The sequence below is a fragment of the Melozone crissalis genome, unplaced genomic scaffold, assembly GCF_028551555.1.
Source record: "Melozone crissalis strain CALT ecotype California unplaced genomic scaffold, PUWL_Pcris_2 ptg000005l_1, whole genome shotgun sequence".
Lineage (NCBI taxonomy): Eukaryota > Metazoa > Chordata > Aves > Passeriformes > Passerellidae > Melozone > Melozone crissalis.
The window spans coordinates 48180738-48324916 of NW_026535783.1; the positions used below are offsets into that span (position 1 = coordinate 48180738).

A 144179-nucleotide genomic window follows, 5' to 3' on the forward strand; every position below is an offset into this window, starting at 1 on the left:
CAAGAAAGAGAAAAAAAATTCAGGAGACTTTTCCAGGAAACTCCACTGCTAGGCAAGCCAAAAAATCATCCACTTACCTGGCTGGAGACAGCACTCTCTTGTTGCTCTATGGGATAAACTACAGGAGATGCTGACAAGATGGGGTCAGGGACCTTAGTATCAGGTTTCCTAGACATAAAAGAGCAATCAGGCTCTGAGTGTGTTTGCTGGGAATTCTAAAAAAGGTGTCTGGTGTATTTAATGTACACTTTCCTAGACTTAAAACAAGTTCACAGGTCTGCAGCATGTTCTTACTGGATTTACAGTGGGTTTGTGGTGTGAGTTTTATCACTGCAAAACTACACAGACGCACAATAAAACTTGAAATGCTTATTTAGACCCTGTGGTAAAGCACAGTGAGACAACAGTGCTGCTGCCTTAACAAACTGGAATTACAGCATGGCTGTTGCTCAGGTCTCCCTGTTTTAAAGGATCTTGTCCCAATGTGCACTCCAAAAAGTTGCTGGCTGCAGCTGACAAGATTCAGTGGGAACGCATGAAGGGATGGATGCTGATGCATCACAACCACAATCAATGCACTATGATTCTTTCCTGCCTTGCCATTTCCTTGTGCTCTTGTGAATAGCTACATTGTTTTACTGATCTGAAGAATGGGGCATGGGACCGTGAAAGGAATTAGGTCAAAAACCCCATGAAACAGTGCCCAGAATATAAAAGGAAAGTACACTGCAGTATGAGGCTCCTTGGTGTGTGCTGAGGTGATTGCACATTTCTCTAGTGACTAGAAATAGAGCAAAGCAGCACCAGTAAATGCAGAAGTTTCCAACATCCTTAGAGTAAAGACACAACTGAATGCATGTTCAAGTGCTTACTCACTAGGCTGAAAATCCTTGTGGTTTTAAAAATAGCCTAAAGTTAGGCTTCCTACCTTCCTACTCCATACATAGAAGCTTGAATTTTCCAAATGGGTTGGGAAAAAGAAAAAAAACCCAATCAATATATGTTAATCCTCTTAGTGTCTGCAGTTCAGGGTAGCAAAGGCATTCTTTCCTGTGAGAAACCCCTTCAGAAACAACTTGTGTTTGAAATTCTTCCCTTTTCTTCTTTCCACCCTTCTAGACCTTTCATTACAGGCAAGCTACTCCTTATGCCTTTCTGTTGTCTCTATCCCATGTCTTGCCTAGCTGATGGTAAAAAGAAAACACATCATATACAGGATGAAGATTTCTAAACCACATGTGCTTTACTTCAGGAAAGAGAGAAAATGGGATGCTCAATTTGCATACAGCAGTCACACCTGCAGCATGATTGAAGTGAAATAATAATAATGGTGAGCACTTCAGTTCACTGACAGAGGAGTGCACACCACTGCATTCCTAGTTCCAGTACTAAGCAGATGCTTTAGCTAGCTTCCTAGCTTCCATTTCCTGCTTAGCCTGTTCTCTCATCTCTCTTTCTCTCTCAATGAGAAGTACTTGTAGTTCTTCCCACTTCTTGAGGTTCTGCTCATATTTTGCAATGTCTTCCACTTCACATTCTGGCAGTTTCTGCTTGACAAGTTGGGTGGTCAGGGTTAACGGGCTTTCGGATTCAACCTTGCCAAGTGAATGCAGTTTGGAGTACAGCTCCTGTCAGAAAAAAGAGATTTGGTAGGAGTGTCAAGGAGAAAGCCAGTCAATCACAAAACAATCAGACACAAAATACTTCTCTACAACCAACATATCACTGAATTATTATTATTAGTAGTAATAGTAGTAATAGTAGTAGTAGTAGTATTGCTGCTGCTGCTGTTATACAGGCCAGGTTACTATCACACAGAAGTGTTTCAGCTGTGGTAGTTGCTACCATTTCTTCAAATGCTAACCTCTAGAGCATTCGTCTTTATAGCAACAAAACTGAACCAATGAAATTTCATTTTCCTTAACTATTCAAATTCTCTTTCTTTTCCAAGTTCAGTTATCTGGTACTAACAAAGATCAGCTGTTCAGTCAACGACAATAAATATTACTTAGACACCTTGCGTTTGTGTCTTGCCTCAAAACCAACTGCAAGACTTCAGCCACACTGCCTGCATCAGCATCCTTCCCAACAGGTGCACATCACTTCAAATGTTCTCCTTCCAACTGCATACTAAGTAACTCCCATAATTTTTCTTCCCAGCTTACTGTGTCTGAGGTGTGACTACACTTACACATTATACAACACTGCTAAAGCAAGTGATATTTTTTTCAGTGATGTTCTACACTGAAACAGAGCAAAGCCTCAGAAAGGAACTCGTTTTCTTTCTTAAGCTTTTACTTATATAGATTTCCTGCGGCATAAAATGTTAATACACGTAAGACGATGAATCATCCAGTGATACTATTTCTGGCTTTCTGTGATCTTTAGTCTGATGGCTCCTTAACATTCTGATTAATTGCCTTGAAAGTGCAGATACACAACCAAGGAGAAGATGATACAGCACTGGAAAATTCTTTATGCCTTGTTCAGTCATTAGGTGAAAACACATTTACCCAATCCTTCATTCAAATAAAACACTTTACCCAGTCCAGCACTTGCAAAAATGTTTAAAGTAAGTATGTGTTCTAATGAAAGGTACATCTGTATTTTCTTCATTTGAGTGAAACTTGTTTTGCATTGCAGTACAATGGAACGAAAATGTGAGGATCATTCTCCTCCAAACAAAATGGCAGTTCTAGAGCCATGCAGATATCCATACTTCCAGTTATCACTGAAAGTTTATGCACTATGCAGCTGATCCACAGTGTTCCTCGTATCCAAGCTCACAACTGGCAATAATCTGAAAATGCACATCCCCTCAGCTCCTACCTGGAAGCTCTGCCTTGCTCTTAGGCAGGAAACTACTATGTCCCCTCTCAGGCTCCTCCACTTCTCTCTCCCTCAGCCAACACAACTGCAGGCTTTGTTGTGTTTTACCTTGAATGTCTGCACTGGCCAGACAGCAGATTAAAGACTTTTTAAAATGCTAGACAGGCAGGTCTGAGTGGCTTGCATATTTGGTTCTCTTTCTTGATTTTATGATAAAGAATGAAGACAAAGCCAATGTCTTCAAAGCCAATGGACTAAAACCAAACTCAATAAAGTATTTAGGTGTATTAGTCTCAGTAGATACACAAGGCATCAGTGAGAAAACTGAACAGACTGTACAGCTTGGGTTTGGGGAAGAAACTTGACAACTATGTTCATAGATTAGATAAGTAACTGGTTTAGATCATTCACACTCTTCCTATTAAACTCTACCAAGGATGTGCTGAAAAAGGGCTGAACAGGAAATTGAAGTACAGAAAGGCAATAACCTGTAAACTAGCAGGTCTTGTTTCCTAAGCCATTACTGGTATCCTCGAATACTTCCTGCACTTCTCTTGTACATTAGTAATACTGATTTAGGAAAGCAGGCTGTATGTCCCACAGGTACCAAAAGAGCACATTCTTAAATGATTAAGTCATGATTTTTATAAGCAGTCTCCACAGTTCTGCATGCAGACAAGTTAGGGAAGAAGGTGCATTGCTTTTGGAGAAGGTATTCCCAGCATTTATGTGATAAAATGTTTGCTGCCTACTGATCATTGACACAGATGGAAAGAATTGCCTGAAGAACATTACAGTGAGCCTCAGCATACATCTGAAAACAGGTAATTACAACCCAAATGAATGTCAGAGTCTAGATTACAGCTCTAACAGCTTTTTCTGAAAAGAGCCAAATGTCCTCAGGTCCTCTTTTTTTTTAGTGGAAGCAAAGACAAGTATCCATATCTTTTAGACTTCCATGCCTTTTTCAGGAACTTTACAAAGTTCCTTTGTTCTGAAGGTTGGTACGAAACACAGAGGCCATTCCATGGAGTACCATGGAGGAGCATGTGTATGTCTGAAGCAAACCCATATGCTTTTGCCTGCATTCTGAGGTGTATGATTTGTGAAGCAGAATTGGGAGTGCAGGAGGCAGAAGCAATTGGATTTGAGGTCAAGGAGAAAGACTGGGGCATCCTGGCTAATTAATGCAGGGCTGGACAAAGTGCAAATGAATTTTTCTCAGCACCAGAAGTGCAAACCCTCTGCTGGGGCTACACAGAAGGGGCAGATGATCTGTGCTGGGATCACAGCTGCCAGGAATGCACACATCACTAGGTTGACTCAGAGCTGCCACCTTCCCTCACACTTGTAGGATTTGTAGTGCACCATGAACTACACCTGTAAGTGTCCCAGGGCACAACTGGGAAAAGCTGCTGTGGCTGGTCTAATGGATTTGACAGAAGAATCTAGGAACTCCTTCAGGCTTGGCTGAAATGGCATTCTAACCCATGAGCTCATTTTCTCATTCACACAGCCAGAGATTTTGGCTTATTACTGTTGGATGTCTAGTCGTCACATGGTGGCTATGTCTTTCTAATATTCAAACTTTCCTGGTCTGATTTTAAACACTGGGACTCATTTTTTGGCCAAAGGTCACTGCCACACCAGGGAATGCCTGAATTGGAATTAATTATGAAATTTGTGGAAAGGTTGAGCTGAGAAGAAAACTAGGTTCTTGGCACTAGTCCCCAGTTTGATATTCAGACCTCATTTTGAGCACTCTGCATTATTTTCTTCAAGGCTAGACAATGGATAGATGATAAGAGACACATAAAAAACTTCTCACTCCCTCCTTCAAAGGACACTTGTGTTCACCTAATTCACTGAATTTCATCCAGGCATAAATTACCATATGCTGATAACCCACTGATTCCCAAACACTTAAATTAAAAAGTTTTAACTGCCTACAATACAAGTTTAATATCTAAAGATTAGTGGCAAAGTTACTCAAGTAAAAATTAAAGCAAGGAAAAGTGTATATGTGTGTGAGCTGAAACCATAGGATACTAGTCTTTTAACTTTTGAAATTTCTTTAGAACAGGCTGTATCCAGCACAGCTGTCCAAGGTCACAGCCATCCAGCAGAAACAATGGAAACTGATGAGTTAAGGAAAGAGCACTGCTCCTGGAACTGTAAGCCACGTAAGTTTCAACCTGAAGTACTAGATTTTTACCACAGCACAAATCAGAGTTGATAAAGTAAAATTAGCTGATTTAGCTCATTTTGAGATGATCAAATAAAATCAGATGATCAAATTAAATGCACTTATTATATAGATGTGTCCTAATGAACAGCCTTCTGTGTTTCTTAATGTTATCATCAACATGACAACAATCTAAAGATAAAAGGAAGGTGATATGAACCTGATTTAATTCTCCAGTCTGAAAGTACAAGATACAACATTCCATCCATACAACATAATTATAATGTATACAAATGGACAATAAATTCAGGGCAGTCTCACACCCACTGCAATTTATTTTAATGAGCAAGAGCCCACACAAGGTCAGATAATGGGTCTATAAAGACATACTTTTGCAAACAGGACTGGAGTTATCATTTTCCTGCATGAAAAGTGAAGATAAAATTCCAGCAGACAGACAAAAGACAAGTAGCCTTGAGCATTATGCCTTTGTAGGCTGCTGCTTCATGTTTGGAGAAGTGAATATGTAAGGTGACATGAGTTTCAAAAACGCCAAACAGAACTCCTGATGCACTGAAAGGGTGTCAGTCTACGAGCCATAGTAAGTCAGCATCTGTATTTTCTAGTATGCATCACAGAGATGTACCACAGCTTAGAATATTTAGAGAAATTGAACTGTCTTACCTTGAATCGGCTGTAGTACTCAGGTACTTTAGATTGCTCTGTTTCTTCTGACCCTGCACATTCTGACTTCTGCTCTAATTTTTTGGCTTCTTCAGCAGATTCTGCATCAGGTTTAGCTTCAAGGACAGACTGCAAAATGGTCTCCAAGGCATCAGTCTGAACAATAACATTTGTAATGGTTAGAATCAAGTGTTTGGGATTCACTAAGTAACACAACTGTCTAAGTAACACAACTGCCATGCATTCAAACAACTTAAAGAATTACCTTGTATTATGAGACGATTTCTGTATAAGCTAAACAGAAAACCAAATTCTAAAAGGAAATGAGACAATCTTGAAAGAATTTTGTACGTGCTTGGGATCTTGGAGTGTGTGGCTCTCACTCAGTCAATGCATTGCTTTTTGGGCTCTACGACTGGGTGTGTACAGAGATGCAGCATTAGTAAAGAATCAGCAAGAACCCTCTTTTACAAGTTCTTAGCTCTTCACTGAAAATAGTAAAAAGTATCTCTATATAGATGACATTTCTAAGTATTAATAGCATTTACTATTTTTAGAGTATCAGTATGCAGACAGATAGAATCTTCTACGGACCCACAGTACCAGAGACATACAGCCCTGTTTCAACACCAGGATGTTCATCTACAACCCAGAGCAAGATGAGGAATTCCTGAATTCCTCAGAATTCAGGAAAAAAAATCACAAGTGTATTAAGCTGAGTTCTTCAGACTTGAAGTAAGACAGATACCTCCAAAACTACACACCTGAAGAGGTAACTCAAAACTGGTGGAAGTCGCAGATGTGACCTGTCTTGGACTGTCCAGTATTATACTGAGAAGCTTCAGAAAATAGAGCAATAGGTAGGAGTACCTGCTGAGCAGTGCCCCAGACTTCTGCTTGTCAGGGGAGACTGCAAGTTTAGCAGTGACATGAACAAAAGGGAGGCTCCCATCATCAGGGATACCTTCAGGAAAAAGTAACGAGAAGGAGAGACCTCAGTGATGTTACTATGCTCCAGCCCATGTGGTAGTGGCAAACTAAGTTACTCCTAAGCTGTCTGATTCCAGGATCAGCCTGATTCCCCCAGCAGTCCTAAGCCCCAAGTCCCTTAGGTAGTGCCAACCTAATAAATGGACTGAATCTAGCCATCCTCCCTGACTGAGGGCAGTACAAACCTTCTACAAATAATTTTGTTGGCTTTTTGGACCAGTGCTACTCAGGACATCATCTGAGGGCACAGAACACATACAATTAGCCTTAAGAGCAAGAAGATGTGACAGTTCATTCTCAGTGCTAAGAAATATGTCTCTGAGTAGTTTCAAAAACTTGAGAAACAAAGGTGTCTTTCCATCCCTGCAGACACGTGTTTCCTGTGACACAGACACAGGTGTCTCTAAAAGGAGGGCAAAGCTTAGAAAACTTAAATGGTCTGTGGCAGTAGCACACACTCATTGCCAAGGACATGCCAGTAGACATTATCACTGGCTCATCAACTTAAGCACTGATTCTGTTCTAAACATTACTTCTCCTGTCTTGCAAAGGCCTCTGAAGTTTGCAGGGCATATTTTCATTAACAAGGCACAGAATTCACAGGTTTTACTGAAGTTTGTTTTATATGAAATTCCCCTTGTTCACTTTATACTTACAGCCTCTTTACAGATTTTGATGTCCCCTGACAATGAAGCCACATTCTCCATCACTTGCAAGGCTCTATTCAAATACCCAGGTGTCCACATCAGGGGCATTAGATTGTATACAGCTCTTAATCCTTTCGTCAACTCCACCTTCCCTGTGATAAAAACACACTTTATTGTTAGTGTTTTAATATCTGAATCTTAATGGAACTTGTATAGGCTGGCTCTAGTTTCTAGCAGTAACAGCAAGTGTCTTGGCTTCAGGGGTAAAAACAACACACTTATATGAAGTTGCTCTGATAGAATTTCCATGGCTCTAATTTTATTAATGTGCTTTTTTTTTGCTCAACTTCATCTAATTATGTGCATGTTTCTGATACCTCCTCATTCCCCCTCACCCAAAAATTTTGCCCAGATGGAAATCAGAGTAAGTGGTTTTATGGTTGTCAGGCTTTGTAACAGCAGCTTGTAGAAGGATGCCTGAAAATCTCAGACAAATGTCTCCTTAGCTTTCAGCTGACTGTGGAGCATGTGTGCACTAAATCTGATTCCCTAGATTTACCTCTGTGGTCTCTAGGGTTTACTCACCCATAACAGCACATGTTATGGTTAAGCGCTCAGCTTACTACCCCTGTTTCTGCTGAGGCTTCCCAAGAGGAAATACAGGAAACCTGGCAAAAAGGAAATTCTGATTCTCCATATAAGACAATCTGTGCCACAAGGTGTTCATTGATCTTAGCAGGACCTGTGATGTACTGCACCACTTGCAATGTGGTTTTTCTTCTGAGTAATTACTTGAGATCATGAAACTCCTGCATAACAGAGGAAATACATATCACGTCGTAGTAGATGCAATTTACAATGATTGTCACTCTTGGGCTTTGATTTTGTTATTGTCAGCAAAACAGGTAATACTTCTTCAAGTGTAGCTTACAGGAGTTGTGTGCAAGCTCTCAATCCAATTTGCACTCTGGCTATAATAACACAAAACTATGAGAGATACACTCTTTACATGGAAGAGAACAGTTTAGGAAAAGCAAGGTAATAAGTGCACAGACAGAGCCTATGGACCATGGCTACATTAAAATAGCTGAGGTGCTTGAGGCCACTCTGTGCCTGTAGACATCTTTTACTCTCTCAGAGGTCAGTTCCATTAGTGTTGGCAAGACTTTGGAATACATGACATAACAGTAAATAGCTTTTGATCCACTGAATGTCAATGTCATGGACCAAGCACTATTGCTCTCAGACAAGAGTGAAGCGCATTTCTGAAATACAGCCACTATTCCACCAATCTATATGACATTTAAAATTCTCCAAACTGAATTGCAACTGAACAGCAAAGTCCCTGTTCATAACAGTATCTCCACTGGATTACAAACTACAGTGCTATGAAAAATCCTGCTTTCAAATTAGTTTTCACATTTATCCCTCTTTTTGACTGAAAATAAATTTTTTGTTTTACAGCCATGATAAATACAAATCAGCATCCTAAGTCGGCCAAAACACACCATATTTTGAGGTGCAATTTGAAGAACAAATTCACTTTTTATTACCCTCAATAATGCAGTAATGAAACAAAAATTTACAACAAATTTTTGACTATTTACTTCCTAGTAAATAGTCATTCTATAGAGAAGAACAAAACCTATCTATACCATATTCCACTAAAAAGTCAGAGGAAATTCAAGAATTGTTTGCCCATTTCCCTTCCCTTCAATTATGAATATACTCTGATCTAACTTCTCTTTAATACTATATAGCAAGTTTATATTAACAGCAAAGACTTCTTAACAGATACAGGACAAAGGCACTGCTATCTGCTCTTCACAACCCCAACATTCACTTTACAGTGACTAGTAGAAGTTCTAAACACAGTGTTTTCCAGGGTGTACTCTCTCATCTCAGAAGGCTTAAAGATATTTTATGAACCAGATAAAGAGTCTGTTGTCCATAACCTTATATTGTGTGTCACAGAAATCTGTACTTTAGGATATTTTTTTTAATTTGTTGGTCAACCAACAAACCAATCCGACTGCTATTTAAGAGTATCTTCTCTCTTTCAGCATCTAATCCAAACATGCAGGGAGCCCTAAAATTGGTTCTGAAGCTGTCTGATGAATCAAATTCAAATCAGTTCTACCCTCCAGGCCTAAAAAACAGGTTCAATCATAACTCTGAAATTGTCCTTCCACTATTTCTTTTTTTCCTTTGCCTTCTCCTTGATTACATTTTAATAAAACAAAGATGCCAATTTAATTCAGCCACTGAAGACAAGAGGGGAAAACTGACAATGAGGGAGGTAAAACTTACCAAGGAATGCATAGCCATAGAGCTGGGAACTAAAACCCACAGTGTTACTTTGCTTTAGACCTGTAAGCAATAGCGAAGCTCCAATATTTCTCTCTTCTTCCCACTGCAAATAATTCACCAGCTAAGTAAGTGCTCCTTTAACAAACATAAATAGAAAACAGCAGCAAAGACAGCATGCATGGCTTTCATCACATCTTAGCAATAAAGGAAAGAATGATTAAATATGCCCAGTGTTCAGTTACAGCATATCTGTCCTGAGGAACAGTACAAATCGTACTGAGGAACAACTCTCTTTGCACAAGACTAAAATGTGAGTGGTTGAAATTTTGCAAGAAAGTTCTTCTTACTATATCTACCCCTAGGTCTTAAACCAAACACAGAAAACTGGTTCTGAGCATTATGAGGCATTGAATGTTACTTTGAACGCTGTATACAAATAAAAATATAATTTCACTGCTGTCTTTGGATGGGATTACTTCAAAATATTAAATAGGTCACAGCTATATAAATAAGCTTGTCTTGAACACCACCTTTGCTTGCACATTCAGTTTTCATGAAACATTATACATACAGACAAATGCTTATCTCCCCAGTATGGATATACAAACATAGACAAACACAATGGAAAAATGAGATTTTCACCCCTTTGCTCTTCACATACAAGTCACTATACATACTTTATTTCCAGGCAATTAAGAAAATATCCAAAATGGTAAATGTGCTTTTCTCTTCTTTGGTGAAAACTCAAATTACAATCCAATTGGGTAAAACTTGAAGGCAACTGTAAAATGCATTTTGGAAGATGCTTCATGTAACACAGATGGAGGCTTCAAGCATTTGCTATATAGATGACAACATGCTATTGAAGGCTTGAGCCAAACTTCATTAAAAATAGCTTCCTACAGAGATCATAGCAGATCTAAGCCCTCTTTACTGACTGAGCCCCATCTGCAAAGGTAGAACAGTGCCACTTCCAAGACCCTGAACTGTCATTCTGGCCTTAAGCAAGCAAGCTGTAAATAATAAACCCATAATCCTTGGAGACAGGAAAAATGTAACAAATTTAATTTAAAACATATATGTAATAAGAAGGGATACTAAAAAACCTAGTGAAAATGCTTTATAAGTCTGCAACATCGTCCTTATCAAGCTGTAATGGTGAGAAATACCCAGCTTAATGGGGCGTCCTATACAATAGGTGAAATATTTTTTGGTGGTCATTGATATAGTCTGCTTTGAACTGAAGTATCAGTTCACATTCTTCAAATGGGCACACATTACAACTGAAAATCCCTACACACCCTCCCTTTCAGAGAAAGGAGCAAATGGGGTGACAAATGATTTGATGGTTTTCATACTTGGTTGTGTCTTCTTTCCTTTCTTTGTTTTTTTCTTTCTTCTGCAGTTGCAAAAATAATGAGAAAATGGAGCATTTTTTTCCCCAGGTAAACTCAGGGGATATAAAATATGTTCATGATTGAATGTCTAATTGACTGCACCACAACACTTGGAAGCAGAGGCTCTGTGTGTCATTCTGAGTGTGGTCAGCTTACCGTATGTTCAGACTTGGCTGCCAGGTACTGGTACAAAACATAGAGAGAAAGAAGCTGTGTTGATGATTCATCAAAACTTTCTTGGAGCATGATCTCTGTTACTACTGACATAGCATCTATGGAGGAAAACAATACTTAATTATTATAGCTTCCAATACGTATCTTCCTTTTGCACCCACTCATGTTCACTGATGCTTTATTGCTGTGGTATGCTTTGAAATAGTTGAAGAGGAAGTGAAACATTTATTTCAACTAGAACACACCTATAGAATTAGTCTTATTCCTTTGGGTTGCTCAAACACACTGCAAGAAGGAAGAATGGGTTGAACAGCATGAAACTACAGCCAAGGAGCTCTTAAAATCATCTTAGCTCTACACATTTCAGTTGACTCTTCTTTCCTTAGCTCTTCAATCATTAAAAAAAAATTAAAATTATTTCTTTGTTCTTGTGTTTTGATTACAAACAAGAGACGGCTGGCTTAACTTCATTACCTTTAGAGTGACAGGAGAGTACAAAGGATAAGAAACGTTATCACAGATCACCCACAGTGGTCTATTCAGCAAACAGTGATCTAGAGGAGCTCTATATGACATTCCAGTGACACTTCCAATCAAGAACGACAGTTTGGAAAAAGATCTTCAGTTTCACATGGAACAGAAATATGGATAAAATGAGGGGGTATGTCTCAAAAAAAACCAACGATGTATTAATTTGTTGTTTAGCAAAATCTTTCAGCTCCTTTCTGTTATCTGTTTTATAAGAGCTTCATGTAAAGGAAAGCTTACTGCAAGTTTACAGTACTAGAAAACCTGAAGTGAAATTAAAATGAGTCATCAAAATTAGTATCTGTCAAACATGAGAGGACTAATCCAAACACTTAAACAGTCAATAATGAAAGGTAGGCCCAGTATGGCAATTCAGCATAGCTGGCTGCCCCCAGTGACAGACAGAAAGCCTACACAAATAATTTTTATACATAGCTTTTTGAACAGCTAAACGTATGGAAGACGAATACCAACACACATTTTGATTCTAGTAACACTCTAATTAATCGTCACTAATAAGTCCTATAATGTCATTACCACATATGTCAGACTTGTAACTGAAGAAGATGGTTTACAGTTGCAATAGGATTAATAACAGTAGAAATTGTGAATCTCACAAGTCTCAAAACTATAAAATTAATAAAGTCCCAAAGAAAGGAGAGAAAAAACACACAGAAAATACTTAAAGGGAAGGTGAAGTTGTGTTTTATGATGAATTCAGAAAAAATATTGCTACAAATTTTTAGTTTAAAGAAAAGCTCTGTAAATGTAAGAGCATACAACTAAGGATGCCATACTGGTATGTGTTTTCTTACCTTCATATTTCTTCTGCTTTATAAAGCAATCCAACAAAATATTGAATGTAAAATTATCTGGAAAAATTCCATACTGAACCTGAAGAAAAGAAGGGAAAAAAGTTGTGTGCAATTGTGCTGCAGATACCAGAAAGAACAGAACCACAACACTCCAACTGATGCAATGTATGTAAGCAACACAAGAGATTAGCATGGCTCCTGTGATGTAGGCCCTCCAACTTCTGATGCACTGCATTTGTTTTAGTATTTTATCTGAGCCTTTCAGACAAGAAATAGCACTGCCTATCACGTTATTATGCCTCCCCTGCAATTAACATGATTTGGACACCAACACTATTTAAAATCAAAGAGCTTTCTGAGAAAAGAGAGGATTTAAAAGCTATTTAAAAGAGAGGATGTAAAAAGGCTATTGCTAAAATTCAAGTGCAATCGCAATCTGTTATTTGACAAAGAAACCTGAACTTAAACCCACAGTCTACAGGCCCTGGCTGCAACAGGAATTCCTGTCAAGCCACACTTGAAACAAAAGCCAATCAAATATATTCGTGTCTCTTTCTTGTTAAAACTTACCTTGTTTTGTATTGTGTATAAGGCTTTATCTTGAGCGCCATATTTTAAGCACTGTCTGATCCAGCTGTGAATGGTCCAGTCTCTCAAGTACCAGGAATTTGGGCTATGCCGAAACCTAAAGATGACAAAAAGTTCTGGTGACAACATGACTCTGCTATCACAGAAACAAATTCTGTAATCAACACAACTATGAGTTTCAAAACCTCACCATTCATGAACTCAGATATAAACTTCTCCATGCTTGACTTGGCAGTGAATCACCACTCTCTAAAGAGCTCCAGATAGCCCTTTCAAGTAAGAGAAACAAAACTTTGACACATTAATAGTATGTACAAAGGGGAATCTGACTTTTTCACAAATGCATAATATTTAAATTTCTCACTTTCCAGAAAGCCCACTGCTTTTTTCTTGAAAAAAAAAGAATACAAAAAAATAACATTTTGGTGTATTTATGAAGGCCAACTGAGACTGGTATTTATACCAGTAGTAGTTTTTGACCTTGTCCTTGTGATTCTGTAAGACTGTATTATATAACATTTTGATATATAATGTTGCCAGGCTTGTCACAGCTACAACTGATGACATCAGCAGTATCAGAATTACATCAAAATATAACTGCATCTGAATCTTTGGAATTCTGTAATCTGATGTCTCTCACCCTCTCTAAATCATGCCCCACTTCACCAGTTAAGAGTTCATTATGCCTCAGCACAGGTCATCTCTGGGCTGCCGCATGCTCCATTTGCCTTAGAAATGCTTCATCAGTGAGGCATACCTCATGCACAGGGAAACTCTGCTGGGAAAGCCTTTCCCTGCCCCCCTGCACCAGTTTAATCTATTCTGAGACACCTCATGCCATGACTTCAGCAGTCTTCCAAGGCAACCTACTCCAGTGCTTGACTAATTTGTACAATTAAATACTTTTAATTTCATTTCATCCTAATTCAGACACATGCACTTTGCTCCATATTTGAACAAACGGTGACAAAAAGCACATGGAACTTCAGATTTGGTAAACATTCAAGCATCAGTTAAAAGTTCAGTGGTAGAAGCTGCTGCCTTGGTCCTGAGCTCAATTTCACACCCGCATGTGAAGAGATGCATGCAGTCTTTCTCAATTCAAATGAAAACTGATCTCAGTCCCCAGCACAGAAGTGACTGCCACTTTCTGTAAAGAACATCAATGACTGAGCTGAGCTCATGTGCAGATGCTCGCAGCCCCAAGCCAAGATGCAGCACCATTTAGAGGCAGGGTAGACGCTTCCATCTGAGTGAGCATGCTTTCCAGAACGTTTATCAGATTAATGTGGCCACCAACCCTCTTTCCCCCTCAGTAAATCTCTTGTCTATCACTGAGGGCTACACAGATGACCAAGGCTGGAAAAGTACTGCAGCCTAGGGAGCCTTCAAAACAAAGACAGCCATGCCAAAAGTGAAGCTAAACAACTACATAATCTAAATGTAAGTACTTGTAAGTGGCATAGAAATCTCCCCATTAAATTAAAATTTAATAGCAAAGAAAAGCATGCTTTGAATATTAAATTACAAGCATCCATTCTGGTACTATAATTACTTTCCATTTTCTTCTCTCTGGAGTTCAAATACTGAGAGTAGCAAGAATGTACATTTGCTTTCACTAAAGTCCTGTGTCATGGACAAATGCTTTCAGGAAGTATCAGTTACAGGAATTTGGATTTAATCATATTTTGATGAAAAATTATCCAATTGCTACAGACTCTTTCACCAGCTATTTAAGAATGGTCAAGCTGGAACACCAGCACCCAGTAATAATGCTGCCAACATATTTCAAAGTTTCATTAAATGGTTAATATTGTTTCGCAAGTGGAAAACAACAGACCTGTCTTTCAAAAAGCATGACACTGATTCTCTCAAAAAATTAGGCTTTCTATTGATACCATCTTTGCAAATGAAAAACAAGTTTTCAAAAAACAACAACAAAAACCCAACCAGCTGTTTTTAATGCATTTGAATATCCAACTTTTTTCACAGCTCTGTTTATTCCCTTGAGTACACCACAGTGAGAGAGAGCACTCCAATACTCCCTGTATCTTGGGACTGCTAAAGCTTACTGTAATAGAAGCTTCTAGGTTTCAAAGTAGAATTGGATTTGGACAGCAAAAGGGGGATACTGGACAGCAAAAACAGGGATACAATGCGGCCTAGAAACAGAATTAAGCTGATCCAGTCAACACTCGTTGCTGGAATCAATATGCACAAAATCCAGAGGCATGCCATAAAACCTTGTAAAAAATCTGCACACCAGCTTTTATAGAGCTGGGACTGATTTTTGTATGCATGCGCGCGTGCGTGTGTGTGTGTGATAACCACAGGATCTTTCAGATATAATTACTGCAAGTATGTTACTATTAAGATCTTTATACTGATCTTTATGCTCAGGTCGGTCTTGCCTGCCCTAGGTGCTATGCAAATGAAAAGCAAAGAGCTTCTTAACAAAGTAATTTTCTAGTTAATTCTAACAACGAATTACAAGTCAGTTGCATGGGAATAAGGAGAGGAGACTGATGCATGAATGCAATATATACGCATGTACAAGATGCCTCAACACAAGACATGTCCATTAATCCACGATGTGGTAGGAGAATTGGAAGTGAAAAGGAAACAACTGCACTGCAAACTTTGTTTCTGATCCATACAATACTGAGATAAGCTCTGTCTCTATTGTACTAGCTGAGAAGAAAAACCAACAGAGTATCTGTTTTTTACAGTTATCCTAGACAAATCAACCAAATGTTGTGGCAGGCGCTTGTACTTGAAATGGGATCAGGAAAAAGAGGAGGTTGCTCATCATTTTGACAAGCATTAACATCCTCCTCCTTCTCTTTGTCCACCAAACAGGATATAATTAAGCAAGGCAATATGTTCAGGGACAGATGAAAAGACAGAAGGAAGTTAAAACTACAGAAAAAAAAGAGGATTCAGAATGAATTAAATAAAGGAAGTCTCTAGCAACTGCTGTGTGTTTAATGGAGAGACCAGAAGGTTATCTTGCAGATGTCTGGTGCTGAAATTCATTTTTCTGAGAACTAATAAAAACCAGAGAAGCCCAAGATTCTTACAATGTGTTTAGAAAAGACAAGAAGGAACTCTTAGAGAAGCTCTCTGTTGGTACACTTTAATGTTAATGGCTACAAAATCAATATGGTCATCCTTCCAGTCATTGAACTGAGAACATCTGCCTCCATGGGGAATAAAACCAGAAATATTTATAATACAGGGAGAGCCTGAAATATCAAGGTCATTGTGAATCTAACAGCACACTACGCAATACTCTAGAGAATTATTTTTATTTTTGAAAGCTTTTCAAATTATGCAGTCCAGAAACTTGATTTTCACTAACAGTTGCTTTGTAGTTGCAAAATGATTATAACTTGGAAGACACAGAAGGAGTGTACAGCCTCAGTACAAGGCAACCAGAACATTTTTAGCCAAGCAAGTACATTCTCTTGCTCACAAATAGGCCAGCACATTGGGCTACATTGTCAGTTTACTAAGTTACTGCATAAAGCCCTGCTGCTCGTTATTTTCAACAGTGCTGGGGTACTCATGCTGTGTGAAAGAAACTAAACAATAAAAAAGTTTAACAGACGCTGAGAGTGCTTCATGGGGTGCTGTACTACTACAGCAAGCATGACTTATTTATATTGGTGCACTCACACACTGCAGAAAAGCTGAATTCCAGCCCAACTAATTTATTTCAGTCTTGCAACTTTGTTCGTGCCATCAAGTGGTGATGCACTCTAGCTGCTTTCACACATCCCGTCTTCTCAAGGGAAGTAATGCAGCAAACCTGAGAGCAAACAGAAACACCCCTTGCTGGTCTGCATTCTTTTTCCTAGGTTGATAGAGGGCACTTCATTGCTTTGGGGACAGTCACAAATGAGGAAGATGGTGAAGGGAAATTTGCTGCATTACAGAGGAGAAAGTGCTGTAGAAGTGACCATGAGGAAGAGCTCTGCTCTGCTCTTCCTGGTAGTATATAGAGAAAACAAGCTCAGCATATCGGTTCCCATTGTTTGTTGATCACAAGTTCCATTTTGGACTCTGTGGCGTTCTTAAGGGCCAGTCCAATTCCTGATACTCCCAGAAGCTATCCTTGTGCAAGACACACTTTTTCCTCTTCCTCATTCTCCCCCATTCTCAGAAGGAAGAAATTCTTCCTTTCTCCACCTTTACCTGGCCTAATGAGAAAGCATCTTGTAATGATCCACACATCCCTGCACTTCCTATCTCTCTTCCTTTAAAACTAGAGAGAAACACGGGTCTGCGTGTTCACATATTTTCAACAGAAGGGAGAGTCCCAGATTACTTGTCATCCACTTAAAATTCTACAAAGTCCCAACACAAAATGTAAAGAGACTTAAAATGAATAAATATGATAGGAAATATCTCTGCAAACCAAGAAGAAACTACCTCAGTGGAACAAATCCAAAGCAACTCCAGATTTTACACAAGTAATACAGGGCTGGGAAGCATATTAACAATGCCATGTTTTTTTCTTCCCAGGCACATTTTTTCAGCTACAGTGCATAATGATCAAATGGATTCCAGGCAGGCTTAGCTTGGAAACTGGAAGGCTGTCACCCAAAACTCTCCCTTTTGTTTGTCATTTCAAGCCACAAGCCTTGGGGAAAATCATCTACATTTTAAATGGACCAAGAGGCATTGCTCATAAATCAGTGTCAAAGAAAACAATCCTGGAAAAGCAATCATTATTGACAGAAATTTCCTTTAAAAAATGAACAGAACTCTATTTTTCCATCTCTTCTTTGACTGCCATTTTAGCCTTCACCTTTTTTGTATAAATCTTGTAAAAATTTCATGTGTAAACCTCCCAGTCCTATAGAAAATGCCGCACACATTAACTGCCTACACTCAAAAACAGAGGGAATCCATTGCTTTCGTTTTGAAAAAAACCCCAAGTAGTATATGTACTATAAGATATCAATTATCAAAAGCAGTAATAGGACAGGTTAAAAAATTAGACATGACAACTATAACAGAGCATAGTCTAAGGCTGAGGCAGAATTTTACACAAGCAGAAAACTGGTTTGCAGACTCCCTGAAAAAATCCTACGTTCAGCCCCTATTCTATTTTAATTTTTACTGACTTTCCTGTCTTTTATTTTGAACTAATTTAACTTGATTGCTTTGATGCTAAAATAATTCTTCTAAATTAAGCTCTTTCCACCTCCACATGAATTCATATTTCATGCACAACATTTTTTGTTCAAGATTTGCACAGAGCTCTTACACCACTAATGCATGTCTGATGATGGCCCCAATCAGACTTAAATGATCAGATATGGAGAAACTACAGTACAGAACCACAGTCAAACATCAAGACTGAGCAGGAGACTTTAAGGATATTTTAAGTATCACATCTTGTTTCATGTTATACCACATTAAGTTTTTACTTCTGTTCACTTCAATGTTACAAGTTTACCTTTTTCTTAATCCTTAAGCTTAGTAATAAGACTAGATTTGGAAAAGGAAATATTTTGTCTAGAAGTACCTACTACACAGTTATTTAGGAAGCCTCATGATATCATCTGGGTAACTTTCCTCTACCAACAACTGAAGGGAGAAAATTCACTATTCAGTAGTTTCAGGGTAGCTATTGCAGTGCTCAAAACTACATTCAAGCACAGAAAGCTCAGCTTCACAAAGTCTCTTTCTAACAGTAACTATCAGCTAGGGTGTAGTTTATTCTTTATTGACCTACCTATTTTGACAGTTTTTCTTTTTTTTCCTGCCCACTGCTGTCAGCCTTGTATCACTAGATGCTCTTCCTCCTTTTGATGAATTTAAGGCACCCTCAGGAGTAAAGCATAAGGAACAAGCCTTATTACATTGAAAGTTTAAAAAACAGTATGATCAAAGAATTGCAAAATCCTAGATAAATTTTATAAATTTCAAAATAATGTATGAATGGACAAGCAGTTTACCACAGCATGAAAGAAATGCTTTGCTTATACATAAATAGACCTAAGAGCTATCACAAAAGAAATAGCAATACAACAGATAAGGAGCCTATGGCAAGTTTGAAGCAATTTATTGGCATTCCTGGTATCGCAATATTTTAAACAGATAGTGGTATTTCTGAAAAATATCTGAATTATTTATCAATCCTTCCACCCAGAGGCAGTCAACCTAACAGGACTGCAGTGAAGCTGCACTTCCAACCTTCTGCCCACACGTTACACCAAGCAGCGCTGAACCTCCCTAGAATTATTTGCAAAGCACAAAGCAGCAATCCTTCAGACAACTTCATGAATATCCCACATGTTTACCTTAAATGCCTCAAATCTTTATTCTAATTAGTTCAGACTGAAAAAGCAAAGCCAAGGCTCAAACAACATACACATTCAGTACACTCTTTGTCCCTGGGAAAACTCTTCAAGGCTGTTAAATGTGTTTCCTAAAAAACTTAGAGGAGCCTTTTCATGTAGATTCATAGTGCTTCAGAATTATGCATTCCCTGACAGAACTCCAATGGAAGTTCACTACTAAGAAGTGAACTAGCGAAGAATGTGAACTAATCTGTGTCAGTTTGGCTGAACATGCTCTGTATGCCTAACCTGAAATAGGATGACATTAGTCACAGGCCTTATCTAGCTAGAAGCTAAAGACCTTAATATTTAAATATCCAGTATCAACACAATTCCTTGTACTAGGTTAAAAGGAAGGTCACCAGCTAGCTCACTAAAAATGGACCTTTGGGGAGCCTCACTGGGTAGGTAAAAGAACATTGCTACCAAGAAAAGGTGGTGATGCCTGCTTTAGTCTCATGAAAGAACATTATAACATCTCATTATCACGTTCAGTTTTATTTCAAATGCAAACTATGAATAAAGCAACCCCCCTTTTTGACTTAATGAAATGATGAGGTGAACTGCAATGAAGGAAACCAAATAAACAGGTTTTTGAATGCAGTACTTGTATTTTTCTCCTTTTCCCAGGAAAACAGTTACCCACCACCCTTCACCTCTCCTACTCCTTTTAAACAAAGACAATCAGGAAAAATCCAGTTTTCTTGTCACACACATGAAGAATCTATACTACTTTCACCACAAAGGTGAAATTCACTCAAAGAGTGACAATTAAGAAGAAAAGCTTGTGTCATAATAACAACAATAAGAAAAACCCCAAATCTCCCCAAACTACTGACTGTAAGGGGGACAGCTCTCTGTGACAAACGCTTCTGGACTTATAACTGAAATGACTGGTTTTGAATGTAAATGTCACCAATACTGTAGAGAAAGTATAACAGGCTGAGAAAGCACACAGGGAATGATGAAGTGAGCTGTTGCTATAGTGATTCTGATAAGATTCTCTCAAGTGTCTTTCCTTTTCCCATGTAACCACAATCAAGTCTAATTTAAAACCGACTCTTCCATTAATTGTATCTTTTTCCGGTATTCTGGCATGCAAAACCAGACAAATTAAGAACCATACAAGATACTACATTTCTTGCTTCAGGGAATTTTATTTAATCTCAGCAGTTTCAAAGTGCATAAGGATAAAACTTGCTGTTTCAAAGCTCAACAAAGGGTCAGTTCTGCTGATTCTTTTACCTGGATCTCTGAAAACTGATTAACACAAGGCTGTAAAAAAGGTATATATAATTAAAGCACTGATTTGATTGTTACCATTTTACTAACTCAGCTATGCTTGTCATTACTTCAACAAATTAAACCTGAGTGAAAGCTAGTGTACAAGTTACAAACTTACTTCTCAAAACGAAAAACAAATGTTTGCAAAAGCCTGCTTGCAATTTCTAGTTACTGTTAACCATCTTTGCATGTGGTTCACTTCGCCAAGTGACAGACCACTAAAGGCTCCCAGAAAGTCTGTTTCCAGCAGAAAGGTAGCTCCCACTAGCTGCACTTCAAAAGTAAGTTTGAAATCTTTTGTGTACCAAATAGTACTTGTGTCATGGACCTTCTTCAACCACAGTTAACTTTATGTCACTTGAGGGCTAAACTGCTTTAAAGCTCATTAGACTCAATTTTTAAAAAATAAATTATTACAGATGTTTTAGAAAACCTCCATCTCTTAGCTACCAACTACTGCAGGGATGTCACAGTGAAGCTTGCTTTCCAGCAACCATTAACCAAGCTGGACAGAGATGTAGCACCAAGGGCTTTCCATGCAAACAAAATAGTGACTTCAAGTTCTGTGACAGCTCAGTGTCAGAGAGAAATGCACCACACATCAAGGTGTTTCTGCCTTTTAGCACTAAGCCCATACTATGAGAGAATACCCCTTTCACGCCATATTAAATAGGCATACTTGAAGCATATGCATAAGAACTGCTGTCAAGAAAACAAATAATGACCTCTTGATTTTATGGCAGGAAAAAGATCTCAGCCTTTAACAGACATTGCTATTATTGTATTTGCAAATAGTAACTTTTTAACAATGCCTAATATTCAGTGTAGATTTAACCTGGGGCAAAATTAACATAATTTTGTTAGAGACCTAATCACTGAGACCTGCAGTCTACATTGTAACTATGTTGCATTTTCCATTTATTTTACTCAAATTCCTTATGGTTCACAAAATAGCTCCCAGAAATAGATCACACATTAGCTTCAAACGACTGCAGCATTCCACTGACTGACATAACCCTTGACACTTTCCAGTTTGATCACAGTTGAACTCACACAGATCATAAGTGATGTATTTCTGTCTTGAGTATGTCAAAGTATGCAATACAGAGGTGTACAAGCCAAACTGTTTATTCTGCAGTTTGTTTCACACCACAATCAGAGCAAAAAAGAGGTGCTGGGAATACAGCACCTCTGAGTGCTTCAGGAATACAAATACTGAATGGATCTCAGTAACGAACTTAAGCAGGGGAAGAGCCAAACCTTGCACTTGTTCCCAAGCACTTCACAAACTAGATTTGCACAGTACAGGTTTTACCTTTTCAGATTTGCTGTCACAGGCACATAATTCAAGCCTAATTTTGCACTAATATATTTACATTTTTCACTGCTACAGTCTGATGTCCTTGTGTATTTGCTCTCCTTCTGCACCCCATGAGTGAAGGGGAGGCAGAAAAGAAGGCTTTAATACTAAATGTAAACACCTAAAAAGAGAACAAAACCCCTGATACCTGCAGTTTCAGTCACAGCCACTGTCAATAAGGCAACCATTTCCAAAAGGTCAATCATTGGTGAATAGGCCAGGGCTACCACACAGTTCATCATTATTCTGTTTACTTTTCATGTCATGTCTCAATGAGCAATACTTACTGGTATTTCTTTTTTCTTCCAACCTTGCATTTTCCTAATAAAAATACTTTTAGCAATGAGTAACAAGAAATGCTCAACTCCTTTACACATTTTAAACTGTTCTCTAACCACAGTACCCAATCACAGCACTTCTGAGCCATCTAGTTAGCATACCTAACTAGTATATCTAACTTCTGAGACTCACGAGACCAAAATGTCCTTTGCCTCATTGCATATGTCAATCCCAAGGAACAGCAAGTACAACAAGGATAAACATGGCAAACTGGACCAAAGCATTTTGTAAGGCAGTTTGAAATTTGTGGGCTCTTACCCGCTACATGATTGTTTTATTATTTTCAGGAAAAGACTATGCTATCAGATCTGTTATTTAAAGAGAGACAGCAGGTACCTCTCTTTAAGTACTGGATGTACTGTAGGACAAATGCTCCCTTGCGTAGGTAGCTGCAAGCTGCAGAGTAAAATGAGGTCACGCTACCCAAAACAGGCAGAGAGGATTTCATAATGCAAAAAGGTATTTTGTAGTTTCTCCCCTTTTGAGACAGGAACACATCCAAGACTGCTAGTTATAAATACAATGGTGACAGCACCAAGCCTGCCAGAGTCCAGTAAGCACTTGCTGTCAAGCACACAGTGTGATTCTTGAGGTGTCCTGTGCAGAGCCAGGAGCTGGGCTCAATGAGCCTGACTGGTCCCTTCCAACTCAGCATATTCTATGACAAATCACTAATGCTTTTGGTTCTGCTAATGACTGGCCCAGAATGCAAAGCCAGGATGACTTGCTACTTTGCCCTTTTACAGTGGCCTACTCAGACCTTGTATACAGGGTCCAAACTGACATTTACACAGCAGTTAAGGAAAACTGCAAAAAGAAGTAATCACTGCAGGACAGTAACTTAAATGAAGACAAAAACATCTTTTTGCTGGTAAAGTGGACTGTAACAGACTCCTGCTGCACATGTTCTGCTGTCACGCTCTCACAGTAGCTGCTTCACCTCATTCACTGCCAGTCAGACACACAAGCAGCCAGGCTTATTTGTGGACTTTGGCACAAAATGTGCAGACAAGGGGGAGGGAGATGGTGTCCATTTTACACCCAGCTGTCAGCTGCCAGAGGCCGTCTATTTAGCTTGTAGCTTGATTTAGTCCAGCTCTGCACACTCCCTAGTGGAACTTGGAAGAAAGGAGTATTTTCCCCCTTTTTTAAATGAAAGCAGTAGTTACAGAGGAGAGAGCATAATAAATGTCAATGTAAAGAGGATCATCATAAAGTTGACTCTGGAGATTAAAGGCAGCTTTATATCCATACCAATTCTTAAACAACAGATATTACTCTTAAAGGTGAAAATCAGTTTGCAAATCCAGATGCCAAAATTTGTGTGTTTTTAGCCTGACAAGTACTAGACTGAAGGGGTGGGGTGGGGGAGGGGGGGGGGGAATAACCAAAATCCCTGCTCACTTTTCAGCATGAGAAAGGAATTATTATTGGGTCTACATTCACAGCTGAGCAAACAGGCATTTCTATCAGCTGCTGTCTTGTATATCCCTTTCAAATTTTAACAATAAATCCAAGAAAGCATTCTTTGTCGCTGCTTAAATGCTCCCTAAACTAGATCCTGGGTCTAATCCCCACCTGGTCCAAAGAGAAAACACACAGCTCCTCCAAGCTACCAGGGACCTGCCCCAGTCAGCTGAGGATCTGGCACACCACACATGCATACAACCATTAATTAAATGAAAGCTGGGAGACATGGACAACCCCAGCACCTTCCAAACATGTGCAGTCCAGCACCCCATAGAGATGCACCAGTGGTGAAGATAGAAAACAACTGATGAAAACAGCCACAGCGCTATTTCTGAAACAACCAACTCCACATTTAATTGAGTCCCTCCGGCTTTCAAACTGATGTAGCAATGGGGAGACAGAGAGGCAGCTGAAAAGCTTGGGGACATTCTCCTTCAGGGACAGGGACACATAAGGATTTAAAAAAACAGGCAAGAGGATAAAATCAGCTGACAAGAAAGGCTCAGACTTCTATCTAAGCTTTTTCCAAACCCATACTGTTCTTCCATCCCACAATGCCCTCCACAAAAAACCGCAAAAGAAAGGTAAGGAAGGGATTACTCAGGGATTAGTAAACCCAGTTAGGAACCAAGGATTTATCAAGTAAATCTCAGAAAGAGGTAACAGGAACTATGGCAGAAGAAACAGTTGCAGGTAGCTCAGCAGAGTGCTTGGTACAGAGAAGCACAGAAAATGCAACTGGACTCATTCCAGCAGACAACATAGATACGTTATTTGGAGCATGCAGCTCCAAAATGCTCACTATTAAAGCAGTATTTAAACAACAAAAAGAAAATCCCAATCAACCAAGCAAACAGCCAACCAAGCGACCAACATAGCAACCAACCAACAAAAAAGTAAGTATCCTGAATGACTGTTTGAGTAATTTTTTTTTCATTTTGCCACTGAGCATCTTATAGTCAGAAAGTTGCACCTTAACTTAACTTTTCTGTAAACAATAAGAGTAATAATGATGACCTTTGCTTATCTACTGATTCAATACTCCTCTATTCAATTACAGCGAAGCACTGTTTTGTGGATCTGTCTGCAATCAAGCTTCTGCCCTTAGGGAGAACATTTTTTCACAGGCACAAATGTATATGCAGAAATAAGCAGATATACAAGCTGAATAAATGTACCCTCTTATTTTAATTTTTGTTCTGCACTCTAATCTGTCTGGACATTTCTGAAGATGGAAATATTTAGAAAAAACGGAGCCATTGGAATAGAGTAACATTATTGACTTTTCAAATTTTTTTAAGTGGGGCAAGAAAAATCTACAGTCTGTTGGATATAATCACATAATTTTCTACATGTCTTGATAACTAAATGCTGACACAACACTTTCAGTCCTACAAAAGCATAAACATATTTTTTTTTAATAAAAAGGCAGCTACTTGAAAATTAACATGCCAAATCATTTACAAGCTAAAGAAAGATGCATGCTAATGTAAATCTACCTCCTCCCCATCATAATAATTTTCATTATTGGTTATAAAACCATTTTATCTAAAATGGAGTGTAAGAGAACAAAGCAGGTCTATAACTGTGGTGATTACTCTGCCTCTTAACATGGTCATCTTATATGTTCATTCCATTTCCACAGAGTTTCACCTCGTGGAACTCTTATCACACCAGCTATCTGTTACTATATACAATGCAGCAATGTGCATCAAAACCACAGATAGTCTGAGCACAAGAGATTATACTGGATCCACTCTGCTGTATCACATTACTAAACTGAACATCTTCACTGTTACCAACAAAGCACACAACACTTTTCTTGACTATCATGTCCAGTTAGACGGTATAGCTCCTTTTTTATGTGCTTGACCAGATCACAGTCATCGTAAAAGCCTGTAAAATAAACCAAGATTTTATGAAACAATGATTTTAAACGAAGATCATATGGACTGTTCATTACATATAGTAAAATGAAGGGATGTCCTCACTGAAATACTGCATAGCTTTGTATTTCATACGTTGGCTGAGGTGTGACAGGAAAAAAATATCTTAATGCCTTTGTCCGTCTCTCCATCAGTCTAGCCTATAAATTAGCACATGACGTGCCATCATTCAAACATACTGACAGTTTTCTTAACAAGTGTGGTGCAAAATAGGAATTCTCAGGCAGTGGAATGTTAGAGATGCTTTGGTCCCAGGCCTGCTCCCACACAACCTGCAAAAGCATGGTACAAAACTGCCACCATGGTACAAAACCAAAAATATTGTGAAACTGTATAGGACTTACTAGCACTCACATTAGTCTCCTGAAAAAATGTTTCCTCAAACATTGTAAAGAAAAAAAATGTATAGAAAACTGTCAGACAGACGGACATCCTTTTCCATGTTAAACTACCATGTGATATGCCCTGGAGTGTTTAAAAACATTTCGCATTCTTAGTGGATGTCCAGTCCCACTTTCTTCTAAGACTTCCTTTAGTTACAAGTCAGAGAAAACAATCATAGGGAAAAATACAAAGTAAATCCTGGTAAGTGAGTAAACTTTACACATATATGTTTAACCCAAGATGTATTTTCAACCCAACAACTGCGACAAGCTATGCAACTCCTATTTTCCAGACTGAGGACATTTGAAAGCCGACACTATTAACTGCATATCTTCACTCTCCAGCTCCTAACTTTTTTTTTTTTTCATAATAAAATTAGTACAATATAGGCTTCAAATACTCATCCCGTTCTTAAAAATCAATTTTCAATAAAACTATTTTTCTCATCAGAAGCTCATCCACAGCTGCTTGCTGAGTCCATTTAAGCCAGGAACACCCTGATTCACCCCTTGGAAAACCGCCTTTAACGGCAATAAAATAACATCTCAACTTAGCTCAAAAACTACCTTTATTCTTTCTTTTACTACTGATTACAGTAGAAGAATCCTGATCACTGACATTCATAAGACATTTTCTGCCTGGAAGACTTTTGACTTTGCACTTGGCCCTCTATTTATGACATTTAAACTGTTCAGCATCTTGAGTATGCTGGTTGCAGTAGCACAAAATCCTGAATTTCCCGAAGTATACAATAAACACTCTCCCATTTTTAGCCTATTTTATTATTTCATATGTGCTATGTAAGAATAGATGAAGGTAAAATGGCCTAATATTTTAATTTGAACAGCTACCCCATAACCCAGTGCTATTCAGTACTACAATTCTGTAAATTAAAGCTAACCAAAAAATCAACAGAATTGCTATTAAAAAAAAAAAACAAAACAGTTTGCACACCCCAAAAATAAAAATCTGTATTAAAGGCACTTGTTTCCCCAAGAAACCTATATTGTACAGCTAGGCTTTACAAGCAGCATAACATAAACTTGAGAAGGTTACTAGTTAAGCAACTGAAAACAGAACTTTTAATAACTATTGCCCCTTCTACAGCTGCAGACATAATATACTCTCCACTCTTCTATGTTATGCTTAGTTTAGCTCAAAAATTACTATGTGACTCAAAATAGCAGGAATGCACGCTTATCACATCTAAGTTGAAACAGGAATAAAAACTAGCACCTACAAATACAAAAATCCTGACATACTGAGGATCTTATTTCATCAAATAAAAATAAGATTTCCTAAATTGGTATGTTTTAAATAGAAAACATTTTCTAAATGCTTTCCATGTTGCATTTAATATAATTAATGTTTACATACTCATTAAAATTTGAACATTTGTAGAAAAGCAATACTTTCATTTAAGGTTCTTTCTCAAAGGCAGCTGTCCATATCAGGAAAAACAGCATTCTGGTAAACATTTACCTCTTCTTTAAAAAAAGAATATCAAATGTATAAAACAGAGCTGTAAATAAATACCTCTAAACCACGGAAGTATCTACAGAAGACTGTCTCTTTACTCAGTAAGAAAATGGTTCTAAATTGAGTACTATCCTTCCAAAGAAATTAAACTCGTTTGAAGAACTCATTTTCTGCTGCCAGAAAATAGCAATAAGCCTTTCTTTAAAAGGTAGTTTAAATTATAAACATGAAGCATTATTAAATATTTTATTTGAATTGAGGTTTCTTGCTTGCTGATTTAAACTAAGACCAAGTCAACAATCAAAATAATTCTAATTGTAATCAACCTATCTGCAATAAGACAGCTCCACAGGTCTACAGCATGTCAAGATTACTCCATATTAAGCTGACAGTAACAAGTAGTTCATAGTTATTTTTTCCACCACATTAATTTTGATCCAAAAAGGAAATACTTGCACCACACAGAAGAGTGATTTAGGTTGATGGATAGAATAATCATAAAGTTAACAGTTCCTATGGAAGGGACCATGACAACTCTGCTAATGGTAGTAGACCTAAAAAAAATTTATGGGTTTATACTGGTAGCTGCCACTTTCAACAAAACTGAAAGAGAAAATATTGCTGTACTGTTTCATACTGTTTAGGAAAGCTAAAGGACAAGGACCTCTGTAAAACCATTAACTTTTTTATTTTTTTCTGTTTACATGGGACTGGAGACTGGCTTTGACTGCTGTAGCTGTTCAGGGGCTGTATAGAACCGGAAATTCCTTGCAGGCAAAGCCAGATAGAGTTAATTCTCTAGCATATCTTTATAATTATTAGTCATATTAGTCATTAACTAAAGCTAGCAAAGGAACAAATCTTCGCTTGTACTTGTTTTAAATTCTGAATCTTATAAAAGGTTTTAGTCCATCCTGTCCATTTGTGTTCATCTGAATGGCTCACTCTCTACATTCCCGGCTGCATTTAATCTCTGTCTGGACTTTCAGTATTTCTAAAACATAATGCAAGATCTGCCTCGAGACAGACTTTTTGCTGATACAGCGGTTTACTAAACAACTTCTGGAATGCCATTGGACATAGCAAAACTGACCTTTAAGGAGGAGCATGGGTCAAACTCTGAGACAAAATTGCCCTTTCTCCTTCAATATATGAGTGCAACAGTTGAGATCTGGTCACATTGTACTTTAGATTATCTCCCGTAGAAGCTACTAGGCAAAAAGCTCTGAGGTGCTGGCAAGAAAGATGCTAGGTAAAAGATACAGAAATCTGCTACACCCTTTTCTTCCTAGAATTATAATGAAAGCCTGTCTTCCAATATTAAATGAAAAACTTATCCACATGGAGGTGTGGACAAAATAATTTCTGTCAATTTCTGAATTTGGCTTCATCTATCTATTGAATCTAGAAATATTGCGGATGATGAGGAGGAGAGATTACCCCCAACACTGATACTGCCATCTGTTTGTAGAAGAATCCTTCTTTTCCTCTTGTTTTAAAAATAAAGCTTTTAAAATCCAAATGCTTATCCTTCTAGCATTGGCAACATACAACTAAAAAATTAGTGCTGATGAAAAGCCTTCCAACTTTTTGTGCTTTTATATGCAGTGCCCTGAAAATTCTTTAACAGTTTCTGCAACGTTTAAAGAAAACTATATACAAAAGGACAAATGAACTATGAAAAGCAGACGACTGAGAGGGCATGTATTACAGGAAAAGAGCCTTCTGAATGCTCTTCAATATGCTCGTCAATGTTTCATCTTTAATGATGGTTCTCCTGCACTTCAAAGCATGCTACACTGAGCACACTGAAATTTGATGTTGTTACATGATAAGGCTTGCTGAAATTTGGCTCTGGGTTCTGAAACGTAGTTACTAATGTTTTTTTCCAAAGATTCCAACAGTTCAGACTGTGACAAACCATGGGCAGATGAAGACAACAGAGAAAGTGAAAGATGAGAGGGAGAGTAAGAACGTGTGCCCCTCTGTACAGAAATGAGTGAATGCTGGAGCTTCAGCACAGTGGAGTCCCTACAGCCAGAACAGCTACATCTGACAGCACTGGCTTGGATAGTGACCAATATTTCTTCACATAAAGCAGCATCACACACAGGCAACCATAGCAGAACAGCAGCAAACACTGGTATTTCTGTCATTCACATGAAAAGAATGAAATATTCTAGTGAGGTATATATCTCTGGTGTTTCCCTTCCTTGTGCCTCCCTACCTTCTGAAAAGCTGCCCAAATCTTTTGCAAATTAACTTATTTTAAAGCACTCAGCCTAGGCAGGTGTCCAAACTGGTAAAACATACCACGCCAACAAAATGTGCCAGCAAATTGTATTTTTCTCTTCAGATGCTTCCACCACTTCTCAATATCATTAAAAAATATAACTACTGCATAACTTGAATAGCAGGCAGCTATTTCTGACTCATTTATTTTTATACCTTTTTTTAACCCATATACTTTTCTGGAGGCATTGAAAACCAAGAATTGATCAGTTATTTCACCTACAGCCTTAAGAGACTGAAAACATCTCAAAGGAAGAATTAAGTAAGTTGCAGGACTCTGTTTATATCTCCTATTTGTGCTGGAACAGGTAATGGTATTCATTACGTTCTGTAGATTTCTACACAGAAATGAAGTACCATGCTAGTAAGAATGAATGTCACACAAATATCATTCGGGAATACATTTTTCTTGGTACACTGTGAAAATTTATTATAAACAATACTTTAGAGTAACAACATTTTCAGACACTAAGCTGCTTGACTAGTATGAAAGTAAAAGTGCAACTTCTGCACCCATAGAACAGACATTCAGATAACAGAGAGTGCAGGTGAAACTTTGCATGTAATGTTGCCTTGAGCAGTAACACACAGGTATTATTAGGAAAAAGCACAATTTCATATGGACAGAGATCAGAGCCCCAAAATTATTTTAAGGCTGAAATCAGGCCTCAAAACTGTAACTTACTACCATCCAAACGAAACAATTCTATGATTCTATTAAAGATAGTACATCTACGGATGTGGGAGAATAACTTCTAATCATTTGCTATTGTCTCGTTTTGTGATTATAATCAGGTATGGACCCCAAGTAATAAATCCTGAAGTCTGCAGAAACAGCTGTGTTTTCAAAAAAAAAAAATTACCAATAACAGAAAGATAATAAAAAAATCTAGGCAGGTCATGGGTTTAATGCAATTAAAAATTCTCTTGAGGGGTCTCAACATAAGAAAAACTTCACCCATTCTTTTCACACACATTGAAAAATCTTTGTTGGCATAAAACCTACATACAAAATCAGCAGTTACCTCATCACAAAACCCCTCTTCATTATGCTAATGTTTCAATCATAAGAAAAACACCCTGATGTGTGAAATAGTGACATCTCAGTGAGACAGGACAAAGTACAGCGAACTGCAGATCTTTGATCTGGCTGAAAGTGCTCTGCATTCTGATGAGAATTTTTGCTGGGATCCTAGGAGATGAAAGGATTTTTTTAAAGCCTGACAGTTAACAGAAGGGGGGAGGTATTCAGAAGAGAACAAAAAGAGGAGCACTGAAAGCAGATGACATCATGCCTCAAACTGGCCTTTACCATCTTACTGACATGTTCCACAATAGCAGTTTCCACACAGCTATTCCTGAGCTCAAGATCCTCTGTGGAGACAGTATGGCTGGAGATCCTATGCTTTAAAAGGACAGAAAATAGAAATAGGTCTAAATATAACACATATATTTTATTTTGGGATCCTAAATGCCTTATGGTAATGGTCCAGAATACTACTTTTTGAAACTACGTTCTGCCTAATATTATAGATGGAAAGTCTCCAGCCTACAAAGCTAACAATTACAAGATCTGTCACTCCCATCTCCAGGAAAATACCATGCTGCAAGCATGGTAATGCCATTATTTCCCTCTGATTCTTCCCACAGGCACTTTGCCTTTTGTACCGGCAACATCTTCCAACCTTGCAGGGGCCTTGGAACTGATTATCTTTCCCCTCAGGTTCCCAGAGGCTCCAAACACTAGGGAGAGGTACCAAATTTCCCTCTTTATACTCTACAAGCAGCTAAGAGTAAAACCACAGGACTTTGGGAGCATTCTGATTATGTTCAGTCAAATGCACACACAGTCAACTTACCATGTACAGGCCATGTACACAACAGTTGTTTGCAATAGACTTCTATACCTCAGAAGACATAAAATGTAAAAAACAGACACAAAACCAGTTTTTCTCTGATACTGTTTTCTCCTGTTCAGAAGTTTTCTCTACTTAAATAAAAGAAAAATTGTACTTGGAATTTTCTCATTAAGTCAGAAAAAGAGAGATTTCCTGTCAAAGCTTCTCTGCTTCTTAACTTTCCCTCCCTACACCCCTCATTTATGTTTCATGGTGTGGCCATTTACAAGGGACATTTTTGTGTGTCAAACACCCTCACAGGTGCAAAGACCTATCTTTATAAAAATGCCATTCATTTTACTTCCAGCCTAAGTGCAAACTGTAAAGACCAACTAAAGTGCAATGCAAATACCTATATCTCCTATACCCTAAAGCTAGAATGCATATTTTCACTTGACAGAGAAAATGCTGTTATAATTAGGATTTTTACACGCTGTTTCACTACCTGAATACACATCCATTTTGAGAATAGTTTGGAATGAAGTCTCCTTGAAAACAGATACTAATACCGCCAAAAGACAGCATTTTGCAACACCAAAACAAAGCACCATCACAGGGACACAAAGAAGAAAAATTTCAGCCAGAGCATGTCCGACAAGCCATGTGACACATCAATACTCTTCTAGTCTCCCCATAAGGATGACTAAAATCTGTATCAATGGCACATTATTATATTTGATATGCACACAGCTGTACTCTCACCAGCCATAGTGGAATTTTATCTTAGGAAAACTGTAAATAACCATTATTGCTTTTGCACTGTAACTCTCTCTACTAGAAGGTGTTCTTAAGGATAGAAATCCTGTGTTATAACCCAAGGTACTAACCAAGCACACATTAAGACTAAGAAGGTTATTTACTTGTTAGAGATTCCCATAATATTTTCTCCCTATTACTATGGATAATTTTTTATGCTCCTAAGTTTTTGTGACTCTTTCTGAACTCCTTTTCTCAAGAAGAAAGAATCTGTAAGATACATTAAAAACACTTTACTGTCTGGATTTTATCTGTGCGATTTTGAGACTTAGCAATTAAAACTACCCCACTTTCCTTTGTACGTTAGGGAAGTCAAAGGTCTTTTGAAATCCCTGACCCTAAAGGGCCTGACTCCATCAGAGAGAAAGTAAGGACATGTGGCATAATAGAACACATTCAAGAATGCTACTAAAAGGTACTAGAGGGCTCTCATTAAACTGGCTTTACATTCTTCTGTTTTTATCTCTGCTGTTGCAAGATGGAAAACTGACTTCTGTCTACAGATTCTGATAAGACCAGTGAAATCTTGATCAAAAGGAATGATAATGCCGCTAACCTGCCCTCTGTGAGTGAGTCTTCTTCCAACTTTTATTTTTTACCTACAGGATATTGCTAGTATTCGCCCCATTTCTATTGTTTCCATATTGAAGTTCCGAGGTTCAGATACCATCCCAGTAGTAACACAGAATCAGTCTAATGTAGTCACATACTTAAAACAGTGCATACTTACACCAGCTATCCAGAAAACACCTTAACTAAAAAAACCCAATCACTATTTATAAATAACAACCTGGCATTATTTGTAAGGATGTTCTCTCATGCGCTTTGACAGGATGTGTTACTTTTTCCATCAAAAAACTTAGTTCTCAAAATGTGTGTGCCACTGTCTTAAAATTTATTCTAGTGATCAGCAATAATTGCTACTCTCTCAAAGTCAATATTGAGAGGTATTGACTTGAAGTAAACAAGCATTCAACCTGACACTACCAGAAAATGTGTACAGTTCAATCAACACAAAAATAGTAGGCAAAAGATGTAACAACCCATGCATAGAGTGAACTACACAGCTCTACTGGGAAACATACAAGTACTAAGGGGACAATATACTTCGCCCACCCTTGACTTGACTTGACAGTATGCCCATTTTCATTCTTCTGTGTTCTAAGGAAAAAAGCTTCCTTGAGTCCTACACTTAAACATCCAAATATCATGTAGCCAATTCAGATAAATAATGATTCAGAGAACAAAAAAAAAAGTATTGAAAGGAAAAGCTGTGAACAAACATGACTATTTATATTTTCAGCATCTCTAACATAAACCAAAGCTGCAGGTTACATTAGCTGCTAGCTCAGTATCTCAGATTAACATGCTTGACAGGAGACAATGCCAGAGGTCCACAGAAGGGCAGCCATAACCACGCAGAAGTTGGCAAGAAAGCCCTTGGCTGTGAATTGTAAGACAAGTAGATGCGCATACTTTGCAAGAGAGAAATCAAAAGCCAAGGAGCTGGAAAGGGTCAGTCTTCAAAGGACAAGACCTCATGGTATTTACTCTTATGGCTCAAAGTTTGTGTTGAGGGGAAATGATGCTTACTTGTAAAGGTAGTATTCGGCCTGATCCACTTCTTCTCGTGAAGAAATGTTGTCCACAAACTGATTAAAAAATAAGAAATACAAGCTTAAAAAAGGAGCATTCACATGAAACATATTAGAAGAAAATAACAAATAACAAAATACACTTGTTTGGCACATTTACCTACCTGACAGTACTGGAATTCCTCATATCTCTGCTCGCTCCTAATTCAGGTTTCTTCTAGACTGCTAAAACTCAAATCTTTTTAAACTGAGAACTTCCTTCTTTAATTCTAAGAAACTTTATGCTTGAAAAAGAAGCTTTTAAAGTATAAAGTATGCTTTATACTTTAATCTTGAAAGCCATCTGAGGATTAAACACCTATAGCTCAGTACCCTGTATTTTTGCTGTTCCTTTAAATCTTTGCTCTTTAAACATACTCTTTATTTAAGCATATATTCAGTTCCTCACATTTTTGCCACAATTTTGATAGAGTTTTGACGTGACACATTGCTTTCTCAAAAAAATAATATTTTACCTATAGTTTGCCTGTTGTGCCTACTCATAGTATATATTGTGAAGCACAGGGACAGCAAAATTTTGTATTTCACTATACTTACAAACAATGGTAAGAAAAAAAATCACCATGCTGTACTGCACAATCGTCCTCTCATTTACAATCCTGTCTTCTTAGAGAACTCCCAGTGCTATCAATTACTTCAATACAAGCCAAGTTTTCAGCCAGATTTATCTTATGGTAACAGTGAATCCTGTTTTCCTGTACATTTTACTAACATAAATATAAAGGTGCTGGAACACTACAGCACCTTAATAATATAATACCTTTAGTTCAGAATAAACAAATATGCTCTCAAGGCCAGTACTCCTCTTTACCCTAAGCCTAATCTAAAAATAATTCAGCTGACTGGTATTTGGTCACCCATTCCTTCATTCTCTTAGCATGCTGTATACACAGAAATCTCATCTTGTGAGCATGGCAATAGCATGCCTGTGTACTTTACCTACATTCCAGAAAATATGAATCTGATGTTAGCTTCAGGTATTGGAAAGTGGGGCTGTTTGACAATCTGAAAATGCCATTTCTCCAGGGAGGTCAGCCCAAAGCAGGAAAGGATTAAATCTGATTCATAAAAAGGAGAGGAATACCTACTTCCCTCGTGGACACTATCTCAGAAGCAATGGTCAAGAATGCTTGATCTGTGTAAATGCCTGCTCTTGTAACTGAACAAATCGTTCTGTGACTCCTCAGTTAGTGGTGCAAATTATCCTAATTAGTGGTATTACTGAGATAACTCAGCTTCTCTGGGTAATTTTGAAGACTGAAATCAGTTTGTTGTTTTGGCTTTTAAACAAACAACTTATTTATTCTCCTTCTTCATTACAAACAATCATTTATTTACACAGGGAATTTAAAAAAATGTATCTCTGCTTTTCCTCCCCTTTTCCAGATTAACCTATCCAGAGGATGAAACTGGTTACTCTTCCCAGTAAAAATAACGGCTTTGCTTAACCCATGTCAGCATCTGCTCTGCCTCAGTCTCCTGCAGTGAAAGAAAGCTATAAAATCAAAATATGTTCACCTCCACCTCACTCTAAAGGAAGCCTGGAACTGGAAGAAGACAGACAGTGCAGTGTACTAATTCAATTAATTCCCTTAGCAGCCTGGGCTCTTATGCACTGCCTGAGGAGGTTTTAAAGCTCTCACAAAGAAATCACAGGAAGGCAGGAAACACATATTACAGAAATACACAACCCAATAACAGCGAGGCCCAATTTTGCTGAGGAAAAAAATCTGTTTTGAAGACCCTATGATCTGCATACTAACTAATGAGTACCAAGTATCAATAAAACAGCTTTATAAAGCAATTTAAAAGTATAACAAGACATTTATGATCCTGGAACTCCTAACAGAAGGGGTATCATTTATCACCTCTCAGCTCACTTCACTACACAAGCATTCCACAGTACTTCTACCAGTTTAAGATTGGGATTTATTTCCTTACCCGGGCTACTGTCAAAGAGCTGACAGGCAGTTTTCTTTCATAGGTTCTGTCCATTAAGTGGGCTAAGTCAGCTGGAGAAAGCAGAAAAAGTATGTGTTTAATCAACTGGCATAACAGGAAAATCTGCAAAGTCATCATATAACCTAGAATACAATCTATGTCCATGAAATCAAATTCCACGTTCTTAACATTTCCATTTTAAAACTGTATGGAAATAGTACTTTCAAATATTGTTGAACACTTTAACAGAAAATAATGCCCGAGAAAATTCTCAACATGACGATCCTAACTTTCTAGAAAAAAAAGGGTAAAAGAACCTACTCTAAATTGGTATAACTAATATAAGTCACCTAAAACAAAAAATTAGCAGGTGTCCTTAAAATTCCCACATGCTTTCAAGCCTAGCATATGCTGGACAGTGCTTTAGGCATGGATTTTTATTTTACTGTAAAACAATGAGACACAGAAACATGTAGTACCATACTGATAAACCTTACAGTCACAAAGAGCAATCCAAAGAAATCCTGTCAATCAAATGGGGCACTGCGCCAGTAACTAGGTAGCTTTATAGCATTCTGCTTCGGCAGTCATATAACAGTATTCATCTGACCATGCAGGAACTTAACTTCTGACTGTCAAACAGCCAGCCAGCCATTGCATTTAATGAATTAATTGGAAGCTAAATTAATTTAATTTGGAGTTTTATCTTTGTACTGTTCCTGGAAAATAAAGGTTATTCAGAAAGAGTAAGCTGCTCAACATATGCCTAATGTCATCAGTTTGACAATGAACTGACAATATCAAATCTATAAGCTTTAGAGACTTCAACCATGCTCTTTCTTGCTATTCTCCTCCATCTTGAGGACCAGAAATCTAACACATTCTCTCTGCAACATTTGGAACCTGCTTCCTCCTTTGCAACTGTTACTCAGTGAGTCACTCCTTTGCGCTTCTCAGTAAAGCCCACTGGCCATCCTTGGCCACTGATCGGCTGGTTCGTTTTACAATTATTTTCTGAAAAGGTCAATCTGCTTCCACACCTCTCATGTGTGAGAGAAGCAGAAATCGCAGCACTACATCAGAACACACTAACCCTTCTACTCTTGCAAAACTGTCAGGGGCATAGCACTGCATCAGTAACATACTCTGTCTCTGAGAGATGCTGTCCACAAAACAAGTGATATCCCTATTTATTACTTTTAAGACACCTGTACCACAGTGAACACTGGAGGGTACAGTTTTAACAGAACGAATGACATTCATTATAGGTAATCTGTCACATTACAGCACGTAGATGAAGTTTTCAGTAAAATGACAGAGCCATGACTTGGAATAAAACAACTGACTCCTAGTCTGTACAACGCTATTGTCTGCCACATAGCAGGATTCCTTTTTTACTTAACAGCTTTTCTCCTGAAGAGTTCTTCAAAGCACAAAATGAGCATTTATCTTCTGGCTGAGGAAAGGCAAACTTACCATGACCATGAAAGCAAAGAGAAATTTGTGACAAAGTCAGTAAGGCCAGTATCAGCTTCTACAAAAGACAGCACCAAAACGCTAAAGTGATGTGGGCTATCAAGGCCATGCTACACAAGACATCCACTAAAAAAAATGCAATTTGTTTAATGGTAAAGAGATTTATATGGGAATATCCTTACAGGAAGTGTCTGTAAGTGCCTTTGACTCTGTATTACCCATCTCTCCAGAAGTCACAAAGGTCATGATGAAGCACATGAGTAAAGGCACAGGGAGCATTCCCAGTAGTGCTAGAATTTAGAGAGAAGGGATGCTGTGACCAATTCAGCTTATCCAGGTCAAAGCACCAGGTAGGTCCTTGCCTAAAAGAAGTCAACTGTCATTCACCATTCTTAATCTCCATTTTGAGACAGCTGGAAAGAAATGTTTACTTCAAAATCTGTTATCTTTGATGATACAGAAATGTGGACCTGAGACTCAGAGTTCATTTATCTATTCCAGAACTCTTTTTGTTATGCATACCCTCCCAAAGCTAGAAGGTGATCGCTATCACCACTCTGGGCCACACTCAAGCCCTGAGCTGAGCATTTCTTTTGTCTAGGTGCTCATGAAGATGAAGAGCCTGCTCTAGAAAACACTTGCTACTTTAGCAGAATATAAACCAAATTAATACAATGCCATGAATACAAGATCACAACACTGTTAGCCATTATACAACAGCATCCTCTGAGAGATTTCACACTAGAATTTTAATGGCTGACCTTTACTGCTGCCTACAAAGCTGAAACTCTCCATCAGATTTACAGTATGGAAAGCACTTACCTATGAACTCCATATAAACATTAAACACTTATCTATCATCTCCAGTGTAAGAGTTGCAACAAATGGGCTGATTAAATCTAAAACAATAGCAGACAAATGAAGATAATGGAAAATTTAGCTTTGTTTTCAGACAAGTTGCAGTTTCTGCAGTATTATTATTACAGGAATTAATTGCAATGAGTAATTATTTCCTAGCTTGTTTTCTCTGAGGAACATCTAAAACTAGACTTTTTTCCTCAAATTCATAATTTGAAATAATTCAGCCACCTTTTGTAAAACAAGTTTGCTCCTTAAGTTGCTATTCAATAATCAAGATTGAAGTTTCTTCTTAAATCATCCTGACAGCAGTACTAGAAGGCAAGCATGTGAATGCCCAAGTCTCCTAGCATTGCTGACAATAAAACCTGAGTGCTTACACTGTCTATAAACCAAGCCAATATTTTAATGGCCAAATCAGAATCCTATGCACATTTTAACAGACACATACTGCAAATGCTTTTGTCTGGCTCATAAAAAAAACCACTAGTCTATACAAGCTCTCATATATGCATCCTAAAAGTACATTTCTACAAGATTAACTCCATAAATTTAGTTTCTCTAAAAATATATTACTGCATGTTCAAGAATTAATGAAATTAATGAAACAAACCATAAATGTAAGATTAGGTCCCTTAATTTCAGGCCATGACTTCATAAAGGTCTCTATAACACTGGTATATGAGACATCATGTTCACTTTTATTTTCATTTGTCCATAGAAACTTAATATCTTGTTGCCTGCAACAGGGTGGTTCAGGACAATGACTCAGAAAATACTGACCCTCACATTCCAAGTCAGTGGTTATGATTTCTAATACTAGTTTGGTGGCCTAGGAAATCATCATAGTTTCAGTTTGATTCACAGTGTGTACCTATCCACAGAATGTAGCCAAATCAAAAAGCAGCACATTATCAATATGGGAAACATCTAGTCACCATGTAAGGCCACTTCTATTCCACTTATGCCCTCGTATTCTTAGAAGTGGTTCACTCAAGACAGTGGTCTGATCCAGAGGTGGGAAATGATGATAAAACTGAGATGCAAAGTTTACGTGTCCTGGGAGTGATGGGCAGAGCTAATACCTTAACTCACAAGCTAACACTGGTGCTATAAAGAAAGCCTTGTTTTATTTCAAAGACTCAACTAAAATATAAAGGCCAAGGCAAGTATCTTGCCTTACAAATTTATTTGTTCCACATTTATCTTTATTTCCACATAACTGGAAAGAACAACAGCTTTGTACTGAACAAGGCTTTGAAGGGAAATTATTCATGTCTTTAAGGGCAGCACCGCCACCTGGTGTTACAGATGAGCCAATTTAGGTCCTGTGAATCTTTCTAACAAAAAAATGCAATTTCCTACCTCACCTGCATTCTGCCATCCCCTGGGATTCTAATTTCCTTTGTACTTCATTTTTATTAAATGGAATCCAAATTACTTCTAGGCAGCCATCTTCCTACCAACAAGCAATTTTCAAATTCCAAATTAACACATTTTCAATTCCTATCTTCTTGAACAAAAGCATTTTGGTACACAAAATACAGTCTTGCTCTTTCCCATACATTTTTCAACCGTAAAGTCTGCGAAACACATTTATACCTGGATTCTAAACTGAGGTTACAGTGAAGACAACAAAGCATGTCTTACATGGACACAGTAAATGAGTCTGTGTCTGGGACAGCACATCACTACAGCAGAGAAATGGAACTGACTTGAAATAAAAAAATATTTCTTTTGCCCTTAAAAGTATCTTCACAACATAGTTTTGCATAACAGCAGTTGTAAAACAACGTCTGAAACACAGAAATAAAAGAGCATTTCCTCAACACGAGGAACTCACTCTAGCTATAATCACTAGTTAGTACAGGCAAGACTCTATGTACAACCAGACAATTGACAGCTACAGAGCAGACGTCTGCAGGGCTGTCTCCTCTCTGAAAATGCTAATACAGCTGACACCATGCTAACTTGTTTTCTCTTTTCTGCAAACACAAAATGAAAATGCTAAGCAGTTCTTTGAAAATCATGGAATAGACATCTGCTCTGGCTCAAGACCATCAGCAGAGGAGCAGCAAGAACTGTGCCTGCCAAACAGACACAGAAGGTCTTGCCAGGCCTGGAGAAAGCCAAACATGGAGACTGTACCAGCACCAGCACAACGGTTTTTTTCTATAGTGGATTTCTATTGGCTATGACACTTGCCAAAATAAGAACTCATTTTCACCTGGAGGTGTGACTAGTTCAAATGCATCGCAGGGCACAAATCTGTGGCTCCAGCCCAAAATACATGATATGAGCAGTCCTATTGACAGCAAAGTGCTACAAGGTATTAATAGTCTCTGCAGGATCCAAGCTACATACATAAGGACCCGCTGGCTGTTTCTCATCCATGTAGAGCCTAATTCCCACCTAAATGCTCATAGGCAAATAAAGGAAACAAATTAGTGCATAAAAACCAGACTGATTATTTTGTCTGTCCCCCTGCCTGACAAAAGCCCCTGAATTTCAGCTGATGATTCTACTTACAGCATCATAAACTGTGTTGCAAATAACAACCACAGTTCAGGGGCCCAGTAATGAAAACAGACTATAATTATGGAGTCTCCAAATGTATGGTAGGTACACAACAAAATAAAAAAAAAAATCCATCTTTAGCATGGAAAAATGCTTTACAAGATGCTTTGTCTTTAATGTAGTCACCAAAAAGACAGTGGAATGTCATTTCAAGTATAATCTAGACAAATAATTTAGCCATGAAATTTGCACAGCAGATCTCAGTACCATGTGTAGATACAGTTTAACATATAACTTCTTGAAAATAAGAAGTTTAGCTTCATTCCCCCCTCTTCCTAAAAGAAAATAATTTATAATTCAAGAAGAAACTGCAAAACCCTGAAGAAAATTTCCCCTTTAAAAAAGTCTTTAAATATGATTGTCCAGTAATACTTCTAGAATAGCTTTTTTTTCACACTGCAGTACTGTTAAAACAATGTCAATGAAGACATCAGTCAGAGACAGTCACACACTTTGGATTTTGTGAAAGAAAAAAAATAGCTAGTAGAAACTGAACATTAAGTAAACAGGCAAATTCTAACTTGTTTCCGTACTACAGCTTTGAATACATATGACAAATTTTTAAGATGTTGAGTGCTTTTTGATGAAGAAGCTCAGAAGCATATTGCCTCATACCCTTTTTTATTTTGAAGGTCTTACAGATGGCAAGGTAACCAAAAATGAGCTCAGGCTGCAATTAATTTGACAAAGTGGAGACAAGAAACCAACTTTTCTTACCCAGGCTATGCTCCTCTTTTTTCCTCTTTTCCCATTTTGAGCTATCCACATAGGCTGAAGAAAGAAGAGATCTTCGACCTAATGAAGAGAGAAAACACTATGTAAGCCGGGTTGCTTACACAGCTCTACACAAACATTTTATTAGATACCACCTTCTTTTGTCGTATTTGCTAAGTGGAATGCATTAACTGTCTTTATGTCAGTAACTACTAACTACTACTATCTAACAATTCAGATTCTTTATATGTGAATCAACTATTACATTGTAATATTTAAAACTGAAAAGCTTTCCCCAAGAGTCTTTTTTTTAAGCATGAAACATGTATTTCCAAACCTAAACTCCGTACTCAAGAAAATAACAAATTTGTAAAGGTAGAAAAAACCCTCAATAATACAAGCAACTTCTTTGTGCCCACAGACTCTTTATATCAAATGCTAGCAATTAGCTAAATGTAGGTTAAAAGCATAAGCAAAAAAAAAAAAAAAAACCACACAAACATGCTTTTCTGCTGTTGCTGAAGGCTATTTCCAGCTACAAAGGCATGTCTCACTGAAAATACTTTCATTTTTATAATTGCCAATCTTCCACCTCCTATGAACTGCAGACTCACTAAAATGTTAGTGAAACCTCTTTCCAAACACTTTGTACCACAAAAACTGCTCAAGATGCTGTGCTAGCTTTTGAAACAAAATAGAAAATGCTTCAGCTGGAAGAATTTGTGTACCAGTCAGAGAGATGATAAGGTCTTGCAAATGCATGAGGAACACCTGGATAAAACTCATTGAAGGAAGATACAGAAATACATGCAGAAGGTTGCAGGAATTAACATTATGAAATAAGAATATTTTAAAAATAGATACTACAATGCTACACAGAAGTCTTAGCAACTACTTCAAAGCCTTTATGTAAACATCTTACTCCTAGCACTAAAAAGTTTCATTTTGGTTGTTAAACAATTTTTCCTTCTTATCACCTTTCTGACACACAACTATACCCACGCATCCTGTACTGAACACCTCATGAAACTATCATCAAAAAGATTCAGAACACAGAATTCCACAGTCAGACTACAAAATTATGTACAACACTTGACCAAACAGTTAGAAAATAATCATTTTAAAAGGCATTTCTGGTTGGTTGGTGGAGCTTCCTTTAGCAGTCTCCTTCCTTATGTTGACAGAAGAGGCACACAAAAGATTCAGGAGTTTTGGTGTGGCAGGCTTGGGGTCTTTTATTGCCGTTTTTTTCTTTCAGCATAAACAAAAAGTCATTCATTCATTCATTCATTCATTCATTCACAGCTAGGGATGCCACGAGCAAGCTCGAGGCATTCCAGGCCTTTTCCGCAGCACAGGCCCCGCGTGTGCCAGGCCCGGAGCCAGGGGGCCCGGCTGGGCGGCGCGGCTGCAGCTACCGGGACGCGGCACGGAGACACGCGTGCTCGGCGAGGGCGGAAAGCGCAGCAGGCACCCACCGCCGGCACACTGTGCCCAGCCTTACTGGGCTCAGTCCTTCCCCAAGGTCAGCTCTTTGGCTTTTCCAAAACACCAGCCTTGGTGGCGCCTCCGTCACCACCGGTACCAGTTTTCCTGAACACGCACTGCCGCGGGTTTGGCGGCCTCCCGTACAATTCCGCGTGGCTTGCCCTAGTCCAAAAAGGCAGGTACTACCATGTCGAACTATGAAATCGGCTCGGGGAATTACCAGTTAAAAAGCAAATTGCGAACAGTCTCCTGCACTACATACTAGCCATTAAACGTCTTCTGAGCTATCTCCAAATCCACACGTGCACACAGATGAAGAGGCAAAGGTGAGTGAAGTCCCTACGCAGCACCCCGTCCCTGCTCATGCTCCCCACCGCAGCCGGCGGCAACCACGGCGGCCAGCGCCGCGCCCCCCGCCCCGCCAGCAGCGCACCGACCTGGGGCCGCGCCGAGGGCGCTCCCGCTGCAGAGCACGGCGCGCCGGAGCACGGAAGCGGCCATGGCGCCGAGGCCGGAGGAGGCGGGCGGCGGAGCGGAGGGGTTGCGAGCGCCCCGCCCCGCGGGCTCGGCCGGGAGATGGCGGCGGTGCTGGCGGGCGGCTCCGGGCGGGCGGCGCGGGAGGCGGCGCGGCGCTCGGCGGTCCGCCCGCCTGCCTCAGGCGGCTGGGGCTGGGCGCCCGCAGGTACCGCGGCTTGTACGGCGGGGGTGGGTGCCGGGATGCCCGGCCGGGGCGCGGGGCTGCCCGCTGTCTGCGGAGCTCCCGGAGTACTGCAGCTCCCGGCAGGCCCGCCCGCCGCTGCCGGCTGTGTGCCTGACGGGAGCTGTAGTTCCTGACCGGGTGCCCCGCTCGGCGCCGGGTGTTGTGGCGGGGAGCGCCGCGGATTGTGCTGCGGTGGACAGGCCGAGCTGGCGCGGCAGAGGTGCAGCCCGGGGAGAGACGGCGTCACAGAATCGGTGCAGCAGTCACATAAGGGCCTAGCTTGGAAGGGACCTTAAATATCATCGACTGCGAACACCGTGCCGTTGAGACACCTCCCACTAGACCACGTTGCTCTGAGTCGCAGCCTGGCCCTTAGCCTGTCCAGGAATGCTAGATCCACAGCTTCTCTGAGCAGTTTTTCCACTGTCTTACCACCCTACCAGTAAAGAATTTCTTCTTCATCTCTTTCCTAAACCTATTCTCTAATCAAAGCCTTTGACTCTAGTAGAAGGCTATTCCCACGTGTCTTAGCAGTACATGCCCCTGCCTACATTCTGCTCCTGCTCTCTTGCAGGCCCCACTGTAAGGGTGCAGTAAGGTCACCCCAGAGGTTAGTGTTAGTCAGCATATCCCCTGCTTGTTACTGTCAGGATATGACATTGAAAAACAAAACAAAAAAACCCACCAAAAAACAAACAAACAAAAAAACCCAAAAAAACCCCAACAAACAAATAAACATGCAGATTCATAAATGCGTATCTTTTCTGGGAGGATGACAGCCTTATGCATACCCTGGGATTCAGAGATAAGGAAAAAGGGCTGCATGGAAAACAGGTGTATGGCACCATGCTCCCCAGGCCCTGGCAGGGCTCCTGCCGTGCTGTGCCAGCAGAGCTGAAAGTTTCACTCAGGTTACACCTCTGCTATACCCCTCAGAGACATGGAGACCCCTCTATCTTGAATGGAGTTCTGCCCATCCCCTTCAGGGACTGGCCATGTAGAGGATTGCAGTGTGCCTGACGCTAAGCAGTTTGGTTGGTTCTCTGGGATAGTCTGCACCACCTGCACATGCCAGCTCTCATATCCGTCTCCCTCTTTTTTCCTTGGCAGTCCCTTTGGTTTTGAAACATTTCTGTAACACACTAAGTATGTGTCTAAGGAAGCAGTACAATTCAGCTAACTGAATTCAAGAAAAATAAAATTCTGCTGCCCTAATCTCTCTATTGACACTGACAACTGATTGTCCATGATATGTGATGCACTAGTTCCACCCCAGGCACCAGCATGATTTCTTCACCAGCTTTGGAGAGGCCCATGACAAGAATGGTCTTTCAGTGCTAGACCAGCAGAGGTCTGTGGGAAGGAAATGGCAGTGTAATACAGGTCAATTTCATGCTGAGTAAAATGTATTTGTTTACCCATTGGAACTGTTTCAATTAAATTTAATGGATAAATGTGCCATTTAATGGATTTTTTTCTTCAGGTTTTATGAAGCGTGTCATTATCATGCTTCACTTGCTTAGAAAACAAGTGGTTTTATTTACATGGCCAGTTACGTTTTCCTAGGGATATGCAGAATGAAAATACGCAACCTAACTCAGTTCAATACTTGCTCTTGTGCTTTCATGGTTAGAATAATTCCTTATAAGCTAAAACCTTAAAATATTAGATTGTAACAGTGTAATCTGTTATTGTGACTCTCTGTTACTAAATCAGTGGTTTCAAATAAAAATCCTCTGGACACCTGTTTTTGTGACAGCAAAAACTTGTCAAATAGCTTTTGCATGATGCTTGTTTTAAAGCAGCTTGCAACACAGTACAGTTAAAGTCAGCACCCAAAGTTAATTTTGACGTTCTAGACTCAGTGACTGTCTTACCTCTGACATCTGTACAGCAGCAGAACATTACTAGGTCTCCAGGGTGTTACTACAATCCAAATAATACACTTGTTTTTATAAATTAAAAAAATAAGCTTTTTGTGACTTCCTACTGCATTGGGAGCTGCCAGAATGTTTCATTTTATAGTAGCAAGGACAGCACTTGTGGGGTAAGCAAGTTGTGACACTAATAAACTGTGGAAAAACAAAGGAAAACAGGACAAGTCATTATAAAAGTGTAAAGGAGGGAGCAGGAATTTTGTGCAGAATCTTCTTGTACCTTGGCTTAATGGAGAGGAATGTAGCCCCTACATTTTCTTTTGCACATCCAATAACTAGATACTTCTTCATCCTTGTATGCATAAGCTCTGGAAAGCTGTGACATATTATTTGGGTTGTTTTGTCAGTGATGTGAGTAACTGCAGTTTTTGCAGTCTGTTTTTTAGTGTCCTATCCCAATGGTCGGGCATCACACAGTTGTCCGTATTTCATACGTGCTAGGTTCTGTACTATTAAATCATACAGTGTAACATAAAACCTGACCTTCCTCTTTTTTTCTTATGGCAGGGAAGCGGTATCTGCTAACAGAAGAAGATATAAAGTTACAAGAATTTCAGCAGATGAAGGTGGTGATTAGAAATGAGCTTCATGGCAATAAAGGTATACTATTTATTTCACCACTTTAGCATGAGTCTTAGGAAACAGGCAGTCAAAGTCATAATAATATCATCAATTCACCTCATTTAAAGAAACAAATTATGTCTTCCTCCTGCAAATATTTTGTACTTAACATTGCTGGAAGATCTGAGGCTTTGTAGAATGAAATATAGTATTAGTTATGCTGTGTTGAGAAGCTTTCATGTTTGTAAGGTGTTTACGCAAGACCTGAAATGTTTGTGCCCTCACGTTTCACACATTGTAAGATAGTCTAATAGAAAAAACTATTTCAGTCTACAAACCTTGCTTCAAGTATAATATCAGCACAGAAAGTTAACACAAAGCTAAATAGTTACCTTACTATCCAGACAAGGGCTTTCACAGTAAATTTTTTTTAATTTACTCCCTAAATTTTGTCAGCATCTTTTAATTTTTTTTTTTGCCTAATGTGAATTTTCAGTTGTAATCTGATTCCAAATGATATATGCTACTCAGAATATGAAAAACAAATTCAGGTTTTCCAAATTAATGTAGGGGCAGGATCAGTGGATTTTTTCTGATCTTGTCATGCTATTTAAAATATATACAAATTCCTTTATTTTAGAAACATAAGTATAAACATGAAGCTGCCCTTGTTATTTAAGAAAAGCATTGTAAAACTCCTGATTTATCATGCGTGGATGTGCTAGTGATACAAATTGAAAACTGTTCCGAAGGTTGTAGTTAATTCTAAGGCAAGAAGACACAAATAATTAGATCTAGTTTTATATAACCCACTCTTCTGGGACAGAGAGGGAAGTAGAATCATCCTGATATTTTTTCTATATTAAGTAGAATTAAAATTATGCAGGTGTGAGTCAAAATATCGTTATATTTTGCTGGGATAATGATTTACTCATGTCGTAATTTATTCATCCTGTACTTGAGAAACATTGAAATTTCTGCTTGGGGTCAATCATTTCTCCTAAAGCAGATTAATAGAAGCCAAATATTTTGCTTTATAGATCACAATTGACCTTCTGGTTTTGTGCAAACTGAATCCTTTGAAAACTAATGAAAACATTGTTCCAAGTGCCTATTTGTCTGTATGTGTGTGTGGTTTCTGTATGAGTGTTTAATGTTATACTTGAAAGATGAAAAGAACTATGGCTAGTAATAAACTTTATTTAGAAATTTAGGGAAAACTTTATACAGAATATATAATAGCTATTATTTGTTGTTGTTGTGAGGCAAGTATTAAATTAACTACAATTATCTTACAGTAGTTACAATAGTTATACTAGTAGCTACAGTAGTTATACAGTTAGCTAGAATAATGTAAATAGAGTTCAGATGACAAATATTTTTGAAATTCCTGCACACCTTTGAACACATCACAGCCATTATATGTGCATACTTGTACATATACATTTGTCTGGCTTCACAGTCTTCAATTCTGCACCTCAGTCTTGAGTAAGGACTTGTATTTGCATGTTGCCACAGATGTGTATTAGGTCACTGTAGTCATTGTTCTCTGGTGCCCACTTTGCACCTCTTGTGCAGGTTACTAGCTTGGGAATAGCAGTGACCCAGCAACTGCTGTAAAAAAGTTCATTTCACAGCCCAAGATGGCAGTGGCAGTACCATGAGAGGAATGGAGCTTTTAATGTACATGTGCTTTTAATCTTGTGTACATCTGAGTCAGAGGCCTGAAATTACCAGCTGAAGGACTGGTTTTTCTGCTTGCTTTGTCATAGGAAAATGTGCTGGATAGAAAACCCTCTGTTTTGGAGGAGAAAGGTAGCAACTCCAAGTTTATGGCTATTTAAAGAAATAGGTAGATTATGTATGAAAGTCTTTGTGTGTTCATCAGCTATGAAGGAATTTAAGTCTTCTGTCTGAACAGTATTGTGTAGAAGTTCTTATGGTCATTTAAATGCTGAGTGGAAATGGTTTTGTTTGCTTGCTTGCCTTTTAGAAAAAGAACATAAAATGTTACAAAACTTTGTTCCTTGTTAAAACTTTTGCATTACCTGATATGCTCCGTAACATATATAGTGAAATTAAGTTCACAGTAAGCATCTCCTTGGTTTTTTAAGTCTGACATGACTTCATGGGGACATATTGGCATGCTTGTCTGTTAGAAGTTTTATGGAGTTTTCTTGGTGAAAAAAACAAGAGTTCTGCTTCACTGAGTCTCCATATTTCAGGTACTAAGTATGTAACGCAGGTAATAGAATTGTCTATAGACTGCTGCTGTATGTGTTTTCTTTTCAGATCAATATTTTAAAAATATTAAAGAAAAACTAAAGAAAAATGGAATCATCCTCAGAAATGAATTAAAAAATTTGCTGCATTTATGTCAGAATTCATCTGATGTGGAACTAGCCAGAAAAATTATTTACAGGTATTTTTAACAATCCATGAAACTCTCTTTTCTGTTTTTATCTTTTTGCTTTTATTAGATCATCTTAGGCTATGTCTGCAGTTGAGGTCTTGCCCTAATTGCAAAATGCATAGTTAATCCCTTTATTTAAGGCTGTATTTTTATTTAAATACTTTGGATCTTCCAACCCTTTAGAGACTCTCAAGTCAAAGGAGAGTTAATCTATGGGAGCAAAGTGGTGTCCAGAGAGAAAAATGATGTATGGTGAACCAGAGAGAAAAATTATCCCACAGCTGCAAGGCAGAGGTGTTCTGGGGCATTCCAGCCAAGACATGCGTGGTTATAAACTGCCCTGCAACCAGTAGTCAGCAGCAAAAGGTTTTGTGAATGGAAATTTTCCTAGTAAGTATGATATAGGGACTTAAAGAAAAAAGTGAAATGCTTTATCTTTAAAGTTTAGCACTTACTGCTGCTAAAATAAACTGCTGCCACTTCCTTTGCAGTTGTTCCATGAATAGAAGGTGAAGTAGCTTGGAATTTTCAAGGCAGAGACCCATTCTATTATTTATTCAATGGAGGTTACTTTATTGGTATAAAAGAGATTATTTATTTCCCGTTAATTTATTTGTTTGATCAAAACAATAATTTTCCTTGAAATTTATTTCCTGTTATCTATGTATCTTTGGCTGCTGCAGCTAGAAAAGTGTGCCTCAGTCATTGCACCTACAGATCTTGCTGTATATTTAAAGCTGTTCTCCCTTGGCAAATTCCATGCCCTGTGTGATTAATTTTTTAATCTTTCCCATAGGTACCATGAACAGAATAGAATCACAGCCTTACATAATTTTAAATTTGGGCCACTCTTTATGAGACTGTGTTATGAGCTAGACCTTGAAAGACCTGCAGTAGAGCTTATCAAAGATCAGGTAATTCCCCTGTATATATAGTAAAAATATTGTTGATCTTATTATTTGTCATATATGAGTAATGGTATGGTACACATGAGTCTTGCATGAGCTGATAGACTTGAAGATGTGTTGCAGTAACAGAGATATCTATGACATTAATTTAGGTGTGCAGGTTACATGTTTTTTTATGTTAGCATAGTAATTAAATGTTTGTTTGATTGGTAACTTTATTTCTGTATAACTGCATCATTTGAATAAAATTTAAATTTAAAGTATTGATAAAAGAATAATTACTTAAATGAATACAGCTGATGCATGTTTTCCTGTATCATGTGTTGCGTTAAATCATTCTTGGAAATGAGCACTTTTAAGTTTTTCTATGGTAGTCCTCTGAAATTCCTTGGATTACTTGCACTAACAGGTTCATCCTGTTGCTCTGTACTTCAGTCTCTCTCTGAACACTATAGGGGTGGTATGATACTCATCAGCTTAGAAATTTGGCCATTTTAGTGCTGAAGGAACTGAAGGACTTGTTTCTGAGCATTTCTAAAATTCTGTGTGCGCTATTATGCAAGATAATAATCAGGCCCAGTGCGTGCAATAATGTTGTGACTTCAAAAATCTCTGGCAGCCAATGAAAATCTCACTGATATTAATTCATTAAGGCATGAGATATGTCTAGCCAGAAGTGGGAGAAGCATTGCTACTATTCTTAAGTTAGGCATGTATAAGAAAGCATATATGTAGTTTCTATTATGGTTTGAGTTTTTTTAATTGAGATCTAGATCATTAAGACAGGAACTGCTGTACTTATAGTACATAGTAAGTGGTAGATACAGTTTGAGTACCACTTCCCCAGATTCTGCTACAGAAACTCAATACCTCTGATATATTTTGTCTATTCCCAACACACAGTGTTGGGAATAAAATTTATTTCCTTTCTCTTCTGATACTGTTACCATCATCACTATTGCTCTTATACTGATCATTTGATATTGTGATTAGCAAAAATTCATTCCATTTCATGGTGGTGGTACTTCACTCCAAAAGACACTGTTCATCAGCTGCAAACTATCAGTGATTTCTGCTTCCATTGACTTAGAGGTCATTTAAAAAAATAGGATAGTGGGACTCTCTGGGAATTTTCTGTTTAATTTTAGTGAGCTTTTGACCATAATGAGTCACTGGTATTTTAGACATCATTTGACAGAGAGACAGACAGGCAAGGAACCCAGAGAGTTAAATGCTGAACTTGTAAAATCAGACTTATTCCAGTAGGAAGACCTGTTAAATGCTGTGCACAGTAAGACTCTTCACTGTCCTGATTTTTTTATGCTTGCTCTATTTCCTCTCCAGAATTTGCATGGTTTTTTCTCAGACAGTACATCATTCCATATTTTGATGACTATGTTGTTTAAAAAGGGCCATTTTGAAAGTAAGTACTGTATTTGCTAAGGGAAATTAATTTTGGGGAGGATGCTTCTCACTGTAAGTGGTGCATGTGTGTATGTATATATATATATATATATATATATATATATTTAGGCTGATTTGTTATGGTTGTAAATGGCCAAACATCATGCAAATAACTGATGTGAATGTGTTGCATTGTAGTGTGTAATAAAAATGGAAGAGTCTATTTGTTTCATATTCCCCACAGAATTTTTGCCATTTAAGTGCTACAGAACTGCTGTTATCCAAGAGAGCTTTTTCCCCCAAACCCTCTTCACTGAACTGTTACTTTTCTTTACTTTGTTATTTCCCATAGCATTTTTTCTTCTCTGTTGAAAACCTGGTGTCTGTGCCTGAAAACCTGTGCCTTTGGAACGTTAATTTCCTCACCGATTTTTTTTCTCCATTCTGCATTTGTGTCAGAGCAAGGAAGAGTACCTTTTTACTTGTGTCCTCCCTCAGAGTGGCTACTGCAGTGTAGAAGTCCAATGCTTCAAATCAGTTTGGCCCTGTATGAAGACAAGGAGAAATCATCTGACCTAACTTAAAAGACTTCCCTTGAGAAAACCTTAAAGCTTTTCAAGCAAATCCCTTTATTTGATATTTGTTGAACACATAACAGCTGGTCTCTTAACATTTGGCAAATTTGAGTCCAGCAGTTGTCCTAAAAGTTGCAACTTGGCCACTGCAAAAGAAACCTAGGTCAGCGCCTAAACACAGAACCAGAGGATACAGTCTTAAGCTCCACCAAGGGAAATAGAGATTGGATATCAGGAAAAAAGTTTTTACAGAATGGGTGGTAAAGTATTGGAATGGTTTGCCAAGGGAGGTGGTGGAGTCACCGTACCTGGGTGGGTTTAAAAAAGGATTGGATGTGGCACTTGGTGCCATGGTCTAGTTGAGGTCTTAGGGCTGGGTTGGACTCAATGAACTTGAAAGTCTCTTCCAACCTTGTGATTCTGTGATTCAGCATTGTGAAATGGACCATGTGACTTAATGAGGAGATGCTATGTAGTTTGTCTACAGTGGTGGAAGCTTTCTGGGCAGTTAGGAACAATGAGAGTGGCTTTTTCAGGTGTATAGAATTTAGTTTTAGATTTTCATGTAAAAATAATGGAGGAATAAGGCCATGTGCTAGTGTAAACTGAAAACCTCCTTGCTAAATTGGAAGAGGTCCAAATGACATTAAACTTTTTGAATTCTTTAAATAACAAATTTCAGTTTGCATTCATATTTTCAAATAAACTTATTGAACTCATACCTTATTGACTTGTTTCTTCTTTTCAGTTATGAGAGGTACAGCCTTAAATATATGAAGTGAGTAACACTAATATATTTTTGATAGGTGCTTTGGAAGTTCTAGTCGAAATGAAAAAACAAAGTATACCTTTCAACAAAGAAACCTATCTACTTGCAGTTGCAATATGCTATAAACTGGTAAGTATTATGAATGAAGAAGTGTTTGAAATGCCTTCTCTGTCTCTCCCTTTAGATTTTAAATTTTGGATGTTTTTGGGTTTCCATAATTTCCCTGTCATGATTTTGTATCTAGTGCAAGTATTTTAAACTTATATATGTGAGTCCTAAGGTGCTTCATTGTACGTGATATGGTGCACATACATTGTTTCCCATACAAACTAATGTGACAAAGCAAATCTCTAAAAAGTTGCATGGACATGAGCATTAAGAAACAAATCTAGTGCAGCCTTTGATTACCTTAGAGTATTCTTTCTCTGTGATGTTTGCCTCTCTTCAGTACGCTGTGCTTCAGCCTCAGTATTGGTTTTATAGTCTCGTTTCCTTAAGGCATATACATGACATGTTCTATTTGCCAGACATCCCCCATCCATTTCTCCCCTCCCCCTACAAGCAGTCTTGTAATTTCATTTTGTAATTGTACACAAATTTGGCAGAATTGTAATCTGTTCCCTACACGCCTGATGAAAAGGGACATCTGAATGGAGAAAATAAGCATAAATGAATGCCTTTAGGTAAACAGACAGCCCCTTGAGCTTACCTGTATGTTTAGCTCAAAGAAAAAGAGCATGAGCTTGGTAAGAAGCTAGAATACATCAGTTATATGAGTGTTTTCTTAGAACTGTTTCCCTTTCATAGCAAAGGGAGATCCCAGAACTTTTTTATTTTGATCTTCCTCTCCAGGTTTGAGTCAGTTCTGCAATACTCTTTTCCAGACCCCTCTCTGGGTCAGGAAAAGGGTATTGAAATTTTAATATGAATCTTTCCCAAACTTGTTTGGAAACTCTTCTTCCATTTCCTCATCTTTTATAAAGACACTAGCTGGGGAAAAAATTACACCAGTAGACTAAACTTCCTCAGGTTTCTCAGTTAACCATAAAAGGAAACTGAGTGCAAATGTGATAACAAGGACATAGCCTAAAAAGGTACCTCAGCAGCAGTTTATGTGGTTTTTCTGAAATTCTCAGTTCCAATAAATTTAAGCTGCCTTTAGGTCTGTTGTAGCTTCTTTCCTAAAATGTTTGCAAGTTTTTTAACATGGCCTGCAGTTAGAATGCTGGATCCAAGGTATGTCCTACAGGAATAGGTTCCCAAGGCTTCTTTTTCTTCTACTTCTGGCCCTACATGTATTTTTAACAGAGAATCTGGCCCATTATTACTATTGATGAAAAGAGAGGGGGAGATGATTCTACTCTGTCACCTGGTTGGGTTGAATAGTCACAATAAATTTGTGGGGCTTTTTCACTAAGATAAAATACTATCAATAGGGAAGTAAGCTGTAGTAACCCTTTATGCACTAAATAGGATTAGGTGGAGCTCTTTTAAAAGCTTAATCTATTGACTCATCTCTTAGCAGGAGGAGGAAAAAGGTGAAGCTCAAACTTGCTTTTTCTCATGACACAAGATAAAGCATGTCAGAAAAAATCTTGAAATTAAGTGTCTTCAAGATGTCGTACTCAAATAATATAAATAACAGTATTGGTATCATTAAAAGCGTTGCTGGATTTTTACCATTCTTGGTTTCTTTTGAATAACCTTGCCAGAGACCAGTACAGAAGAATGTCCAAGGCTTAAACTCAGATTATTTCCAGTGGATAAACAGAGGAATTAATGTTTAATCTTTGCACAAAGGTATTTTTGAGGTCAGCTCTGAAACACTTCTGGGATGGTTTAAGTCTCTGTAAGGCACTGCCGTACTGTGAGGTAATAGCAGGAAAGAACTATAGGCCTTTTGATGATAACAAAGTATTTATGTAATAACAATCAATCTTCTGGTGATCAAAATGTTTCTGAATTTTCAAGGAACATATTTTGAACCATATTTTGCAGGAAGACACTATGAATACTAGCAACAGAAATCAACACCAAATCTGAGGACTCTTATCCATATTGGTGGTACCAATTGTTACCAAATGTTCCTGCTGCCAGCTTTTAGGTTTGACAGATAGTATTTTATTTGGGGTCCAGTCAGTTCCACTTGTGATTTCCACTCTCTATTGTTTTGGAGAGTCGACAGTTTGAGAGGTAGCACCCAGCTTAACTCATTGCCATTTAGTATCGACTGTTGAAAATTCCCAACCATAATGGAAGCCTTCTGTGTTGGAAAAAGGCAGATGTCTAAGCTGTAATATTAGAATATATACTTTGGAAGCATTTTTCAAGAATTAATCCTTAAGAGAGGCTCAAAATGGCTAAATGTTCAAATTCATTAGATTTCTTTAGTGGAATGGTACTTAACAGTTCAAGCTTAGAAAATGTTGATTTTGAGTAACTATGTAATGTAGCTTTTATAATTAAGTAACAACAAAAATTAATATTTCTTCCTGATTTAGAAGTTATTTGAAGGTGAAAATGAAACTATCTATTTGTTTAGGATGCTGCTGGGGCTGTTTCATCTGTTGCAGAAGCCCAAGTAGTTAGGGCAAGGTGTAGTTGTTAAAATAACAGAAGTTACTTTTACCCTCCTGTGACCTCTGTCACTTTTGAATATCATGTTTTTATGCTGTGTTTCTCAAAAAGAGCTGCACAGAATCTGCTTGGTTGGGTTCAGATACATAGTGCCTTTGTGGTTGTACAGTATATTGACTTCTGAATACTTTCTGAATATGATGGCAGGTGCTTATAGTTCTTTCAGGTAACTATGAAAACAAGCACAACTTCCTGTGATATTTCTATGCAGGGCAGTCCAGAGTCTTCCAAAATCTCTGCGAGACTGCTTGAAGAAGCGCAGCTAAAAGGTGACACGTTGCCACTGCGAGCATACTGCTTTGCAATGGCAGCTGCTCTCAAGCAGGTATGGTGTCTTTGTTTTCAGTTGTGCCTGGGGCTCTGTAGAGAGATACTCTGTAGTTGTAGACAGGTTGTGAAAGGAAGCTAACATGGAGAAAGCATAACTATGTAATAGCTTCAAGTATTGGAACTTTAATCTCCTGAATTAGTAGGATTGTACAAATTGAATATGGAAGTTTCTAAATACAAACATATGTCTTGAGTGTGATGCACACATATTTTGTGATAATACTATTTAGAACATTAAAAAATTATAGAGTTAAGCCAACAGGTTAGGTGTCACCATGGATCTAGTCCTGCAGATACTGCTACTTAGTGGTGATTTCCATTAAATAGAATTAAGATGATAATTTAAAGTATTTGTGCAGTCATCTCTTTTAAATTATTGTCTTGGGAGGCAGACTCAAAGGCTTTGATATATATTTCACTACTGCCAGGGAGGGGGAATTTCTCCACAATATGTTTCTGCCTGGTGAAGTTTTGCTTTATCTGATATGCCTAAGTACTGGTATGAAGAGGCTCTGACACAGCACAGGGTGAAAAGTGAAGCAGAAGAATAACTATTAGGAAATTCTAAAGTTTGGAAAACAGTTTGGATTTCCTCTGCCATTAATTTGTGTATGCAGGTTGGGTATGTCATGATCCTTCTCTGTTTCATGTTAAAAAAGAGGTTAGAGACACTGGAAGTGCTATAAATTTGGTCTTCTTACAAATTTGGATGAATGGAGTAGAATTGTTAAAAGTTTCTCTGCACTCTGTGGTCTTTTTTGCTCTGTCTATGTGAATGGAGACACTGAAAAATAGCATCATTGAAATAAATTTATTCATGGGTACAATGGAATGATAATATTCTTGTTTTGCAAATGGAATAATGCTCCGCATTACATTAATTGTTCTTAAGGCTGAATGAATTTTGACAGCACTCTTTGCTATAAGAAAGATGTTTCTTGAACCCAAGTAACATTGCTTGGTTTGGTAAATGTCAGTGTAACATTTAATGTCCATTCAAATCAGTTGATGACATAGATACAGTATTGTAAATATGCATGTCCAAAAGGTTAGAAGGGCTGGACAGGGTGAATACACAGAGTAACATATGCTGCACTTCATTACTCTGACGTGTGTTGAACTGAGCATGTGTGTAAACCTTCCTTCCTTTAGGTGATCTCATGCTCAGTGGTGGTTACATGTGACAGACACACACAGTACTAAAGAGCCAGATGACATGGGAACTCCAGTGTGGGGTATTCCTTTTGCAGACTGGGTGCTGTTTGGTGTCTATGGGTCTTGGTAAAGGGGTTCTGGATGTGATTTATTGAAGAGTTGTTAAGGACTGTTGTTTTTCTGTCATTGTGCAAGTTTCTGACTCATGTGTGACTATTTTTATATTATTTATGATTCCTTCCCAGAACGATGTAGCACAAGCCAAATTTTACTGTTCCCAGATAATGAGAACAGAGAACAAACTATACAATAATCTTAAAGTAAGTATGCTTGCCTTGTATTAAAATTTTGCAGAGTATGCTACACTGGCCAATAAACTCCCCAGTGCAAAGTAATTGAAGACCAGCCTCTTACTAGCACAGGCATATGTTGGTAATGTTGCTGAGCTTGTTTTTGAGCCAATAAATTTCTGTCAGTTGGATGACTTACATTCTGAGCTGTTAACAATCTCCACCCACTTTTTAAAATCACTTCCTGCCATAGGTGGGAATGTAAAGTAGACCAATCCTATATGTGTGAGCATAGACCCATGAACAACTTCTAGCTATGATTTTTGCTTTCTAGTTCCAAAAGATTTTAAAAACCCAGCTCTAAGTAAATGCACTGCCCAGTTTAGGTCTCCTTCAGCCCTGCACACCATATCCACATATGTACATACAACAATTTTTTTTCTTTAGTTGTGCAGTCTACAATCTGAGAGAAAGTCTGCATGTGCATGTGTAAGTGACCTCTAAACTATGGTAAAAACCACTTTATTCAAGAGCAGGTTGTGCACCTCCATCAGAGGAGCTCTGCCTCAAGCCTCACCCTTCCTTTCCAGGTCTCACCTGGTAAAAAACCCCAAACATTTGAAGAAATTGATCATTCCATCTCTTTCTTTGCAACGGATGGATTTTTCTCAGTGCACTGTCTGGAACTGAATTTTACCCAGCTTTGCTTCATGTCTTCCTCAAATACTTCTGTAAAAATTTGCATTCTTATGATATGTACTGTTTGTGTGGTTTGTTCTTATTTTATTTTTAAGGTCCTTGTCCAGCTCAGATCTGGTTTGTTAAAAGAAGTAATAAATACATTAGAGGCAGCAGTGGAAGTAGATACACCTCCCTTTGTGAAAAGAACTGAGTTTTCAGAGCAGGTGGTAAGTATACAGTGATGAAAGAAGGTTCATGGTACTGAACTGAGCCATGACAGTGGTGGCTCACCTACAGAACTTCAGGTGCCTGAGTTCACCCTGCTCTAGTTGTTTGGGTTCTGGTGCATGCCGAGGCCAAAGCAGCTGGCTGGCTTCCTCTGCTCTTGATCAAAACACTTAGCTGTTAGCTTCATTTTTTATTTTGGATCTTGCTTCTAGAAGCTCATGTTTGATCTGAATGGAGGTGACACTTTCCCTGGTGGCGTTAAATGATCTAATCCCTTGCCTCCTATGCTATTTTCATTTCATGTGAAATGAGAATAAAATTTCTGGTAACAGTGATATTGTTATGTTGGTGACACATGAAAGACCTATAATGCCATAAAGGGAAGTGTGATAAGGGAAACAGTAGCTTTGCTATTTAACTGTATGTTACTGTGAAAACTGGTTTTTACAGCCTTGAACAGTAAGAAGGCTTCCTCCAGAACACATATGAAGCCCTTCTCAGTTTGTCAGCATTTCTGCTGCTTTTCCCAAAGCTTTCTAAGTATTTAATTTTGGATATGCCTATAGAGCAAGACATTTTTAGACTGTGTTAATAATTAAATACTTAGTCTTTCATTGCTGTGTATTAAACAAAAGTAATAACTAAGTGCAAAATAATAAATATTAGGAGAAGGGGAGGGCCAGCCTTTCAAAACATAGCCCGTATAGATTATCTGCTTTGTTGAAAAGAAATTCTTTAAGCAGCATTTTGTTTTGTAAAGTCGTTGCAATAAACATTGCATGGTTAGTGTTGTATTTTGACTTTGCAAAATTTTTAGCTGCCAAAAAAAGCCTAAGCATTAATCCTAGCTGCCCCCTTCCACAAGAGTTTATTGATAATAATATTTTTTAAGGGATTTACCTAACACTTGAGCTCATACTCTTGTGTATGGCAAACAGAATTTCTCAGTCTTCTATAGTCTGAATTTTATGGATTTGTACTGTACTGTGCATTTACGAAGATACATCATAATAATTAAAATTGTGCTGATCTGGAAAGTAGATTCCAGGAAGCAATTATGTTTCCTGGATTTAAATAGAAGATAATTGTGTTTGTCTGTACTAGGACTCAAAATATGATTGTACAACTCTGAGGAAGTTTTAAATCTAATAAACTGTCTTTAATAGATAACCAGTGCCTGTCCACCATTTTGTGGTGATGCATAATGTACTTTTCGTAAAATCATCATCTTATGAGTCGTTGCCTTAGCCACCTATCTTACACTGTGTGCCTTTTTTTTTACTGTGAGTTACTGCTTTTCTTCAGTGTGGTGGTAGAATGAGAGCTCCACTTGCTGAACTGTAACAATATGTCATTTTCTCTTCCTTAGCTGGCTACAGTCAGGGAAAAGATGGAAGAGAGCCCTGACCTTTCTGTCAAATTAGGAGATATTTATACGAAACTACAAGCTTCAGGACAGATAACCATGTGCACACTGGAAGACATGCTTTTCCAGATTCCTAGTTCAAAGAAGACCACTGCAAAACTTTTAAATCAGAAGCAATTGGGCTGTCAGGGTACTAATCCACTTTGGTCAAATCTGTTGTTAGGATAGCTCAGTATTTGATGCCAAACTGAACTGCTGATAGTATCTCTTATAATCCAGGTTCAAATAAAATGTCTTTTCCCTTTCTACACAGTGGGAGTTTTAAGTTGTTTGTATAAAATTTCATTTTAAATACTGATCATGTAGCTTCCATGTTTCAGTTTTGATCCTAAAAACAAGCTGCAACAGTGGGTATTTGTGTGTTGTTCAGAAATGGGAGTGATAGAAAGATTTGACTTTTTCCTTAGGCTTTTGTATCAGGATTTTCCTATGCTAAATATTTTGGAAGTGAATGGATGGAAATGAGCAAAGCAAGCAAAATGGTATGAGTATCTGACTTGACTTCTGTGGTTCATGAGAAGAAAATTTGGTCTTCATCAACGTAAATGTTCTGACTAAAAGGATAGAGGCAGGCAAGAGTCCAGAGCATGGAAGTGCTTGAACTGTTAACTCAAAGTCCGTAGATCTCAAGAGAATCAGGGGGAAGCATGCATCTTTTGTTCACTTTAATATCTTTTTATTCTAAAGAAATATATTAGCATTTTTTTCCTATCAACTGGGATCATGGAAATGCCATGGGAATTCACATGGTAACCAATGGGTTGTTTTCTCCCTTGAAGGAGTTTCCTGATCAAAAGTCACTCTCAAGAGTGAGTGACTGCACAAATTGCTTTCTTCTAATTTTTCTGGTATTAAGATTCCTAGGATAAGCCGATCTTGATGCAAATTTCCAACTAATTCATAAAAAGTTTTTAGAGCAGTTACGATCACATTTTTAGCTATAATTACACCATCTGCATAGTTTACCCTATTTTTGGATTGGAAAAAAGGTACAAAGAAGCCTTTCTTTGTCCAGCTTTAATGACTCTAGATCAAATGTGCTGGACTCTAGCGTTAAAAAGCTGTTTGTGTATCCTGTGTATCCAAGAATCTGAACTTACCCACCATCCAGAATAGAAGGAATTGGAAACAGATATGCCTTGGCTAACATTCATGTGCCTTTGGGTGCCTTTGCATGTGAAGTGATGAACACATTGATAAAAGAACTTGGCAGCCTTGTGAACTGACAACTAGGAGGAACTCAGCTTGATACTTGCCAACTTGGGCTGCATTAGCTCTCCTCTACCTTCTGTTTTTTATTTTGTCTCTGCTTCACTCAAGCAAAAGTCATGGCTCAGAGTATATTTTCTGTGAATAAATATCTTCATCTGTATCACTGAAGCCATTGAGACACCGAAGAAACAAGAACCCATCCATGCTTCAAAACAAATGTGGCTTCAGGCTGTGGGATGGTGCCTTCTGAAGCTCTAGCTCTGAAACTTATTTCTTTTGTCACAGTGTGTCTTGTTAATATTTAAAATGTACAAAAACTGCTACAAAGTAGATGGAATTTCATGCAAGTGAAGAATAATATGAAGTGTGTATCACACTTCTGTGAATTGTGTGTACCCTTTTTATGATTGGTGGCATAAAGTACTGCATACATTAATCTAAAAACACAGCTATTACTTTTTCTGTAATATTGTGTAGTATGTAATTCCACATGTAGTTTCCTTTCATTGAAAATTCATTCACCAGATGTAACCCTTGAGAAGTTCTCAATCTTTTCTCCACAAATAAATTTAATATGATATTTGTAAAGACTGCTTGCAGTGTAGCAAGGATTAATGGTAAAAAATTTAATTACTGTTCAGTTTACTCTGTATGGACAAGAAAACTGTCTGGTGTCATCCGGTACAACTGGGACAGCTGTTGTGTTGAAAGTGTATAAATGCCACATTTTTAAAGACAGTGTGACCCATTTAGCTCTGCATAGCAAATAAATAAGGTCAGTTCTGTTTAATTTCCTAACTTGGCACTTTAAAACTTGTATTAATTGCAAGAAGTTGTAACGTCCTAGGACTGTGCATGTGTACTTGTTCATTCCAATTGTTTAGTGTCCTAACTAAGGCTGTATCCTACCTGCAACTGGAGTAATCATAACTTCTATTAAAATTGTCAAAATATTTGATGTTTTCCTTTTTTTTTCTCTTGACTACTTGTTTTCTTGAGATTCTTGTTTTCTTGGGGTTTATTTGTAAGTTGATTTTTTTTTTTAGAGAAATAACATCTTTGTCTTGAAAAAGAAAGGAGATGCACCTATCAGAAGAAAAGGAAAGCAGGGACTTAAGGTTAAAGGATAGGTTCAAAGAAACACACACAAAATTCAGACAATTAACATTAGAATATTGACTGTTGCTTTAGAGGTGTTGTAGAAGACTGTTAACATTTTCCCTTAGGGAAAAAAAAAAAAGCTGGGAGACATAAGGTAGTTCTAATATTTATGCAGCTGGTTTCCAGCTAAATCTAATTTGTGTTATACAAATACCAGAGTCTGTAATTTGGGTAATCTTGGAATTGGGTGATTATTTATGGATTCATCTTTTGGTGCATCAAGATTCACACTAACTTTTGTGTTGAAGAGTCTTCAGTCTGATGCTTAGTTTAGTGTACTTAGGTGCAGTTGAATCCTGGTGTCCCAACACCCAGGATCAGGAACCCAAGCGTGTCTAAAGATAAGCAAATACTTAGGGGTTTTGCTGGATTAGCATGGCTGGAATGTCAAGGGCTAAGTTGCTAGACTGCTCTCATGGAGAAAGCCTCAGAAAATAGGATGAGTAAGAATTCCATTGTCACTGGAATTGATACTCAGTTTTATCAATGATGATAAAAGAAACCAAGATTCTTAAAATAAATTAATTTTTTTATTTTTTATTATTTTAAATAAATGCATTTATTTGTTTATTCATTTCTCTATTTATTATTAACAATTAATTTATTTTTAACAATCTGAAAAAAACCCCAAGGCATTTACATTTCAAAGTGAATTGCTGCATTTTTTTTCTCTAGGCTTCGCAGCAAGAGATTCTGTAGGAAGTGCTGCTTAGCATTTTATGTGTTGTAAGTAGCTATGGTGAGGATCTGAGAGCTCTTTGGGGTATTCTTGTGTGGAAAAGGATTGCTCTTTATCATACTCAGATGTTCTTCCTCCAGTAAAATGAAACGTGGATTTTGTGCATCTCCTTGCACTGCAGCAGCCTTTTGGAATAGTGATCCAGGAGACAGCAGGTGGCGTTTCTTGACCATACTCTCCTGCCAACCTTATTTCCAGGGATGGCCTGCAGTGCCACTTATGTAAGGCCAAAGCAGAATAAATTGTTTGCCCTATATTTAGCATGTACCATCTTAAAATGGAAAACTCAGACAACAGAAAACTGCCTCGAATTGTTAGTAATGGTTGGCGATGAGTGCAAACCTAGAGATTTACAAGCACTTACTTTGAAATTTACAGCATTTATTGAAATGTGATCTTTGTCAATGATCACAGTACAGTGTGTACAGTATTCTGTGGAAATCCTAATAAAAGACCTGTTAATGTTGTTTCTTGTACACCAATGACAACTTTAAGTTCTTGCATTGGTATACCTTTAATGTTGGTCCCCTTTTCTTAGTTGAATTTTAAAAGCATTCATTTTTACGTTCAAATAGGATCTGGATTGCATGCAGTCTTCAAAGGACTGACATTCCTCTGCTGTAGATGCTTCTGCATTTCTCCCTGTTTGTTGTTTTTCATATTTCTTTCCACAAACATCTTGAGTCTTGGTGAGAAAGGTTCACATCTTTTGAGCTTCTCTCAAGTTAATTTTCTTGTTCAACACAGTAAAAAGGAAGGTGAAAAAGGGTTAGTCATTGCAGGAGAGCTCAGGAATGTTTTCAGGCCTCAAGAAGAGCATTCGCATATTTAATGAACCTTCTAAACAAGTTTAAATAACATGAAGCAAAGATTTGTTTGAAGTTTGCAGCAGTACAGAAAGCAGGCAGACCTACCATGCAGAGGTCTAAAGATACACAACTTTGTTTTTCTTTTGGGCTTTTTTTCAAGGTTGCTTCAGATTTCCATCCTTCTAAAAATTTTTGATTGTGAAATAAAGGCTTGTTTGTTTGTTTTTAAATTACATCTGTTGTGGCTCCTTGCCTGCCCTTCTACTGTCACATTCTCCTTAGAATAAGTTTTTAAAAGAAGATGTCATTCAACACCTTCATCTTCTGTTTCTTTTAACCTGCTGCTTATTTACAGCACGTTGAACTCAGCAAATGTCTGGTTGCCTACTTGCAGACTACTTTTTAAGTAATTTCATTTTCGTGTGAATGATAAATTTAAGCAGCAAGATGAACTAGGGAGACTTAAAACTGCTACTCGTACTACTGGTCCAATGTTTTGTGATGTGAAGTATAGTGCTATTTTCTTACCTATTTTAGCTTGTGCTATTGAAGATGGCTGGCTGTGGACCTTCAGGGGCTTTTGTTGAGTCACAAACGCCACCTGCAGTTGTCTGGATCTCCTAATAATTCCAGCAGCATGTGCAGTAAAAACTGAGATAGTCTGACTTACCAACTCTCCAAGCAGAGATACTGGATTTTTCCAAGTACAGATGCTCTAACTGTAAACCCTTGTGTACCATCAAATAAAGTCAGCTTCGAAGTTCTTGTGCCAAGCAGGAACTCAAAATAAATGCAGGAGCACTGATGCAAGAGGGAAATTGGGTTTGGAACCATGCACAGAGATCAGGTGTATGGGATCAAAGTCAGCTGGGCCTGAACCTTGTGTCTGCATGAAAGGTAGAAGCCCTCTGTTCATTAGAGGAGACTCCTTCCGATGGAGATGGAGGCAGTAATCCAGCAGCTAGTCTGGAACGTGTGGAGGTGCTGCTCAGGCTTGTTTATCCTTTGGATTTTTACCCTTTGCCAGTCTTCCATGTGGGCACCTGAGAGCAACCTGGAGTGCATTAGGCATGGCTACACTTGAGAGGAGGGTAAAGGGCAGGTGGAACAGATAACGTCTCAGATGCTGACCAGGAGAGAGGGAAAAGTCCAAGTGGACTAAGCGTAACAGTGTGTCAAAGCATGGCTGGTTTCACAGACAGGCGTTTGGCTTCTGTGACCACAGTCACAGAGAGAACTGCTTGGGGTGTGCTTGACAAAGGGGGTCTTTGCAAACCAGCTTCCTAACCTAGTGAGGGTGGCTTTACATGAGGTATGCCAGGAAGGGTTACCTTAACATGGAGAGAACTGAGGGCACTAGAGAAAGGGCAGGTGAACGTGGCAAACAGCGTGACAGGGAAGCCTCTCTCACTTCCCTATAAAAGCAGTGCAACTTGGGACCCATCTGGAATGCTTGTACACTAATCTATGAGCATAAGGAATAAGCAGGAGGATTGTGTATACACAGCTGTAGATCTAAGACCTTGTTAGGGTTATGGTGGTGTGGTAGGATAGCTCTCATGACTATAGTGCTGCAGTGAAGGGATGCAGAAAAGACTGGGTGGGTAAGCATGGTAAAGAGGAGAGGTTAAGCTCTGTATAAAGCAGGTATGTGGATTTTGCCTTGGGACAGGTGATGAGTGAATAGTGAGCTTTTGGGTAAGGATCAGAGGACAGACAAGCACAGGGATACTTCAATGGTTGTCTGCTACATCCTGCCTGATGCTTCAATGGTTGTCTGCTACACGCCTGCACACATTGAAGCATTCTTTAAGCAGCTGGAGAAAGTCTCAGTTACAGACCTCGCTGGTTCCTCTCTGGATCTTAGTCACCCTGTTGGAAGGACAGCATAGCTGGACAAAATTAGTCTAGGAGATTTCTGAAATGTACTGAGGTATCTTAGTCCATGCGACATAGGAACGGGTAAGGGAAGATGCTGGTTTGAACCTGTGACTCTCAAATGTACAACAATTGCTGGATTGTGTAAAGGGCAGCATTGTTTGCTGCAGTGACAATGATTCTTGTGGAGTGAAGAGTGTGAAGTTTAAGATCCTGAGAGTGATGCAGATCCAAAACTTCAGAAGAGTAGGTTTTGGCATGTTCAGTGACTTACCTCCAAGTTCCTGTAGGAAACTGTTCTGGACGGAAAATGTCTGGGGTGATATGATTGATCTTCAGAGGCAACATTCTTAGAGCACTGGAATGATCTGTCTCAATGTGTATAAAGTCAAGCAAGCTGGCAAAGGGCCAGAAAGAATACAGAGATCCTGACTGAGCTTAAACACAAAAAAAAGATGCACACAGAAGATGGAAGTAGGATAGGTTACTGAGGAGGACTGCAAAGGCATTGCCTGTCCATTCAGAAATTAAGTCAGGAAAACCAAAGCTTAGTTGCACTTAAAATTAGCAAAGAATGTGAAGGATGGCAAGAAAGGTTTTTTCTGAGGATATTGTCAGCAAAAGAAGGCTTGAGGAGATTGTGGCCCTACTGGTCAGTGGGACGGGGAACTAGTGAAAAATGACAGGGAGAAGACTGAGGCACTCTGCCTTTTTGCCACCACTTGGCAGAGGAAAAGATGCTGAGACAAATTGGTTTGCTCAGCCTTAAGAAGAGAAGGCTTAGAGAAAACCTTATTCCTGTCTACAGCATCCTGATCAGATGACAAAGAGATGGTGGAGTGAGACTGTTCTCAGAAATGCATTGGGCACAATGGCCACAAGTTGAAACAGGACATTCTGGTCAGGTACTGGAATAAAAGTTACCATGAAGGAGATCAAATACTGAAAGAGTTTACCCAAAGAGGATGTAAAAATCTCTATTCTTGGAGGCCTTCAAGAGTCACCTGGAACCTGGACTCGACCCTAAGAAACTTGAGCTGATTAGACCTGCTCTGAGCTGGGCTTTGGAGGTCCATTTCAAACTGAATTGTTATACACCTGGATGGCCTACTGACTATCCTGTCTTGTGAGAAACAAATGAAGATTTCTTATTCCCCAAACACCATGATGTAGCTGTCTTATATACAATTATACAAAAAAGATTCTCTTTTTAGTCTCTTTGATACTGAGACTAGTGATTACCTATCCTGGCCCCCCCCATCTCAATGCTGACTTGAGATGTCATGGTTATAAGTCACAATGGAAGTTCTGGACTCAAACCTAGCCTCTCTGTTTCCCCATTTCTACCAGAATATAGCAGTGCAAATTCCCAAATCATATGACAACCATGTGCTCTACAAATAGTCATGATGATAGCTAGTCTGGCTAATTCCATCATATTTATTCCAGCATACTGGGATGTATACTTGCAGCAGTCAGCCCCTGTATCCACTTCAGCACCTGGCCCAGAAAAGAAATTGCTATCTTAGTTTACATGAAGGAGTTTTTTTCAAGGTTTGTATTCTCGATAGAGTGTAAATTGAACTTTTTGTGTCCAGTTTCCTAAATTGCAAGCTAGTCCTTGTTTTCAATTTCTATGCAGTTGAGAGAAGTTTGTGGAGTCTCACTCCCACTGACCTTTGAGCTGCTTGAAGACAGATTAGGGCATTCCCCATATCCAGCAGAAACTGCAACATCAAAATGAAATATAAAATCACCAGTCATGTGGCTGCTAGGCAATTCAGGCAAGGAAATTTTCACATTTACTTTAAGAACTGGACTTATCTTGCATCAGGAGACTTGGCAGCACCAATCTTGATGGAAAATTTTAGAAAAGAATATTGGAAAAGTTAACTTAATAGTAATGCTTGAAACAGCTGAGTGAGAATTCCCATGGCTTAACCCCAGTCAGCAGCTCGCTGCTGACTCACTCCCTTACCAGAGAGATTGGGGAGATAATTGGAAGAGTGAAAGCTGGAGAACTCATGGGCTGAGGAAAAGACAGTTTAATAGGGAAAGCAAAGGCTGTGCACACAAGCAAGGCAAACCAAGGAATCTACTCACTGCTTCCCATGAGCATGCAATCCCATGGCAGTTCTCTGGGAGAGCAGGGCCCCATGATGCAAAATGGTTACTGGGGAAGCAAATGCTATCCCTCCAGAGGTGCCCACTCCTCCTTCTTGTCCCCACTTTATACTCTGAGCTTGGTGCCACATGGTCTGGAATATCCCTTTGGTCAGTTTGGGTCACCTGTCCTGGCTCTGTCTCCTCCCAGCCTGCCAAGCCCCCCCAGTCCCTCCCCAGTGTGGCTGTACCAAAAGCAGAAAAGGCCTTGGCTCTGTGCAAGCCCTGCTCAGCAAAAACAAAAACATCTCTGTATTATCAACTCTGTGTTCAGCACAAATCCAAAACACGGCCCCACAGCAGAACCTGAGATGAGAATTAATTCCACCTCAACCCAAACCAGCACACCAAGTAACAATTGCCTTGCAATTATTCCATCCATAAGTACTTACAACTGCTCTAACACTTCTTTCAGCTTTATGACAGTAAATGAATCTTGCTCCAGATGGCAAGATTTTAATAATGTGTTTTTGTTTTTTTATTGCTGACTTAACTGTTAGAAAGAGTGGTCCTGCAGTCTTTTCAGCCACCATGTGCTGCAGAACTGGAGACAGAGAGTCCAACATAACTTGTTAGAACGGAAAAGAGAATTAGTTCACAAATTCCCTTTCCATAATTAAAAAAGTCCTACATTTATGCTTAAACATGAGCAAAATAGTTTGGGAAACTTCTCATCCTCCTTCTCTACAATACCATCACTTGGGGAGGGGTAAAGGGAAGGGAGGAATAAAAAGGAGAAATAAAAGGCAGAGACATTGTTGAGAACTTCTTCTTTATGTTTGAAGCTTTATCAGTTCTCATATCAGAATGACAGAAAAAGAGAACTGTGATGGAGAAAGGATGATGCATCTACAGAATTGCCATAGTGGTTAGGTACTTTCAGGGGAAATTCAGACCACAAAATTTGCTCTGCTGCACTTTTACTACCCTTTGGAAGGGTTTAATATTTGTAAGCATTAGCAAATAAAAGCTTTGAAACATTTCTCACAAAATGCTAAGAAAAGCATGTGCTTGAATTTAGGAAAGAACCTGCAGTGTCTGTTACCCTAATGCAGCTCTATATGAACAGCCACACATATGAAAACATCAGCATGTCAAATTTCAGGCCTGAGAGTTTACACCACATGTGCCTTTGCATGGTCTCAATGGGTCAGACTGCAAGGCATTTCTCCCTTGAGCTGTCATGTATCTTTATCTTCTGTGCACTTCCAGAAAAAGTAGTTTTCTACCTTGAAGAAAGTGATGGGGAAAGTGTGGTGCTTTTTAATATTCACATTACCAAAGACAGTTTTAGATTTTTCTTTTTTTTATATGTCTTTGTAACTAACTCAGTGAAACCTCTATTTTGGGTTGATTAATTTTTTTTTAATAAACAAATCACTGAACTGTAGAGTAATTTACTGTGGGAGAGATTTCTGGATGTCAACTTATCTCACCCCCCATTACATATCAGCAGAGAATAGCATGAAACATCACCAGAGAAAGGAAATTAAAAGCCTTGCCTGTGCAATTGTAGCCATGTGCATGTAGCTGCCTTTTTTACCAGTGAAATCAACCTTGTTCTTTCACTTTTTATTCCTTTTAAGAAACATGTATTTTCAGTTAACTCACTTGCTTTGCACATGATTACAGGTAGCTCCTGTTCTTGCCTACTCCTAAAATGACTGTGAGTGTTTAAGTATGGCCTGAGAACCACTCCAAATTAGGGCTTGCAAAAATAACTAACTTTTACTGTTCTGTCCCTAAGTTGGGGTGCCCAAAAGTATCCTGTGATCTCCAGAGAGCAGAGCAAAGAGCTCTTCTTGCACTGACAGGTGATTTTAAGAAACTTACCACTGCTCCATTCTTTTCTGTCCCCAGACTATTTCTTATCTACTGGGTAAATATGATCAATCACCTTCTGCTACAGGTGAATCTCTACAAAAAACAGTACACAATTTGAAGTCCCATATACTTCATTCATATTCTTTTTATATGTATGCTATTGTTTTAAAATATCTTTTCCTTTGGGTCAGAGTATATGTTCAACTTCCTGAACCAAGTCAATACTTCCCATGTCAGTCATCTAATGGAATACTTACATAGCCACAATTTTTTCCTTTAAGTCCTAGAGGTTGGAGTGTGATATTGGTCTGATCAGCTTTTTCCAGATCCTGATGACATGTCTTGAAATGTCCAGATCAAGAAAAGACATTTCACACTGCCAAAATAGCAGCAATAAGAAGCAATATCCCAGTATGGCTCTGATTGTTCCTGTGTAAGAGTATGTTACAAGGCTTATAAGTAATATTAGTCTTGCTGTGCTGTCTCTTCTCCTTCACTCAGGTTTGGATGACCAAACAACAAGCTGTTTTCTCTCCTAATCTGAGCAGTCACATGTTTGCTCCCGTCCCAAGGTGACATGTCAGTGTGTCTCTTTCCTCTCGTGCTCACATATAAAGCCAGGTGTGATTTTGTTCCTCCGTTGTGCTGGGCTTGGTCCTATTCCTGCCCTATAATTTAGCAAGAGGTCTAAAACTGTGTTCAATTTGCCAATTATCATGCATGTCACTGCAAAGCTTTGTTCACCTACATGCTTAAAAGCTGAAAGTCTTCCTGTTAGCTGCAGGGAATAATTTACACATGTGGTTTTTGTCTTCCAAATATTCAAGGTCATTTCTATAAATAGTGAATCAGGCCATCGGTGTATGTTTTGAGCAAGACTGCTCCTGTAATTAGTCTAGACATTTATGCAGGCAGCCTGGGAGCAGCAAGTTAGAGTCATACAGTTCTGTTCTTCTGTTTCATTTCTTAATATTGCTATTCTTACACACTCAGAAAGGAGACCCATAAAAACACGGTGCTGAGGAGAGGAAACAAGACCTGCTTCTCCATGGCAGAAGAAAAGAACATCACTGTGTGTTTACTTCATCAGAGCTACTTTCCTATCCTGGCTGCAGCCACAATCCCTGGTGTGAATCAGGGCAAATAAAAGAGATTACAAAGGGTTATAACAAATCATGTGGTCTCTATTTATGCAAAGAATCTTTCCCATTTCTTTCAACATCCATGATACCTTATTAAATAGCCCAGTATGCTTCCAATAAATAAATAAATAAATAAATAAATAAATAAATAAATAAATAAAATTATTTATTTATTTAAATGGAAACAAATTGAAAATTATTGTAATGCTGAATAGCTAAACCAGGTATACTATGCAATACCTTAGAAAATTTCCTGTGGATAGCATGAGAGACTGCCATCTCTCTCCGATTCTGAGTGCAAGTAGAGGCGTAATCTTAAAATGATGCTGTGACCATAATCAAAAATTCATTGAGAACTGAAATCTGTTCTATGGAATACCTGAGATAATTTACTCATCCTGATTCCTTAGCTTCTAGCCAGAAACACCAAGAGTCTAAGAAGTAACATTCATATGAAGGGATTATTCCATGTATTTTATGGACAAATATGTACTTACAGCCAAAAGGTTGATATTTGCCTTCATTCTAGAAAGATCATCCCTGGAAATTTTGGGACAGAATTTCAGATACTGTTTCACATGGATTTTCCATGCTGCCTGGCAGCTCAGAAAACTGAACAAGGTAAGGTGTCCCAGAAATGAGGCACCTCAGACTGGATGCCTTCCTTAAAATTGTTGTTGGCAGTTTTGGTGGCAGCTGTATGGTATCTTGGTGACTTCCTCCTGTGAAATTAATTAGCAGCTCTTGGCAGTCAAGTCACAGTCAAGTCACTCTAAGTGTACTTAACCAGGGTGATTTACTTCACAAGCCCTTCCTTGCCAGAATATATGTGGTAAGGATGATGGGAAATAGTGTGATCCTGTATTTTTTCCTACATGCCTTGTAAATCCAAAGATCCTGAAATCTTGATAATTAATCTGAAAACTTTCATAAAACATAGATTATTTTGAAGTAGAACTGTTTTTGGTTTACAGTATCTTAGATTACTTCATTCAGATACATGAAGCACCTGGACTTCCACAGAAACTCAAGAAAATATAAAAGTCAGACCGACTGGTGTAAATGACTGTGTGCCACTTTGCTTCATTTCAGTTCTGATTACTTCCATAAGGGAATTTTTCACTGGGTTCCAACACTAAGCACCAAGTCTTTAGACCTTGTAAATGTGTTTAAAAGGCCAGCTCAGCAAATGCTATTGTTTAAACAATAAGCAGAAATTTAATACGTGAAAATGCTTCCTGTTCCTCTAAATGACCTTAAGGGAACAAATGAAAGTATAAAACTGAGAATATCTGAGATAAATTTAGTCCAGAATAGAAAAATCCACAGCAGATTTGCAATTTATTGCACAAACCAAGTTTTGGCCTGGTCTAATCTAACTTATTTTCCTTATTGCGTGAGTCAATAAATGCTGCATTTATATTTTAAGATTCATGCCTAATCATTGGCAAGGTTATTTTGGTATGGCCTGGCCTTCAAGGAAGCAGTTCTCCCTGTATTGATCTTTATCTGTGCACACAGATTTGCCTCTTTCTATGGAGCAGTATTTTTGCTCAGGACACGCCTCCTGCTCTGACAGGTGAGAGAAGAAGCAGAGTTCGCTATAGGGGGATCTTTCTTCATGCATTTCACAACTACAGCTGCTGCTGCTTGTAGCTGCAGCCATTCTTTATTGTTTCTTGTTCCTTTACACATACGAACTAAATTGATTCTCTTCAATTCACCATTCTTACAGCAAAGCAAGGTGTCTTGCTACATCTGGACCCATCTATTTCTTTTTCTGCAAAGCTAAGGCAAGACTGCAATTAAATTTACTGCTGGATTCACATGTTTGAAAAGTAGTAAGGCCAAAGGGCTTTCTGAGGGAAAAAAATGTTCTGCTTGCATGCTCCAATGAAGCCAGCTGGTGCTTCGTGCACTTCCTCTCCTTAATGATGAATGTGACATTGCTCCTCTGGCACAAAACATCTTTTTGTCCGTATAAACTTTACATTGTGGTTTTAGGCTATAAATTTCAGCAGCATGGACAGAAACTGGGCAAATCCATGGAACAATATTTTGCTGTTTCACGGGACCAGGTAATTGCGTGTGCATATTTGAAATATGGTAAATGAAATAATGTGAGATCAGCTCACAGTGATACAAAGCATTTACATCTGGAATCAGGCCTGGCAATACAGATATCATCATCATGCTGAATCAGCAACAGCAGAAGGCAAGACAAGAAGGGACGACAAAGCAAGAGCTTTTCAGGCACTGAAAAAAGAGCTGTATCTCAAAATCGTGTACATCATACACAGAATGACCAGTTACGGCACACTGTATCTACACAAGAGAAAGTATTTTCAGCTGAGAGCAAGTCCTAGTTATACTGGATAGTCTACAGAACAAAATCTATTCATACAGTGAAAAAAACAAAAGAAAACACCCCCCCCCCCAAAATGAAAACAAAAAACCAATGAATAATACCCCCAAAAACCAGATCAAACAAAAAAGAACCAACAAACAAACAAACAAACAAACAGACATATAAAAACCCAGAACAAAAACCCAAACAAACAAGCCCCAAACAACTAGGAAACAATGTTTCATCTGGGCAATAGTTCCTTAAAATTTACTGTGTCTATTGCATGACATATAAATGAAATTAATCCTTAACATACTTTGTATATATGGCGGAATGTAGTTCATATTTCTGAAGTGTTAAAAGCACAACTGCAAGTTTGTCATTGACCCTGTAAGCATGGTTTACCTAAATCCAATTGCTTTCTGTATGTATGTATTGGGTTTGAATGGCGTGGTTTTTGGTAGCAGGTGGGCCACAAAGGCAGCTTCTGTGAGAAGCTGCCAGAAGCTTCCACCATGTCTGGCAGAGCCAATCTCTGGTTGCTACAAAGATGGACATGCTGCTGGCCAAGCCTGGACCAATTAGAAATGCTGGTAATGCCTCTGTTATAACAGATTTAAGAATGAATCAAAACAAAAGTTATTGTGCAGTTGTAATTGTGGCCAGAGAAGAGCAGAGTGGGAAGATGGGAGAAGAACAACCCTGTGGACACTGAGATCAGTGAAGAAGGAGGGGCTGGGGATGTTACCAATGCTGAGATTCCCCTGCAGCCCATGGAGATCCATGGGGAATGCAGAGATCCATCTGCAGCCCATGGTGAGACAGCCCTGCCCCGGCAGCCCATGGAGATCCATGGGGAATGCAGAGATCCATCTGCAGCCCATGGTGAGACAGCCCTGCCCCTGCAGCCCATGGAGATCCATGGGGAATGCAGAGATCCATCTGCAGCCCATGGTGAGACAGCCCTGCCCCTGCAGCCCATGGAGATCCATGGGGAATGCAGAGATCCATCTGCAGCCCATGGTGAGACAGCCCTGCCCCGGCAGCCCATGGAGATCCATGGGGAATGCAGAGATCCATCTGCAGCCCATGGAGGAGCCCGTGCTGGAGCAGGTGGATGCCTGGAGGAGGCTGTGACCCCGTGGGACACCCATGGAGGGAGGGGCCCTGCTCCCAGGCTGGAGCAGCTGCCCTTGGAGGATGCACCCGTGGGAGAGTGACCACCCCACAGCAGTTTGGGGAGCACTGTGGCCTGTGGGATGGGCTCACTCTGCAGAAGTTCATGGAGATCTGTCTGCATGGGAGGGGAGCCCACAGTGCAGCAGGGCAAGGACTCCTCTCCCTGAGCAGTGGGAGAAGCCACGGGTCATGGACTGACCATAGCCCCATTCCCTGTCTCCCTGTGCCACTGCGGGAGAAGACAGAGCTGGGAAGGAGGGAGGGGGTGAGGGGAACGTGTTTTTAAGGGTTTATTTTACTTCTCATTGTCCTGCTCTAATTTTGTTTAGTAATGAATCCTCTTCATATCTCTAAGTTGAGCCTGTTTTGCCTGTGGTGGTATTTGGTGGGGGATCTTTCCCAGCCCTTATCTCAGCCTATGAACCCTAAATTAAATTTTCTCTCCTCTGGGCAGTTTGCAGAGGGGAGTGAGTGGGTGAGTGGCTTTGGTGGGTGCCTAGCACCAGTGTCAACCCACAAGAGATATTTCCAACATGATTCTTCTCTCTGTTCAACACCTGTACAAAAATATTGCTGTCTTGAATTCTTTGCAGGTAAATATGACTTTTGATTTGTATTGCATGAATTATGTACTACATTTGCTGATAGTAGCTACAAAACTTGTAAGTATTTAGAAGATGGTTTGCTTAAACCTCACTGCTGCTTTTGCGACTCCATGGGGCTATGACCTTAGTTTCAGCTATCAGAAGACTGGACATTGAGGAAACACATTCTTGTGTAAAAGCTTTTGATCACAAAATCAAAAATTGTCTTACTGTGATGCTGATAAATTAAAAATATTTTCTCATTTAGAGAATGAGATGTTTACTCTAAAGAACTTAATAAACTGTTATTCTAGCAAAGTGATTGCATTTTTTGAATAACTTCAAGCAGTAATGGAAATAAAGAATAATGCTAGAAGTTATGTTTTTAAAGATGCCCCAGAGGTTATTGTGACCTTCATCCATCCACCTCTACACAAAAAAGAACAATCAGAAGAATTTTGTGGTTAAATATATTTACTTCTCTTGACTCACAGTACATGCTTTACCAAAAGGCTAAATAAAAAAAATTTAAATACCATAATATATAGTAAACATGATGGGGTTTTCTATTCTGAATGCATGTTATACTGCTTTGTACTGGTGCCCCAAATTTGGTGTCCATGGTTCTCAGCAGCCAGGAGTCAAATATTATGTGAGCAATATTTTACCTTGGAAAACTTCTGAAATATCTGAAAAATGCCCATATGCTGTACAAACATATTCCAGTGAACAAAACTGAAACTAGTCTTCACTAAATACAAAATCAGAAAGTCAGAGTTCCCTGTTCTTGCACCTTGTCTCTGCAGCAGAACTAAAAATAGACCTTCATATATCATCTTAGTTACAAAAGTTTAATCACTGAGGGAATTATGTTCTTAATGCTCTCTCCAAGGTCTTATATAATAGTATGAAAATGTTATTTTCCCAGCATATTTAGGATGCACAACTATAAGTGCTGGTGTCATATGGAACCTGCAGTTTGTCCACAGAGGTACTGATGCTCTCCCTCACACATGCTACAGAGGCAACTAGAGATGCTTCAGACTCCACAATGAAAAAGCTTAACTATTCCAATCCCTTTCTACTAATACTTTAAAAACAAAGTTTTTGGAACTTGTATTCTTTAAAGTATTTCTCTATGGTATGTGATTGGAGGGAATGTGGTTTCCCTGAGAATAAGCTGATGTGCAATATAAATAGTCATCCTTTTCCAATTAAGAGGCGCCAAGACACGTTGACTCCTCCATGCTAAGTCATTTATTATTAATGCAGTTTTGCAATATACATTAATGTAATTTCCTTTACCAGGTGCCCACTGTGGAGCTTCTTACTTTTCCTATGTGGGAGAACAATAGCAGGAAGGAGAAATATGTGCATGTTATTTAAACTGAGGAAGGGACAGGTGCAAAATTAAGTAATTTTTAGCTGAGTAGCACAAAATACTTACACAAATTCAAATGGTAAACTGCTTAGGTGTGTGTAATGAGGGATTTGAAAGAGCTGATGTCATGCAAGCATGACACAGAAGCTAGAATACTTTTGCTGCAAAGTTCAAGGAGGTAAGTACAACATCCTGAGAAAGAGTGCAATGGAGATTTGTTAGAGCACATCAGTCATTCACGAGGTCACATGGACGTTGGACGCATCACACAATGTTAACTTTGGTAAATATGTGTTGGTCTGCTTCATTATAGGGATTTGTAAGGAAATAAATGGACCATCCACACAGTTTGATGTGTTGTACAACAACAACAACAATGACAATAACTATTATTATTACTACATATTATTTTATATTATATAAAATATAATATCATTAAATATTAGTCTATTATACTATAAATATATAGTAATAATGTAGCAAATGTATATAATGAATATATAATAATAGAATATTTTCATAACTATATATTATGAAGTGTTATGATAATTATATTACTATAGATTATTATTATTATTATTATTATTAATAATAATAATAATAATAATAATGTTGAGTATTCAAACATATACTTGAAATATTTATTTGAATAACTACAACAAAAGTTTCAACAAGGGTTTGCAAGCAGACATTTTATTAGGAGTGCCTTGTGGCATTATGAAAAGGCTACATAAGGGTCATCAGTTCTATCTTTACTTTTAAAGCACATGACTTCATTTTCAACTAGGTTCTAGGGATTCACCACATCTAGCCTCAGCCAATAGATTGAAAATATTTTCTGGCTAAACTGATCTTCAGCAGAAAACTAAATTTTTAAATTTATATTTTGCACAAGTACATTCTGTCTTCCATGAAGAAAAATTAACCCTTGTTTTGGCCAAATAATGGAATTCCTAGAAATCAGTAAAGGTTTTCATTGTGGTTAATGTTTACTATATTTTGGCTGAAATTAAAGACTTCATTTTTGTATAGAGTCTTTGCAAACTGCTGCCTATCAGCAATGATCAAACAGCGTCTTCTATCACAGGTCTTGGCTTTGCAAGTGCAAAAAGGTTTTTTTTCCTTTCAGAAGAGGAGAACACATAGTGCCCTTCTCAGAGGCTTCAGGCAGCCAGGGAACCTGGCCAGTAAAGAAAAATAGCATTCTGACTGAAAAATATGTTTCATATGCATGTTGTGCCAACTAGCAGAAGTAGTTGTGCAGGTCTCCTTTCATGGGCTTCTGTTCTTCTGTTTACCCTTTTCACATGAAATTTCAGACAGTATTGTGTTAAGTGGACAACTGAAACCACAAGTTTTAACTGCATATAAGTAGCAGGATAAAAATTAGAAAAGAAGTTAAAAGAAACAGGCAAAAAAGTCAAGAAATCAAAATGAATCTTTAGCAGCTCAAACATCCCTGCTCCCAAACCTACTGACTCCTAGAATGAGATAGCTTTGCACTTTGCAAAGCTTTTGATGTGATCTCCCATAGTGTCCTAGTAACCAAGCTGGTGAGCCAGGGATTGGATATGCAGGTGGTCAAGTACATGGAAAACTGGCATGATTGCAGGACTCAAGGGTTGTGTGACCATGAGTACAGGGAGTGCAGTCTGGTTACTCACTGTATCTCCTCAGGGAGCCGACATGAAACCCATTCTGGTTAATGTCTCTGTTAATGACCCGGGTCATCAGAAGTTCAGCTGCAGCAAGCCTGCCAGCCATGCCAAGCCAGGGGATGGCAGATATGCCCGAGGGCATGCTGAGAGGAAGCTGAAACTCTCAAGAGCCTGTAGAAAGAAGGTGTCAGGAGCCTCAGAGAGTTTAACAAGGACAAGTCCAAAGCCCTGGTGCAGCACTACAGAGAATGGGATGAGTGGCTGGAAGTTATCTTTGGTAGTGCCAAAACCAAACCCTTCATGGAAGTGCACAGGGACCGGACTGGAGGGAACAAGAACAAATCAAAACACAGGAATAAGAAAATATTTTCATTGGAGAATTTCCACTGCGTTGGAACAGATACCCCCGAGAGATGGTGGAATTTTCATCCATGGGAGATATTCAGAAACTCAACTGACATCTTCAGCCTCCTGATCTAGTTGGATCCATTTTGAACAAGATGTTGGACTAGATGACTCCAGAGGTCCCTTCCAACCTCACTTCTCCTGTGATTCTCCAACTCCATAAATACTGCGCTCTCTTCAGATGCTGAAGTTATTAACACAACAAATCTATTTTCCTTTGTCAGTCAGACAACTGGTAGTTTCCATGGTAACAAGGGGAATTCCTATATCTCAGTTTTTCCCACTTGTTAGATTAATTACCATACTTTAGGAAGATGCAAGTGAAGGTGAAGAAATTACTGATTACTACAGGATTATCTTATTTTTCACGACGATGTTTCTTTATCAGATGGGGATTTTGGAAGACAATGTTCAGTGAATTGTCTGCACAAAGCTGTTGGTGCCAGTAAAACCTGTGGAGAGACATTTTACCATCTGCTTATTGCACAAATGTAGCTAGAGAAAAGGACGCTACTCTTATCTGTTTTACTGGACTTTTATTAACAGCCTCTCAGTTAAGAAAAACTCAATATTACTCCTGGTTTACACCATAAAAAAGCAGTGAGGTTATAATCCTGGATTTAAAGGTATTATTATGAACCAACAAACAATTTATTGTTTAATATTACTTGCTTTGGAAAGGAGCAATTAGGTTTTATATATCCACTGAAATCCCTTATTCTGTTTCCCTGATTTTGTGTTGCTCTTTAGGTGATTTAGAAACATACTCCATGGTGCTGTAAAACTAAGTCTTTTTGCTGTTTACCTTCATAGTTCTCAGATTGCATCCCACATAGTTACAAAAAGGGAAACATCAGCTATATTTACAATGTCAAGAAAGACAACTTTTTTTTCCTTAAGCTTTCATCTTGTTTGCTGCCTTAAAAGCACTAAAAATGAATAGAAAAGAATTTCCTGGGGAAAACCCTGAAACACTTAGATAAAATAGAAGGAAATGACAGTGAAAGAGAATGACAGGCCTGTGTGTCATGGATGGGGGTGGGAGACTCCAAATTATGAAGCAGAGGGTAAGAAGCAAAGTCTTTCTTCATAGTCAGTGGCTAAAAAGTCATGACATTATTAATCATTTGTATAGGACGAGAAATGTGCATGGCTCTGTGCTGTGAAAGATAAACAAATAGAAGGATCTGTCATGGGTTTACATTTTAAAGGAAGGGGAGAAGTCAAAGGAGCACAGTACTGTACATGTAACCATCACAGCTTTCAAGTTTTAGAGAACAGTTGAAGTTTTTATAAGGTCAGTAGTAGCTACAATTGAAAATTGCTTTCTGAGTAGCTTCTATCCAAAAAAGTTGCATCAAATCAACCTGTTTCTCTCCTGAAAATCTGTACCGGTTTCAGTGAAAATTTATGCAGTCAGAAAGGTTTTTGATTCAGAAAAGCTTCAGACTGCATTTTGGAATCTCTTCTGAAAAAAAATAAAGTAATTTGTCCTTTTAGATGTTTCTGGGCACCGAATAGAAACATCAGTAGCTCATTATTTATAGTGTAACGTGAGATTTGCATTATACTGAAACATTGGATTTGCATTATACTGAAACATTTTGTGGACAATAAGTTGGTGCATTTGCTACAAAATTTTATCCAGGTAAGTTAAATAGGAAGAGTGTCCTTACACAACCAGCAGAGAAAGTGATGCATGTGTCTTTTCAATCACAGCATGAATCACAGGAACAGGTAGAGTAGATTTGGAGGCTAAGACAATTACTGCCATCCATTTGCTGAAAGGAATTCTAGAAAAGCTTGAGGTCAGAAAGCATATTTCTGAGGCAATGTTTCAAATTACTCTTCAGTTGCACTATTTCAGCTGGCTTTAGGACCAACACACCAGCTTATTCATGCCCCTTTCCCAGTGATGAAGTAACAAACTCTCCTATTTGATTCCTAGACTGGGCATATTCCTAGAGATATGCTGCACTTACAAGCAGCCAAGAACTTACTAAATTGGAGTGTTTTTGACTCTCGGCTAATAGCCATTGCTGCTAAGAGCAATTTTGGCACAGGGGCCACATTGTTATACCTTCTGGTTTGTGTATCATCAGCTGGAGCAATTTTTTAGAACAATGCTGAATGCTTATTTCATACTGCTTCAAGCACGACAGTATATATTAATGTTACTCCGAGCAGACATTTCATTTCACAGAAGGAGTCAGGAAGGTTTAGATGCAAAAGATGACACTCAAATATACGAAACAAAATTAATTTTAAAGTACCTAAGGTAAGAGGCATTTAACCTTGTTGTGTACTGTTTTTAAGAGTAAAATTTGTATCTAGTTTAATTAATATTTAAAGGGAACTTTATCAAGTCCTATCCACACTACTGTAGCCCTTAATTATCTAAATCTGTAATAATGCTCCTCTTTACATACGTACTTGCATATAGTTCATATTCATCTTCTCAATAGCCCACCTGCCAGCTGAACTCCTGTGCATATAAATTTGTTTTAACAAATACAACACTTCTATGCTAAAACATGTTGGTAACTATCAGGGTTCATAATTTGACATATTGGTAGGTCTCTAACCTCAGTATAGCTAGCTAGTAGACTGTCATATAAAAGAAGAAGACTAAGAAAAGAAGAATACTAAGAAAATTTTCAGACACCTTTTTTGTTTAGCAAGAGAGGAAACAGTAGAAACTGCTATCTGAGTCACAGACCAGCAAGTTTCTAAGGAAAGCCTGGTCTGTATCAGTGAAAAAACTTTCTTTGGGACATTCTGCAAACACAGATGACTAGTTGAGACCAGATCATATGGGTGCGTATGTGTGAGTGTTACTTGAATCTAACAAAAATGCAGTCAAAAAAGAGCCAGAACCAGCCAAGGAAGTACCAGCAGCATGGATGGTCCTGGAAAAGATCCAGACTGGGAGAGAAAGTTCTAATTTTGGACAGAATGCTGGCTTAAAACAGATTTGATTTTCTGAACAAAGAAACTGCCTCCTGTTGCTTGTCCCTACTGTATTCAAAGAGAGAGAATTTTGTGTACTTTCTTTGTAAACAGAGAGTAACACACACCCCAAATTGCAAGCTTTCCAGATTTAATATGTTTTATGTAAAGACTCTTGGCTGAAAGTGGATATATACACCTCAGGCTACTTGATGTTTGATTCAAAGATACTGCTTTTATAAAATCCACTGCTTTATCAAACTCTCCTCCTCAGCTTTTTTACACAGTTACAAGTGAGTATTTATCCTAGGCAGAGAAAAATAGGCAATTCAAGGATCTACATGAAACTTGTTTTTTTCCTCCATGCATACTGTGCATAAATAGCAGAACACGTCACTGTATCTTTCTCTCCCTGGTGATGTCAAGCACACCTCCAGAAAGGCATAGAATCAGAGAATCTATATTGGGAAGGACATTTAGGATCACTGAGGCATAACACTGCCAAGTCCACCACTAAAATATGTCCCTCAGTACTATACCTACATATCTTTTAAACACCTCCAGGGCTAGTGACTCAACCACTTCCTGTGCAGACTAGTCCATACTTGACAACCCTTTCTGTGAAGAATTTTTTTATAATATCCAATCTCAATCTTCCCTGGAGCAACCTGAGCACCTCCTCTCTTATTCTATTATTTGGAAGAAGAAGCAGATCCCCATCTGGCTACAACCTCCTTTCAGGTAGTTGTAGAGAGTAATAATGTTCTCCAGAGACTCCTCCAATCTAAGCAGCCCCAACTCCCTCAGTCACTCTTTACAGGATGAGCGCTCCAGACCTTTCAACAGTTTTGTTGCCCTTCTCTGAACACACTCTGTCATCTCAACACTTTCCCTATCATGAGGGGCCCAAAACTGGACGCAGTACTCAAGGTGTGGCCCCACCAGTGCTGAGTACAGGGAACAATCCCTGCCCTGCTCCTGCTGGCCACACCATTGCTGGCACAGGCCAGGATGCCATTGGCCTTCTTGGCCACCTGGGCACTGCTGGCTCATGGTCACCTGCTGTCACCAGCACCCCCAGGGCCTTTTCCTGTGGCAGCTTTGCAGCCACTCTGCCCCAGCCTGTGGCACTGCCTGGGGTTGCTGTGACCCAAGGGCAGGACCCAGCACTGGGCCTTGTTGAGCCTCACACCACTGGGCTCAGCCCATGATCCAGCCTGTCCAGATCCCTCTGCAGAGCCTTCCTGCCCTCCAGCAGATCAGCACTCCCACCCAGCTTGGTGTCATCTGCAAATTGCCTGATGGAATAGGCTAACATTGTCTTCATTTCTGAGGAGGCTCCCTAGGTGCTGGCCTGGACTGTTTTAAGCCAGTGTGGACCCACAGCCTACTGTACAACTTTGTGTGAGTGTCTCCTGCCTTAATTCACCTCTCAGTTTTCTGGGAAAGTAGTGGAAAATGATCGGCAAGAGGTAGAGGATTCTCATGGGGTCTTGACTCAAAAACGCCATGGTCACAATGATGAAGTAGCTTGGAGGGAAAGTTCTTCTGCCAAAAGTGTTGTATTCTTCTATGAATACTGCTGCTTCATTCCTGTTGTGTATTTCTTATCTCTCTGGCTTAGGCAAATAGAGAGTACACTACAGAGCCTATAGCAGGATATTACAAACTTCAAATTATTCTAATTTCCTTAAGTCTTTCATATCAGTGACTTTAATTTCCAGTTGCTCAACTGAACAGTAAAAAATATAAGTGCAAGGGTATAGGCTGTAACAGGTCTTTTCTGTTTCAGTTGGAGACTAAAATAAAGGCTCCCCACTTCTTTCCTGCTGCTGTTTCAAGCTTCTCCTTTCCATTCAGATAACGACCTAAGGAGATCCTTATTCAAGCATATGGCTTATATTGATGTAATGAGATTCTTAGATTCTTAGATTCTTAGAGAGCAGATACTCCTTCTAACTTGCTGTCCTCCAGGAAGAATACTGTATATCAGCTCAAGTGACAAAACTAGTGAAACCCATTTGTGCAACCCGTTGTAGACTTTCCTTTAATAGGATTAGAAGTTTCCATGAGGACAGAAAAGAACAGAAAGAAAGTGATCTCATATTACCAACTTAATGGACAGGTCATGAAGCCCTTCCTACTGGGTTAGTATCCCTAGCCAACAAGATTAGTGTAATCAAACTATGCAGTGGCATCTTGAATTCCTGTTTTTATTATGACCTTTCATGGTCCAATTTTTCCCAGGGATTTGCAGGTCACAAATTTACACCTGAATATGGAGTAAGTGCTTCTCTAGGAGCTATAATACTGATTCTTTATTGCAAGAACTCATTTTTGTCTTTTCCAGTTTTCCATGGGAAAACAATAGTTTTTTTTCTGCTGGTTAGCACAAAAAAGCTGAAGTAAAGCCTTGGGTCAGGACCCATATTTTATAGGGTCAAATTGTTCTTTATCTAGCTCAGCATCTTTGACTGCACTGCTGCTCAGGCAGAAGAAGAAGGAAGTTTGCATGTCAGGAAGATTGCTTCCTATTGCAGCATGAATAGCCCAACTGGTAGCAAGTTGGCTGTGGGCCATTAAAAATTGAACAGCCAAGTCAAACTGGGTCAGGTTTACATTTTACCAGGGTAATGCTGTCTAGTCAGACACCAGCACAGCAGCATTTTCAGCTCAGAGTCTGCTCAGCCATGGGAGAAGGAAGAGAGAGCAAAGGAAGTTTGGCTGTCAGAAACCTTATTTTATCTTCTATTGTAAATACACAACTGGCAGCTGGTCAGGCATTCGAAGTTGAAAGGTCTACTGGCACCTGTTTTAGGTACATCCCTTCCTCATGGGAAGTAATGGGCTGAAAATGTAAGCTGCAGACAGGAGCCTCAGCTGAGAGCTAAAGCTGTTTTCCATCTGAGCTGTGGGGTGGGCTATGTTGTCTTGTAAGTCCTGCCAGCGTGACTTGCCTCAGGACAAACAAGTCAGGTTGGTATCATCATTGCCACTGGATGAGGTGACTGCTCTGGCTATCAAGCCCAATCTACTGCCCATTAAAGACAGGAGGTAGACGTGAGATGCTGTTCAAGCATGCTGAACTGTCTCTTTGAAGTCCTCTTTACTCTTCTTACATGTGTTACCCTTGGCTTGTGGTAAAGCTCATCAGTTATAAAAATCAATTCAACTTTCCCATAGAGCATGGTTTTAAAATTTATCCCTCAAAAAGCAATATTAATAAAATAGCTGAAGACAAAAGAATCAAAATTTGCATTTAGACATGGAGAGTGCAATCCCATCCACCACAAATATCAAGCTACTCTTACTTTCTCACACAGTGAACCTTAACAGGCTTTAGAGCAGCGTGCAGTTTTGCTCTATATTTGGTCTTACAGTCTGGCTAACATAACCGCCTACAGCTTCCCACTTGTCAAGAGGATGTGCCAGTAGCAGCTGCCTAGAGGGAAGAATAAGTAAATGGAAGATAGAGCAGAAGGCGAAAAAAGATTGCTAAAAGGCAGCTGATGGCACTTGAAGCAAGTAAAGCTATCCCCCTTCTCACAAAGGAGGGCTCCATAACAACTAAATGTATGCCCAAAATGGACACTCTTCAGGTTGTAAAGTCAAACACAAAAAGGCTAGCAGAAATAAAGTCATGAGAAGATGGGCAAGAAATTGGTTCAAATGTCTTCATCAGCATGGAAATCAAGAGAGCTCACGCACTCTGAGGGAGATCAGTCAGTCACCTTGCTGAGGGAGCAGCACGATGGAGAGAGGTATTCCGGAGGGCTGAAGGGAAGAAGGGCTGTTTCCCCTGAGCTTGGAGCTGAGGGTGTGTTTGCTTTACAGATGCTGGAAACCCGTAACAGTAAAATGGGAAAAGGAGCACAAGGACATCCTTGTCAAATGGCTGCTGAAGGTGTTATGAGAATGGCTTGTAGCCTGCAGTTGTGAAGGACCTGGGAAAATGGAGGTAGAGCTAAGTGAAGGGAGGAGCTAGAAGAGGTGAAATACACAGTTGTGTCTCAGGTATGACTGCATTCTTCTCCTCTGACTGAGATATGGGGTTGGTTTTCAGCCTGACTGCTCCTGAGTGTATTCATGCTCTCCTGAAAGGCACCTTTCTGAAAATAATTCCAGCCACTGTACAGAGTGAGTCAAATCAAGACCATACCTCTTGCATCCACTCAGACTGAGTTTTATGGGAGAAATTATAAGTGCTGACTCATGGTAGTCATGGCATACAGATGTAGTTCTCTTTTGTACACTTTTTCAATCCTTTTTTTTCTTCCCTAGAGCAAGGCTGACCCCAAATTTGCTGTGTGCCACAGGGCAACCCAGACCACTTTCTCCCTGGGAGCAGAGTGTCTGAAGCTTGTGACCCTCTGTCACAGTGGGAAAAAGCCTCACATCTCTCCCACAATCTTGACTCAGAGACTTATATCCCACAAGACCAAGATGAAAATATTTTGCTCCATAACCAGCTTGCAAAATATAGGGGAGTCCTTGGCTGGAGAGGATAGAGCTGCAGGATGAGGGAGATGTGGTTCTGATGACAGCCTTGCCTCCAGGCATCCTCCTGTGGAACTGAATCAGAAAGTGGCAGGAGAGTCAGAACTGAGAAAGTACAATATAACAAAGATAAAATGCTGACTAAGACTTGAAAAACTACATATTTAATTAAATGGTTTTGGAGGGCTTTCAGGTTTGAACAGTGTAGGACAGCTTTCTACTTCTACTTGCTGGGTAACTAGACCTTGTCTTCATGTTAACAACTTAAAGCAGCTCTAAAACAAAAGAATTTTAGGAATGTTTACTATAGAGTTTGGAAAGCATTTAATATTGGTAAGATTATCTATTTTATTAATCAAGTAGACCTCCAAAATGATTATGATGTCTTTCTCTGCTCCCCTAACTCTATTTGGTATAACTCATTAATATTTGGGACAAGATTTTACAGTGAAAAGTTGAAGATGCTTGAAAACAAAAAATCAAGATGGGGAAATTTTCTGATGTACAAGTAATTGCTCCTCTCCTTAAGACAACACTGTAATTGAGGTGCTTGAGCTGCAGGAAAGAGAGTCACAGAACCACAAAATGACTAGTTTGGAAGAGACCTTCAAGATTACCGAGTCCAACCCATGCCATAACACCTCAACTAAACCATGGCACTGAGTGCCACATCCAGACCTTTCTTAAACACATCCAGGAATGGTGACTCCACCACCTCCCCAGGCAGGCCAATCCAATATTTTGTCACCCTCTCTGTGAAAAACTATTCCCTAATATCCAACCTGTATTTCCCTTGGTGCAGCTTGAGACTGTGACCTCTGGTTCAGCCAGTTGCTGCCTGGAGAGAGACCAAGCCGCCCCGACTACAGCCACCTTTCAGGGAGTTGCAGAGAGTGATAAGGGCACCCCTGAGTCTCCTTTTCTCCAGGCTAAACACCCCCAGCTCCCTCAGCTGTTCCTCACAGGGTTTGTGTTCCCAGCCCCTCTCCAGCCTCGTTGCCTCCTCTGGATGCGCTCAAGTGTCTCAAGGTCCTTCCCAAACTGAGGGCCCAGAACTGGACACAGCACTCGAGGTGTGGCCTCACCAGTGCTGAGTACAGGGGAGAATGACCTCCCTGCTCCTGCTGGCCACACTGTTCCTGACACAGGCCAGGATGCCTTTGGCCTTCTTGGCCACCTGGGCACACTGCTGGCTCATGTCCAGTCAGCTGTTGTCCAGTACTTCCAGGTCCTTTCCCCCTGGGCACTTGCACAGAGAGTGGCAGATAATTTTTGGCAAACAGATCTTTAACTGAACAACAAACCCACATACACACAAAAGCAAATGTAGATTTGTTGGCTGTGCTGCTTTGTAAAGCTATTGCTTTGGGATGATGAACAGGATGAGACCGCTCTTAATAATCTGATTGCAGAATTTTATGGTTGTTGACAATCCAATGAGATTTTTGTTTTCATTTCTCTTTGAAAAATTTCACATATGGAAATTGATGCATTATAAATATAATCTGTCTGACTGGATTGTTAATTCATGAGCTCTAAAAATAAAAGCAAGATTAAGATTTTTGACCACTCCGTGCAAATCTGTATGTTCTAACTGTGTGCTCTTACTCTCATACTCACTCTGTAATCTGAAAAATGCAAACCGTGAAACATACTTAAAAATTAATCAAAAATTGATTAAATTTAATCTAAAATTGATTAAGTCTTCATTTTGCTTAGTAGCAAGGACTGTGGTACTATGCTCACAATCTCTTGGAAATGGCAAGGGCACCTGTGCCAGTCATTCTGTCTGCTCATCCTCACACTGGGCTGCTCCTTTCTCTTTCAAGTATTTAATAAGAAAAGGATAGAAATGGCTCTGCAACAATGTTCTCAGAGATCATCCTGACCTCTTAGAGTGCTTTGTAGAAAGGTGGTCTAAGCACTAGGATCCTACGAAATAAATGAGAACAAGTAAAATAAAAAGAGAATTATTTTATTTTATTTTAATAAAAAAAGAGCAGAAAAGTAAGAATTTTGCTATTTTGCTGCTATCTGTCAAAAACTGGCAATTAATCTTTCACTCTCCTCTATATGCATAATGGGATCTACACAAAATCTGGCCCTACATGAAAGCATAAAAATGCACATATAAAGCCCTAGATAAAAGCCCTAAATAAATCTGTAAGTATCCAACAGGAATGAGTAGTGGCATGGTTTCATGCTGTACAGGGATTGGATCCTGCAAGTCAGGTTGGAAGACCACTGATGACACTGCTGAAATCAGGAATGCTAGCGCATGTCCTCATCACATGCTCATTAGTGAAATGGGTAGTGAAATATTTAAAATATATCTGTCTTACAGCTGCATGTTACAAAAGACTGGGTGGGACAGGCAGCACTAGCATGAAATCATGCCTCATCCCCTTCAGAGTGAAATTAGGCAGGTTTGCTTAACCAGGGGACAATATATTTAAAATGAAGTAGCTGCAGCGTAATGGGTGACATTTGCAGAACACTCCCTCATGATCCATTCTGCCAGCTGGCTGGGGGAGGTTCCTCCCACAGAGCGCTGGTAACAAACATGTGTGAGCCACTCTGGTCGTGAGCAACCCCAGACATTTCTGTAGGAAACATTTCAGTGGAATTAGTTTAGCTGGTGTCTAGTCTTGACTGTTCATGTGAAGTCTGCCTCATACAATCCATTCAGAAGGATTAGCTGCTACTGCTATGCGGTAGCTTTCAGAAAAACTCTCACTAGGGAATGGCTTTTAATGCTTTCCACCAAAGTAAGATCAAGCTTCCAGGCAGTGTCTGCATGTATGTTTATCATACCTACATAATTTTGGACCTGTCTGATCTTGGTGCTGCTCTCACAGGCCTCCAGGACAGATTGTACTAGGCACAGCACTGTTTCAATTTTAGTGTAACTTTCTTCACAGCAAGACTATGCCACAGTTGTCAGTAGTCATTAGATTTATGTTGCTGGTTAGCTTTATAACCTGATTTTGAAAAATCATCTTGGCCTTTGAAACCAATAGATTTAAAAATCATGATTACTGATGATGTATCAGTATCAAATCACAAAACAATCGATTTAAATCATTACTTACTGTTTCTAGAAAAGTTGCATAATTTGTAGTAGAAATTCTGTAAAGAATAAAGCAATTTGCAGAATTCCCTTGCAATGTATCACCCTGTATCAATATATATTCTTCTGGGTTTATATCTGCTAGTTATCTTGTACAACTGTATTTCTTTAAGAGACATTTATGTGACACCTTCTCTGGCATTATTAGACAGTTCCTATCTCTGTTAACTTCATAATAGTCCTCCACAAGGTAGAAATATCTTTCTAGTTTTCACACAACCCCATCATTGTCAGTTTTATGGCAACCCATTTTTAGTTGGGTTAACATTAATTAGTGTCTTGAATTTTTTAGCATCTTGAATAATAATTTAGTGTCTTGAATAATTTATTCCTCAGTGATTTTCCATTCAGAAGTGTAAGAGTATTTAAGTACTGAAAAAAGTGCAGTATAACCAGAGAATCCCAACTCCAAAAACACAAGCTAGCATTCTCTACTAGTGTAAATTGATAGAGGTCTTTTGAATAAAATGTTCCCACTACAAGAAATACGTCAGTACAGGAAATAATTCAGTAAAGGGAAAGTCTGTCCTCATCCAAATTAAATCATTTCTGTAATGGGATAGATGTAAAGTTTATTTTCAGAGAGCATAATCAAAATGACAGGACACCAGAAGACTTCTTCATAATGTATCTGTTCTCTGTTCAGCTGTACTTACATTACAGGCAATCATTAGGAAAATCCATGCTATATGATTCATCATATAGCATACCCCATCATATCACACATTGTCATATATAGAAGTAGCATTAGCAGTGTGTTTCATCATTTGCAAATGCTGAAATTACTGACATCCTGCATGTGTTTTTTAGATCAGATTTTTACTTTAGGAAAATCTGTGGGCAAATACATTAAACTGTATCATACTAAATGAACCTAAGAGTGTATTAATGGGACAAATTTGGTAAGAGGCTGTATAATAATTTGGCTATCTCCATACCTTTAGATACTCTGGGCCTTTCAAGACGTCACAATTTTCACAAAAATGCCCCCCAGGAGCATTTGAGAGGCTCTCTTTCTCTTCTAATTAATTTCTGATGGTTTGAAAGTGTAATTTAAAACTTAAGTGAACATGGCTCAGTTTTGAACTAAGTTGAAGAGGAACTTTGTGAAAAATTCAAACATTTTTTCCAAATCATATTTTTCTAACTGAGTTTCAAAGGACAAACTTTGAGATTCACTTATACTGAGTCACACGGGAATGAACTAGGTCACTCTCCAACATATCTTCATCCTCCTGATGTAGAGGTAGTCTATAATCCTAATAGTAGTTGTTACCTACCATCAAAGCATCAGGAAAAACAAAAGAAAATGGGGGGGAAACCAAAGGCTTTGTTCTGGCGTTCTATTTTAGCCTCCAGCATGTATTTCTACTGTTCACATAAGCCCTCTTCCACTTTTTAAGGCATATATCTCTGAGAATTAGAAACAGAGTATCTTTGTTATTATTTATCTTATAGCAAACATTCCTGTTCCTTTCCCTATGCTCAAAAAGTTTGAAATTCTCTCTGTGAAGTCTGGATAATGCCAATTCAATCAGGGTCTCATGTGAACAAACAAATTCAAGAGGTTAGTTAGTATTTAAAAGTGACCCTTTCCTTTAGAAAAAGCAACATTAAATCTCTTATTTCAATCTTCTGCTTATTCCTTAATATAATGGTATTTCTATTATTTAACTTCAATCTTACAATATATCTGGTTGTTTTTTCCTCTCTTTTTACATGATGCGGTTCTTCGAAAAATCTCTAAGAAAAAGATCTTTCTCTTTTAGCTTGTCTGAAGCCAAGTTGACAAATACCATAATCACTACAGAGCATTTTTATGTCCTCCATGTAGTCTGTAATGAAAAAATTATCTCTCTGCCTTAAAGGACCTGGCAGCTCTTCTGCTCTTGTCTTCTAACTAGTCCTCCATCATGGATTTAGCCTTCCCTTAACAAGAACCACTTTTCAGGGGTGCTCAGAGAAGAATTACCTTGTCAGACTAAACCCATGCATTTGCCATATAAAGTACCTAGAATGCCAAGAACTCCATATCCATTTCAATACAAAGTACAGCAGCTTCTCCAGTACATATTTATTTGCTTAAATTAATACAATACATCATACATGCTTTTACTATTGAGATAGAAAGCCAGAAACTAAAGATTCACATATAGTTTGTTCACTTCACAAGCTGTGGCCTTAAACAGGAACTCAATGTTCTACATGAAATAAATATGCAACACATTATTTGCAAAATCTGTTAGGAGTACAAAATGTTAGCTCTGTTACATCTTGTTCAGCTAAGCAGACATGACATTTTCAAAACTGTTAATAATTATTAAAACTTCTAGGAATAATAAATATGGTACTTATATTACTTCTTAACTGTACACTCAAAACAGCAGAGTTGAGCAGCACCATATGAAGAGAGAAATCAAAGAATAGGTAGTAGACAAACACAGAGTTGTAAAAAGGTGGGTGCAGCAGCATTACTTGGTCTTTCCACTAACTTGTTTTACAGGAAACAGCACAGAATAAACTTTAATTATTACATTAATCACAATGTATTTTACCCTTTGAGCTTCTGAACACAGAGCACCTGTCTTTGCTGTCACAAAATGAAGGCTGTCTGGCAGCCAGGAAAACTCAGTTTCACAAGGAGATGGCTGAGTCCTTGTGGCCAGACTGAAAATACTTTGCTCCGAGGTCACGTACAACTTTGCTTTTCCTTTAAATATGTTCTTTATCTTCACCCTTAAACGATACTAGCTCAGATTTTGGGTTTTCCTCCACCTACTCTGTGCTCCACAGCGTCTTGCAGAACTCTCCCTGCTACCCTTAACATCAGAAAAACCCCTAACTAAACAAACCACATGCCTTCACTTGCCCAGACTCTTTATGGTAGAGCAAATTTATCTTTTCCTCAGCCTGACTTCTGGAAGCATTTCAGCTGTGCAAGTTTGTAGCCACTCTTATTTGTTGTAATGCTCTCGGAAAGCATGAAAAAAGGCTACATAAACAATGCAGGCAAATGGTATAGATGTGCTTTTAAATGGAGGTGGTGGAGACTGGGCTTTAGCTTCATATGTCCCCATAAAATGAAAACCCAAATAACAGTGAACAGTAGTAAGATAAAGCCTTTTTTTCCCCCACAACAGAGCTAGAAGACAAGAGATAAACTCACATTAGGAATGAGAAAAAGAAGAAAATATATCCCCCAATGTCCAGGACACAGGCAATGTCTCTACTGGACTTCTGAGCCTCTACAAAAGGCAAAATAAGGAAGCTAATCCCTTGAAAATTATAAATGGGAAATAGCTTCATTATGAGAGCAAATTTCTATAAAGCATTTTCAAAGCTATTAAAAAGCAAAGGCTGTTACTGTCTGTTCCCAAAGCGGTGCCAATGTAAATAGTGTGAAAATAACTTATGTTTGAAAAGCAAGGTGCTTCACAATGAAGGCTGTTATTTCACTTTTAATTTGTCCCTTGAGGCCTCTTTGTAACAAGTGCCACAGACCCATCTACATTATGTTCTACAGTAGGGAGGACTGTCATCTTCTAACCACTTTGCTTGGGTCACTTGGCACAGTCTTCTTACTTCAGTAATAATTTTGTTTGTAATTTCTCTTATTCATAATTTACAGTTTTAAATTAGGTTTTTACTATTCGGATATTAATTAGACTTGCTTGTTTGAGAATTATCTTAGTATGACTTTGTTTCTGGGCAGAATCTCAAAGTCCCATTGTGAAGAAATACTCTGCTTTCTAGTAAAATGCGATTAAAAAGAGTTCGCATTATGAATTACTTGCAAATAGTATTGCCATTCTGGGACTATTTCCCAGCTGTATGTAGTTGTCCAGTACTTCGGCTCCAGTGATAACTGCACCTATAGAAGTGGGTAAATTGAAGCGGAGAGTGTGGTTGAAGAAGTTTGGAGTAACCATTTAGACAACCCAGAACTGTCTGCAGTGATTTCTTTCCTAAGGACACATCTGGCACATTCTCTTACAAGGTCAGTAAGGAAACTCTGGACTGCATGCTTCCAATAAACATAGTTTTTGCAGTTGCAGAATCACACAATCACAGAAGCATCTAGGTAAGAAAAGACCTCTTAATATCATGAACTCCAATGTTTAAGCAATCACCACCTGGTCGACTAGACTAAGTCCTACATCTGATAATTTCTGGAACACCTGCAGGGATATCTGACTTGCAGTCCTTCTCTGGACATGCTCCAGCACCTCAATGTCTTTCTTGGAGTGAAAGGCCAAAATTGGACACAGGATTTGAGGTGTGGCCTCACCAGTGCTGAGTACAGGGGGTCAATCCCTGCCCTGCTCCTGCTGGCCACACCATTGCTGGCACAGGCCAGGATGCCATTGCCCTTCTTGGCCACCTGGGCACTGCTGGCTCATGCTCAGCTGCTGTCACCAGCACCCCCAGGGCCTTTTCCTGTGGCAGCTTTGCAGCCACTCTGCCCCAGCCTGTGGCACTGCCTGGGGTTGCTGTGACCCAAGGGCAGGACCCAGCCCTGGGCCTTGTTGAGCCTCACACCACTGGGCTCAGCCCATGATCCAGCCTGTCCAGATCCCTCTGCAGAGCCTTCCTGCCCTCCAGCAGATCAGCACTCCCACCCAGTTTGGTGTCATCTGTTAAGTGACTGAGGGGGCTCTCCATCCCCTCATCCAGATGGCTAATAAAGATATTAAACAGGGCTGGGCCCAGTGCTGACCCCTGGGCAACACCACTGGTGACTATCTGCCAACTGCAGTTAACTCCATTAATCACCACTCTCTGGGCCTGGCCATACAGCCATGTTTTAACCCAAGCAAAGACTTCATCCACCCACAAGCTGTCAGCTTTTCCAGGAGAATGCCATGGATAATGTATCAAAGCCTTTGCTGAAGCCCAAATAGAATGCATCCTATGATATTAGTGGCTGGGAGCTGAACTCTGCTGAAAATGTCTCTTTTGCTCCATTTGTCTGGACTGCAATTGGTATATAATACTTTGTTTCTTTCTTGATAAGAATTGTCTAGCTGTCCCATAGCACTCTCCAATAAATAGGCAAGAGTTGGCAATGGAAGGGCAGTGTACTTTCCTGCTTTACACACCACAGGACTGAAGGACTTGCTAAATTCCACCCACCTGCATGATCACCTTTCTAGAAATTGCAAAGAGATTCCCGATTCCTTGCTTGCTCTTCTTATCATGTAAATGAATAAATCTGGAAATGTGGAGCTAACTGATACTGAACCATGCACAGCTGGAAACTACACTACCAAGAGGGAGAAAATTCTAAGAGTTAGCTACTCCCAGCTCTTGGCTGTATACATGCTCACATGGAACTTTTGTCTGGTAGAGACAAGCTAGTGCCAATAAGTTAACTGAAGGAGTTGCTCCCATTTCTGAGGGACTATCTACTAGACCATGCTGAATTTCTACCCGATCATTTCCCCTAACGTCTAAGAAATAGTACAGTTTCACTCATTATTCTAAAAATTTCCTAACTTTTTTGCTTGACCACAATGTCTTCCTTGAAAGAAAGATGGCTCCTTTTTCAATAGGCATTGTCTTACAGCTAAAGCAAGGAAGAGGAATGTTTATGGCAGAACAGTTAATCCCTGAAGAAACATGACCACGGACCTCTAAAATACACCTCAAAGTCTTTTTGAATTCCAAAGTGACCTACCTTCCAGTTCAATTTGGCATAACATTTTTATTTTTAAAAATATGCACATCAGACATAGATTTAATTTAGGAAAGTCACCTGGATATTACTCTTTCTTTTATCAATAGCTTTTTCTGCATGAATTTCTGCATATGTTATGACATGTTAGAGCCTTGAAAAAGGAAAACACTGCCTGTAGCCTTGGACTACACAAACCCAGTTATATGAAAAATAAGGACCTTGCCCTGTGAATGCTGCTTAACTGGTAGGCATGAGGATCATTAATTTGAGAGGTGTGTGTTTTCTTATAGGGGCAGAGAGCTGCAGCTACATGACTGGTCTTAGCAAGCCATAAAAGTAGATGACTATATTTAATTATAACTTGCTATATAGAGAGCATGATGGCAATGTATTTCAAATCAAGAACTCAGCAGGTAAGTGAAGAAGGCAGTAATATTTGGAAGAGATGTACCATATATATGGATTTTAACCTTTTGAGCTGGGATGTCCAAAGGACATAGGACAAATTTTACGATTAATTGAATTTTTATTTCCATGGAAGCAATATGACGATTCAGGGCTGCTTCTCATCTTTCTTGAAGATGTAGGAACTAATATGCTGTTCAAAGTAGTCATGTCATTAATGAAAAGTTTAATGAATATGCTTTTCCCATGTTGGTTATAAGCTTATAACTGTAGGGGAATCAGAGGATGAAAAGCTGAGTTTGACTCCATGAAAACAGCATGAGTGAAATTTGTCTGAAAGGCCTGCCACTTACTGCTCAAGAAGTGTTTAATAAGAGAAGTTTTCTGACCTTAATAAGAGGAAAGTTTTCCTCTGTGAGGTACTGCTTGCTCTGTAAGGGTGGTTTTTACCCCCTGAAACAAAAAATGACCAGATCTGTGTATTCCAAAATTATCCTTACAAGCAATGATAAACTGAAGAGATAAATGGTAAAGCTGCATAATTTTTTCATTTTGAATTACTCATACTGTGTTATGTGTAACTATGGCAAGACTGTGAATACGGCATGCTGATGCCGCCCAGTACATGTGTTGGTCCAAGCAGGCAGTAGAACAAAATGTCAACACAATCTATGCTATTTTACTTCAAGAATTTCTGAACACTCCCATACTGGCTGAAACACAGCAAAGCACAAATATTCCTGGTGCCAGAGAACTAGCTTTTGTAATAAATTCCTTTTAAAGCCTTAGAGAACTGTCCTTTACTGCCTCCCTAGACATTAGTTCTTCTTATTATTTTGTTTCACATTTCTCATTGTAAGTAGTTGCACTAAGAGTCACTTCAGTAAATCAAATATTTGGACTGTGTTAGTTCTGAATGTCGACAGCACTTTCATGCATGCCATGTTTAATAGTACTCTGACTTATAATGTGAAATACTTTGTATTTTCAGATATTTTTGAGGCATATGGTTAGAAGTTTTCATATATATTTAGTCAGACAAGAAATCAGATGCTAAAATATGTTGCTTTCTGCTAAGTAGAAAATTGCATGTAAGTATCTATCCCCATATAATAGGAAGTAAACTTCTGTACCCAACCCATTGTCTGTTATACATTAAACGGATAAATATTAAAGTGTTATTTTTCAATATCTATTGCATTTCTTGGTGACCTCAAGCTGTTTTATTCTTTTAATGTATGTGGTTTACCCTAAATTATTTTTAATAATTTGGCTTATTTATTTCTAAATACTACTACAGACTTCCAGGCTTTAGTAGCTTACAATTCATGTTAAAATCTACCTGGTTACCATTTTCCAGCTGTTTTAAAAATGTCCATTTTAAATGCCTAGAAGCATTGTTTGTTTTTCCATTTTTCTTTCCAGCAATTCTTTCAAACTCTTGTTCTTGTGCTTGAAATACAAGTAATCAGAGAGAGAGTGACCAAGTCTGGCCTTTTCAAAGGATCTAAAGCTGAGATGTTCTTTGCTGTTTGCAAGCTCTCCCTCTCCACATCTCTCCTCTTTGCCCGAATTTCCTATTCTCTTCCCCAGTCCTCCCTCACTTAACACCTCTTCCTTCTCATTGCAGTAGGACTCTCTGAAGTCCTTCATCATGCACTCAGGTTTGCCAGAGAGATCTTGAGCCATGTACAGCTTGTTGTCATCATGATGGTACGTGGCAGGGCTGTATCGTTCCACCTCATAGCAGTTGTCTTCCTCTTCTTCCTGGCATGAGCTTCCCTTGGCACTCTCACCATCAGAATGAAATGAGATACCCTTCCCTTGGCTTTTCTGGGACAGATCAAATGGCTCTTCCTGTTCCAAGCTTCTCAAGACATTTGTCTGGGACAGAGCAATCCTTCCTCTTCCAAAACCTTGTAGTGGTTTGAGGGGAGGAGAAAAGGAAAAAATTATCTATAGGAAATTTTACTGCTTGATACATGGCTAAAAAACAAAATCTGAGGTGTCTTTGTATTTAATTTTTTAACTTTGTCATCCATCCAGCTATCTCCAAGTACTTCACTATTTACATCTTATGGCATCTCCTTTGAGATGCTACAAAAACGAGTGCTATTGTTTACGCTTCACAGCCAGGTTAGGACACACAAAACATTCTTTTAACAGCCAGACTCTGGATGATGCAGCTGGGAAGAAAAGTGAAATGGTCTGGCCTTTTGTAAACTGAATTTTGTCTCAACGTACTCATTTCCTCCTTCCTATTATTTTCTAAAATAAAACTTGAATCTAAAGCACCACAGTCCATAATCCAAGTCCCAGGTTTTGTATCTTATGCTTCAGAGGAGTGGAAGAGACTAAAAACATGGTAATGTATTTGTTCTATGGACACTGTGGTTCAAAGTTAATACTTTACAAATGAAAAGACAACAGTCTCAGCAGCCTATTACTGTCCTTAATTTTTCCCCTTTCATCCACTGAGAAACAATCAGGTGAAAAGCTCTATGCACTAGACAGTGCTTCAGCTTGAGGGAATCATTATAAACAAATGATTTCGAGCAGTGTATATGAATATGCATCTAATCCTGGATCTGGTTTGGCTTAGTATTTGTCAGTGTCTTCCCTCTTGCTGAAAATACAGATTATCCAAGAGGCATCTGTGGACTCAAAAATGCTCCAAACATCATCAGGATATATTTTAAAAAATCAGATACTATAGGCATAGGCCAGCTTCATTAGACTAGTGACAAAGTGAGGACTTCACCCAATACCTATGAAAGTCACAATTTTAACTGCTTTTGTTTCCTTTGTTTTTACTTTCCCCTCAGTAATTGAATCAAGTTTATGAAGGATCTATGCAGTATCACTAAACAGCAGATTTTATTTTGCAACAAGGTGTATTTGTTAAAAGGATTCATAAAAAGGCATCACCTCACAAATTTTCTCATAATTGATAAGCCTCAAGGTCCACAGAATCTCTGTACAATGAAAAGATCTTAGGCAATCTCCAATTACAAGCAATTCTCTAACTAGCATGATGCTGTAGGAGATTTACAGAAAAAAATACTTATTTCATTAGCCATTAGGATCTTCAAAAAATTTACACCAAATGTCATTAGAGCAAGTGTTTTGCACATGTGCTAAGCCGCCCTAAAGTTTGAATATATGAGAAATGCCAAGAAATCTTGCCCACTAAAGAATTATTCATATACTTAAAAAAGGGATCTTGGAGACCCAAGCCCTCAAAAAATTCTCCCTAATTCCCCCACTTCTTTAGATAGCATTGATCTGTTTACACACATGAGGATGACTTCAGGAAGTGTATGTGGTAAGTGGCAGACAGGAAATGTTTCACAGGATGCCCTCAGTAGTCAAAAATCCTTATACTGTGAGACTTATACTTTGAGGAATATCCCCTCCTATTCATGTGCTTCCTTGTAAATGGGATCTTGAGCCTATGGTATTCATGTGGCACCAGCTATGCCAATACAGTACAGAATGACCAAGGCTCCTGGATGTAGAGCCATTGAAGATTCCATTCCTGCTCCAGACTGGAATCCACTAAGCTGTCAGAAAGGACCATAAGTGTTTCAGATTTTCTTTTTCTGTCAAATTAGGATTAATTTATGATTTATTTGGGACATGTAATGCTGCCATGTAATGCTATAGTAATATAGCTAATAACAACTTCACAGGCTTATGGGATTCTACCTCTTGCAATAACATTGGATCTATGGCACAAGTTTGTGGATCTGTCGTACAAAGCCCATTTGTGTTTACTGATATGCATATTCAGATCTCACAGACAATAATCTTGCTGAAAATTATTACCTTGAGAGTGAAATCCCCTTTCCATGACTCCATGTTTGACTTTCATGTGCCTGGTTAGGTTCCCCTTCAAGGTGAATTTGCTGGGACAGTAGAGGCACTTAAATGGCTTACTATCTGAGTGCAAGTGCATGTGTCCCATTAAATTGTGCATTCTGTTAAACTCCTTTCCACACAGCTGTAAAAATGGTAAAAATGAAAATTATTAGTTTGAAGCAGTATTTTCAAGGACAACATTTTTAAAGGAAAGAGGACCTACACTTCTCAACTTAAATTCTGACAGTTTTTGGCTGCAATAAGTTTTTCAAAGTTCCATCAAAATCCTACAGGCAAAAACATGTGGTATCTAAGGCACTCTGAACTGCTGATATTTTTTTATATTGGTGACCAGCACACATAGTGCAGGATTCCCCAAAAGCAGTCAATGTTGTTGTAAGGAGGGGAAAGACTTTAGGGAGTAATCTGGAAGGCTCATAACTTGAATGAGATTCAAAGTAGAAGTTTCTGCCCTGGTGAACCATTCCATTTGTAGTTTATACATCTAGCCTTTAATCAACTACAATGTCAGGCAGGAATGGAATTATAAAATAAAACCAATTAAGGGTTTCTGTGAAACAGTCAAAGTAACAGAATATTACTTATTTTTAAATGGAAACTAAATGGCTGCACATTTTGCTTAAAGCTAGAAAAAGCAATTCCTTGTTTTTCTGTGTTTCTTCCTCACTCTTTATTTCCCCTGATTCTTTCATCATTTGTTTATCAACTCCTGTGTTTTGGTGTCTCTGGTGAGTAAGCTGCAATTTAAACAGTCGTGAGGCTGCAAGAATGACTCAGCTTTCCCTGAAGCATGTTCCTGCCAGCTTAAGCCATTGATCGTGAAATTTTTCCTTTGATGGAACAATACCAGTGGGTTTAATTCATTGTTGTTTATTTAGATGGGTCCTTTTGTAGTCTGGACTCTTATGTACTCTTAAGACATGAGAGTTTGACATCACTATTACAGCCACCCAGTCTTACTTATCTTCTGGTCTTTCCTTACCAGGATTTATAATTTTATTCACATTCAAGTGGCTATTTCCATACTCTGCAAACTTCTGTGCTTGCTTCCTACTTTTTTTTTTCCTGACTTGTTTTATCATTGCATTTTAATTTTTTTTAATTATTCTTATTACTATATTAACCAGAGTCACCATTACTGAGTAACTGAAACCTTCATCTAGCAGGGTAACCATCTGGCAGACAATTAATAAATAGAAATTACTAAGACTCCACCAGATTTTTTACATAATCTGGATTCAATTTTTACTTATTTGGTATTGCAGAAGAACTGATACAGAACTTGTAGATGTAAATTCAGAAAGTCATCACTTAGAATATCTGGATGAAATGTAAATAGCGAAAGGATCCTTGGAAAAGCAGTACTGTATGCTTTGTCTTTTAAGACTTCTCTTGGGGAAAATTGAATCTGTTCATAAATACAAAAATTAGCAGGTCTACTGTTTCAAAATAAAAACTAGAGCTGAGTCAGAGCTGTAAAAAGACAGATTCTGAAAACATTCACTTGTTTTTCAAAAAGTTATTCGCTTCAGCTGCATATGTACCATTTGTGTTTTTCTGTCTGTGATTTTACTAAAATGAAAACTCTAGCAAATAAATTTATCACAAAGTGTTAGACATGACCATTGGTGGAAAAAAGGAATAGCCACTGAAAGTGAGTAATTCATTTTTAAAAGTAAGATGGCTGCTTCCAAGGGTCATCCAACCACTGAGGAAAGAATACTGTCTTCTTCATGTTCAAAGAAAGTTAATATGTAGGATTATGTACACTCAGAGAAATTATAGAACCACAAAATACCTCAAAAAGTGCTGGGAGGAATCAGACTCTCATCTACTGAGACTACTAATGAGCACAGAAAATTAGCAAGGAGTAACCAGCAGCTGATTGTATCTTGACAGCTGCTGGAACAACCTATAACTTGTCAATATTACTCTTGTTGCAAGAATGTCAACAATAATATCTCTCTTACACCTCTTTGCTGAAGGCTTCTGGTTATCTGCTTGTATTGTGGCTGACATACATTTTCACCAGAACCTGCTTTCTTGTATCTACATCTTCTCTGTCTGAACTGGTAACCAAGGAAAATCATGTTGAGTGGATGAGTGGCTTCAGTACTGCATGCAAACACTTATCTTTATAAGGTCTTGAGTATTAAAATTTATTTAGAAGGACCATTTATTTGCTTTCTGTCAAGGCAATATTTGTTTCTCTTTCCTCTTACTGAAAAGACAGGGACTTGGTAAAGGTTATTTCTTTATGGCATAAAAGTTCTGTGTCTGAATAAAGTTGATGGGTTTTCCATTTCCCAGAGTCAGGCACATCTTCAAAATATGTAATGTGTTCTTGTCCTGAATTCTCCTCTGGGAACATAAGGAAATGGTACTAGAGTGCAGAGGTGTGGCAGGAAAATTAAAGAAATGCAGATAGGAAAGTTGGTTTTTGGAATGATGGGTCTCTGTGGCATAATCTTTGTTTTACTGGTCATTTCAAAAAGGCACGAGACATCTTTCAGAAGAATATCTATGATCCAGATGTAAAAGGAAATAGGTTTCTCACTTGTATGCTAGGAGACTGCAATTCAAATCTAGCTGGAGTACATAGCTAATGCTCAATGAAGGGCTTGAATCTGCAGATCAAATTAGAAGCCTGTACAAGATTTTTTTTCTCTCTGACATGACAGCCTTGTGAGCAGAGTGTGAAAGATGATCCTGAGACAGCTGCATGGGAGGAGCTCCAGCAGAACCCAATGCACTATAGCACTCAGGGAGGTGAAAAGTTTATGCAAGAGAACTTGGGATATCAGGAACAACATGGTTTACTTGTGGACTTTCTGTTAGGCTGTCTAACAAAATAATCTTCGACAAAATGTTTAGAACAAAATAAAATTAAAATCTTGAAGAGAACAACTCAGTTGCAAGTCTGCTGAACAGACTTAGTTGCTGGTGAAATGGACTTCAGTATAGTTTGCTAGAATAGTCTACATTAGTTCCAGCCTAGATGTTTTTCCTCTTAAGCCAGCACGTGAAGTTTCATCCTTCTAGATTTGCCACCAGTTTTGCTCCTTCTCAAAGTACTTCTCTCTCTCTGATTAAAAACCACATTTTTAGATAGGGAAAAAAGTGGTGTTCAAAACATCTGTTACAGATATTTGTCTGAGCTGAAGAAAGATCCATTGCATCCTTTATTGGAAGTCTGAAAAATTGATTACTTCAGCACTAAAAGCAACAGTAAATTTCATGGAACCTTTCTATACAAATCCAAATTAGTACTGTTGCACCAGTTGTTGGAATACCTTCATAAGTCTTCAGTGGGTTTTTTTTTCCTCTTAAACAGAAATAAACAAGGCAACATGGGCTCAGGCCTTTAAATACTACAGACAAGTTCACTCTTCAGCAGAAAATCAAACAGAGATCCAGGCTGCAGCTGGATGAGGAAACAGAAGGGACAACTATTTGCTACTCCCTCACTTCTGATAGTATGTGCTTAGCTGTGATTAGACACATAGGAAAGCTCATGTTTTCTTTTGCTGTGAGAAAAAGGTAAAGAAAATCATTGCATGTGGTGAAGTATAAAGGCTACTGCTGTGCTCTCTTTCCCTTGCATTCTTCTTCTTCTTCTTTTTTTTTATTTATAAGAAGGGTGTTCCTTTCCTCAAAGAAAGAAGGAGAGGGAGAATGACTGTAAACTGTCCAAAAGGACCGTGAGAAAACAGGAAGCTTTGAAAAGTACAAGAGAAAGCAAGATGAAATCTATTTGCAGGCGGTTCCCCGGGGACATGTGAGCCATTGTTAAGCAGGCTGTTCATACAGCTATATCCTTCCTTCTGCTGAGGAGGAGCTTGGTGCCAAAAGGCTGCTATCTGGTCATTGCCTTAACCCTCCAAGTACCAGCCAGAAATATTTGCCTTCAAGAGTCTTCAGGGGCTCTGTCAGAGAGGTAATGTTAGGCTGTTCCTAATGCAAAAAAGCAATTCCTGATTCTGTGTCTGCTTATTGTTGCAATCTTCACTGTCAGAGGCACTGATGCTGATTCATACCCCTTCAGACATATGAGAAACAGATTCACTATCCTTACTTGTTTCTTTCCTCATTGGAACACTGGGTGGGACAGAAAAGTAAAAAAATAAGAAAAACAGGTGTTCCTGTAGAGCTTTTGTTACTGTCTGGAAAACATACTGGTGATACTCTATTTCCCAGTTCCAACTATTGCCCTCTCCAAGTTTCAATAGTCTGTCATCATCAAACACTGAGCTGAACACAACCTTCCAGCTAATCTGCACGTACCCAAAAAATCATGTGGATCCATATACTGCACCCACAAAATCTGATCCAAAATTTGAGATTCTTTTCTGAAGTTTGAGGAGTCAGAGAACAACTTCAACCAAATGGGAACGACAAGGCATGTTTGCAGATGTTCTCAAAGAATTAAAACCTCCAGCAGACCTGACTTGTTACACCCATAGAATTTCAGTAAAAGAAATTCTTTTATCAATATAGAGTAATGTAAGCACTACTACACAACATACTACTTTCATAAGACATAAATTAGAACAAAGTACTGAAGGTGAAAGACTTTGCTGCTAGTTTTTCAAAGTAAAATGTTTTGACGTTAAGAAAGAAAAATTACGAAGTCAGAAATATTCATTCCGACATTTTCTTACTAAAACCAGCACTGACCATCATATATTCCTATGACATTTTGAAATTCTACATTTTTTCAAGATGAAATAAGGATCATATGAATGAAATATGATGAAAAAATGAAATAATTCCATTTAAATTTTTCATCCATCTCTGCTTCTTCATGAGAAATTCCTTTTAAGAAAATATCAATACCATAGAGATGTAAAATGAAAGAGTTCTAGAAATTGCTTTCAATCAGTCTTTAGTTTCTTATGCATAACCTCGGTAATATGCTCCACTCTGTATTTACAGCCATCTTAGAACAAATTAAAGTGGGAAATCTTCAGCCTTTGACTTCACAAAGTACAACAACAGTAATGAACCAGATAAGCATTGGAACACTGGAGGCAGCAAAAGAACTTATGTAGCATCCAGTACTGAACAAGAATATAGATATGAATAATTCATAAGAAATGTACTAGAAGTAAACAGGATCAATAAAGTCTTTAGGGTTTAGGGGGAGGGAGAAGAGAGGATGGAAATGGAATGCCAGCCTCCAGTGCTGGGGGGCAGCGGCAAACTGGAATTTGAAGGACTGTAGAAAGAAAGGCCAGGTGGTCTCAGAGGCTGTTTTGTTAGCATACTAATATCCTGCTTTGAATTCCAGTCTGGTAATTACACTCTACCCATTCAAATCCCTTCTGTAGTTTTATTTTGCTGTGGCTTTTTCTAACCCCTTTCTTGAACTGTTGCATAGCATCACTGTGTGAAATTCTGGCTGCTGCTTTTTCATGATCCTCTGCAGGGTGCATGATTTGATTCCTGCTTTTTGTCAGTGTTTCAAGCTATTAAGCACTTAAATTTCTGTTTGGATGATTGTACTAAGCAAATGTCAGATATGTTTTTGTCCTCAAATGTCTGTGGCACTTAAACAATCACAGGGAAAAAACCCCAAAACTTATGTGAGAAGGAATGATCCTGATGGGAAAGGGAGTAAACCACAGGTATTTATCTCCATTATGTTGTGCAACATAAGCAGAACCTGGGTAAAGAAAGAAAATCAGGCTGGTTTATGTTAATTTTTGAATACAAGTGCAGTATGTGTTAGCAGGTTTGTTTTTCTAATTCTACCATATGATAAGATGACAATATCAGAGAAATATGCTTTAGGATAATACCTCTACCACCAAATGTACTTACCTTGCATTTAAAGGGTTTGACATCAGAGTGAACAATCATGTGGGCCTTGAGAGTCTGCTTTTGCACAAAGCTCTTGAAGCACAAATGGCATTGATAGGCTCTGATATTGGTGTGGATCAGGACATGTCGCTTCATGTTGGCCAGCAGAGTAAATTCCCGGCCACAAATTCCACATTTGTGCTCTTTCACACCCTGAAAAAAAAAATAATTCTGTAGATGTAAAATTTTCTAGGTAATTTAATCGTCAGTACAGCAATTTATGAATTATTCATTCTGCATTAGCAAAGTTGATAATAAATTATTTCACTTTTAACATTTTTCAAGTTATTTTCTCCTGACAAATTCTTACAAGCTTCTGAGACGCAGAGAAGTAAAACAAAACACAAACTTAATGAAGTCATGAAGTCTGTTTTCAAATAAATCTAACATAGTCAGCGTCAGAGCTTCCCTCTCCTGCTCTGCTGCTTAAGTAAAGTATTGATTACACACCTCACATTTATTGCAGAGAGAAATATCTGCTTATTCCTGGTGGGATTTTCAGTAACCACTATGGAATGATTTCATTTTATATGAGGTTTATAGAACATTTCTATCACTTTTTATGCTATCTACTCAATTTATGACTACATAATTCAATATTCTTACTCACACCCATGTGGTCTGTCAGCTTCTCAGTGATTTAGATACTATGAAAATCAAAGGATTTGCTACTATACAGCTGAAGAGTTTTATGTGCTGAAGGTAATAAAGATTTACTAGTGAGGTGCTGAGAGCAATTACTCCTTCCACAGCCCTTCTTTAAAAAGATGTGAAATGACTGTCAGTGGTTTTCACAGTTAATTAAAAAGCTAAAACTGGACATCACTACCAGTTTCAAGTGTCTGCTCATTTGATATGAAGCTGCGTTTAGTCAGCTAAGTACTATTATTTTCATGGTGAATCCACCTGTGGCTGTGGACAAAGAAGCAAAAGCTCTCTAAGGACTCAGGGACATTTCATTCCCTGTGACAAAAAAACATACCAAGTCTTCAATTAGTGGAATCTTGCATGGTAAATCTGAAGAGCAGGGAATCTCCAGAAATTATAAGCATGAAGCAGAAAAGAAAAAGCAAATGTGGAAGTAGAAGTTGTGCAATTTTCAAAGAATATGTGACTATAAGACTCAAGGGCCATAGCTTTCTGTATTTCTAATGTTTTTTATGTAAAAGCCAAAATTCAAATGTTAAAGGAAAAATATGGTAATCTGGAAGCAACCTTTTTTTAAAGTGAAAGGATTTGACTTCTCTTATTATTTTTGTAAAAGTGGATTGTCAATTTCAGAGTTTCTTGAATGGAAAAATTGCATTTTTCCTATTTTTGGAAGCAATCTTTTCGGAAGAGTTCCAAAGCTTTCTCGTACCCTAAGCTGGCCCTGCTGTCACCACTGTCAGCAGAGGCAAAACTGCTACTTGATATTAATTGGCTGTTATTATGATCCTGCTTGTCCATTTATATTAACTGGCATTCTGGATAACGTATGCACAAAGGAGAATTTTTCTTAGGGTTATTTTGTTTTTTAAATGTCATCTCATTACAATGATTCTTCAAAATCTGATGAGTAATAACATACTTTTTTTTTTTTTTTTTTTTTTTTGCTACAGTCCACTACAAACCCACGTACTTCCTAATTAAAGGAATAAAGTATCACAACTGGCTTTCACTTAAAAAAATATCTTTTAAAATTTTGGGATTATGGGGTGGTTATACAGCTTTGCAAAATTTTACAGAAGGTCATTCTGAAAAAAGCCTCAAGAAACAGAGAGAGATGAATCCGGTTTGGAGAAGTGATACAGGGGGTTTAATTGAATTCCTGCTTATAACAAAGTTGCGTTTGTGTGTACTTTTTTAAGGCTGGCAAAGACATCTGGCTGATAAAACTGCCAGCAATGCTGGAGTTTCTGTGTAAGCCTCTGCAGCTGGCAAGGGCCCACGTTTCTGAGGAGGTACCTGCCCTTGTGTAGCTTTCATTGCCTGTAATCCTTATACTACCTCCAGATGCAAGGTGAGAGCTGGCTTACCTTGTGAGTCAGGGAGTGTTGCTTCAGGTGGTGGGGCTGCACAAACTCCATGCCGCATTCAGTGCAGATGTATGGGCGGATGTCTTTGTGCTTCATCATGTGGTTTTGCAGCTGACTTGGGTACTGGAAGGTCTTATCACACTCGGTGCAATTGTACTGTATAGGGCCACGGTGGGTGGTTAGGTGTCTCTTCAGCTGGGCCAGAGTTGGAAAGTCCAGACCACACTCCACACAAATGTTCTCTCGTCCACTCTCATGCTTAGACTCATGTGCTTTCAGCTCACTGGGGTAGGCAAAACCCCTGCCACAGATCCTGCAGTTGTAAGGTTTGATATCACTGTGTTGCATCATGTGTCTCTTAAGGTGACTGGTTTGAGTGAAAGCCTTGTGGCACACCTGGCACTTATGGGGCCGAGTGCCCTGGTGTGTCAACATATGCGTGTGCAAGTGGCTCAGCTGCTTGAAAAGCTTGCCACATCGGGTGCAAGCATGTGGTTTAATGCCGCTGTGACCCAAGATATGGGTGACCAAATTGTACTTGGATGTATAGGACTTCTCACACATGGGACATTGCCAGCGTTTCTGCTCACCCCCCACATCAACATAGTAGCTGTCATCTATCTGAAGGTTGACATCTACTCTTTCCACTTTCTGTTTGTTTTCACCACTTTCTCTTACTTCAGCCCTCCTGAAGGGTGGTTCTGTAGGTCTTTTCATTTGAAAAGGGTTCCTGAAATGAAAGTTTGGTGGTACAATGAAAGGAAACATTAAGCCAGGATGGACTTTAGGATAATAAGGGTAAGGAGCCTGCATGAATGCTGGGTTACTGGGCCATGCCATGCTAGGCTTCACTGGTTCTTGCTTAATGGGCTTGGCTCCAAAATGCTCCAGAGTTCTGTAGAACTGAAAACCAAAGTTGCAGAGGTCAATCATCTGGGAACTGTACTTGGGCTGAGTTGGCTGTTGGAACACCAAGGGGAGACTAGAAGAGCCCATGTCGTGATCCTCAGGTCGATCTGGTGATGATGAGGAATCCTCAAGGGTGATGGGAGGAGGCATTTTTGTTGGCATGCTCTTACGTTTGCGAGACCCTCCTTCCAAGGACCCCTGGAATGTTTCCATGTTTTCAAGAGGAGGAGGACCATAGCGGAAATGTGAGAGGTGTGTTCTGAATTCTTCATCAAATTGTGTTGCTCTGTGTGGCTTTGTAACGGGGCTGAGCGGCTGCAGGCAGAGGGAGAAGGGAGAGGCTCGGGTATTGTCCACATTAAAACTTGTTTCTTCGTTCTTCATCATATTCAATTTTCTTCTCTGTGGGCCAAATTCCTTAAAATAAGCAAAAGAAACCCCAAATGTGTTTATTTCTTCATGTTCTTCTGGATTTAACAATCTATTGACCATTTTATTGTTTTGAAGATTGTTGGGTTTTTTTAAATAAATAAAACTAAGGATTTCTTAGGTCCATATAGGACAAAGGCCTTTTAAAGCAGAATTAAATTGGTAAGTGAAAAGCAAAAAAGCTTTGGTCTTCCTGCAGCAGATTTGACCCACACAACATTTTTACAACTTAAACATCCTGTACTGTGACCCACTACTTCACAGATGAAACCAGTATGGCAATGCTTCTGCCTAACTTTATTCAGTCAGTCTGTTTGTGGGCAAAATTCTGTCCTTGGCTGTGCATGAACGGCTCTAGAAATTGGCGGTGCATATAAAGGATATAGCAATACAAACAATAATATGCACATTTATTATGGTTGTGACATGAAAAGCCAAAGCCAAAAAATGTTAAGCTTCTTTGTATCATTAACATGTGCTGCTGTGAGAGAAAACAATGGCCAAGTGATCTAAGGACACTGTGTACCATCAGGTTTTGCGCCATGTTTCCTGGCTGCTCGCACTTTGTATTGTAATAAGAAGGCGGAGATTAATTTATTTTCTTTGTTTTAATCACAGAGATATTTGCCTGGCAGATCTGGGGGAGGAAAGACATTTGACAACTCTCCAAATTACACTTAGTTTAATAGGTTTTATCTAAGATGTTTTTTTGTTTGTTTGTTTGTTTCTAAACAGGTGGGCAAAATCACCACTATAAAACTAAATATAGAAATGATGTCAACAAAACCCTGGGGACTGCAGAGTAACTAACACCTAAAAATGCTCTGAGCATATCTGATGATAGAATGTGATGAGGCAGATTAATAATTTTCTTCTGGCAAAATTTTATGTTCCACTGATCATACGGGAAACTTCATCTGAATTTGTGGTTCATCTAAAACATTGGTTATAAATTTTGGTTAATCTTAAATAAGGCTGCTACTTTTTCCCTCGTCCCTCTAGTGTCATAGAATCAGAAAACTTTCATTAGAAAAGACCTTTAAGATCATCAAGTCCAGACATTAATTGCCAAATCCACCACAAAAACATGTCCCTAAGCACCACAAGTCTTTTAAATACCTCCAAGGATGGTGACTCCATCACTTCTGTGGGGAACCTGTTTCAGATCTTGACCACTTTTTTTGTGAAGAGGTTCTTTCCCTGGAACAACTTGAGGCCATTTCCTCTTGTCCTATCACTTGTTACCTGGGAAAAGAGACAAATACCCACCTGGTTATAACCTCTTTCGGGCAGTTGTAGAGAGTGATAATGTTACCCTAAAGCTCCTTTTCTCCAGGTGAAACAACCCCAGCTCCCTCAGTCACTCATTACAGGACTTGTGAACCAGACCCTTCACAAGCACCATTGGCCTGCTCTGGACATGCTCCAGCACCTCAATGTCTTTCTTGGAGTGAAGGGCCCAAAACTGGACACAGTACTCAAGGTGTGGCCTCACCAGTGCTGAGTACAGGGGGTCAATCCCTGCCCTGCTCCTGCTGGCCACACCATTGCTGGCACAGGCCAGGATGCCATTGGCCTTCTTGGCCACCTGGGCACTGCTGGCTCATGCTCAGCTGCTGTCACCAGCACCCCCAGGGCCTTTTCCTGTGGCAGCTTTGCAGCCACTCTGCCCCAGCCTGTGGCACTGCCTGGGGTTGCTGTGACCCAAGGGCAGGACCCAGCCCTGGGCCTTGTTGAACCCCACACCACTGGGCTCAGCCCATGCTCCAGCCTGTCCAGATCCCTCTGCAGAGCCTTCCTGCCCTCCAGCAGATCAGCACTCCCACCCAGCTTGGGGTAATCCACAAACTTAGCAAGGGTATGCTTGAACCCCACATTCATCAATAAAGATATTAAACAGGGCTGGGCCCAGTGCTGACCCCTGGGCAACATCACTGGTGTCATCAGCCAGCTGGATGTAACTATTCACTACCACTCTCCAGACCAGGGCATCCTGGCATTTTTTTATATAGGAAACAGTGCACTCATGAAGCCATGAGCTGTCTGTTTCTCCAGGAGAATGCTGTGGGGAAATGGTGCGAGAAGCTTTGCTAAAGTCCAGGAGAACAGAATACATAGCTTTTCCCTCTTCCACTAAGTGAGTCATAAAACGAGTTCCTGTTGGGGGAGTAGAACTTGCCTTTCACAAACCCATGCTGGATGAGCCTGATCCCCTGCTGAACTGTTCTATATAATCTATGTGATGGCACTCAGGATGAGATGACCCACAACCCTCCTTCCAACCCTTCTTGTAGGTGGGAGCCATATTTTCCCACCTCCAGCTAACTGGGGCCTCCTCAGACATCCAGGAGTGCTAGTAAATTATGGAAAGTAGCTCAGTGAGCACTTTCACCAGCTCCCTTGGTACCCTTGGATGGATCCCATCAGTCCCACAGACTTGTGCAGGTCTAATTGTTGGGGCAGGTTGCTGACTATTTCCCCTTGGAGTATGGTGGATTCATTTATTTGGTTCCTTGTCTCTGTTTTCCAGCTCAGATGCTTGAGCATCCTGAGAACAACTGGTCTGCCTATGTAAGATTGAAGCAAAGAAGGCACAAAGTACCTCAGCCTTTTCTTCATCATTCAACACTAAGTTTCACCCCACATCCAACAAAGAATGAAAACTCTCCTTGGCCCTCTTTTTTATGTGCATGTATATATGGAAACATTTTGGACTATTTTTTGTGGGAGTAGCTGGATTAAGTTCAAGTTGGGCTTTGGCCTCTCCAGTTTTCTCTGCAGCCTTCCTGAGGGATGCACTTACATGAATGTGTGTGTTTGCGTGCAAGTATCTAACCAACCAGGCAAAGGTTAGGTTGGAAAACTAGACACATTTTCCCTCTATCATCAGTGACATGCTGATTCTATTTATAACATCATTCTTGGAAATGCTGGGTGGAGACCATGAAGGTGAGTGGAGCACTAAATACACTCCTATTTCTATTTCAGGAAGCTCCATGCTGGATAAGCCTTCTTCCAAAGATAGATGAAAGCACATCTCTGTGACCTAGTTAAGCCATGGGCAAGAGAAGACATCTTAAAAACCTTTCTGCAAACAGACTGTTTCCTTCTAAGACTGTAGACTCAGTAATTATCTTTGAGATAAAAGTGTGAAACTAAAGGCTCAGTGACAAAACTCTAAGATGGAAAGTTTAGACAAAAGGATCAAACAACTCACAAAGAAGGAGGACTAACTAAAGGAAAAATTGAAGGATATCTAAACTTATGACTCAAAACCCACACGGGATAGAGGGAAAAGATAAAATAATTGCTTACAACTTGGACAAGTAACTCATAATCATACCACAATATTACTTTCAGTTGTTAGTGCACTGACTGGAAATAGAGCACATATATATACACAATATCAATTCAAGTAATCATGGAATATCCTGATTTGCAAGGGACCCACAAGGATCATCAAAGTCCAACTCCCAGCCCTGCACAGGACACCCTCAAGCATTACTCCATACACATGAGACAACCTGAGTTGTCCAAATGCTTCTTGAACTCTCTGTCAGGTTTGGTGCTGTGACCGTTCCCCCTGGGAGCCTCTTCCAGGGCTGAACCACCATCTGTATGAAACATCTACTCTTGATATTCAAACCAAATGTCCCCTGACTCTGTATCAGGCTATTTCCTCAATTCCTCTCACTGGTCACCAGAGTGAAGGGATTGTTACCTGCCCTGCCTCTTCCCCTCATGAGGAAGTTGTAGACTGCAATGAGGTCTTCCCTCAGTCTTTTCTCCAGGCTGAAAAAGACAAATGACCTCAACTGTTCTTCATATGGCATCCCCTCAAGGCCCTTCACCATCTTCATTTATGTCTTGCATATAACATGGTACCCAAAACTGCAGATTATGATGTCTGCGTGCGTGCATACATGTATATGTAAAATATGTATGCATGTTTCATCAGATAGAATTTCTACTGGCTTTTTATCCTAATGTTTCCTTGTCACCCTAACTCCCTAATCAAAATAACGAACAGTTAGATCTTGAAAACCCTTTGGGTATAAAGGTTTGGCTTATTAAGAAGGGAAAAGGGATAAGAAATCCCCCAAATATTGAAAAATCCTCAACTTCTTTCCAAAAGAAAAAAAAGGCTTTAAAAAATCCTTTTTAGCAGAGTAAACTCGCACAATTTGAACACAACACTTATAGATCAAAACTTTCCCTATAAAGTATGTGCTTCAAACATCTTCCAACTTTGTCTCATTTTTCCCCAGCAATAAAGGTACAAAATTCTTTAGATAGTGCATAGTAATTGCGGACCCAGCTATGTTATTTACTGCTTTTGTTGGATTATTGAAATGCTGCCAAAAGTCCACAGAAATGACAGTGAGTTGTTTCTAATTGCTTTCTTGTTTCTTGGCTGCCAGTTAATCCCCTCTTCCACACACAGTTTTGTATGAAGTTTCACTCTTTCTGGAACACAGAGCTGTAGAACCCCTTGAAATTACTAGAAAGAAACATTTTCCTTGCACTACTAATCTTTGACTGCTTTCACTGAGCATATGGGCTCATTCCACTGGCCACAGCTACAAGCATCACAGGACCAATCCTACAAGGGAAAGTGTTTATAGTCAGCAACCAGCACAATCAGAGATATGCTGTATAATTCAACACAAGAGGACTTTAAAAGAAAGTAGAAGTCTATATATGGATCACCTTGCTGTTTCTTCTACCCCCGAAACCACCGTGATAATGTATAAATTATTTCTTCTTTCATTCTGGTGACGAAGCCTTGCTAATCTGAATGGAGGCATGATCTTAACTATGTCCAGAACTTAATTCCACAAAAACATGAGTTCTGACAAAACCATAGAAGAGACAACAGGTTTGACCCCAGCGCAAAATATACTTAGGGAACAGTCCCTTGTTCTTTAAATAACTTCAGCAGAGAACTTTAAAGTTTTAGTACAGGTCCACAGTACTCTTTTTCTACCTGGCCCTGGAGTAGCAGACGTCATTTTAATGCTCAACACCAAGGAGTTTGAATTCAAATTTTTTTGCATTATTTTAATATTTATTTTTTATTTACATACTTTTATATTCAAATATCACCTAGTTACCTTTTGCATTTCCTATATAAGAACTTTGAACTTCTTTTTTTCTCTAGAACTTATTATTTAAAATGTAGTGCTATGTAGTGTGATTCCAAACATTGGATGGTCATAGAAAATTCTAGCTTGTATAATAGACAAGCTACTAGGTGTGAAAAGCTGGTTTGGAAGCTCACTGAGACAGGGATTTCCATCCTGTACTGGTCCTTACACATAAGACAGCCCACTAAACTGAGCTCTCCAGAACTAAAGTCAGTTTCTGTAGAAGAGACAAGCATCCTCAAATTTTATTTCTTTATGTAAATGGAAATACAGCATTTTGAAGAATAGAACTACAAATTAACTCTTCCTGCCCTTTCAAAACAAGAAAATAAAAGTTAGAGTGAGTTGAAATAGTTGTTGAGAAATTTCTGAAATAGAGATCTATGCAGCAGCTAATATTCTTGTTAACTTCCATGAAAGAGGAAGAGAGTTAATGCAGAATATAAATCACCATTTATTTTCTCATGTCCACCCATTTCTAAGACAAAGGATTAGAGAAAGTATGTAAACGATGCTATTCACGCTACAAGCAAATACGTTGTTACAGTTTCCAGTTAATATCCAGTACTGGAGTCAACAGCAAATTTTCCTAAGAATTCAGTAAAATCAAGATTCTGCTTCCTGGACAAAAGAACTTTCTGTCTATAGACAAATAACATGTCCTGCCATAAAAATGTGAGGTTATGAAGCTTCTCCAATTTAAACCCTGACTACAACAGTTCTGATTGTTCTCCTGGGCAACACAATCATAAAGCCAGAAATAAGGCTAAGATGAGTGAAAGAGATATGACAAAGGTTAATGGGTTACCTTTTTAGGACATTTGCACTTATGTTTGCCCTTTCAAAATAAGATGAAACACACAAAGTGGAGTAGGTCAAAAGGGGGCCAAATTGGCCAAACAACTTCTCTTCTCTGGAAGAGAAATTCCATGGTTAATTGAACATGTAGGACTGTAGAAACCATGCCCTGTAAGAGTGCAATTCTGCTCTCCTTTTGAGGCCTGAAATATGGGTGTCTATAAGAAAAGAATTAAAACTAACAGCTCGTTCTGTTGGATGTGGTGAGGATTCCCGACAGATTTAACACTATTATATTTCTTGAGCTGAAGTTGAGCAGTTGGTGAGCTTCAGCTTTATTGAACAACCAGCTGGGTTTTTTTTCAATCACTGATTCTTGTCAACTGTTATTATGGCGATAATTATCATTATCTTAATAGGTTTAATGAGCTCTCAGCCTGCTCTTCAAAATATGTTTTGGTTTTAAATGTAGTATTCAGTTATACAGCTGTGAACTAAGCAGCAAATTATTTACACAGTTTTCTCGCATCTGCTATTTATGCAAAACTTGCATCTGGCTCATGATCTGACTGAGGGATTTTATTATTCTGAAGTAATTTCATTTCAGTAGTGAAGCACTCCCTACTCAACATAGACAGCTTTAACTTATTTGTCAGACTTTGAAAATGCCAATTTTACACCTGTACTAAGGTGAAAATGCCCATTACTGGTGACCAAGTATTTTCAGGTGGTACATATCTGATCCCTCCTTACAATTTTCCCTGCTATTTTCCTTCAACGAAAGCATGAATCCTTCTAGGCAGAAAGTAATAAAACATGTCCATGTCAGAATTTCTCTAAAATCAGCGTCAAACCTACCAACCTATTCTTTAGAGAAGCCAGCCCATGGTGTACTCTCTATCCCTGCTCTCCAGGCATAAATATCCACATTTCAAGCAGAACATTTTGAAAAATAGACCCCATTAACACATATGGAGTGTATGCTAATAAATTCAATGTGAGTATATAAACTCTGTGTATATTATGTGCATGCAGAACTAAGTATGTATTAATACACACAAATCAGCCTTCAATTTTCTAGCTACAATATTTGAAGCTAACTTAAAAGATTATTTATGTTTTAACTGAAAAGAGCACTTTTTATGTCATAGTTTGGAGCTGGGAGAAGACAAAAATTTGGACTACCTGGTGAAATTTTGACTACCTTGTAAAAAAAAATATGGATTTGTGGAAAGTATCCAAAACCAATGAGTGCAGATGTTGATGAGGAGACACAAATATAGTGGAAGTTTTTAGAAAAACAAATCTGAGCTGGGAATAATAGTCATCGAGTTTAGTCAAATCCTTTTCAATACCACTTCTACAAACACTTGTTTTCTCAGTCTCACATGCATTGCAGTGAGATGTCAAATGAAGTCCATGATTTGACCATTAACTTAATTGTCTATGGAGATAAGGTTTCTTGTCCCATGCCTTTTACAAGGGATATGTCTGCTTAAATGGATAGTGCTATCAAGATAAAGACACTGCCATATATTTCTCTTCCCTTTTTTGATTATCACCACTAATAGAACTGGAATTGGAAATAAGTAAGCAATTGTTCATGAAAATGATCTGGAATGACTGAAAATGAGAAGTGGACCAGATCAGGGGTTTTTTTTCCTACATTAGCATGATAGTACTAAGAAGATTACTGTCTTTTCACTTCTCCCTGGGAAATTACCTTCATCTGCTGGTAGTAGGCTTCAGGATAAAACTTCTTCTTTCCATCAGCAAATGTGAGGTTTTTTTTCTCAGTGAATGCTTTGTAAAATAAAAGTGATAACCTCTGTCATTCATCATAGGACATAATCAAACCTCACTAAGGCCTATGGGAAGACTTCCAAGGGCATCAGAAAGTACTTCTCACAGTTTGTCTTACTATTTGTTATGGGTTCTGTTGCCCAATGAAATAGGAACCCATCTATTCCTCAAACAAATGAAAAAAATACTTATATCTTCAGAATATATGTCAGCAGGTGGCAGCCACTGCAGACAAGCTTAATGAAAATCAAAGGATGTTAGTTGATTAAAAATCTGACAGCTTGACATGACACAGTAAACAGATACAACAAGAAATGAACTGTCAAGGACATCTTATTTATTAATTTTTTTTCCCTTCGTTTGCTATTTTGGTATCATCCTAGCTTCTAGTTTGAAGTTAGGTCATTTTAGATATGCCTTCTGGTCTAAGGGCTTCCTATCCAGCATAGCTCCATTAATATTGTCTGGGAGGTGCCACCAATACAAAGAAATGGGTCTTCTCACAGGCAACTGTGCAGTAGAAAGTCTCCCTGCATTGTCTTTGCTTCTCCCAAATTTTAATATTTTAACTTGCATAATTTTTTGTATATTAGCTGAGAAATGCAGAAGTTGAACATACCCATTTGCCTGCCCTGTCTTTGAAATCATCGTGGATTTGTGTGTAACTTATATTCATTTATTTCATTGTTTGTATTCATTTTCAGTGAGCAAGACACTATGAGCACTTTCACAGGAGTATAGTTAGTTACTTTGGTATTCATTATAATAGAGGAAATGCCTTAAAACAATATCAAAATTATACACATTCACTTTTTCATAACTTACAGATAATTTTTACTTTAATAATTACTGAAAGTATGAAACAAGATTTTCAGATTTCCTCTGCTGAAAGTCTGGAGCAGTCCCACCACGCAGCCTGCCAAAGCTGGGGTACTGTTTGTGGCATCAGATATGTTTATAGGGTTTATGGCATAATTTGTGTTCCATGATTGCATTGATTCAATTTAAACCAAAAATAAGTTGACAGATGCTGTAGTGAGGTAGCTGCAGATTTATTTCTTCTCTCCAGTATGAGTGCTTAGTTTTCAGTTTAGCAAAATGGTTTGCTATCCCTCTTGCTGCTTTTATGTGTGCTCTGTCCTTCTTCTAGAGACGCCTTTGTTACCATTTTCTCTACCCTTCTGCCACCTATCAAGGGAGTGGGTGAGGGGGACAGAGCAGTATGTCTGGGTCACCCACAGACCATCCACCCCAGGGGCTTTCGGGCAATGCCTCTAGGCACAGCAAATTATATGGTCTTAAAGTGTGTAAACGGACCAAGATATTTTACGTCCTCAGCTGAGCACCTGCGTCTGCCTGATTTGCTGGTACTGCCATGGAATTCGAAGCTGCCCTGGAGCGCAGGGCTGCGGGAGCAGCGGCTCGCGGCCCGGCCCCGGGCCCGCAGTGCAGGCCCGCCCCTCCCCTGCCCTCAGCGCGGCGCGCTCCGGCCCGGCCGCTCGCCTTTCGCGCCTCCTCCACAAAAACCGGCTAAGCCTAGCTTAGGGGAAACAGCTTCTGGTGAGGCACAGGGCGATGTAAAACCAGGCATGTCAGCCGTGTAGCTAGCCCCAGACACTGGTCTTGGGAAGAATACACCCGGGAGGAGTCCAGACTCCAGAGGGTTAGAGTCTGCAGCCCTTAACAATCACATCTGATTCCCTTCCCTCTGCTCCCTGCCCCTTGGCACTTGCACTTTTATTAGCCTAAAGGCCCAGCTCCAGCCGAAGGAGACCAGAGAGACCAACACAGGCTTTAGGCACGGCACCACCCTAAGAGGTTAGAGATGTGGGTCCAAACACATTGGGACGGAAATTTATCAGTCTGCTGTCTTGTGGCTGTTGTATTTTTCCCTAAATTTTGTTGTCAGTGTATATTCAGTTACATGTAAGTATTCTTACAGGACTTGGTTCCTGAGAGTATTTGGGCATGGGTATCCTGAGTTTTCAGACCCTGCTCAAAGCTCAGGGCTGACAAGATCAGGTTTGCCATAATGGTGATATTTGCAGCACATGTAGTAGTAGTAGAAGAGTTTCAAACGTGCAAAGTGTAATTGGTGCCAGAAGACCGGGTGAAAATGCAATTTGATCCTGTCCTCGCTAGGCATTGGAGTTAATGATGGATTGGCCAGCTTAATTAATTACTCAATTAAACAACTCTCTTCCTAAGCAGCCTACTTAATTCTCTCTCTGACATCATCTGTGTTACACTGAAATAATTATGGAATATCTGGGGTGTAGCTGAGAACAAGATTTGGGATTAGACTGCTGTGAGGTGATGACAATTAGACAAATTTGTTCCTTTTCTTAAGTGGGTAAGGCGATTTCATGATGTAGACTGTAACCATGGATATGTCCCTGCCTTTATAAAGTATGTGGAGTCACTTTAATCACTGTTTACAGAAGTCCTATCACTCCATCCCTGTTTCCTGTCTATCCCATATCTGCCAATGCAAATCAAAATGATGCATTTTTGGCATTGTGGAAATCCTATGTGTTAAATACTTTTTCCTCCAGAAAATCACCAAATCATGTCCATGTAGCTTTAGGGTTTTTTTCTCTCCATACAGATATAAAAAGAGACAGGGTGAACAAAAAGAACAAATGAATAATATGAATATTAGGAAGGGTTTTGTAGTAAAATAGCAATGTTTGACAGAGTGTGGAGTCCTTAAAGAACACTTTGGATATAATTTTTCCACCTACAATGCACAATCATTAAACACTATAAACAGAACAGAGAGGGTTTTGGCTGTTATTTTAAGAAAAATAACAGAGCTATGAAGAACATCCAAAATTAGAATGATCAAAAAAGCATGCCCTTCCATAACCCTCATGCTGTCCTATTTGAGCTTTTATTTTGAAGGCAAACCTTTCACTGGCACTCATGACCTTTAAAAAGGAAATACACTGAGCTTTCCTTCCTACTGTAATCCCAGTGTCCTTATCACCTATATGGAGGCCAGAGAGATGGTCTGTTCTCCTCCCATCTCTTTGTTGTCTTAAAGGGTAGCTAAGGGCCACCTTCAGCTTGGTTCTTCAAGCCAGTCAGCTGGCTCCCCCATCAGCAGTTAATGGCACTTTATGGGTGGCACATGTACCTCAAAAAAAGAAAGGACCAGGTAAAATGTGTACACATGCTTGGAAAAGGGCCAAGGGATTAGAGGATTGTATGGAAGAGATTTTGTAAAAAGTTTCTGAAACAGATTAAGTTTTAAGTAAAGGTTAGGTTTTTTAAAACGTGAAAGAGTATAATTAGTCCTCAGCAGAACCATTGCTTTTTTGTATTTATTTTTTGCTCAATTCCTTGTTTCACACAATTCAAAACTCATAGTGAAACTGAAGGTTACTAAAGTGGTAGGTACCATGTGTTTCAGTAAGACATGTTCTACCCTACAAGAATTGAAAGAAGAGGATTTCACCCACAAAGTGACAGAAGTGAGTATATATTTATGTGTGTGTGTGTGTGTGTGTGTGTGATTTTTAAAAACATATCTGCTACCAAACACTTATCAGTGTCCAGTTATTAAAGGTAATCACCAGATAATGCTTTCCTATTCATTTAGGAAAGATGAATAAATTTTATTTCAGCTGAAGACTGAGCAGATTTCTTGCTGGAAAAGCTGCTTGGCTGTAAAGACTGATTAATCCTTATTAGCCTCTATTACTCACTTGTAATTAAGCTGGCTTAGTAATGACTTAGATATTTCCCTCTGAACCTAAGTACAACAGAAAACACAGTAAAGGAATTAGACATATCAGTGCTGTTCCTAGGACACCACTGTGTGTATTTTGTTGAGACCCAACAAGAAAAAAGTAGGAATCATATCAATAAGAAAGCATTTTAAAAGGCTCTTAAGGCAAATTGCTGCACCATTGGAAGGAACTTCTTTTGATATACCTGCATTGTGATTAGGGAGCTCTGCTTTCCAAACTGTCAGAGCATAAAATTTCTGTTAAAGCTTTGAAACTGCACTGAATATGTATTTATTGTCCAGAAAAATTATTGCTTGCACATACATCTCACAATTTCATACAATGAGGGTTCTTTTTTCAAAAAATTATTTACTTTGAAGAGAAATGTGTTTACTTCTTCAGTTCCAGCACAGAATGGCATTCTTGTCTGATCATATGAAGTACCTGCAAGAAGTAATTTAAGATACCTTCCTCTCTGCCTTTGCCCTTCACTTGTGTTGCCAAACTTGAATCTTGTCCTTGACTGAACAACAGAAATTCTTTCCCTTGCTGATCCCCAAAGCACATCCTGCGTCTTGCTCTTAATGATTTTGTTAACTGTAGAAAGTTTTAAAAACAAGCACTAGTTTGTTGCCAAAACTACAGAAAATCTGAAATTCAAAACAAATTCTATCTTGCTTCTACAATTTTCATAAATTAGAAAACAAATTCCTTTGGTCAATATGGGGAAAAATTCTTGAGTTTAATTATTTTAAACTGAAACAGATTTAAAGTGCTAGTTTTACTGAATTCAATAAAGTAGCATATTGAGTGGGAAAGACATCTCAGACTTAGCCAAGTATCACCAGCAGATACTGAAACGGAGACTAGAATCACAAATAAATAAGCAATTCTTTTTTGCCAAAAAAAAAAAAAAAAAAAAGTAAAAAGAAAATCAGCATAGTTTGAAACCTTAAATTCTGAACATTTCCCAAACCACTCTAGTACTAATCCTTCCTTCACAACGAGTGATGCTCTGGATACTAACTCAGTTCAGATTTTCATCACAAGAAAAAGGAAACCAAAAATTCATTGAACCGCTGCGACTCTACAGCATGACTAAGAATGGCTGACTAGCATCATAAAATGAAGCTTTGTGAGAAATCACCTTATGTATTAATCAAAATATCTGTACCAATCCCTGCCCATACCTCCACACCCCCATCCCGAGTCATTCTATCCAGGACCTTTTCCCCAGAAAAAACAAGCATCATATATGAAAACATGTAAAAATTAATGGGAATTATTGCAGTCTTTTAGGAGAAATAGCAGCTAAAGCTCTGGTTTGAGCATGGGAACATTACCCAGTGAATTCTGTCACGACTCACTCTCCTAACTAGATTCATTGCCTTCCAGTGGGAGCCTGTTCATTGTTTTTTAGCAGGAAACAAACTAGTCAAAATTCTTGCAGCAAGTCATTAGGGTAAACTCTGAGTCCTGATCACTAATGATTTCTGCAGAATCCAGCGATAGCCATTCAACTGCATTCCTTACCCATGTCTGAAGTTTAAGTGAGATTCACTTTCTGTGGGATCTGAAAAAATTAATTAATATGTTTGAAATGAAAGATTGGTACTTCCATTTTTCTGGTAGAGGAAAGAGGAGTTGGTGAGCACCATTCCTCTGATATATGTGGCTCTTTCTGTGACATCCTGACAAAATGTTGCCTACAGACACAAAATTCTTCCAGAAATCTGGATGACTTCATATTGTGAGTGCAGCATTGTGCAGGAAAACTGTTTGATATAGCATTCATACTGCTGTGATTCCTTGCTGTGTAGTTCTATAGAAAAAAATATTTTCCTTCTCATTTATAAATGGATGGGCTTAATTTCTGGTGAACCTATGAACAAGTTGTTGCCAGGTGGCTATTCCAGGAGGTTTTCTACAGTTTTCTGGAATCCCTATCACAGGCCATGGTTTTGGACAAATACACGATGGTCTTCACAGCTTCAGAAATCCGCACTAAGGAACTGACCCAGTGTGGGCTTGTGCCTACCAGATGCCTCAAACAACTTCTGCTGGTTCTTAGAAGCTGACAGATGCTCTAAAAGCAGGTCATTCCTTCCCTTTCCACCTCCTGGTATTGTTTTCATTACACATGTACTCTAAATACTTTCCAGCAAAAGCAGACTAGTAGAAAAATATTATGCTAACTGGAAGTATTGTAGCACATATGCTGCCTTTTCAAATAATGCTCTCAAATAATTTTTATCTGGAGCTGAAAGACCAAAGCTGAAACACTATATGCTCTAGAAAGCAGCTCAGAGAAACAACTAAACCTGAAATACTCGCTACATTCCAACACATCCATCTGGGATACCTTTTGATTTGTTCTAGATCCCATGTATTTCATGTTGTTAAGAGCAAGTCTACCTCTTACTCTTTCCAATTTGAAAAGTTTTAAGTGACATATCCAGCACAGAGCCCCCCATGAAGCAGGAAGTCTTTCATCACTGCAAAGAAGGTCTAACAGTTACATTGCAACCCTAAAAAGGGAATACTGAAGTATAAGTGGCTCTTTCACAACCAGCAATAGCAGCAAACAAATTTAAAGAATGACTAGAAATCATCTTGTCTTTCCCAGCCAATACACTTGTGCCTTATCAGAAGGGCTGGTGTCAGAACAGGAAGGGGCAAAGCCACATGGTTCTCTCCCAGAATCACCACATCTGGTCCTCTGTTGTGGAAAGACCAAGATTCTTCCATGCAGGGAAATTAGGTGATGTCTGTTCTTCATCAGGCCTGCAGACAGAGGACTGTGTGGGTCTTGCTGTGCATTAACATTGCTTCTACTACAGCATCATCCAAAAAGAACAGCTAAAAATGTGTGCTCCTTCTCACAGCCTTGCTTTCAATTTTAAATCAGTTTTACCTATTTCAGCAAAATGTGATGTTATCAGTGTAGGAGACTCATTTTAACCTGTCACTTTTAGTAATTAAACCAATCATCAACTCTGTATTTTTCAGTGATCTCTGAATTCTGGTGGTTCTAATGGTATGCAGATGAAAGCTGGGTGTTTCCAGGTTTACTTTTTTGAAAATTGACAAGGGAAAAATAGGTTTTTGGGAAATACACTTCTTACTCAAGACTTTTCCTTTCAAATTAATCAAATTAATTACTGCATATCCACAAAGTAGAAGGAAAATCTGTTAGGGTTTTAGCTTTCATGGTAGAAGAGGGAAGAGAAATTAAAAAGAGGGTGGTATTTTCATCCAACATTTAAATAATTAATAACAGGTTTTTTCTAACATCAAAAGCAGGAAATTAGAAATGAAAGTAAAAAGAAAAAAAAAAACCAATTATTCACATAATTTCTTCTCATAACCTCCAGAGCACAAAAATATTTTCTTTTACTACATGATTACTTAGCTTAATTACTACCAGTGACATTACAGTTTTTACAGTGCATTAAGAATTGTTGGTTGAGAAAGAAAATACTGTGCTTCACTTATCAAGAGCACAGTAATAAGTATAAAAAGTTTTACAGAAATAAGCAAAAGTGTTTTGACACTTGGAAGGATCTAAACCAAACATTAAGTAATATTTTTCACTGGATCATTAGTCTTTTAGAAGTCAAGCAAGAAGGATCAATCCCTGTCAGGTAGATACAAACAAAAAATACACACCCAGCATGCAACTCTATGCATGTTTTAAATAATTGCTGAGGAGTAACTTAGGCCTCTTCACTGGATAAAAATCTGAATGTCATTTATAAAATGCCACTGCATTTTTACAGCAATGGAAAGCTGCAGTCTCAATTTCAGAATAGCAAATTTTCAGCAAAAATAAGCCCATCTCTTTTTTTTCCCCGGATTTGTTTCTTTCTTTTCAAAAGCTTGCATTATTTGTGTCTCTATAATTCTTTCTTCTCCAAGATGACATTCCTTTCTTTTTAGTGATCTTCTGAGATCATAAGCTAGATCGTGGAAAATTACTGGTCATAAGAAGAAAGTATCTATTTTGTTTTAATAGGTGGTTTATTTTTTAAAATTTGCTGGGTTATAAAATTAATCCATCAAGCAAATTAATAACTTGACAACAATCTGTAGCAGTCTCACAGCACTTACAAGGTCTGTTTGAGGAGCTGTTTGATTGGATCATTGGTACCAAAGAACAGGCATTGGTGCTCAAAAACCATGGATCATTTCTTATCAGCTAATAAAAGATGTTGCCTTACACACCATTGATTTGTGTCCTTTCAGCACAGCCACAGAAAATCCCCATTACGTTATGCAGCCTTTACTGCTTTTGTTTCTTATGACGAGATTCTGCTAACATGTCCAGAAGAGTGGAGCAGTCCACTCAGAAACTCTTCTGCACCACTGAGTCTTTGCCATTTCAAAGATTGAAAACAATATAAATTCTGTCTGAAATCCATACTCTTCTGTCTCAGTGTATGGGGCTTGAATTGGGTTGCTTCCACGATTCATCGCCTCATGCTTATCATGTTCTAAATCCTGTGTATCTCTCTGGCACTACTAGGAACAGCACCTTAAAGATATGACACTACGTTTCTCTGTGAGATGCACATCGTGTCTTTCAAACCATCACTTTCTGCTTGGCACCCAGATAGTCCTAAAACAAGGCTCTTGTTGGTGTGCTTTTTTCTAAGAATGAAAAACAATTTAAAAAACAAAACAAAACAACCAAAAAAACCCCAAAAACAAACAAACAAACAGACAGAAAACCTCCTTGAGATTCAAAGCTTCAAATTATCTCCTGGCCAAAAATGTACATTAGACATGTCAAAATTTACTAGGAATGTAACTCAGTGCTACTATTCTGCATCCAAAAAGTCTCAATAGTTTACACCATTAAAGAAGCTGGTATTAAATATAAAAAGGCAATGATATTTACAGAAAGACATCTCTTAGGTTCTATGCTTTTTGAACCTGATCTGTTAACTTGGGATTTCCACAGGCTACAAATTGTTTCTGTAGCCTCTCGGCCATTACTGGTATAGGTTTATTTTTCTATTTCCAAACAAAAGCAATAATCTTCTGAATTTTATTTCATTATAATTGAGAACACATCAAATGGAAATAATAGTTTGAAATAATTCTCTGAGGAAATATACATACACTGACTTATCATTTACTTATGTTACATACATAAATATGGCTATTACGAGTAGAAGCAGTAAGACTTTTAAGCAAAATAAACACAAATTGCCTCTTTTTATTATTGGCTTATAATTTTAAGAGTTGATTTATTAACCATTAACAGTCCCGTCTCTTACAAACATTGGGGTGAATAACTGAAAATTCATTACACAAATATTTAATTTGTGCCATAAACTAGTAGCAAATCTGTACCCAATACAGACTCAGACTCTACCTTTCTCTGCTGTACATATCTCAGTGATGTAGGAATAACATGTCAGCCAAAAAATCACCTTTCTGACACCTTAGGAAAGATATTAGACAGTTGTACTAAATCATGTGACAGAGGTTCTGGCAATAAATCATACAACGTGAAAATAAATAAACTCCAAAGGATTGCAAAAATGTATTTTTAAAAGGAAAATAAACCTAATAGGTAAAATATAAGAATGAAATTCAAAGTTCAAGTATGTTTTTTACTGTCAAATTACTAAGCATTCCTTTTAAAAAGGTTTCTCTGTGCTTATTATTTGGGACTGGGTTTTAAAACAGTAGGTACTCCTTTTGTTCACCTACTATGATTTGAACAAATTTGTTCATACTTATTTATTTCAGATGATGTCTCAGAGAAAGGATTTATTGTATATATGATCTAAATCAAGAAAACACAAATGTTTATCATCTTTAGCAATAAAACCTGGACCTAAAGACTGCAGCTTACTTTTACTTACATGGCAAAATTAACTTTTGAACCAACCAGAACAAAAATTTAAAAGTGATTGCAATCTGGACTAATACCCTGCAGTTTGAACAAAATACTGCCACAAACACAGAGCTTATGTAATTTTCTGTATGTGTTTGGAAGACTCCTCACTTGATGTAAAAACTGGAATTCCAGGTGTTTGACATGTCAAAATAGCTGACCAAATCATGCCTTTAATTTGAATCAGTATATATTCACATAAAAATAAACCCAGATATCTCAAGGGGAAGATGTGGCAGATGGTTTTCATGTCAAGACCTGGCACACATTTGTTATTAGCAGATAACAAATTTTTTGTGACTTAAGTATAACCAAATAAACAATTAACTCGTACCTAACTAGTCTGAGTGGCAGCATTAAGCTAAGGAGTTCAAGAAAGAAGTTATTTCCATATCCTTTGGCAAAGCCCCCTTTGGCTGCTCCCAAAGCGAAAGAAATCTACAACTTACCCAGAAACTGGGCTGAATTTCTGGTAGATCATTCCTCCTTATGGAAAAACCTGGAGAAGGATGCCAAATAGAGGGAGGCAGAAAGTCCTTTCCACTAGTTTTTTCAGGGAGGGCTGGGAGCAGGAGGCTGTCCCAGGGTGGAAGCGCAGCCCAGGTACCCTGGCAGGAGCAGAATTTGGATCAGGGCAGCTGGAGCTGCCTGACAGCCCTCTGCAATATCTGCCCACTGTTTGTAGCCTCCCTGTCTGGGCTCTGGGCATTCTGCACTTCAGAGGACCCTGCACTTCAGAGAGCAGCAGCTTGAAGAAACAATCATAAGATGAGCAAATTGTCCTTTTGCAAAGAAATGGACACCTCTCCTATTTCTTGTCCCACCTCTGCTTTCTGCTTATATGAAAGTGTTCAGGGGGGGATTTTTCTCACACACTATTTGAAACATACTCTTGCATTCAGTCACTCATTTCACATGGAAATTCTAATGATTCTGATACATTTATGATCAATATGAAAAACATAATTGATGTCTAAAAAGTTGCAAACAGATATACAATTGAGTCCATCCTATTACTGATGTTGGTGTTCAGCCTCAGTGCTGTTATGTACTGCACAACATGAACTTTTGTTTTGTTTTTTTCCAAGTGAGATCCAGGAACCATCTTACCACCTCCGAAATGTCATTGTTCCTAGACTGATCATATACACAGATGAGTAGAGATAAACATGTGTAGTCCTAAACACAATGCAGTTTGAAGGGAGCAAAAACAGCCCCAGTAATTCTTCTCTCAGTATAGCACAGGTTGGTGTGTTGGAGCAGACTTCAGTACGGGCAGATGATAAATGAAATACATTGATCCCCATATGACACAGCTCCTCTCTATATTTTAGCAACGGCCCCAAGTGAATCTTGCTGAAACTGTTGGGATAAAGTTAGTGAAGCCTGCAACAAGATTCTCGCAGCAGGACTTATACGCAAAATCCACAGATTATATTTTGAATATTATCAGCCTCTTTGGAAAATACTTTCCTATCTGCATAGACTAAACCATATGTTAATAGCACCAGTATCTAAAAACCATACTATAGGTATCTCTAGCGTAAATAGACTACTTATTAATGCATATGGTTATTATTATTTTATCAGTTAAATGTGTATCTAATTAACGCCTTTTCTTAATACTAACACAGATATATATATATATATATATATATAAAACTTTTAAAGAGTTAACCATAAAAGCATTTTACTTAACTTACCAGTTGTTGAAGGTGGATGGAGTCTTGCCCTAAACACTACCTGCTCTGATGTTTGTAATATCTGTCTCTCTCTCCCGCTGTCTCCCTACCCACCCCTCCCCATGCAGAGATTGCAGTAAACTTAGAAAACTAGCAGTGACAATGTTTCAAATGACTTAAGAAGGAGAACAGGAACAATCATTTCGTTCTCTTTTTTTTTTTTCAGATGAGTACAGTACCTTCAGAAAGAAGGAAGGAAGGGAGGGGAGAGGAAGTCAACAACCCTTTGCTTTCCTGCAAAAAAATAAGGAAACAGCAGATAGCAATCTCGTTTTCTCTCAAACAAAATGTTTGGAAAAATAAATATATCCAATCCAAAAGGAATTCCTCAAGTATTATATCTGCATTATTGGCTTCATAAAACCTTCTTTACAGCTTGTTATGTGCAACTACATGAAATGAATTTCTGAAGTACTAGGTAGGAATAAGACACCCATATCTCTTATGCAGAATAATTAGCTTTAAGCTTGCATAGATAATGAAGGCTTTTACTCTAGAGAAAGACTAATCATAGATGTATACACAGATCTTGTTTCCATGGTGATATAGGTAAAAAAAGGCCTAAAACCCCTGTTTAGAGTGATCACAAGAAAATAGCACATTGGCTATTTATAGAACACTGTGGGGGAAAAAGAAGGGTGATGAAAGGGGTCAGAAAAAAGGCAAGGATCATAGCTTGATACTGGCAGTGCAATAATGAGTAATTGATCTCAAAGAATGGCATTATAGAAGGCATACTGATTTAACCAAACAGAGCCAATGTACTATGTTCTAGAACAGATTTTATACTTCATTTGTTTCTTTCGTTCTTTCCCCATTAAACATATTTTGACAACCAGATACTGGCCAGCTGGCAAGAGTTATACTTGGGATAAGTTTAGCCCATTGTGCTCCACTGTGTTTTTGTTTGCTTGTATCTTTCCCCCCAACTTTATCTATCATCCAAAGGTCACTTAGAGTGATTAGATGCTCCCTTCTCTTTCCCATTAATTTTTTTCATTCTAACACACTTGCCAAATACCTAAACACAAGGCAAATACCTTCACACTGTCATGGAGCTGTGTCTTTAGTTTGTCTGGTAACACAGTAGTGAATATGGAGCTGCAATTCAGCTTGATTTTTGTGAAAGGCTTTTAAAAAAGCCCTTTCAAAAGGCCCTCTCCTACATACTCTATATCCAGTCTTTGCTCTGGTAGCAATATCTAGACCAATGCTGCTGAAATAATTTAGATTACTGCTGTAAATCCACTTTTAGTGGAAGAACAAGTTAGTATGTTATCCCATAGAGATTACTGTTTCATTTATTGTACAATAATGAGAATTTATGACCTTTAAACCAACATAGGAAGTAGTTCTTCAGCATCTGTGTTCTTTCATGTGATTCCTGGTGCTATTTCCTGAAGCTATCTAGAGATTATTTGGTTGGAGACACTTTTATCTTAATATTCAGAAAATGAAATCTTTGATAGTGGTCATCAGCATTTGACAAAGCATGGCAGGTGCTATGAGTGGTCTTCCAACACCCCCAGGGTTTTCTGAAATGGGCAAAACCATATAAAAGCAAAAATATGCAATGCATATTATATATTGCATTGAACCACATAAAAGCAAAAATATGCAATGCATATTATATATTGCAAGTGAAGTCCTTTGTTCTTCCTTGGGAATGGAGGTCCTAATCAAAGAGATATCCTCTACATACTGAGCACACGGAAAGTCAAGAGGCATGGAAAGCCACCAAAGTAATGTATTGTCCTGCAGGGTCAGCCTAATAGCACAAAACCTGTAATTTTATTTCAAAATTGTTTTTATTTGTCTTCAGGATAGTAGCAGCTTCCAATCTATTCTAGATAGTTTAATTTATTAATTTTCCAGGCACAACAAGCTAATGAGACCCTGTATGCTGTCATTATGTAGCATTTTTCTTTCTCTTAATTGGGAACACAATGCAGAAGCATATTTGAAAACCTATACTGATTAAGTTAGGATCATTCATAAGTAAGTCTCTGAGCATATGTGATAGTCTCTGAGCATATGTGATAGTCTGTGTAGTCCTCTGTGAAGTAATTAATTGTCACAGCTATCCTGTACTTCTTCAAAGAGTCCTTTCTTGAGGACTGCAAAGCTAAGGAGCTGGAGAAAAATATCTATGAAGTACCTTCAACAGGTACTTTGCAATTCTGATTAAAGGGGACTGTGAGAAACCCCTACTTCAGCAAGGACAGCAGGAGATGTAAGGTCTTCCCTCACTTAATTCTATCTCGTCTTCCGTTGTCAGCAGCCCTTACAACTTTCCAAGAGGTCAGAACTTACTTAGTTGCCCCAGCCAAGTCCCAGCATGCAGCCACTGAAGCACTCTCCCAACTGCTGACAGAAAATCACAACCAATGAGGAAAAGGCACTAAAACTGTGGTTTTCATGCCATAAAAATACCTTTCAAGACCATGTATTTTGCAATGCATGTCTTTTGCATGTCAGGTCAATGTGCAATTACTGACGGTGGAGGACAAAAAAAGCACGTACAAAATCATTAGTATCAAGTGTCATGCAAATCCAGTAAAAAGGCATAATATTTACCCAAGTTTTAAGGGACGAGTTGGTGTGGCTTTCAGAACATTTCTGGAAGAAATATTTGCCTGTTTTTCTGTTGGGTTTTTTTTTTTAACCTTTTCTCAGTCTACTGTCATCGAAATGAAGGCCCTGATACAGAGATTCAGAGAGATACAGTGTCAGCCTCAATGCAGTTAAATGAGCACTGTTGAGTATAAAAACTTCCTGGGTCCAGTGCATAATGTCCTGGAAGGAGTGGTCATGAAAAAAAAGCCAGTATTGTGTTATTCATGGTCAAAGTAAATTCTAAAGATCAAGAAGATTCCTCTAGTACCAGTCTGTATGATTAGACTAGACCTTGATTAGCATATATGAAGTTAAGGCCTTTTTTTTTTCTTTTTTGCTTCATTGAGGAATAAATTCTGTTTCACAGTCTCTTTCAAATAAGGAATACAGCAGGGATACTTTCCTATATGTTCAAAATAAGAACAGAATAAACAAATTCAGCCTCTATCCAGTATAATAGGAGACAATGCAGAGGTAACTGCACCAGTAATAATACCCCACTTCATCTTGAGGAAATCAAACCAGAGGCAAAGCCTAGATAAATTTACTGGCTTTCTTCATTGCTTTAGGACAATAATCATATATATCTGAACTGCCTGTGAAAAAATAAGATCAATGTCTTCCTTCTGATCTACAGCATACCTGTGGCATTTTAGCTGAGTAAAAATAATACAGTTCTCATTCAGAGACAAAAGTACTGAAGGACACGTAATTGTTTTGCATAAATCCCTCTCTTATGTGCTTTCCTGGTCTATTTTCTGCATTGCATGTTCAACAAAGATTGTTCAGGAACAATCTGGCTGAAGGCTAATGGGACCAGGTATAGGCTGAGTCTAAAGAACTCCTGTGTTCCACCATGTGGAGCACATAATTCTAGTTACAAATATTATGTAATGTTTTGCAAGTTATTGTATTGTGACAAAATAAACATGCATACACTGGCATGTATTTCATTTAGTTTCTCAGTTTATAATATATTAGAATGCTAGGAGATATTCAAAGGTTTTATGCTACTGACTATCTTTCATTATTATAGTATGACCAGAGTATTCTCATGAGTATGTGTATGTTGCACAGCCAAATTTACTACTGTTTTATCCATGTATTCCTTACTTTTGAGAGATAGGTAACACCCAATTGCCACTTTAAAGAACAGTTAGCATTTGCAGACTCTAACCTCTGGACCAACCACTATGTGTCAATTGTTTTGGAGAAATTTGTATCAAAGACAGCAGTGTTCCTGGCAATAAATATCTTACTATAATTTAAAGTGGCCTTTAAAACTTATCCTGGGCCAAGATAATTTCTGGTAAATTACATTGGCTGCAGTCTGTTAAAGACAGGCTTTTCCTGTACTCTGTATGCAATCATCACAACTACCTTTACTAAAACAATGCGATCAAAAGCTATTTTAAAATTTGGTGATCTGATTAAGAGGATGTGTTTTTATCTTCTAACATGCATCAAGTTAGGAGAGCAGGACTGTGAGCCTTAATCAGTCAGAGGTGGACAAGAACCTGGCTTTGAGCACTATGTTTGCATTTGGTGTCACAATGAAGATCTGCAGCATGTGGAAATGGACAAAATATCCAGCAAGTTTTTTGGTGGTTTCTCAAAATGGCCACTTGACAGCAGTTTTACCTGCAGTTTTACCTCGACTTAGATGGGAAAAGAAATCCAGCATTTGTTCTGGTCTTTCTTGGTTATCTTGCCCAGTTAAGTATGCTCATGGACTCTGATGTCTGATTAATGTACTGTAGTACTGAAAATACTTAATATGTTTAGAGGTGAAGGCTGGGCATCTCATGTGGTAAAATGAGTGACTCTCCACAAAATATGAAGAAAAGGCATTTTTGTGTATTCTTCCTTGTATTGTGATGTTTCTTACCTTGTTAGGTCTAATAATAGAACTACTTCTTCTGGAAACCTGATACTCTATCTCAAGATGAACTTGGAAAGAGTATTAATTTATCTTTTTTTTTTTTTTTAATCAGTGTCCAGCTGCTGTACACCTTTTGTCCTTTAGTTTCTGACACTTTTCCCAAAGTATCCAGTCATTGTGCTACAGCTGAAGTTCTGTGGGCACTTTACAAAGGCCCTTTCTGCAAAGGGGACAGCAAAATGAAGAAGTGTTACCTAGTGTTGCACCTCCAGACAGTGGAGACAAAATACTGTAGGGAAATGTGTGTTCCATACCAGTGTGAGTGGTGCTAAATTTTGTCTCCAAGGCTTCCTTATATCCTGAGTGTGGGAGGGTGAGAGAGAGGGAGGGTGAGAGGGAGGAAGGAGGGAGGAAGGAGGGATGGAGGGAGAGAGGGAGGAACTGAGTTTGGGGTTGTTTTTTTCATTATTTTGGGTTTGAATTTTCTTGTATTTTGAGGATTATTTTCTTTGAAATACTCAGCAGAGCAAACACTCCTGAAGTCCTCATTCATTTGATGCTCTTATTGACCTCTTTAAGACTTCTCCTTAACTGGAGATAATTATGTTAGGCCCCATACATGTATTAAAGACTGCAGCCAGTAGTCACAATGTAAACTAATTGAATGTGATAGAGCATGTGGATTGACACATGAACTTACAGTACTTCAAAGCTGTTATCAATAAATAAAAACTGAGTGTTATGATATGTAGCGAATAATAATTTGGAGGAAAGAAAAGCAGACCTCTTAGGTTTCTTAGATTTCCTCTTTTCTTCCAAAAGCTGAAATGGGTTTAGTTTTCAGACTCTACTCTTTTTATTTTAACAAAACACTTTTGCTAACACTGCTATTGTTGTGCAAAAAAGCATTTGGTTAAGATTTAAAGCACAGGAAAAAAACCCACTTACAGGAAAAAACTCAGACTACACTAGAAGTCTTGTTACTAGGATTTCTTTAGCTCTACATTCACCTTTGGTCCATCAGGGCTGCTTGCTTTGGTTCATACACCATAAGCATTCTGTGATACAACTATGCTGGTGATCCTTCTGTTGAGCATACCACCAGAATATCCCTTCTGAGAAGTTGCCACGCATGCAACTGTGTTGCTGGGTTCCTAAATATTTCTGAAGAAGCTGTCTGTGTCCTAAAACTTCTTTAATACAATAATTTTTAAAAAACAACTCACAGATTATGAAGATCTTTTCCTTTTCTTTTCTTTTACTTCTCCCATGTCTGCTTGAAACACAGATTTCCTTTTTATCTTCCTTGCCAACAGCTGTCACTGAACTAGATACATGGAGAGAGAGTCACGAAGCTCACCTGTGTGTTAACAACAACAATTTGCTTCTATAACCTACAAGGTGAAAAGTCTTCAGTCTCTGGTGCATCTCATTTTCACATCAACACAATGTCACTGAAGGATAAGATTTGAAGCACTTTGCAATTGCAAGACAGATCGCAACCTATTGAAGAATAAAGTGAGAGATAAACATTTCATAAATGTATCACCCATTCTTGGAAAGCACAAAAAATGTTCATTTTGTAGGCTTTTTATTGCATCGTGTATATTTTTGATATAACAATCCTAGCCTCATGACTCCCTTTGCCATTCCCTTGGAAGATAGAAAAAACTCAGGCGTGACCATTTATGTCAAAGGGGCCTCTTCAGATGGGTACCACAAAGGACACGTGTGCAAGCACACAGCAGTGCTTGCTAACAAGGGACCTCCCCATGCCCCAGTCATAATCCCCTGCAGGAGGTGGTCAATCAGGAGAAGAAATGCTGGGGGATTTTTCCTCCCTGCACCAGCTGGCAGCACCTGCTGCTGGAGTTCAAGGGAGTGGAGCTTCTGCAAATGTATAGTCTCAATATTTTGGATCATTTTGGACTTGTAGCTGCAGGAGACAATGCAGAAGAGCCAGGGGAGAGCCTGGATGCCTGAGCTCACACAGAGTTAATGGAGAAAGAGACAGGACTCTTCAGAAGGCTAGTTAGAGCACATGCATTAGATGTCTAAACTTAGAGAGTGTGAACACACCTCTAGGGAGCATATGTTGCCTAGGTAAGCTCTAATTGTCTTATGAAGCATCCTAGGAGTTGATCACAGCTCAACTGTGATCAGCTGGAGAAATTGAATCCACAACAACACTCACTTTTTTCATGGCTGTCTCACTTCCCTCTCCATCTAGCCCTAAAATGTCTCTGTGCCCAGGGACCTGTTGGAATATGAGAAAGAGCATGAGAGAACATGCTGTATGTCTGTGACCTCCCTAGTAGGCTCCCCAGTGCTAGCAGTCATTCTTCCAGCTGAGCTGCAATGGGGCAAGAATGAGCTACTGGTGACAGAGGAAATGAAAATTTAGGACAGACCTGCAGTGCATTGGGCAGGATGTGCTTTGGGCAGGAGGTGCAGAGCTGTGTGCTTAAAAGCCACGCCTGGAACAATGATTCATCCATCCCAAACTAAAGGAATAGCCTCTGTTTGCCAGGTCACTTAGAAACAGCAGCACTGCCGCACAGAATGCATGTAGGGTGGGGAAATCAGGACTGCAACATCTTGAGCAGGTTCTGCCGCAAAAATGTCATGTTGTGAAGCCACAGGTGCATGAATCAACCACCTTCTGAAAGGAAGGTGCATGAGGAAGGAAGGGGAGAGATGACGTTTTAGCCTCTCATCCTAAGGCCACCTGGCAGTCCTGCAGAGTTCTTGGATCAACAGCTCCACATCTGCAGCAAAGAGTGCTCCTGGAACAGCCAGGGACTCCCACCCTCTCATTCCCTTAGGGAAAGCTGGAGTCAAGTGGTCATTAGTTCTTCCTTTCTTGATTTGTCTTGCTGGTTTGCTGCTGTGTCTTGGAACAGCCCATAGAAATAGACTTCCTACTTTTATATCCTTTTTTGCTACAGCAGAACAATAATATTTGGTCTAGATATACTTGTGGGGTATTCCCCAAAGAATCAGTAGATTTTATTTATGTGTTTTGGATAAAACCCTAAATAAGTAGATTGCAGCATATAGGCCTGGTTCTTACAGTATCAAAATTTTACTTTCAGTGTGCAAATAATTCTCCAACCACAATTTACTGAGGGAAGATTTTCTCAGCTTTACAGAAAATTACAGCAAAACACAGCACTATAGTTCCTCAAACATAACCCAGTTCTTGCAAGGTGCTGAATTCACCGATCCTCATTAAAAAGAAGAAGTGAGGATGTTCAGCCCCGTGCTTTGTAGGGGCCTCTTCTATTCCCAACCAGGGAAACTGTGATTTGAAGAGTCAAATAGTGAAGCTAGTAGTCCAAAGATGAGTCACTCTCTTCATTGTCACAGCAAATGTCCATGCACCAGTGTTTTGCATAATCTGTTCCCAAGCTAAATCTCTTCTCATCAGGTTTTAAAAGGTGTCCAACTTGTGATTTGAAATTCTAAATTCAATATTTAAGTGCACAGGTTTTGTTTATATGATTTCTTACTGGAATTCAAAAACATATCAAGTAGAGGTGAGTCTAAGAGTCTACCATAAGAGTCCTGTGCTAATTCTTCCAGCTTTTGACCTGCCTTCAATGAGTTGCCCCATCTGCCTTACTTTAGTACATCAAGTGTTTATTTTGTCCCAATGTCACACATTTGATATAGTGCTCTATTGCTACTGGATAGAAACTCTGTAGCTTAATATTTATCCTCCTCTTATAGTTTTTATATTAGATAATAATTAGGTAATTAATTAGGTAATAACATTTATTTTTTTATTTTAGCATAATCCATTCCTATCTGATTATAGGAATGGATTATGCTAAAATAAACATAAATGTTCAATAAAATAACTTTCTATGTAGCATAGGGCAGAGATCCTACTGTTAAAAATTTTGAGGCTGAGATGTAGCCAAACACAGAGCTTCCAGCAGTCTGTAAAACTTTCCCTTTTTTGAAATTACATTTTCCAGAATTAATGGGGCCCTCCTTGGGATTTGAAATGGTCCACAATGATATACTGCAACAAATTATTTAAAACCCACCAGCATGAAAATACTACTAGTTAAGCTTTGTGAAAACTCACAAGACTCTTTCAGCTACTAGCCTCAGCTTTCCATGCTTACCTTGTCACATCGCACCCAAGGAAAAAGAAATTGTGTTAATATATAATTATGCTATAACTACATCTGTTTTACCTACAAATTGTCCATAGGCCTCTAAGAAATCAGATTTTTTTTATATTTCACTGCCTGGTTGCCTTTAGTCCAGACAAGGCCCTTTCCAAATGGCAGAGAAGAGAGCAGGCTTTCCACCTGAAATCCACAGAATTGCCTGTCCCTAGTGGCCATGATCCAGACATGTACTCTCCTCATCCACCCTGAAGTCAGGGTCAGCATCATGTTACTGACTGTCCCCAGATAAAATCAACCCTGTTGAGATGAGCTGGGAGAGGAACACTTACCCAACACTCTTTGGCATGACTTAGGGTTGGAAATAAATCCACAAATCCAGCCATGCATGATGTAGGAAAAAGCATGTTTCAGCAATTAGTTGTGTGGAGCTTCTCTGTCCCAAGCAGCAAAAAAGAATAAAAAATTACATAATCTTTTTGTATTCCAGTTAATAGACTAAGACTCAATAGTTGGTGTTTAGTGTGCTTTTTAAAATCAATAATTTTTTAAAGACTGATCTCTCCCCAGAGATCTTAAAGAAAACAAGGCTATTTATAATGTTTGTCATTTAATTTGAATTGGAGCATTTTTAAAAGGTTCTTTTTATTTCTTTAGGGGTTTGACTGTTGTTAGTTTAGTCCTTTTGAGTCTCAGTTCTCTATTCTGGCTTTTCTGCAATTAAATCTGAGATAAACATGATATATGAAATAACATGGATTTCTGAAGAGCAAACTTTGTGAACAACTACAAATTTTTACATGAAGTGTCCATACTGCTAGATTGCTATATTAATAGATCTTTTTTATTTCCTGCAGGGTATTTAAAGGTCCCAATCAGTGTTGAGGCTCAGTGTCTGAGATATGTGTTACCAAACCAGCTGCTGTGTACTAGAAACACAGTGCAGTCATTTTTAAGAAGGGTTATTTTAAAAAAGCCCTTCAATTTGAAACTACAGGAAAACTGAAAGTTAACACAATAGAGGTAAATCAGAATTTAACCAGGACAACATGGAGTAAATCTCTTATTATTGGTCAAAGCTCTGATGACTTTTAGTCAAAGCTTTGAATGCAGGATTTTTTATCACCTTGCCTGAGTGCAAATCCTTGCTTCAATTAATAATCTGTTACTACTAAATTATCAGCAATAAGGCTTTGGAGTAGCTTGTTAACCACTTCAGAAAGTTGTTGTGCTGGTCAGGTAGTTTCACAAGAAGTTCCACAAAACAGTGGGGATATTTAAGTGTGGCAATACATTTTCAAGGAGAGATTGAAATACATGTTTGTGACATTTTATATTTAGTATAAAAGAGCAGTAAAGGCTTTTAAAAAACCTTCTATTTGTCTTGCACAGCTTATTTATTTTCAGTTCTGTTTCAGGTTTTCTACAGCATCTGAGTTCAAACTAACTATATATTAACACACTCAGCACTTCAAATTTGAAAGAATATTCTTTAGAGACGTTCTTGGTGCTAGTTTTTAATTTATCTTACAGGTAAGGGGAAATTCAGATTCTCTGTTTCTTATTCAGCTTGCATATGCATAAAAGATCAGCCATAGTCTGTCTCTAGTTGTGGGAAGGAATTTTTCACGTGAGTGCTTAATTAGGAATAGTGAGATGAAATTAAGAAAAGGAAATTTTAGGATGGATGTCAATAATACCTCTGTGACAGCAAGACAGCAATTTTGAATTTTGAAAATAGACTTCAAAAGCAACCCAGTACCTAGGACTTTAAAGATGACTGGACAACTATGTAGTGGAAATTATAACACAGGAAACAAGCAAGCCATGTGGGCAGAAATGTGTTACACCTGAGATGACTCTTGTATTCTATATCTGCATTTCATTGTATGGATCTGCAGCAGCTCAATGCTGCAAGTTGAGGTCTACCCAGAATTATGACAACCTGTAGCAGCATAAGCAAACAAGCTTCTGCAGCCATTGGGGAACCATGGCACAGCTGGGGACACTGGGAATGCAGAGACAAGCACCAGGCCACCTCTCGTCTTTCTTGCTTGAGGAGCACCTCTGTATCTCAACACTGGTAGAGTTTCACTTCCATAAATGCAGGTATCTCCTTGCTGTGTCTTCCCACTACTGTGGGAATGGTGGAAAACTGACATAAGAAGGTACTTTGCTTGGAGCCTGTTGTCTGGTGGTGAAAGTTAACCACAGGAAATGTGTAAGTATACAAAATCTTAGTAAAACTTATGAAAATACCCATGCTGCTGCCTCTGACTCTGACTCCTAAATGAATTTTGCAGCTTTCTCCAGAGCACTTTGCCTCAACAACAAAAATTTTTTGCCCCCCTCTTCCTGAACTAGAACAATTGTGGAACCAAAAATACGAAAGGAAAAGACCAAAATACCTGTACAGGGGTAGTCCCAGTTAGGGAGAAACATAAGGCTCATCTGATGCTGTGAACATGTTGTAAGCCTTCCCATTTTGTTTCCCAGCTCTGTTAAAACCACAGAAATACAGGAGTCAACCTAGCACTTCACAGCATACCAGTTATTGCACTATGTACTGTGAAAATCACTGCTGTTTCTATGGAAATTTCTTATAATTCATAGGTCATTGATGAGTGAGTGGTGGTTTTTCTCCTGGATGTGCTCTGCAGTATGTCAGTGGTTATCTAAATATGACCCCTAGTGTTCAACATGCATGACAATAATTTCAGAAAATTATTGTCCTTATTAGACTTCCCTTAAGAAGAGGATCATCTTTTCTGGTTATCCCAATATCTTACCTGAAAAAAAAATACTAAATTATTCCTGATCATAAAGTTAAATGTGTTGAAGATATCGCTTTCAAAGCACAAAATACTGGAGACTCATTTGAGAATTTTAGAAACAATTGTTACAGACTGGAAATAATCTACATTGAAAATTTATATTCCTGTTTGCGTGGAAAAATATTGCTAGTGGTAGAGCATCAGTGGAAGCAGTTGTACACTTCTATGCATTGCATTTGAGGACAGTGATGAAGACTTTATAGTACAAGATGGCTGCTGAGAAAGGACTTCTTTATTTTTAGTTTTGTTCTCGGTCCTACCGCTAATTTTCTGGTATGTTTTTCATTTGGTCATTTAACCTCTGTGTCCTTGTGTTTTCTTCTTGACAAAATGCGCAGACACATTTTTTGTATGAGGTTTGTGACGTTTAACAATTGTCTGTGAAGTTGCTTGACATCTGAATAAAAAGCAAAATAAAACTGAATTATTACCTGATTTTTTAATTGTAGGAAAAAGCTGAGAGAAACTCTACTTATGTTCTATTTGCTTTAAACAATCTGAGACACAACATGGGACCATAGGCTGCAGAAGAATGCAAGGCCACTAGTTAACACTGGGAGTTGCATTAGGTTAAGGGAGGAAGGGGAAAGGTGCAGTGTTTCAATGTCCTGGCCGCAGATGTTTACCACCTGCTCTGCTTTGACCAAGGATTGACGCAGTAAAACTTCTGCTTTAGCGATGTTTCTGTCTTCCTGATACTTGTGATATTGCCACATGTTTTTTAGAAGGACAGACAGCAACAATATGCTCAAAACAGAGTCACGGAAAGCTTAGAGAATCAGCAGTGACAACCTGCTTTACAATGCAGTCCTTTGCTGATTGTTTTACACTATGTGAGTCTGTGGATACAAACAAACAGTTTATCACATCATGATAGAGAGGAATATGCATGGCATGTATTGTGAAAACATGTAAGAGAGCCTCCTGCTTCCTGATTGTCTTTGTTAGCTCTGTGCACACAAGTGTCTTGCAAACTCTACTACTTTGCATCTTGTTCAGATATGGAGCAGCTCCAGCAGGCTCATTTCCCATCTCATCTAAGTGCCTTAAGCAGTAATGAATATCTTGGATGTGCTCTCAAAGCCCTGTGGCTTATTTGCTTGAGCATTGTTGTCACCAGAAAAATCAATGTCACTTCAGCTCTGACCTACAGATCTCTTTTACAGTATGCTGTTTCTTACAGTCTTATAAGAAGCAGCGTACTTCGTTGTTGTGTAAATGTTTATTTGTGCCCGTTAAATTTGATCTCTCTGGTAGGAAAGCATGCATCTCCTGGGGGCAGAAATTATATATTATTTTTAATTTCATTGCCATACTCCTCTTAGGGCTTTCGAGCTTAAAAATGGAGTGCTACCATTTCCCAGTGCTCCCATCTTACTTGCCTATGTCAGTGAGACAGGAAACGAATCCAAACTGTTGCTTTGAAAAGCTGATGGTGAATGTTGCAAAGGCTTTCTTCTTTATGGTTTTTTCCTTGATCCCTCCTGCCACAAATGGGGAGGACCCCCAGTGGCATGCACATACCTTGCATATAGATGTGATCCAGTTTGTGCTTGCAGCCAGGGTAAGCATAGTGTTCAAGGCTGTAGTTTATTTTTCCAGTTAACACAACCACTGTCCTTTCTGTCTGAGGATAAAGCTTGTTCTGGATGCACACAGTGTGAGAATCTTTTGCTTCCTTACAGCATTCAGCTCAAGGGTCACATCCCTCAGACAGCCTGTGGCACTGGAGTCACAGCAGGGAATTGTCACCAAGGACATCATTTATGCCTTTCCCTGCAAGGAAACATTTTGGTGCAGGACCAGAACCAAAGGGTCAGGAAGGAAGGTAACCAACCCACCCTGATGATCTCTCCTGCCCTGCCCTGACACAGTTCTGGTACAGATGGTCCTGGTGCCCCGGTGTGACTGCAAGTGTGAAAATGAAAACCAAGAAGGGCCAAGATACAACTTTAGGAAAGGGCACAAAGCCACAGACAATGGGGGGACATTTCCATCAGTAGGACATCTAGGGTTCAGTGTGGTGGGTCACATAAAGTGAAGGAACGAACATCATCTGCATGAGATGCCAGCTCCAAGGCCAGCTCTCATGTAACCATGGGATTATGGCTGGTAGGTATGGTTCAGATAAGATCTTTTAGGAACACGCAGTCTGCTGCAAAAATGCAAAATTGTTTGGTCAAGCATTTCATTTGCCATTGAATGAAAGCCTGCTATGGGCTTCAAACGGAGCAGTAAAATGTCCCTCCTGTCTTTCTCTTGCTTTGACCAAGGATCATAAAAACACTCAAAGCAGCAGCAAAATTAAGATGCTATCAGCAGAATCTGCAGTTCTGTGTTCTGTCTCCCAGACAGAGCAGCAGGAAGCCATAAGGGGTCTTCTACATGCCAAGCATTCCCAAACATTGTGGAAAAACTTTCCCATCCTTTTTTTCCCAACGTTGCCTGTTTTCCAAACAGTGATTGAGTGCTGGCAGTATGTTTCTGAGTGCTTGGATGTGAGCAGACCTGTTTGTGCTGATGCACTGCAAGGTGAAAGCTATTTTTTGTTTTCAGAGCATAAAAATGGCAGAGTTTCAGTTCTCATCTTCTTAGTCCAGAACTTCTATTGCTGATGACTGTTAAACAAGCTGTGGGTATACTCATAACTATTGCAATTACTGCTGGTCTTTCCAAAAGTCCCAGATTCGCTCCCCCCCACACTCCCATAGAATTACTGGGGTTTTAAAATCTTTTTAAGTTTGCTATAAAGTGTAGAATTTGGGAAAGCTTTGAAAACACCTGTGCTGCTCTCTGATTTGTCTGTGCCATTGCCCTTGTGCTGAGTGGCTGTGAGGTTCTTGCCTCACCAAGTCACAGGTAGTTCAGTAACAGCATTTACATTATGCTTACCCTGGTCAGTGCCTGATAATAGCAATAGTTGCAGCTCCACATGATTTCAAGGCTGGGTGGAAAATGTTATAGCAGAGACAGGTCATATAATGTCCCATGCTGGCACTGCAAAGCCATGTTCTCTCATGTCCAATGACTGGAAATGCCTCTAACATTTACCAAAATTTTATTTCTGTCATCACGTGTCTGGTGAGAATCTGGCCACGCTATATTGCCATCATTGGAGGGGTTGTGAGGTCTGTTGTCTCAACAATCTGCTGTCCACAGCAATCTCCCTGCCTGTCCCTGAGACTCTTTTTTCTAAAAATCAAAAGACTCAGTTTATGCATTAAATTTTGAGGGCTGAAGATAAAATTTCTGCTACATACTGAATAGTTTAATGTTCAGAGGCTGACAAAACACAAGAAAATATAGCAGCAAAAAATATCTAAGGTAAATATCAACTTCTTTTAAAAAGTTCGGTTTGATTTGGTTGTTTGCTTGCTTTCCTGCTGTAGTGCTTTCACACTCCCAGAGGTTTTAATAGAACTTCTGAAATCTGCACTTTGACCCTGCAATTAGAAGAAGGAAAAGATAACTTGAGGGGATGGATTTTTAAGTTTGATTGAAAGGTTCTGCTCATATAAATTAAGCTGTGCAGACTTATACCAGAATATTTGGCCCAACAACTTAGTATAACATCACAGATGGCTTATTATCTGTGATCTGACAGTCATTTGCTATTCCATTATGGTGTGAACCACGTTTGTTAAATAAGACATAAAAACTACAGTTTTCTCAAGTTCCAGAAAAATGAACAGATGAATTCTGAAAATAATGAACTACAAAGATAAAGTTATTATGTTCAGCATTAATAATAATGAAAAAAGAATTTGCATCCTAAGCAGAGCTTCTGTATATCTTCTGCTAGAGATTGATGGCACAGATAAAACCTAATGTCACCAAGAACAGGATTTCCTTGAGCAATACAAATGAGAAAGACATGCTATTAGAGCAGCATTGCATTCAGTCAGAAGGTCAAGTTCACTGTAATGTTTTCCATTAGGCAAGATCCGAAGTTACATAGTCCTGAGCCTGTACATTTCACAAACAATGTAGAACTTCATTGGCATGCATTACCTGTGACTGTGTATAGTGTACAGCCTGGAAACAAATGCAGATCTTAGGAGTCTGAGGGTTTTGTGGTAAAGCTTCTGAGATAGTGTCAAAATTGGCTCTGCAGGTACCCGGATATAAAAGCGATGGAGATGTAACTACATGGAGAGACTCAAAAAATGAGACAAGAGGGAAAGAAGCTCAAGCACTGCAAGGCAGCCACATTTCCCATCAGGCCACAACATAAGATAAGCAATGCTAGAAGAAAAACAACGTCTGAGGTATCAGAGGCTACTGCTGTTCCTGTCCCAGGTCCCAGCAATGGTCCTAGTAACCATAATTGTTTTCAGGCAGGCAACCATAAAGTTCCCCTTTCTCACCTGAATGTTACAGAACACCTTGGTAAAAGAATCTCAGCATAGAATTACAAAAACAAGTTAAGATGACTGTAGAGGAGAATGAATGCTTTTCCTCTCAAAAGAAAACCTCAGAAAAAAGTTTAAAAAAAAGTTATGTAGTCCATTACTTTTGCTGGATGGGAAAATAAGGGACATTTTCCATGCTTCTTTTACTTCTGTCTTTTTCTCTTCTTATGACTCTCTGCTGTTTTCTTCAGTTTTGCTTGACTTTGCATGGATCCTCTGAGCTTCTTCAGGTCCATATTAAGGCAGAATACACCAGGCATAAAATCTGAGATTTCACTCCCAGTGTGACAGAATGAGTGCTTGCTGAGGGAAGCATCTTCATCTTTCAGATCAGGTCTCCTGTAATCACAAAATATGACAGGCCTGAAACCGTCTCTCAAAAAACCTAAGTGTGAATATTACAAAATTAGCCACAAAAGGAAATATGTACCTGTACCTGGGTGTGCATGTGTACATCTTAGACCAGCAGAGAATTACCAGATGTGAAGCTGATAATTTTATTTTTGATTATTGAACCTGTTTCATTACTTTTTATTGCTCTGAGAAAAGCACTGTATCTTAAGCTCAAGTCATAGAGGTAAATAATTGAATGTCAATGTCATCTTTCTATGCTAGAGATACATTGTCATTTTGCTATTTCATTATCAGTTTTTCTCCTTTTCATTATTCTATTTTTTATAAGAATGTTAGGAAATATGTAAAGGAAACGTTTCATTTTTTTCTTGATTAAATTACCATAATCTTAGCTTTGTAGCTAAGAGGAAGGACTGTATTGATTGCAATATGTGCTGCACTTGGCCAAGTCTGAAAGTCAATCCTTTAGCAGTCACTGTTTAAAGTTCAATTTTAAGGTAAATCTGAGGGGTTTTTTTAAAAATGACCTGGTGGATTATTTTTCCTTCATCTTGAGTGAAGTGTAGAACTGGGGGCACCTTCAAGGAGCATGAGGGGGTAGGTGAATACATAGCTTACTGTCCACTCCTTCCCTTACAGACGCCCACCTCTGACTATTACATGAAATTTGCTTTACAAATATCTTTGGAACAGCAAGGTACAAAACCACAGGGGAAGTCTTGTAATATTTTCTTAAGAATAGCTGCATCTGGTTTTCTCTGTGATTGCCTGGGCAAGTGTCCTAGGGTGACATTATGATCTTTGTATCCCCAATGGCCTGTTCTGTTTATGCTGAATATTATATTCTGTGCCTTCAAGATTGGCTCTGAGAGCAAAGGCAGGGAGAAGAAGAAGCATGGAGTTTGTTATCAGAGACTGCACTCACTCCTCCACATTCAGCTGGAACACAGAACTCCACTGTGGAGTCTGGGCATGGACAGGGCAGAACACGGCACTCCATTGTTTTTTAGTTGGTTTAGCTAGCTAAGGCAGAGAAGTTCCTGGTCTGGTTTTCTTTCCCTTTTCTTGGAGCCATTACAACCTGCTCTGCACTGGGACCTGGGGAAAGAGCGAGAGCTTGCACTTTGTAGCCTGCT

At 38.8% G+C, this 144179-nt stretch overlaps 3 protein-coding genes across 4 annotated transcripts; 1 reads left to right on the forward strand and 2 right to left on the reverse strand.

The window, feature by feature from the left end:
- Positions 1-1218: 1218 nt before the first annotated feature.
- On the reverse strand, positions 1219-43949 carry MRPS27 (mitochondrial ribosomal protein S27). Its single transcript, XM_054282018.1, has 11 exons — positions 43855-43949; positions 41933-42010; positions 36305-36375; positions 34302-34360; positions 13130-13244; positions 12560-12638; positions 11199-11314; positions 9646-9748; positions 7345-7487; positions 5699-5854; positions 1219-1628 (listed from the first exon to the last, which is right to left on the reverse strand). Exons 1-11 carry the CDS (start codon positions 43916-43918, stop codon positions 1389-1391), a joined length of 1224 nt encoding a protein of 407 aa, XP_054137993.1. The 5' UTR covers positions 43919-43949; the 3' UTR covers positions 1219-1388.
- On the forward strand, positions 43629-61231 carry PTCD2 (pentatricopeptide repeat domain 2). Its single transcript, XM_054282031.1, has 10 exons — positions 43629-43743; positions 46562-46654; positions 48908-49037; positions 49825-49942; positions 51281-51359; positions 52722-52813; positions 55533-55646; positions 57052-57126; positions 57891-58004; positions 59375-61231. Exons 2-10 carry the CDS (start codon positions 46615-46617, stop codon positions 59597-59599), a joined length of 987 nt encoding a protein of 328 aa, XP_054138006.1. The 5' UTR covers positions 43629-43743; positions 46562-46614; the 3' UTR covers positions 59600-61231.
- Positions 61232-93952: 32721 nt separating this feature from the next.
- On the reverse strand, positions 93953-126850 carry ZNF366 (zinc finger protein 366). Of its 2 annotated transcripts, none has more exons than XM_054288419.1 (6): positions 126765-126850; positions 108791-108916; positions 106334-107659; positions 104277-104468; positions 98400-98574; positions 93953-96487 (listed from the first exon to the last, which is right to left on the reverse strand). In XM_054288419.1, exons 2-6 carry the CDS (start codon positions 108809-108811, stop codon positions 95952-95954), a joined length of 2250 nt encoding a protein of 749 aa, XP_054144394.1. In that variant the 5' UTR covers positions 108812-108916; positions 126765-126850; the 3' UTR covers positions 93953-95951. The 2 variants fall into 2 exon arrangements, with proteins under 2 accessions (XP_054144394.1, XP_054144401.1); XM_054288426.1 differs by lacking the exon at positions 126765-126850 and adding an exon at positions 125511-125565.
- Between the last annotated feature and the right edge of the window lie 17329 nt (positions 126851-144179).

Bases quoted from the DNA above. Each gene is read 5' to 3' on its own strand.
- MRPS27 (XM_054282018.1), bottom strand. From the start codon at position 43,918: ATGGCCGCTTCCGTGCTCCGGCGCGCCGTGCTCTGCAGCGGGAGCGCC. The intron at 11,315-12,559 runs GTAAGAAAACAC...TTTCCTCCATAG, and splicing joins AAAGCAGAAGAAATATGAAG to ATGCTATGTCAGTAGTAACA. The intron at 7,488-9,645 runs GTAAGTTTTACC...TTTTTATCACAG, and splicing joins CTATGGCTATGCATTCCTTG to GGAAGGTGGAGTTGACGAAA.
- PTCD2 (XM_054282031.1), top strand. From the start codon at position 46,615: ATGAAGGTGGTGATTAGAAATGAGCTTCATGGCAATAAAG. The intron at 46,655-48,907 runs GTATACTATTTA...TTTTCTTTTCAG, and splicing joins TGAGCTTCATGGCAATAAAG to ATCAATATTTTAAAAATATT. The intron at 49,038-49,824 runs GTATTTTTAACA...TCTTTCCCATAG, and splicing joins GCCAGAAAAATTATTTACAG to GTACCATGAACAGAATAGAA.
- ZNF366 (XM_054288419.1), bottom strand. From the start codon at position 108,811: ATGGAGTCACCATCCTTGGAG. The intron at 107,660-108,790 runs GTATTTAAAAGA...GCTTATTTTAAG, and splicing joins TGGAGTCACCATCCTTGGAG to GAATTTGGCCCACAGAGAAG. The intron at 98,575-104,276 runs GTAAGTACATTT...CCATTTTTACAG, and splicing joins TCAAACCCTTTAAATGCAAG to CTGTGTGGAAAGGAGTTTAA.